This window comes from Staurois parvus, unplaced genomic scaffold, assembly GCF_062004578.1.
Source record: "Staurois parvus isolate SC_StPar_1 unplaced genomic scaffold, SC_StPar_1.0 ptg000390l, whole genome shotgun sequence".
NCBI lineage: Eukaryota > Metazoa > Chordata > Amphibia > Anura > Ranidae > Staurois > Staurois parvus.
The window spans coordinates 9,686,903-9,831,081 of NW_028318186.1; the positions used below are offsets into that span (position 1 = coordinate 9,686,903).

The 144,179-nt window shown below is 42.8% G+C and overlaps 1 protein-coding gene across 2 annotated transcripts; it reads right to left on the reverse strand.

Moving 5' to 3' along the window:
• Positions 1-33,658: 33,658 nt before the first annotated feature.
• SCARA3 (scavenger receptor class A member 3) lies at positions 33,659-117,058 on the reverse strand. Of its 2 annotated transcripts, none has more exons than XM_089686072.1 (6): positions 116,571-117,058; positions 98,603-98,659; positions 94,890-95,009; positions 84,662-84,760; positions 69,290-70,333; positions 33,659-39,404 (listed from the first exon to the last, which is right to left on the reverse strand). In XM_089686072.1, the coding sequence occupies exons 1-6, from the start codon at positions 116,575-116,577 to the stop codon at positions 38,950-38,952; spliced, it is 1,782 nt and encodes a 593-aa protein (XP_089542198.1). In that variant the 5' UTR covers positions 116,578-117,058; the 3' UTR covers positions 33,659-38,949. The 2 variants fall into 2 exon arrangements, with proteins under 2 accessions (XP_089542198.1, XP_089542197.1); XM_089686071.1 differs by having other exon boundaries at positions 98,603-98,677.
• Between the last annotated feature and the right edge of the window lie 27,121 nt (positions 117,059-144,179).

Here is a 144,179-nt window from a genome sequence, read left to right on the forward strand (position 1 = left end):
GCTTGGAATTCTTCTTATTTTCATCCTACTTCTTCTTCTTCTTCTTCTTCTTCTTCATCCTCATCCTCAGAAGAAGAAGAAGAGGATGAGGATGAGGATGAAGAGGAAGAAGAAGAAGAAGAAGAAGAAGTAGGATGAAAATAAGAAGAATTCCAAGCCGGCAAAAAGTGTATCTGCAGAGCTCCTCTATTCTGCAGATACACTTAGAGGAGCTCTGCAGATACACTTTTTGCCGGCTTGGAATTCTTATTTTCATCCTCCTTCTTCTTCTTCTTCTTCTTCTTCTTCTTCTTCTTCTTCATCCTCATCCTCAGAAGAAGAAGAAGAGGATGAGGATGAGGATGAAGAAGAAGAAGAAGTAGGATGAAAATAAGAAGAATTCCAAGCCGGCAAAAAGTGTATCTGCAGAGCTCCTCTATTTCTGACAGTTCATTGTCAGAGAACTGTCAGAAATAGAGGAGCTCTGCAGATACACTTTTTGCCGGCTTGGAATTCTTCTTATTTTCATCCTACTTCTTCTTCTTCTTCATCCTCATCCTCTTCTTCTTCTTCCGAGGATGAGGATGAGGATGAAGAAGAAGAAGAAGAAGAAGTAGGATGAAAATAAGAAGAATTCCAAACCGGCAAAAAGTGTATCTGCAGAGCTCCTCTAAGTGTATCTGCAGAATAGAGGAGCTCTGCAGATACACTTTTTGCCGGCTTGGAATTCTTCTTATTTTCATCCTACTTCTTCTTCTTCTTCTTCATCCTCATCCTCAGAAGAAGAAGAAGAGGATGAGGATGAGGATGAAGAGGAAGAAGAAGAAGAAGTAGGATGAAAAGAAGAATGAAAAGAAGAAGAAGAATGAAAAGAAGAAGAAGAAGAATGAAAAGAAGAATGAGAAGAATGAAAAGATTCTTCTTCTTTTCATTCTTCTTTTCGTTCTTCTTCTTCTTTTCATTCTTCTTCTTTTCATTCTTCTTTTCATTCTTATTTTCATTCTTCTCATTCTTCTTTTCATTCTTCTCATTCTTCTTTTCATTCTTCTTCTCATTCTTCTTTTCATTCTTCTTCTTCTTTTCATTCTTCTTTTCATTCTTCTCATTCTTCTTTTCATTCTTCTTTTCATTCTTCTTCTCATTCTTCTTTTCATTCTTCTTCTTTTCATTCTTCTTTTCATTCATTCTTCTTCTTCTTTTCATTCTTCTTCTTCTTCTTTTCATTCTTCTCATTCTTCTTTTCATTCTTCTTATTCTTCTTCTCATTGTTCTTTTCATTCTTCTTCTCATTCTTCTTTTCATTCTTCTTCTTCTTTTCATTCTTCTTTTCCTTCTTCTTTTCATTCTTCTTTTCATTCTTCTCATTCTTCTTCTTCTTTTCATTCTTCTTTTCATTCTTCTTTTCATTCTTCTTCTCATTCTTCTTTTCATGAAGAAGAAAAGAAGAATGAAAAGAAGAATGAAAAGAAGAAGAAGAAGAATGAAAAGAAGAATGAGAAGAAGAATGAAAAGAAGAATGAAAAGAAGAATGAGAAGAATGAAAAGAAGAATGAGAAGAATGAAAAGAAGAATGAAAAGAAGAAGAAGAAGAATGAAAAGAAGAAGAAAAATGAAAAGAAGAAGAAGAAGAATGAAAAGAAGAAGAAGAAGAATGAAAAGAAGAAGAAGAATGAAAAGAAGAAGAAGAAGAAGAAGAATGAAAAGAAGAATGAAAAGAAGAAGAAGAATGAAAAGAAGAAGAAGAAGAATGAAAAGAAGAATGAAAAGAAGAATGAGAAGAATGAAAAGATTCTTCTTCTTCTTCTTTTCATTCTTCTTTTCATTCTTCTTCTTCTTTTCATTCTTCTTCTTTTCATTCTTCTTTTCATTCTTCTCATTCTTCTTTTCATTCTTCTCATTCTTCTTTTCATTCTTCTTCTCATTCTTCTTTTCATTCTTCTTCTTCTTTTCATTCTTCTTTTCATTCTTCTCATTCTTCTTTTCATTCTTCTTTTCATTCTTCTTCTCATTCTTCTTTTCATTCTTCTTCTTCTTTTCATTCTTCTTCTCATTCTTCTTTTCATGAAGAAGAAAAGAAGAATGAGAAGAATGAAAAGAAGAATGAAAAGAAGAAGAATGAAAAGAAGAATGAGAAGAAGAATGAGAAGAAGAATGAAAAGAAGAATGAGAAGAATGAAAAGAAGAATGAAAAGAAGAAGAAGAAGAATGAAAAGAAGAAGAAGAATGAAAAGAAGAATGAAAAGAAGAAGAAGAAGAATGAAAAGAAGAAAAAGAAGAATGAAAAGAAGAATAAAAAGAAGAAGAAGAATGAAAAGAAGAAGAAGAAGAATGAAAAGAAGAATGAGAAGAATGAAAAGAAGAAGAAGAAGAATGAAAAGAAGAATGAAAAGAAGAAGAAGAATGAAAAGAAGAAGAAGAAGAATGAAAAGAAGAATGAAAAGAAGAAGAAGAATGAAAAGAAGAAGAAGAAGAATGAAAAGAAGAATGAAAAGAAGAATGAGAAGAATGAAAAGATTCTTCTTCTTCTTTTCATTCTTCTTTTCATTCTTCTTCTTCTTTTCATTCTTCTTCTTCTTCTTTTCATTCTTCTTTTCATTCTTCTCATTCTTCTTTTCATTCTTCTCATTCTTCTTTTCATTCTTCTTCTTCTTTTCATTCTTCTTTTCATTCTTCTCATTCTTCTTTTCATTCTTCTTTTCATTCTTCTTCTCATTCTTCTTTTCATGAAGAAGAAAAGAAGAATGAGAAGAATGAAAAGAAGAATGAAAAGAAGAAGAAGAATGAGAAGAAGAATGAGAAGAAGAATGAAAAGAAGAATGAGAAGAATGAAAAGAAGAATGAAAAGAAGAAGTATTCCAGTACAGCAAAAAGTGTATCTGCAGAGAGCTCCGCTATTTCTGACAGTTCTCTGACAGTTCCAGCGGTTGACAGCGGTTGAAACATTGTATCTATTTATTTCCGAATAAAAACATCTGTATCCTAAATGGAAACAAATAGATACAATGTTTCAACCGCTGTACATGTGAAGGAACTGTCAGAGAACTGTCAGAAATAGCGGAGCTCTCTGCAGGGACACTTTTGCCGGCTGATCGGGAAAAATCCGATTCGCGCACCCGAATTATGCAAATATTCGGATTCGACGCGAATCGAATTTTTCCTGAAATTCGAAACGAATTCCACTTCGCCTGGTTCGATTCGCTCATCTCTACTGGTGATCCTGGAGCACAATGCTGGTAATGCTGTAACACACTACTGTTGATCCTGGAACGCAATGTTGATAATGCTGCAACACCATGCCAGTGAAGGTGCCATTCACTGCTGATGATGCAGCAACACACTTATAGGTGAACTGGGGACATACCTGCTGGTAATCCTGGAAAACCTTCCCCACATCGTTTCACAAGCATAAAGCTCAATGTAAAAAACAATAGCAGGGGTAAGAATGTATTCACAGCCACCAATCAGATTCCATCCTGCTATAATGTAACATCAATAATTGATGTGGCTTGTGGTCTGAGCTGGTATTCAGGCACAGAGATTTAATCACCAAGGTCTATATATGAAGCTGTAGAAAACGCTTGTGGATGATTTAACCTGTCAACACCTATCCAAACCTACAAGTAGGACTTCTGGGTAAGAATGAACCTTCTATTTATGGGAGCAAATGATTTCCATCCTCTTTTAAAAGTCTGTAAATCTCATGGTGGGTAAACACTTATCCTGTCCTCATAGTGTTTATTTTCTGAAAATAAAGTACACATAAAGCGTTATTGTTCCTAAGCAGTGAATTGGAAAGATACAACTTGACAGATTTTCCATGTTTGGCTCTCTTCGTGTGTGGGTGCCACGATATGTCCCGCCAACTGACAAAACTTCAGAAAAATGCTAAAAAAACCTCTCCTGGTCTGCAGTCTGAACAGGAAAAATAGAGTCTGACAATAATGGAAATGTCTTTATAGGAAAGTACAAGTCACCCTAAAAATTCAAACTGACATACATAATTAAAAGCAGACTCCAAAAGGCGTTAGTATATTTTTCTTTAATGGAAGCTTGAGCTGGATTGTTGGTATGCAAATAGCCTATTCTTTTCCAGCTGCAAGTCTATCTTTGCACACAAGCTCTGGGGTTCCTGGTAACTTCTGGAAGACAGGACGCATTTGTTCAGATATTCTTCTCGATTCCTCCTTTTAAAATGAAACTCTGGACAAAAAAAGGGTATATATGATGCAGTCTGTCAATGGCAATAACACACCTGTTTTTGTGTTCTGAGTCTTGTAACAGTTTTATTACCCGTTGATCCTGCCAGCTGATCTCTTATTTGTCTACTTTCTGAACAAGCTGTTTAGCAAAAGTGACAAGGTTGCAAAAAAACATAAAATCACTGCTGGGGGTGTTTATTAGGGTACAACAGTCACTTTTTATTTATATGTTATATTTTTTTTCAAAATCTTTCAGAATGAACTATATCATATTGCATGCAGTTACAGAGATCAGAGGTCAAGGATGGCTCGTTTTAACGCTTTTTTTCTGCTTGTTTAGCATAGGTAAATAAATAAATAATATATTAATAAACAATTTAATGGCCATAGTATGGGCACAGGTGCACTCTAAAGGGCATCTGAATTTAAACTTTGTAATCTGATTTTGGGTGACTCATGAGCAAGTTACAAAGTATCAACATCATGTACACATTGTAAATGGAAGGTCTGCTTTTTGGCCAACCCCTGCCCCACCAACCAAACCATTTGGCAAAAAAAAAATACTTCAGCCTAGACTTCTGACATTTCCAGGAGGCAAGGGTGATGTCAACATGCCGCTCAACAGAGCTGGAAGTTTAGAATCTTAAGAAGATGTGCTTCAACGCATTGCAAGTGCGCAGTCTTGTGGGATTTCAAGCTCTCAGTTCTGCTGGAAGGCACAGTGATGTCACCCATTCCTCCTAGAGACATCAGAGGCTGTGGCTAATTTATAAATAATTTAATGCCCATAAACAGGGCACAGGACCTTCCTCCCCACTGACACAAATTGCTTTCAAATCCCATTTGTAAAGAAACCATTTGGCCTAAAAAAAAAAAATTCTCTTGGCCCCAGCCTCTGACCCTTCCTTGAGACATTGGTGATATCACCATGAGTCCATTGGAAAGGGAAAGTCTGCTTTCTGGCCAACCTGTACCCCATCAACACAAATGGATTTCAAAAAGCCACTTGTAAACTAACCATTTCGCCAAAAAAAATAAAAATACTTCAGCCCTCACTTCTGACATATCCAGGAGGCAAGGGTGATGTCACCACACCTCCCAGCAGAACTGGAAGCTTAGCATCTCAAGAAGATGTGCTTCAACACATTGCAAGTGTGCAGTCTTGTGGGATTTCAAGCTCTCAGTTCTGCTGGAAGGCACAGTGGTGTCACCCATTCCTCCTAGAGGCATCGGAGGCTGCAGCTAATTTATAATTAATTTAACGTCCATAGACAGGGCACAGGTGCACTTTAAAGGGCATTCATACTTAAACTTTGAAAACGAATTTGGGTGACTTAGGAGCAAGTTACAAAGCATCTAGTGCCCTTTAAAACTGACCTTCCTGCTCCACCAACACAAATGTCTTTCAAAAGCCATTTGTAAACAAACCATTTGGCCCAAAAAAAAATACCTACCTTGGTGCAAGTCTCCAACACTTCTAGGAGTCAATGGAGATGTCACCACACATCCTGGCAGAGCTGGTAGCTTGAATTCCAAAGAGGATGAGCCCTAACCCATTGCAAGAGTGCGGTCTTGTGGGATTTCAAGTTCCCAGCTCTGCCAGAAAGCACAGTGACATCACCAGAAGTAGAGAGGCTGGTGCCAAAGCAAGTTTTTTTTTGGGGTGGGAAGACAAATGGTTTGTTTACAATGGCTTTTTGAAACCATATGTATTTTGGGCACGGGATGCTGCTAAAAAAAACAGATCTTCTGTTTGCCATGGGAATTCTGCTTTAAATTCCGTGATGCTGACTCGGCAGGGTTTGCTTTATTGCAGTATGGTGGAAAGGGGATTAGTGCGCTCAGCATTTTGATTAGTAAGTAGTCATTTGCAGTGTATAGTTACCAATGCTTTTGGGACCACAATTACTGTTTACAATAAATGCAGATAGCTATTATTTAGAACTGTATGCAGCCACTACTTATAGGTCATACTTACAGCCATAGCCACAGTCCTTGTCCCATCTTCATCGAAGGCGGCCACTTCCTTGTTTGTTCCCTCTCAGCTTTATGTGTGGTCTGACAATTACACCAAGCCTCCTCGGAGACCTGACATTGCATGTTCTCCTGTGACTCTCCATATTCTGCTCTTCATGGAAGGCTTACTGTAAGTCAAGGTCATCGACCCAGCATCTCCACCCACAACTACACAGATATTGAAAGAATGTTTTTATTTGATTTACTCCCGTACACAGAGACAATAAAATGTGCAAAATGTTATGGTGGCCAAAAACGCTTCAATTTTATTATCCCATCAATATGTGATTTGATGAAAACGATCAAATCTGGAAATAATTGAATTGAGTAGCCATAATAGCTCTTGTTGGGAATTTATTTTCCTGTGTGTGGCATATCAATCGACAATAGATTGATTATTCTTTTCAGAAGAGATATATTAGAAAACAAATTGGTCATTTATCTAAGCTTGTATAGACACCATTAAAGAACAAGTAAACTCTTCTTATTAGTCCCGGCAACTAGGAGCTTAGAATCAAATGCCACACTTACAGACCCAAGTGATGTAATGTCTCCAGCACACCAAGGATTCCTCAAATGGGTCCAAAGCTTTATTTTGTAGTCAAATGATAAACACAGAGGCAACATTTCGGAGCCATGCAGGCCACTTTCATCAGGCAAGTGACCATTACTTGCCTGACGAAGGGGCCCTGTGTGGCTCCGAAACGTGGTGTCTGTATTTATCATATGTCCACGGAATAAGGCTTTGGACCCATCTGAGGAATGTTTGATGTGTTGGTGACATTTCTTCCCTTGGATTGTTCCCAGCCCATGGTCACTGCAGCACTCAGCAATACTGAATAGCCATTTGCAGGAATGTGTGCTTTGGGAACACTGCGTTTGGTTCCCACCTGCAGACCCAACACACATCAGAGTTAAATGGAAGCCAATTAACCACTTAGAATGTTTTTACATTGTGGGAGGAACTGGTGGCCCCCATGAAGAGCATGGGACATGGGAATAATGTACAGCATGATGACTTGATACAATGTTACAATGTGCAGTTATTCTGGTCAGATCCAGATGGGGTCATGACTTCAAACTAGCTGGAGGAAAGTTCAAAACTTTTTTTAAGCATAGTACACACAATGAGAAAATCATACGAAAAATACCGCTTTTGGACCATTCCTTCGACATTCTAATCGTTAGTACACAGCTTTTGAGAGCCGATCATTACAAATTATGCGAGATTATCCAAAGGGACAAGCATGAAAATTATTCTTGTACAATACCAGAATGATTTTTGTTTAATCAGCATAGTATTTTTCTGATAAAAAAACGAGCGACCAAGACCATGCAGAAACGAAAGAATACAATACATTACATCACTTCTCATGTTGTATTCTGTCATATGAGAATTTTCATAACTGTAGTAACCTCTTCATTTTTGATATGAGACTAGCATGTAAGAAAAAAAAAAAACGGTTGATTATTTGTCTGATATTCTCATCGTATGCACGAGGCTTTAGGGTCCTTTCACACAAGCTGTGTCAGGTCCGTTCAGCAGGGAATCCATGCACGTCCCTTCCTGGATTGGAGCAGAATCGGACAGATGCCACCCTTGTGACATTTGTGACCTTTTAATTCTTTTCGGCATTTTCACAGTGGACCTTTCTGGACCTGAGCTCAATTCATGGGCAGCCAGGTGAAAAGGGACTTGCTTTTGTGGTTATGAATAAGCACTACTCCTTAGAATGAAACACTTTAACCTTTGATGTTCCTGACACTGTCTGTGATTCTGATTTTATTTACACAATAAAGATTGAATAGTGCAGCAGATTCCGGATATTCTATTCATATGTAGTCCTACAGCTCGATTGACATCCTCCTGCCCATAGACTGACCTGGAGCTTATACTCAGATCTTCCAGACCTGATCGGAAAACCCATGTGCAAAGACCCTTAGAAAGTATTATTTTGGTAAAAGAGGAGAGGACACTTGGAACAGACTTCCATCACAGCTAGTGAGTCAGTCAATGGTGAGTGTATTTAAAGGGGAACTAAAGATCACATATGCCTCCACTCCAGAAAAGTGATTTCCATGAACTCCCTTGCTTGTGTCAATATCTTCTTCATGGCTATTTCCAAGTGCTGGGTCTTCGACTGTTTTGGTTAGCTGGTGGGGAATGTTGTAACTCAAGCACCCATTTGGGAAATCATTCCAAAACGAAGGTATGCTGCATGTACTGCTCAAGCTGGCAACACACTAGTAGATTTGCAAAGGAACTTGTGTGCGAAAATTCTCAGTACATTCGATGACTTGATAATTGTCGTTCGAAAGTACTTCAAAATTTTGTTTGCTTCAAAAATTAGATTTTGGAATGGATGTAATTTTCTAAATGAAAACAACATTCAGAATTGAGTTTTTCAAGAAAAAAATTTCCATCCTACTCCTTTGAAATTTCTCATCACTGCAGTCAAAAAGGAACATCAGTTTGACCCTGCTAGTGATGTGAAAATAGAACAAACGTTCTTAAAAAGAAAAATTTCAAATGACATTCTACTAGTGCATGTCCAGCTTGACCCTGGTTCACATCTGTGCCACTGAAGATCCGCACAAAAATCTGTGCATTCATTCTAATGGCACACCACCCGCACTGGAAATCACAACTGTACTGGGAACCCGAGATTCCCGTGCAGGCTGCGTTTTCTGAAAAAGTGCAGGGACTTTTTCTCTGCATGCCCTGGGGCATGGGAGTCCATTCAAACCCGCGCAAAACGCAGCCCACAGGAACGCGGAGATGTGAACCTAGCCTTAGGGGTTCGATTTACTAAATCTGGAAAGTGCAAAATCTGGTGCAGCTGTGCATAGAAACCAATCAGCTTCCAGGTTTTTTAACTGAACAAGCTGAAGTTAAGCCAGCCATACACGGGTCGAATTCCGAAAGAATTTTCTTTCGAAAATCTTTTCTAATAATTTTCATTTGAATTTTGCACCATTAGTGGGTCACAGAAATGGCCGATTTTCATGTGACCATCAAATTTGAGTGTTTGGAAATGTTGGAAATTTTTTGAAAAACGAATGAATTTCGAATCAATGATGGGAGAATCGTGCAGGAAATATAAAGCTGTGACCTGGAAAGAAAAGAAAATTCTTGGTCACGAAAATTCTTTCTGTAGCAACATGAGGAGAATTTGAAGGCTTGGTTGGTTGAATTTCGAAATTAATGGTAGCATCATCTCATTACAAAACACACAAAATTTCCGATTTTCTAAAGAAAATTAGTTCGGAATTCAACCGTATGGCCTGCATTAGAAGCTGATTGGTTAATGTGCACAGCTGCACCAAATTGTGCACTCTCCAGTTTTAGTAAATCAACCTCTTATGCAGGCCATAGAAAAAAAAAATTGGCCGATTTTTGTCCCGTCTACAGCATTGATTACTTCTGTCCCTTGCAGAGAGCTCCGCTATTATATTTGACATGAAAAAGAATTGCGGTGGCAACAATGTATCTATTTGTATCCATTTCGGATACAGATGGTTTTATTCGGATACAAATGGATACAAATGGATACATTGTTGCAACCGCAATACTTTTCCATGTCAAATATAATAGCGGACTGGGATTCTTTTTTTCTTCTTCTTTTTCTTCTTCTTTTTCTTTTTCTTGCAGGTCATGGCTCATGCGCAGATTTTTTATCGGTAAAACGATCGGCTGATTTGCCCAGGATTTTTTTCCAAATTTACCGATAACAAAAATCGTATGCCAAGTCACACCTTATTGTCCACTATTAGAGCTGTCATATCAGTGAGGTTCCGACTTGGTTGGAGCCACACCGATTTCTAAAGGAGTGCATGCACTACTTTTGTAGCGATTTGCATAGACATCTGTGTCAGGTGTCTTGCAATTCGCAACTGAAATCAGCAGGTCACCCGATTTTGAAATTGTGCGACTCCACTGTAATTCGCACGATTTCAAAATCAGCTTTGATGTGACCGGGGGCTTAGTGTACATTCCAAAGCAAACTGTACAGGTCAGAAAGTTGTTTTATTCTGGAAGAGTCATGGCATGTTTCTTCTGCATCAAAGAGACTGCTTGCTTGCATTTTTAAAAATGTTCTCTCTAGTTTCACTTTAAATATTCTTAGGATAGACATAGATCTATATCCCCTTCAAAAAAAAAAATACATGAAAAAAAGAATGTTTCTCTATCTGACAGTTCAGGAAGTGTCAGATTCCTGAATCCCCACCTGAACACTGTGGTTCATTTTGCCATCACTCACACCATACTGTGTAGTGATATAGGGACCGGCGGGAGTAACCACAGAATGCAGGGAGGAGCAGTGTGTCAAATGTGAACATTCTACAGGCAGCCATAGAATGAAGATTTCATTTCAGGAGCGGATGTTGAACAGGAATACAAACAATGTTCTGTTACAGGGAACTTTTTATTTTATTGTTTTAAAAGGCGACAGATCCCCTTTAATAACAGCATCCCTATCTGCCATTTAAATCAGTTTATAACTTTTGCACTTCTGGTCGCTGAACTTTTCTCTGTCTGCTCCCTCTGCCTTACATGTTTATTTTGCTTACATGAATTTTTCTTGACTTTGCTAAAAAATGATTTAAAGGAATCCCAAAACCTCAAGCCCTTCTTACATGCGCAGCGACTTGGAAAGTTTGTAGAGTGTGGGCGGCAGTGTTTTTCAGATTCTGCAGATCCGAGGCCTCGGCCAAGACAAATCTGCTGCTGAGATTCAGGTTGCAGTCTTTCAGGTGGGAGCACCTTTCCCAGAATGTTTTCTCCGACTCATTTCCTCACCACAACATCTGCCTTGTGACTCTAAAGGGTTACTCCGACCATACAGCTAAGTGCATAGATGAGACATGTGTAGAAAACTGTTTGCTTGTCCAAAGATTTTTTTAAGTGACGCACATGCTCTGATCTTCCACCCATCACTGCCTAAAAAGTGGTAGCGTTGGAACGGAACGCCAGTCAAACAGCTACATTCACAAGTAAATAAGTAATAAAAATAATAGGAAAAAAAGCTTTTGAATAGTGCAAAGGCTCAGTAAGGGTCCATTTACATTCGTAAGGTGCGTTAACGCATGTTATATTGCAGGCTAACATAAGTTGTGTTAAGGCAGCCAACTGAGAACAATGTAACACATCACAACACACTACAGTGCATTGTGGCACGCTGCAATACATGTGCATTGTCTTACTGCATTGGGGTGCCTTTCAAAATAAATGGCAATGTGACACAGCAATGCATGTAACATTATTTTAGGTAGATGCACCCTAAGTAGTGTGTAAATGTAATACTTCCAGGTATTTAATACCTCTCAGGTCACAGTCAGGGTAAAGGTGATCCTTCTTACCGGGCCTGGAGCACCATCAGGACAGCAATTCAGGTAGTCCCCTGGGGCTCTTCAATATTTCCCCCTCTTGCTCTCCTTACACAAGGGTGCTTCAGTCTAGTTGATTCATTACCTGAATATGGGGCAGAAAGTCGTCCATCTCCAGCCATGTACTAAGTGACTAACTGACCTGCCAATACATACTGCCCTATCCTACCACTACATACTGCTTACTGGTTCCTCTGCAACTACATATTGCTCAATGACTGCCCTGCCACTACATACTGCTCACTGACTGCCCTTCCACTACATACTGCTCACTGACTGCCCTGCCACTGCAGACTGCTCTCTTCCCCGTCACTATAAACTGCTCACTGACTGCCCTACCTCACTAAATGCTGCTCACAGACTGCCCCACCACTACGTACTGCTCACTGACTGCCCTTCCACTACATACTGCTCACTGACTGCCCTGCCCCACTAAATGCTGCTCACAGACCGCCCCACCACTACATACTGCTCACTGACTGCCCTTCCACTACATACTGCTCACCGACTGCCCTTCCACTACATACTACTTACACACTGCCCTGCCATTACATACTGTTCACTGATTGCCCTGCCAAAACATAATGCTCACTGATCACCTTGCCACTACATACTGTGTAGCTCACTGTCTGCCCTTCCACTACATGCTGCCCTCTACCCTGCTATTACATACTGCTTACAGACTGCCCTGAAATTACATACTGTTCACTGATTGCCCTGCCACTACATACTGCTCACTGACCACCTTGCCACTACATATTGCTCACTGACTGCCCTGCCACTGCAGACTGCTCTCTACCCCGCCACAACAAACTGCTCACTGACTGCTCTGCCTCAGTAAATGCTGCTCACTGACTGCCCTCCCACTACATATTGTTCACTGCCTGCCCTGACATTACATCTCACTGGCTGCCCTACCAATACATACTGCTCACTAACTGCCATACCACTACATACTTCCCTGCCGCTACATACTGCTCAATGACTGCCCTGCTATTGCATACTGCTCACTGACCACCCTGCCACTACATTCTGTTCAATGACTGCCCTACCACTAAATACTGATCTCTACCCTGCCACTACATACTACTCAATGACTGACTTGCCACTACATACTGTACTACTCAATGACTGCCCTGCCAGTACATACTGCTCACTGACCACACTGTTATTACATAAAACTCAATGACTACCCTGCCACTACATACTGCTCACTGACCACACTGATACTACATACTGCTCAATGACTGCCCTGCCACTATATACTGCTCACTGACCACACTGATACTACATACTGCTCAATGACTGCCCTGCCACTACATACTGCTCACTGACCACACTGAGACTACATACTGCTCAATGACTGCTCTGCCACTACATACTGCTCAATGACTGCTCTGCCACTACATACTGCTCACTGACCATCCTGCCTCTACATACTGAGCAATGACTACCCTGCCACTACATACTGCTTACTGATTGCCCAGCCACTGCATACTGCTCATTGACCACCCTGCCACTACATACTGCTCAATGACTGTCCTGTTGCTGCGTACTGCTCATTGACCACCCAATCACTATATATGGCTCAATGACTTCCCCACTACTACATGCTGCTCAATGACTGCCCTGCTGCTACATACTGCTCACTAACCACCCTGTCACTACATATTGCTCACTGAATGCCCTGCTAGATACCATGCACTTCACCGCTCTGCACTGCCGTTTCTTACTGCCCTGCACTACATATTGCTCACTGAATGCCCTGCTAGATACTATGCACTTCACCGCTCTGCACTGCCGTTTCTTACTGCCCTGCACTACATACTGCTCATTGCATTTTTCTATGTACTGCTCTACACTGACACTACAGCCAGAACAAGTGGGGAAGGGAAGAGGTCTTTGTCAGGCTGCATGAGGCCCCATGATTTCTAATGGTGACCCTGGCCACAATGCTCCCCCTGACAATGCCCTAATCTGCTCTTCTTTCCAGAAGCACAGAGCCATCTTTGCTTGGGCATCATTCATGCATGGCATCAACTTTCTTTTTAGAAAAACTCTACCTTTTTCAATAATATGTTGTGCTTGATCTTCACTCATTGACTTTTCCTAGACTGAAATGATCCCATAAATCTACTGTAGGCAGAAGGAAACATTTCCTCAGTCCCCCCCTCCCTTTCAGTGATCAGACTGCAACATTGTACGTAACTTTGTAGCAAGTCACAAGGTGAGAGCCTGCAGCAGGGGCTGACTTGTGTGAGACGTTGGTGAACATAAGCAAGAACTACAAAGGACTTCTATAATTCTGTCCTTTCTGAGTGGCATCTCAGTCCAGGAAGTACAAAGTGACCTTGGATGGTGCCTCAACAAAGATGGCTTCATCCTTCTGGAAAGAATAGCAGTTGCATATGATGTCTGCACTGTGATTTCTGTAAAGGGTAATAAATACCTGAAAGTGTTACAATTACACATTACTTAGCATGCATGTGCTTATTGTGAAAAATATATCTGATGCTACGCCTACTTTATTTCTTCAACTGCTGGACTTCAGTAGCGTATTTAGATTTTGCGCTACCCTAGGCAACACAAAAATACCCCCCCCCCTTCCCCGCAGAGAGAGCCTGAGATTGATCAACAACACTCCTGCCCCCCCCAAGAGAGACTTTCACTACCACCTCCCCCCATACACCTGCAAGCCACGCCCCCCCGGCACTAGAGAGAAAGACACTTACCTTCGCAGCTCTGGACATCCCTGGGAACGAGAGTCAGGCTCTGTATACACTGTCAAGCAGCCCGCAGCCTCTCTTGGACACCCACCTGCTCCCCATGCCACATGTCCCTTCTTCTGGGTGGCGGTGCTGCCCCCCAGAAAAATGCTGCCCTATTCAAATGCCTTGTTTGCCTTGTGGTAAATACGCCCCTGCTGGACTTCACTTATCATATGTCATATTGGCACTGTATACTGCAAGGAGAATGCAGTGATACTCATCTCCGAGTTCCAATTATTTCACAGAATCAATATTTAACATAAAATGAACAATGATAAATGTTCATCATAAAATGATAACAAAATATCTGTCGCTCTCTCTGGATGGCTCTGCAGAGATTTCTGTTGGTGATAAGGTTTTAGTGAACATCTGGGAAGGAAGATCAGCTGTAACAGTGTCATAGTGCCACCTCTACAAGTTCAGAGCAGAGCGGACCTAATGAGAAACACGTGTCTCACCCACTAGCCTGCCAGACCCGTTCCTAGCAAATTTTACCACCTCATTTAGCACAAGCTTCCAGAACAGCAGCTGTGACGAGACCTAAGCACAGCTAACAGCATCCCGGATCTGCGAAGGGAGAATGGAGTTTTTGGTTGTTTTCTTTTTTTCAAAGTAGATCTTTTCATAACATACCTCTGGAACATAACATCTGGTCAGTTTTGGGCACCAATTCACAAAAAGAACATTGGGGAACTGGAGAAAGTACAGAGAAGGGCAACCAAACTGATAAGAGGCATGGAGGAGCTCAGCTATGAGGAAAGATTAGAGGAACTGAATTTATTCTCTCTTGAGAAGAGGAGATTAAGGGGGGTATGATCTATATGTATAAACAGGGGCGGACTGACCATTTGGAAACTCGGGCACCGCCCGAGGGCCCGGGGTCAGTAGGGGGACCCATGAGATGCCCCTGGTACCTTTTTCATAGGCTTTTTTGAGTTTGGGCAAGGACAAAGGGGCCCCATGATCTCCTAATGCCCGGGGCCCCATGAGTTGTCAGTCCACCCCTGTGTATAAATACATCAGTGGTTCATATAGTGAACTTGGTGTAGAGTTATTTACCCTGAGGTTATCACAGAGGACAAGGGGGCACTCTTTACGTCTGGAGGAAAATAAATTTCTTCACAGTAAGAGCTGTGAAAATGTGGAATAGACTCCCTCAAGAGTTGGTTCTGGCCAGCTCAGTGGATTGCTTTAAAAAAAGGCCTTAATTATTTCTTAGATACAAAGAATATAACTGGATACTAACATTTATAGGTAAAGTTGATCCAGGGAATATCTGATTGCCTCTCGAGGGATCAGGAAGGAATTTTTTTCCCTGCAGGAGCAATTTGGATCATGCTTTGCTGGGTTTTCTGCCTTCCTCTGGATCAATTGTGCGTGTAGGATTATAACTATTTTTTTTAATGGTTGAACTGGATGGACTTTTGTCTTTTTTCAGCCAGACTAACTATGTAACCTCACATGAATCAATAGTCACATGGTTCGTAGAGTAGTGGTTCTCAATCAAGGGCCCAGTTAAATTCTTTCGAAGCTTTCCATACAAAACAGAAAAAGAAAATACTTTATTTTGATGCAATAAAAGAATGGGAGTGCAACATTTGTGTTTAAAGCTAAAGTATAGGTATGGAAACTTTTACATATACTGTAGTTGGCTCATCCTGGACCAATGTATACTGTATATGCCATACCTTTGGGATCGCAAGAAGCTGGAATTAACTGCTGTAGGCAATATTGTACTCCAGAGATCACCACTTGCTTCTTGGTTCCATGCCATTCAGAGAGCACTGTGTATTTTCTCAATGAATGCCACACATCCTCATATTGGACGAGGTGGAGAAAGTGGTTAGTAATGTCACAATATGATATTCAAGTAACAAACTGTTGGGTGTTCATACAATTGTAAGATAACGCTTAGCAAGGGCACAGTATTGCAAAGTAGCTACTGTAGCGCTACTCCCAAAGGGGCCGCTGATAATAGCTGGCTCTTCCCAAACAGTACAGAGCACCAGTCCATACACACCGGCATCAACAACTCAGTATACAAGCTTTTTTTTTTATATTTATTATTTAAAGAACTATAAACAGGAGAGAGATTAGGGCATGGGATACCCCAAAATGCTTGCACAGTAACAGGAGGACACTTGTCTCTAGGATTCTGCTGAGGACAGGGGAATGGCCAATAAGCTGAGACCCTATGATAGCGGTCTTAATCCAAGCTACCCCTGGCACTTACATCCCAAAAGCACACAGTCACCAGGAATCAATTTACAGTCATTACTTACAAGTCCCCAGGGCAGCTGCCCCTACAACCAGCTCTGGATCATTTCAGGTCCCCAGCTCTGCTACAGCTGAGAGCACAAAGCAGACCAACTCAGTCCACAGGCTTGCTGCAGAAGGGCAGCAGCCCCCCTCCCCCACAGATTGGAACCCTCCTGGGGAGGAAAAAGAACAATTTCTCCAGGATTTCAGACTATTTATCACCTTCCCTAGTTGCCTTCTGGACACTCCACTCACAGGGATTGGCCAGGCCAAGATAAATATTCAGGCTAGTCATTTAAATCCTCCTGCCTAAGCCCTAGAAGCTCCCTTTAGAGGGAAGCAATTGAGCTCCCAGCCTGTGAAACCCCAAACAGTCTAAAACAAACAATCATTGCTCCCCTGACTACAGAAGAAGCCAAAAACTAAATTAGCCTAGCATCCTACTCTAGGAGGGTGCTACACAGTATACCACACTTAAAGTGATATTAAAGGTTTGGGGTTTTTTTTAAATAACAAACATGTTATACTTACCTGTTCTGTGCAGTGGTTTTGCACAGAGAAGCCTCAATCCTTCCCTTCTCAGATCCCCCATTAGTGCTCCAGGCCCCTCTCTCCTACCTAGTGCCCCCATAGCAAGCAGCTTGCTATGGGGGCGCCCCAGCAGGCTCACTCTCAAACCTCTACTCTGTGTGTTTATTCACTCAGCTCCGCCCCACCCTCTCCTCATTGGCTGCTGTCTCAGCCAATGAGGAGGTAGAGACGCAGGACAGTCAAGGCCCTTGTGCACATTGCTGGATTGAAATGGGGCTCAAGTAAGTTTTAGGGGGGCTGAGGGGAGCCGCTGCACAAAAAAGATTTTTTTTATCTTCATGCATTTACCTTGTGCCTTTACAACCACTTTAACTGGTTTTACCAGTTTCCATTTCCCCAGTCTCAGCCAATGAGGAGGTAGAGACCCAGGACAGCCAAGGCTCTTGTGCACATTGCTGGATCAAAATGGGGCTCAAGTAAGTTTTAGGGGGGCTGGGGGGAGCCGCTGCACAAAAAAGATTTTTTTGTACCTTCATGCATTTACCTTGCGCCTTTATAACCACTTTAACTGGTTTTTCCAGATTCCATTTCCCCTGAAGGGATGGTGAACTGCAGTGTACTGTGGCAACACGCTATGATTCCAGAGAGGGTCCAAAATGCTGGTCAGATTCTGGAATGCCTGCTGAGATCAAGTGGAATCTCTCCCTCCCCTGATTACTCCCCCTGAAAAGCAGGGTCCCTGTCCCTTGCCTACCGCACACTCTAGGTTCACCCAAAGGTGTAGACACCCTATTTTATAGAGTCCAACACCATGATGGCCGCCAGAGGTCCACAGAAGTTGTAGAGTCCAATCAGACAGCTGCAACTTCTGTGACGACTACGGAGTCTCTGAAGGAACAGTTTTCCTCTACAAACTCCGCTCCATCTATATAGTGACACAGCACCACTTACGTGATGGAGGCCAAGTTGTACCTGCCTACACGCAGACTAAGAAAATACCTGTTTAGCACGCAGGACTGGTGTCAAAGCCAATCTGAATAAGCCCTTACTCTTTTATTCTCACCCTACCTCCATGTCTATCCCCATTCCTTTTGTACCCTCTCATTTTCCCCCATCTATCCATTTTTCTACTCCCATGTCCCATTCTACCCTCTCCTTGCCCCTCCTCATCCCAATTACTCCACTTATATTTTACCTTCTCTTTTTCTCTCTCTCCACTTCTCTTTCCAGATTCCTTTTTTCTGCCCTCTCTTTCTCATCCTCTCCCTTTCACTGTCCCCCATCCCTGTCTTTCTCTCCCTCATAGTAAAGATATAAAACAAAATTGTTGTTTTTCGTAGATAAAATATAACAGAAAACACACTCCTGATGTACACAGGGGCAGTCACGAACCTCCATTGATAGGAATAAGTGAGCAGTTATTGGAAATGTTAACATTCCTACAGACTTACACAATCTATACTATGTAAACCAGCTCTCTGTTTGGATGTAATTAATGTTGGGTACAGAAATAGAATGCACACATCAGGAAACTATAACGCCTATGCCCTTTATGCTGTAAAAACATCATATTACTGTGATCATAATTCACAGATGACTCACCAAGAGGAACTCTAAAGTGGAACTCCAGGCAAAAGAGATTTGCCAATTGGCAAAGGAATACAAGAATTCCTCCAATAGTCCCAACAAGGACACATATAAAACACATTGATAGTAGACTGGGGAAGACTAGAATGTCTGACATTGTTTTTTTCTGCTGTCTGTGCAATCCTGTTCTTGGAAAAACTGTATCCCCACCCTATTATTGTACAGGTGTCACAGGGCAGGAAGTATGGAAAAATCTTCATAATGGGGTCACAGACAGAAATGAAAACTTGACACAAATTTTACCCTTTACTACTTTCTAAAACATATTAGGCTTTTAAATGTATGTCCAGCCAAAACGTTCCTTTTTTTTTTTTAAGTTTTTGATCCAAGGCACCGTTAGAGAGATTTTCCTTTACTTACTGTCCCTTACTTTTCCCTTACTTACTGTCAATGTTACCAGACAGGAAGTGAGAGAACATATGTAACAGGGATACATACAGGCATAAAGCTGAAAGGGGTTCTAGCCTTCCCTTACTCTAGTAAAGTATTTTGTTGGAGATTATCCTTTATTCCCAGTTAGGTCTGAAACAAGATGCGGGCCTATGTTCCAAGCCTACAGTGAAGGAAATAAGTATTTGATCCCCTGCTGATTTTGATTGTTTGCCCACTCACAAAGAAATGATCAGTCTAAAAATCGAATGGTAGGTGTATTGTAACACTGAGAGACAGAATAGCAACAAAAAATTCAAAAGAAATGCATGTCTAACAAATTATGCACTGATTTGCATGTTCATGAGGGAAATAACTATCATTCAGCAGGATTTCTGGCTACCAGGTGTCTTTTATACAAGTAACAAGCTGAGATTAGAAGCAGTCTCTTAAAGGGAGTGCTGCTAATCTCATTTTGGTACCTGTTTAAAAGACACTTGTCCACAGGAGCAATCAAATAATCAGATTCCGAACTCTCTACCATGGCAAAAACCAAAGAGCTTTCCAAGGATGTCAGGGACAAGATTGTAGTCCTACACAAGGCTGGACTGGGCTACCAAACTATCGCCAAGCAGCTTGGTGAGAAGGTGACAACATTTGGTGCAATCATTCACAAATGGAAGAAACACAAAACAACTGTCAGTCTCCCTAGGCCTGGTGCACCATACTGCCTATGACCCCAAGAACATCATCCCAACTGTCAAACATGGTGGTGGAAACATTCTGCTTTGGGGGTGTTTTCTGCTAAGGGGACAGGACAACTGCACTGCATTAAAGGGCCGATGGACAGGGCAATGTACCGTCAAATCTTTGGTGAGAACCTTCTTCCCTCAGCCAGGGCATTGAAAATGGGTCATGGATGGGAATTCCAGCATGACAATGACCCAAAACACACGGCCAAAGGAACAAAGGAGTGGCTCAAGAAGAAGCACATTAAGGTCCTGGAGTGGCCCAACCAGTCTCCAGACCTTAATCCGATTGAAAATCTGTGGAGGGAGCTCAAAGTTTGAGTTGCCAAACGTCAGCCACCAAACCTTAATAATTTGGAGAGGATCTGCCAAGAGTAGTGGGTCAAAATCCCTCCTGAGATTTGTGCAAACCTGGTGGCCAACTACAGGAAACGTCTGACCTCTGTGATTGCCAACAAGGGATTTGCCACCAAGTACTAAGTCATGTTTTGTGAAGGGGATCAAATACTTATTTCCCTCATGAACATGCAATTCAGTGCATCATTTGTTAGACATACATTTCTTTTGAATTTTGTGTTGCTATTCTGTCTCTCAGTGTTACAATACACCTACCATTCAATTTTTAGACCAGCAGGGGATCAAATACTTATTTCCTTCACTGTACATGAATAGGTTAGGACATGACTTTGTTTGCTCATCTGGTCTATAAGGGTCATGGACCCGGGTTTACCATTCTGGTGTGTAGCCATGTCCATCAGAAGTTTATGGTTGCATTTTGTACCGATGACTGTACCTCATTCATTCTTTACTATTTAGATGTAATGGATGTTACAAATTGTATGTAATGGAAAAAACAAAAGAATAGGTTAGGACAGACTTTCTCAAACCCTTTTTATCCCAGAGGAAATATTTTTGATGTCTCATGGAACCCTTGCTAAGATTAGTCCATCAGGGTCATTGGGAAAATGCCCCTTATATTGATGGTCAGTGGGAATAGTGCCCTCCTTACAGTGGTGGTTACAATGACCTTTACAGACAGTGTTAAAGATCAGGAGGGCATTGACCAAGTCAGAGAAAAAGTTCTCCTAGCCAGTGCCGGGTAGTTCGATTAAGGAAGGGTTATCTCACAGGTGTCAAACTGGCGGCCCTCCAGCTGTTGCCAAACTACAAGTCCCATGAGGGATTGCAAGATTGACAGTTACAAGCATGACTCCCAAAGGCAGAGGCATGATGGTACTTGTAGTTTCACAACAGCTGGAGGTGCCACCAGTTTGACAACCCTGGGTTATCTCTAAACGTTAAACATTTGTAGCCAGGCAGCCAATTCCCTCCCCCCACCCCATGTAAACAGTCGACTGTGCTGTGACAGGGGAGAGGTAAGCTGTAAGTCATCTGTGTAACTCCCAGAGGACTCTGTGTGCTCTGTTCCCCCCTCTCTCCTAGCAACAGCAATGGACAAATCAGCAATAAGGGGGAGAGAAGTAGATATTTCCAGAAAAATAATTCTCTAAGAGTATGACAGGAGAGTGATGTGACAGGATCGTGTTAGGGAAACTCCACCTAAGAGAGAACAAGCCTGGTCAGCAGAGCCCACAGCCACGTTAGCAACAGCCAGAGGGTACAGAGCTGGACCTGATGGATCAAGCTACCTACTAGAGTCATCATGGGCAACCCAGAGTGAGCGGATACCCAATCAGAGAGACCACTGCTGTTGTGTCACTGGGTTATGGTAGTAACTCATAGGCAGGTTAAAGGTATTTAATACTCCTTTATTCATCTCTTCTTGCAGTGATTTTTAGACAACCAGGTGTGCCAGAGGGGCTAAGGTTGTTCTTGGGAATGAGGCATAGAACAGGGAACCCAAATTTGTCAAGTAGCTCCTTCAGGGGTGGCGCTACACATCATCAAGTATGAGGGACGTGCCACTTCAGCCAAACTCTGTCATATTTCCTCCGGCATCCTCGGGTAATATAAGTATCTTTTTACAAAATTAGGTTGACATTTACTAGCTGTTTCCAAAAGGAAAGAGAAGGAGGAATACGTTTCTTCCAAGACACAGTAATGGCTTTTCTACTGTAAAACAGGAGCAGACCAATCATGGTCCTTTCTGCCACAGTAGGGGCCACATTTTCCACTAAACCCAACAGACAAGTTCATAAAGATGGTGTAAAAGAGGTGCGTGCTATGGTATTGATAGGTGATACTGATATCACCTCCCTCAATAGCTAGTAATCTCGGGGCATGTCCAGAAAACATGGGAGAAGTCTCCAGGAGAGTATTCACATCTCCAGCACAGATCGAGGAATCCAACTTGTAGAGTCTATGAGTCTAGGAGTTTAGTAGGCTCTGTGGGTGATTTTAAATGGAATAAGACTGTCTCTTGAGGAGACTAGGTGACAAAAGGGGAGATCCCACATATCTCCCCAGTTCTCTGGAATGTTCTTCAGCTACCTTTGCCTAAGGGTGGACAAGTCTGGGAGAGAAGCTAAGAGGAGGTGGTTATAAAGGTTGAAGGTGGGCTTTGCAGAGTAGTCCATCCGGAGTAGATGTTCTAAATGAGATTGCACCACCGTTACAGTTCTGTGTGGGAACAAGCTACCAAAAGCATGGGACAACTGCAAATATTTATTTAAAAAGTATGAAGGAGGAGCTTTAAAGTGTAAGGAAATTTCAACAAAAGATCTCAGGGAGTGGTTTTCAGTAATGTGCAAAATAAAGTTTTTTCCTATATTTAGCCCAGGCCAGTGGTTGAGGCAGCATTTGGAAATGAGGTAGAGTAGGGTTGAGCCACAATGGGGTATTCAGGAAGATAGCCTTTTGCGGAAAACATTCACATGCTAGACCCATCTTCCAGGCTCTGAGGTTCAAAAGGTAGGGGGCCTCAGGGCCTCTAGGAATTGCACTACTGTTGCCTCCAAAAATGTAGATGAATTGGCATAACGACCAATGGGCACCAATCAGGAATCAGGAAGGGCCAGTCCCCCTTGGGAGGTTGGTCACATTAAGGTGGCCAATTTGTATCTTGGGGGGCTGAGGCCCCACAAAAAGGAGGAAAACACAAGGTAATTTTAATTGTCTCAAAAGTGCAGGAGGCCATAGCAGAGAGTAAATTGAAAGGGTTGAAGGAAAATTGGGCCTGGGGCAGAGAGCCTTCTGATTGACACCAAGAAAAGCATGTACCAACACCTATAGAATTAACAACTAAATAAAATATTCCAAGCTCTTTGTAGGTCGTAATAGCAGCTAGAATGTCCGCACTCCAGTAGCCATCTACTGCAGAGTCCACCAAAGACATGGCTGCAGCTGGAGACCTCATGTTCAAGATGGCTGCTGTAGGGGATGGGCTGGGGACACTTGCCTTAGCTTTTGTGGAGCGGCACAAGAGCAGCGAAAGACCAATGACTCTGCGGAGGAGGACCCAGTGTACAGCTCAATATACTGTAGATAAAACTCAGAAAAGATGCTCAGAGGATAAGGTAGGAGACATATGCAGGATCTGAGCTCAAGTGCTGGGCGCCTGGTCTCTTTCACATCCTGGCCATGCCCCCCATAAACTTTTATTTGTGGTTAATCAGTCCTATAATTTATACAAGGCTATACATTGGAGATACTGTAAGAGGCAAGTATGGGTGAAAGAAGGGCAGGGGGAGGGGGGTTCAGGCCCAACATAAGGGACAACCAAGGGCTAGTCAACATTTTTGTTTCAGGTAAAAGTAAAACAAAACCAAAGTACGTACAACTTGGTCAAGAAAACACAACTCAAAAGCATTGTAGTAAAGAAAGAGAAAAATATTTAGTTAGGCAAGTGAGTGACATTATTTTATTTACTAGTTTGGCGTGGCCACAGTAACAATGTTGTTTTGGCACATAGAAATGTTTCCAGGGATAAAATTCAAGGAACGGCCAGTTCCAAAATTGGTGCCAGGAATACATTAGTGCCATTCAAATAAACAATATTATTAATTATGCTTAAAGCACAACTCCAGGATCCATGCAGGAAGATGCAGACCATTTCTCCAACACTCCCGTCACATATCCACGCTACTTTTTATATTCCAAAAAGTGCCAAAGTACTCCAAAATTTCCTCCGACATAGCAGTCATATGCCAACTGCAGCCTCCTACTTCCTATTGCCAGTAATGGTATGTCTGCATGGAAAGATCATTTGTTCACACACACATCTGGGAGTCCGTTGTCAATCAGTGGGAGTTACTGGACAGATATCTGACGTCTACTGCTTTTCGTAATACCCACAGCCTGTTTATTTCACTACTCCTGCCAGCCTAATAATGGTTGAGCGGGGGGGAACTCCTGGTAACCCAGAGACCCTGCTGGAAAACTGATCATTCAGATATCCGAAGAGTTCCCAGGTATGACTATACCCTGGTCATGGGGGGAAAACGTTTATCATAAGGGAGACAAAATCTCTCTGATGGAGCCCCAGATAGCAGTAGAACCCAACAAGGGCTATAATCCTTCCCCACCGCATCCAAAACTAAAAAAAAAAAAAAGTTTTAGCTTGACATACTCTTTAGAATTAAAATATGCCTGTTTGTACAAAGTAAAACAAAACAAAAAAAAATGGCATGTTTGTCTTTACGTACAAGTTGGCAAAGAAATTGCAACTCCCACAAATTGAAGTACAGGAAGAGAATATTTTTATTAGGCAATTGAGTGGCACTATTTTATTTATTAATTTGGCGTGGTCACAGTAACAATGTTATTTTGGCATATTGTGATTTTTCCAAGAATGTTTCAAGGAACGGCCAGTTCCAAAAATGGTGCCAGGAATACTCTAGTTCTATTGAAAAAAAAACAAAAAAACCCCAAAACATTATTATTGATTATACTAAAAGCCCAACTTCGGGATTAACGCAGGAGGGTGCAGATCAATTCCTCAACCCCCCAGTCACATATGCCCACTAATTCTAATATTAGAAAAAGTGCCTAAGTACCTCAAATTGTTCTTCAAGTAGCAGTCATGTGCAGGGGGGGACTGACAACTCATGGGGCCCCCGGGCAATAGGGGATCATGGGGCCCCTGTGTCCTTGACAAACTCAAAAAAGCCTATGAAAAAGGTACCAGGGGCATCTCATGGGGCACCCTACTGACCCTGGGCCCTCGGGCAGTGCCCGAGTTTCCAAATGGTCAGTTCACCCCTGGTCATGTGACACCTGCAACCTCTACCACCCTATTGCCATAAATAGTTTGTGGGCAGGGAAGACAGCGTTTGTGCATTCACACACATGGCTGGGAGTCTATTGTCAACCATTGGGAGTTATTAGCCGAATATCTGCTCATCTACTACTTTCAGTGATGTCCACAGTAGCCTTGTGCAGTATGCACCAGGAGGTACAGGAGGTGTGTCATTGACCAGGAACCTCAGGAAGAGGTTGAATAATGCTAGATGTTATCTAAGCAGGCACAGAGCTGAATGGATCTGCTCTGTACACTGTGTCTGTTACAAAGTACAGAGCTGAATGGATCTGCTCTGTACACTGTGTCTGTGAATTAAGCTGTCTGATGATGGCTCAGTTCGCAGCTCATGAAAATACAGAGTTGGGCCATTTAAAATGAAAGTTATTCAGACAGCACTGCATACCAAGTCAGTTCCTTAGAACAACTGGGTGCTGAAGCTAATCCATAAGGTACATGCCTGAAATGGAACAGACCCTCGAAAGTAATAAATACAGTGAGATCCCAACTTTCCTTATCCAGCAAAACATGATGATATCCACTTTGAAGATCCAGTGAGATCCCTACTTTCCTTATCCAGCAAAGTATGATGATATCCACTTTGAAGATCCAGTGAGATCCCTACTTTCCTTATTCAGCAAAACATGTTGATATCCACTTTGAAGATCCAGTGAGATCCCTACTTTCCTTATCCAGCAAAACATGATGATATCCACTTTGAAGATCCAGTGAGATCCCTACTGTCCTTATTCAGCAAAACATGATGATATCCACTTTGAAGATCCAGTGAGATCCCTACTTTCCTTATCCAGCAAAGTATGATGATATCCACTTTGAGGATCCAGTGAGATCCCTACTTTCCTTATCCAGCAAAACATAATGATATCCACTTTGAGGATCCAGTGAGATCCCTACTTTCCTTATCCAGCAAAACATGATGATATCCACTTTGAAGATCCAGTGAGATCCCTACTTTCCTTATCCAGCAAAACACGATGCTTTCCACTTTGAAGATCCAGAGAGATCCCTACTTTCCTTATCCAGCAAAACATGATGATATCCACTTTGAAGATCCGAGATAAGATCCAAGAAAATAATTTAGCCTTTCTGACTTCTGAAAATACTTTCTCAATATGTGGCAAGGGATAACTATCAATAACTGCACCTTTTTTTGGTTAGCGAAGTTACACATAAATTCTATTACTTCCCGATTTCTTCATTGTCACCACAATAGGAGATGACCTTTCAGATGCATATTTTTTTCAATCACAGCTTGTTCTTGAATTTCTGAGAAAAATCTTCTTATACAGAGAAGGGTACGTATCTCAATTCCTCACATGTTGTTTTCACATAAGATCACACTTTAATTTTGTGCACAGCCCAAAAAGGTGTCGCTGAGTAGTGAAACTTTGGACACTGGTAGCATAGGGGTAATTGGAGATCTTGTGATAAGATTAACCACTATTTGTAGATTTAGTGGAGCAAAACGATTCCTGCCCAGAGTACCAAGTATAGTGGTACCTTTCCTTACAATCAGGAGCGGACTGACAACTCATGGGGCCCCCGGGCAATAGGGGATCATGGGGCCCGTGTCCTTGCCCAAACTCAAAAACGTCTATGAAAAAGGTACCAGGGGCATCTCATGGGGCCTCCTACTGACCCTGGGCCCTCGGGCGGTGCCCGAGTTTCCAAATGGTCAGTCCGCCCCTGCTTACAATGTACGAGGGGCGTTCAAGTCAAACTGGGACTTTTTAGTTTATAAAATAAAAGAACAAATTTCAAGGAGTGAAAACTGCATTTATTTTTCGACATACTCCCCTGCTACATTTATACACTTATTCCAGCATTTAACTAATTCCTGGAAAGCTTCCGCATAGAAAGATTTGTCAGTACACCTGAACCATCCTAGGACAACCTGTTTGACTTCATCATCATTGTGTTCACCATTCCCACAAGTTAATTGTGCAGTTTCACAACAGGTTATGTGTCAATTATCCAGGATCAGGCGCTCCACGCGCTGAATGTTCACAGGAATGACGGCTGTGGGCTGGGAACACAAAGATTACCATCTTTGAAACATTTATACCAATTAAATGTCTTACTATGGCTGAGCATCTCATCACCGCACTGTGCTTGAAGTCTTCTGTAGATATTCATGGGTTTTATGCCTCGTTCACAAGAAACCTGATCACCATACGCTGTTCCATGCACGCACTAACACTGTTGTCTGTCATCTCGATTAACAGTCTCTGGACTGGCCCAAGACATGTGCGCCGCCTATCAGTAATAGGACACACTTCCCACATACTACTATGTGTAGTACCACTATTCTAGCATCCCTTTTTATACCTATGAAATTAAACGTCCCGGTTTGACTTGAACTTCCCTTGTAAAATTCAGCCTGCACAGTGGCAGGCAACCAAGCACAGCAATGTGACCTCTAAGATAACTAACCAGTTTTAAAGTATATTCAGTAAGTGGTTCCTTTCCAAATTGGGATAATGGAGTGACCCTTGTTAGCAGAAGCAGTAGTAATAGTTAGAGTGCGTAAACATTTATCTGGAATAGAAATGTAGCCAGGTCCTGGCTATATCATTTTGCCTTTCAGGAACATTTACAGGTAAAACTGATTAATCTCTTTCCCCTCTAGTGCCCAGTACTGGGACTGCTACATCACTTCCTGTTGGCAGAGTAAATTCAGTTTTTCTGACAGCAGAGGATCTTGGGACCTGTAGTTCTATAGCCAATACATCCTGTATTCCTGAGTGCTGATTGAACTACAACTACCAGAGAGCTGGTGAATGAGGAGGATGCTGGGAAAGCAGATATTTTCCACAGCAAGGGACTGGCTCTCTCTTTTGGCACCGGATTCAGAGCTGAACACAGGGGGACTGCCATTTTCCTCCAGGGATAGATTGTTGGCTACTGCTGCTGTGGGATTCTGTACTTCAGTTCAGCACAGTGGTGACACGGATTACCACACCGGGATTGCATCACTTTATATGTATTTGGACTGTCACTTTTTCTGTCCTGTAGTCATCCTTTCCTGCGAGTTTCTAATGGAGATTGCAAGTGAGCTTTGACACACATTGCAGAAGCTTGGACCATTGTTGTCAGGATACCACCACTGAGAAATGCCAAGAAACCATCTCTGGAATGCATGCATAAAAGATATGGCTGCAAAGTAGCTGGAGGAGAGCAAAAGTACTGAGATGTAACAATTAGGGATGCACCGATACTGTCATTGGTGCCAATACTATTTTCATACTCGTGAAAATGCTCCCAATGCAGGAAACAGATGCTTTGTGGTGTGATTTGCATCAATACCGCAAAGATTACCATGCGATTTGAACAGGACTGCGATTCCTGTTCAAATTGCATGCGGTTTCTCCACTGCTCCTGTGTGAACCCACATGGACCGTGCTGATGAGATGCTGTCTAGTCCGTACTGTCATAGCTGCAAAGAAAGGAGAGTAAGCCATGGGGATTTCAAGTCCCCAGATCTGTGAAGTAGCTTTCTCTCCTCACAGGGATGACAGTACAGGCTAGACGGCATCTGATTGGTAGGCACGTTCCATGTGACGGCGCTGACCAATCAAAAGCCCTCTAACCTGAACTGTCATCCCTGCAAGAAGAGGAGAGAAAGCGGTGGGGATTTGAAATCCCCGACGCTTTCTCTCCCCTCCTACCATTGAGAATATGGAGCATCTGCTTCCATAGTACACATCCCCACACGCCCAGTCTCCACTGCAGGAAACCTCCCTGCATCACTCCTGTGTGAACTCAGGCTATGACAGCCTGGGTTCACACAGGAACAGTGGGGAAACTGCATGCGATTTGGACAGTTCAAATCACATGCTATTCTTTGCGGTACAATTTGCGTCCATACATTTTGCATTGATGCAAATTGCACAGCAAAGTGTCAGTAATCAGCAGTGAGTACTTGACCGAAAGTATGGGTACTCCTACTCGCAGATAAAAAAAAGGATATCGGTACATCCCTAGTAACAATGGATGCAATAAAGGTTAAAGCTAAATTTGTATTTACAAAAATAGCAACGTTTTATGGTGCACAGTGCTCTGGCAAACTAAATGCCATCCAGTTAGTGTTTACATCCACGCTGAGCTTTGCAATGCAAATATTGAATGCTAGCAATCGCACCCCTCCTGTGCCCATAATGGACACTCCTTTACGAGTTTGTTATTCTGCAGAACTGTAGGGTTAAAGTGTACCTTTAGCCTTATGTTTTTTGATATAGCTTCAGCCTACGCATGAAGTCAGCCAGGAAACAGGATCATTTAATCTGACGCATGTAATTTTGTACATGGCAGCTACACCCCTGGGTACCCAAGTGTTGTGCAATAAGTCCGAAGAGACGTATGAAGTCAATGTTTGAGGAATTCTTGGGCTGTGTGTTTTCAGATGAACATTTCATGTATGAGCGCAGAGTCTGGTAGAGGAGACGCTACCTCACTACATACTGTAAACAGACTCTGTTACCAAAAAATAAATATCCTAATGATGCGTCATGCAAATCATTGTATATTTGTTTTCGGCATGCTCTCTGCAAATTCCCCCAAACTGGAGAATGAGGGATCTGAAGATCATTGCTGTCAAATGCCATCCAAACCTCCTTTTTTTAGTGTTAGATAAAGTGGAATTTAAAACATCCATATGGTATTTAATAATATTTTCTATCATTTACTGTCCCAATGAGGCTTTATGTCAGAGTTTCTTAACTAGGGTTCCTCCAGAGGTTGCTAGGGGTTCCTTGAGCAATGATCAATTGCTACCTCTCAGACAAGTTCCCTCTGACACCAATGATGTTTTTACCTATCTGTAAGGGGTAATTCTTTCTGTGTAAGGAGCATTCTTCCCACCAACCATCACATTAACCTCCTCGGCGGTATGATTCTTTCCGATTTTTTTGTGCTGAAAGCGGTACCATTTTTTTGCATGGAAATATGTATTTTTTATTGTAGGCTGTAATATTTAGGAATAACTCACTGAAATCTGTACAAACAAGAGTCTATTAAACATCCCGGGTAGGATAAAATTTGAAACACAAAATCATAAATTATAATTTAATAAAAAATAATAATATAATAATAATACATTTAATTCAATAATATAATCAAACCAAAAACACTGAAATTTGAAATACAGAGGCAAATTCGCACATCGCTGAGCAAAGTCGCAAAATCGTTTTCAGTGTCTGATGAGGAATTTCCCCACGAATCATTATCACTCAATTCTGCAAGTGGTTCTGATTTACTATCGCTGTTCTCTAGCTGGTCTAAAACCGCTTTTGACGTAAAGGGACACTTTTTGGACGCCATGGACTTTTCTAAGTTTCCAGGCAGAAAGAACAGTCAAAATGCAGGCAAGGCACAGGACAAAGCAGTAGGGACAAAATGTATGTGAAATGCATTGAAACAGCAATGTTTTACTATGTAATACTCATTTTAAAAAAATGAAATTTTTTAAAATTTTCAAATTTGCCGCCGGTTCCTGCGCCCGTACGTCCCGACGTCACAGGGACCGGAACACGGAAGCCAGATGACGGCATCGGCCGGAGGAGATGGCCGGGGACGCTGCAGGGGACACATCATGGGAGCGAAGGACAAGGTAAGTGCTGCAGGGACTCCCTGTGCAACGCTGCATGGTAAGCCCGAGTGTAGCTCGGGGTTACCGCTTTCGGTACTGACATTTTACCCCGAGCTACACTCGGGAATACCGCTAAGGAGGTTAATATATAATAAGTTGTAGATAAAGTAATTTTTAGCAGGGGTTCCCTGATACTGGAAAGCTATTTCAAGGGTTCCTCTGTGTTGAAAAGGTTGAGAAAAACTTGCGGGGTGGTGCAGTGCAGTGCAGCGGCAGTAAACCCTCCAGTCCAGATGCAGTAACAGAACTGTGTTGTAAATGTTTAAAAGGTATAGCGAGCGCTACAAAAAGTCTACATAAGCAGCTAGAACACCAAAAAAGGTAACCAACCAACCTTTCAAAAGACAATGGAAAAAAAGAGAGGGATAGGTGCAGCGCTTGAATCAAAACACAAAAATGAATACTCAGAAGAAATGAATATAAATACTCAGTAAAAATGTCCTAAGGTTAGATACAAATGGAATGCAATAATATGCAGTGCGCTTATTCAATGAGTGATGGTAAAGCACACAATAGTCCACATTTCCAAATCAATTGCTGTGAGGGAGGTGAAAAATCCTAGAAACTAATAGATTGCGCACTCACCAGAAGTGCGTATAAAATACGCATGTAGAGAGATATAATCTTCAAAACATCTCAGGCATCAAGGTTCTGGTCAGGTCGCACTCTACCTCATCCTCTGTCTCACCGTGATCAGCAGTTACCAGGATTCGTCAAACAGCATCACACTATGTGGCGTCCCTTATTGGGCTCTCTTTGAGAGCACCATCTCCCACAGTGCCTATTTGGACCATGGAGAATTTTGTCGCCCATACTGTTTGACGAATCCTGGTAACTGCTGATCACGGTGAGACAGAGGATGAGGTAGAGTGCGACCTGACCAGAACCTTGATGCCTGAGATGTTTTGAAGATTATATCTCTCTACATGCGTATTTTATACGCACTTCTGGTGAGTGCGCAATCTATTCGTTTCTAGGATTTTTCACCTCCCTCACAGCAATTGATTTGGGAATGTGGACTATTGTGTGCTTTACCATCACTCATTGAATAAGCGCACTGCATATTATTGCATTCCATTTGTATCTAACCTTAGGACATTTTTACTGAGTATTTATATTCATTTTTGTGTTTTGATTCAAGCGCTGCACTTATCCCTCTCTTTTTTTCCATTGTGTTGTAAATGTTGTTCAAACCAGCACAACTACCCGGCAGAAAGTCAACCTAACCATGCGCACTCACAGTATCTTGCAAAGAACAGTGTACAGCAAGTCTTGGATGCACCAACAGAGTCTGTCTCCAGGGATGGAATGTGGCCTGGCTGGTCTGTGCCCAAATGGGGAGGGGTCCAGGAAGGACAGCATGCCCTGCTCTTTCTCTGTTTATCTGGAATCTCTACCTACGCTAATACTGTCCCTGGTAGATAGGCGACCTGTCCCTAGACTACCCACAAGTGAAATGTGTGCCAAGTCCAGAAGCCAGGATCTTAAATAAACTTTTCCTGACCAAATATGGCCACAAGAGTCACACTGGGCAGCAGCATCCAACCAGATAGCTTCCCCAGTGACCCAGGAAACCATAGAGGAAACATGTTCCTCTTGACCTCCTTTCTCTCCGCAATTCCATTGCGGTTCAGTGCCACCTGCAGTGGAGAAAGTAGACTGCACCTGACTACAGGCTGCTCTAGGATAAGAAATGAGAGGATGTGGTTATGGTTGAGGTGACGTTAGGTAGGTACTGTAATTCACTGTACTTCAAAGTTTATCTTTAAAAACATATATAACATACAAATGTTTTCTCATATCTGTTCCCAGGACCTGGCACAGAAAGGGAAAGGAAAACAATGGAATGTTTTATGTATTTTGAGGTTTTAGGCATTGGCCTGTGTGCTGTTCCTATCCCACATTCCTACAAACATTAAAGAACAAAGTGAGAATTTGCCCTTTTCCCAAGGAATGTCTAAATTCACCACTGACGAGGTTGTGTAACATGTGGTCATCCTAACAATCACAAGTGATTTTTTCCCAGGACTATGCTGGAGGCTGCGTTCTCTAACCACACAAGATTAAATGGGTGTGCTCTACAGGAGAATCTGAAAAGATCAGGAGGATGAGTGTGGGGCCAAAGATTATTTTCATGGACTGTAATGCGAAGGGAAGTAAGTTATGTAATTAATCATAGAACTTTTTAGTTACATAAGACTCCCTTCTGATGCTTCTGCTTTTCATCCAGGCCCAGTTGTAATTCACAAGGCCACCCCACTACTTAAAGTGTCAGTCCACCCTTTAAAGATTCAAGTCTAATTTTTATTTGGGAATTTGCTATATTTAGAACATAAATGACAACTTAATGTTTAATGACATAATTTTAGTACAAATGTGAGGTTTACTGCCAAAGCATGAAGTGATTCATTTCTTTATTAACACTTCTAATTAATATAACAGTACTGGTTAACAGGTCTACTGAATGCCAAAACAGATGGATGACCTAAAAGGGCACTCTGCTTTTTTTCCTCTTGCCCTCCCATCCTCCAGGTCTTGTTGACCTGTGATGCCACGCCTTCCCTTTGGTGGCCAAAAAAAGAGTGAAGAGTGGAAGGAGGGGACCAAAATAGCAAACAGGAAGCTGTCATAGCTACTTGTGCCCAAACTTTTGGGGGTTCCAGAAAGTCCCTGATGTATGGATTTTGAGTTGCTCTGACTAGGACCACCCTCCTTCCCCAGATTCCTGTAAGGATTTTCAATGAACATCTAACTGGGTTAAATTAAGTTTCCTTAAATGTGTGTTTTATTATTTGTGCATTACCTGTATCTTGCGGATTATTGCATTTTCAACAGTAACAACGATCTGACATCTCTGCTGTAAGAATTCCACAAATAAACACCATCAGTTGTTTTTGTACATTTTTATTTAGCGCAAACTTACATTTATTTTATGTGAATAAATCTGATATCCCGTACACTTATAAATCAGACTGTACCCTGCAACAATTAGATAAGCAATCTTTGTGCAATCCAGTTGCACAATTAGTATAAAAATACAAACATGAAAAATTGTAATTAAACAGTAAATCCACCCAAACATAATATTTTAGATTTAAAAGAAGGCTGTTGAGTTGAGTGTCATGGTAGCTTCTTATACTGAATATCTCAGGGACTTTAGTGCTGAGATCCACCAATGATGGTTTCTTGGTCTTCCAGAACGCCTTGACGTGTTGAGTGTTCCAACTGGGAAAATGAGATCCCTGCCTGATGGACTCAGCACAGGACAGACCTGGGATCACAAATACTGCCCAAGATCTCGAAGAAAGGCCAGATTTATAATTAATGCTCCTCTGGGCCAATTGTAGGCCTTCCTCCCCCTTACCCCAGTCAACTGGCTATTCACCTAGGGCCAGTGTCTAAAACAGTAGGTAAACTGCCCCCTAGTTAATTTCTAGGTACAGGGAGACAGAATGGGTTAGTCTAAGTTCAATACCAAAAATGTTCAGACTTTGAAGGTGCTGTATAGAATGTAGGTATGGTAAGGTTTCAGGTGTTTGTGTGTTGTCCCTAACAGCTCTGCAACCCTATGCCATGGTCTATGGTAACTGTGCAGAAATTCACCATAGAACATCTCAAAGCAGAGGAGGGGATTGTTGAAATGTCTTCAACATGTTTCATGGCAAGGGCAAAATAACAGAAGTTCATAAATACTAAATCAGAGGAATGTAAAGGAAAGTGCAAATTAATCCAGGGGTGTAGCTTAACTGTTAAGAGCTCTGATGGGACCCAAATCCTCATAAATCCTCATTATTTGTAATAGCTACCATATACACACACTCCTCACACTAAATCTAAAACTAAACACTAAACTCTCCTCTAAAGCTGGATACACACTATAGAAAAATGGGGTGAACGATCATCAGGTTTACCTTGATGTTTCACAGCAAGTCGAAACCCAAAAATGGTACTAATTGTACGAAAATTCTTGAACGACAAAGGCTTTTTTTTTTGTTTGATGAAGAAAGGTTCTAGTGTAGATTATTGTTTATTGTTTCTGATAATTCGCAGTCTTTCATATCCGATTTTTATTGTATGAAAACAGTACATGTTAAATGAAAATCATTAGTTCTGTTCACGTACGAGATACATTTTGGAGTTTGTCCCTTTGGAAATTTTCATTTGGAAAGTCTATATCATATGTCGTAAGTTGTGCATACGCTATACGAAAATCAAATCATTGTTCCTTGTATGGAATTTTCTGATTTTCTCATAGTGTGTATCTCGTTTTACACTTCACAATGCTTCCTCTGGTTCAGTGAAAGGGAAATTGCTAAAACATCTTAAATCAGGCTTAGTGCCCCCCCCCCCCCCCCAAAGCCATGGATCCAATATTTTTTTCTTGTTCTGGAGCCCTGTTTTTATGCTGCTGAAATCAGCTGATCCACCATGTAAAATTCCAGAGTTTTCTCCAGGTCCTTTCCTCATGACCGGAAGAGATGTCCATCCCAAAGAAGTCTGCACGACTATCTGGATTTAACAGACAAGTCCAATGACCAAATGCAAAGTATAGTGATACATGCCAACCAATTAGTTTGTAGTTTATATCATCTAAAAGCTGAGTTTCTGACTGGTAGTTTTAGGCTACTGGAAATTGAACGTTTTGAATAAATCCATAAGTGTAGTGGAGGCCTAGGTTGGTAGGGTCTGAAAGAGACACGGACATCTCAAGTGTAAGCTTGATAAATTGAAGATACTGTATGTAGGATGTAGTAAAAGGACATACTTACATCATTCTTTACTAAGGCAGCCCATACATTGATAATTTTTTTGTTCAGCCATCGAGTTGATGTGAATGGGGGAATCCTCTTGTTGCGGTATTGTATGCTGACAACAGGGAGCCTTCCCCACAGTCAGGATACAATGACCAGTGTTGCCAGTGATAGACGGTGACTAAAAAATCAGATAGATCAACTTGTGTAAAACCAGCCTTCCCATACATGGATTGAAATTCAGCTGGTTCCTGCTGAATTGGTCACATTTAACCCATGTATATCTGCCTTAAAAAAGAAGTAAGGCCAAAGTTGTTTTGGGCATACTTTTCCAGTGGGACACAGCAGTGCACTTAGTCCTGCACTGCTGTGATTCAGATTCAGTTGACAGCAGGCTAAAGCCATCACAGAGCCGGTTCAGGGATTCTGACAATAATGTCAGGATCTGCCCGGATGCCTGACCAGCAGCTGCCTTAGCCTCTCAGAGCACCCCTGAGAGCCTGAGCCAGTGGCTCCTGCCCCCTCCACAGCCCAGTTCTCCAGTAAGTGCTGGAGAGGCAGAGCACAGAGCCAGTGATTGACAGCCATGGCTCTATGCTCAAAGCGGACTTGAGAACTGAGCAATCAGTGGTCATTGATCGCTTAGTTCTCAGTGAAGAGCCGGTCTCTTTTAAGTTCGTGATTTATTTGTATGCTGCAGTACAATTTCTTAAAGTGTAACAATGGGAAAAATCAAATATAACATATACAGTATAATGTAGTGTATCACTAGCATTAACTCAACAGTTTTTGTTTTTCTGAGTCCCCCTTGTAACAGTTTTATTGCCTGTTGATCCTCCCAGTAAAGCTGTTATTTTCAATTTTCTGTAAGAGGCTAAGCTGTCCAGCAAAAGTTATCATTACACAAGTTGCAAAAAAAACATTTTTTTCACTGCCAGGTGTGAATACAGTGATTATTATTTTTTCTTATAATTTAAACTTTTTCTACAAAGAAAAACACACCTGCAAATTCATTAGATGTGGTTGTATATTTTTTTTTATCTTGTATTTAAAGAGTACTAAGACTATCCTATCCAAAGGGTGACAATGCTGCTATGATTTCACTTACAGAAATTGTAAAAATAATAGAACTTGGCATGATCAACAGGTAATGCAATTATTCTTTTAATGCAGACATTATTGGTCCCCCTTTATAAATATTCACATCGTCTGTTCTGGGGGTCACTAAATCTCAGGGTCTTCTAACATCCATTCATAAGCCCAAGACTACTATTAACTGATTGGCGCTCAATGTATATATCATAGGACTCCTCCAAGCCTCACCTATGAAAAACAAGTATTCATATCTTGTAGCCACTCTGACAACTCACTTGTAGTACATGGCCAAACCTGCATCTTGGCGAAGTCACTGAGAGCATCTCCTAGACCCTGCTCTGCCGCCAATGCCTGCATTCTCATAGACACTCATACTCTTTTTTTAGAACCTTTTTATCCATGGGTACGCAACATGTGGCCCTCCAGATGTTGCAGAACTACAAGTCACATCATGCCTCTGCCTTTGGGAGTGATTCATGTAACTGTGAGCAGCATGCAATGGCTCATGGGACTTGTGGTTCTGCAACAGCTGGAGGGCCACAGGTTGAGGACCCATATTTAATCCTTCCAGGTTCAGCATCACTTCATTTCAGCCATGTTCAGCATAATAAACCCTGATGAAGGGGGTCTTAGAACCCCCCGAGTGTTGTGGTTTCTTTTTGGATATAAAATAGTAAAATAAAAAAATTCCGTCTCTCAACCATTGAAATGGTGCTCCTTCTCTTCTAAATCTCTTAGATTAGGAAAGTATCTGGCAGTAAAAGCCAATTCAGAAATTGATTGATAAGTATTCATTAAACAAGGATTCATGAGTTTAAGAATTAAATAATTTACCAAAATGTATGAAACAGCCATACAGTGTAATCATTGAACGGGCAGCTTGCTGGTGACCTATGTAGTATAAAACGTTTGCTATTTAGGAGTACTTGGAGAATGTGCATTTTTTTAAAAAGTTGACAATTTCTTTTTGTCTATATAGGCCTCCTGTCCATTTTCACATTTTTAAGATACAATTACATTTGCATCACAGTGAAAGATTGACATCCTGTGAATACCTGTGACCATTGACATTATGTCAAAGATGGTGCCACCTGCATATCCAGAGAAGGACATTTCTACAGTTAGGTAGGCAGTTTGGTCCTGACATATTACTCAGCTTTAATGAATAGACTCCAGCAGAAAGAAGATGGAATGCGTTAAGCTATAAATTCAGGGCAACAGTTGTGACAGTATTTATTCAAAGTAAATAAACTGGTTCCAGATCTTTTACTCTACATTTAACTGGTACAAAATTTAAGGAGCACTTGACCAGCAAGTACACATCTGTTTTTTTTTGGAGCTTAGCTCAGCCATTAATATAAGCAGCTATAATGTTCAACTACCACTCCTCATGATTGCAAATAAGCCAATTACGAAAGGAGCTGACTTTGCTTGTGCATTCCAAAAATCCCTTTATAGAAATGTTAACTTAAAACACATCTTTCTGTATGGATTATTGGGTCCTTTTCAGCCATTTATTTTATTTTTACATGCTGTCATCTTTGTTTCCGGAGTCAGCATTGCACTCAAGAGTGAAATATACTAGCTCACTTGCTCTACATCAGTACCTGACCTCACAAATGCTGTTTAAGCTATTAAGGCACAAATTTTCTATGTAGAAGAACCTGAGAAGCCTGTACAGAGCCTTGACCTCAGCTCTACTGGACACCTTTGGGATGAATTGTAATGCCAATTGTGAGCAGGACCCTCTTGTTCTACATCAGTACAGATGCGCTTTTAGTCATATAAGTACAAATTCCCAAAGACACATTCCAAAGTTTTGTAAAAAACCTTCCAAAGAAGAGTAGAGGCTATTATAGCCCCAGAGAGGGACAACTCAATGTTAATGCACATGATTTTGGAATTGGTTGTCCAACAAGCTCATGTGATGGTCAGATGTCCACAAACCTTTTAGTGTATACATAATACAATGTGGAAAATGCCTTTTAACAATCCAAGCAAGTGTACCAAGACAAACAAAATAGGTGTACATGCAAAAACTGGCAAAGACTCAGGTGAATGGAATTGAAACATTTATAAAACTTCCATTTCATTTAAATGTTGAAGATATTATGTTCACTGTTATAGAATAGTAGACTTTATGAAGAACACGATGGTATACGGTTTACACAGGCACAGTTTCTTGAAGATTTAAAATTCCCGACCAGCGATCTATGTCCATCTGTTACTCAGTAAGATTTTTTCATTGTTTACGGATGGCCAGTGACCTTAAATTTCAGACAGCTTCAAAATGCTTTATTTAGCCAATAACAAAATTGTTTCCAGTTTTACATTCACTGTGAGATGATGGATTGTCCTTTTGGTCCCGGAGGTCCAGGCAATCCATGAGGTCCCGGAAAGCCAGCTTCTCCTTTAGATCCCTTTGGTCCTGGAAATCCTACAATTCCACGTTGTCCTGGAAATCCTGGTATCCCATCGAAACCTTGAGGACCTATGTCTCCTGGAAGACCTTCAGGTCCCTGAGGCCCTACATCACCTTTTGTTCCTTTTTGTCCTTTTGGACCTGGTGGGCCCATACTACCCTTTTCCCCTTTAACACCAGAACTGCCTTTAATGCCAATGGAACCTTTCTCTCCAACAGGTCCAAGATCGCCAGCTATTCCCCTTGGTCCTTGAGATCCTGGAACACCTAGTTCACCTGTGTCACCTTTGTCTCCCTTCAGACCTATAGGTCCTTTGGCACCTATATCACCTTTAAATCCTCTAGGACCTGGTGGACCTGGTGAACCTGTTAAAAAAAAATATAATATTTGTTAAATACACTTATTTTTAGTATTTTCTTATGAGCAGACATCAACTTGATACCCCTTTGAAGACAGTAACATGGTATATTTGAAACAAGATATGGGCATAAGTTCACTTCAACATCTATGTATATAAGGTGGAAATAAAATGGGCTCCTCCATCCTTCCTGATGAATAGCCAAAAACATAAAGACCCTGAAGCACTTACCTTTTACTAAAGTTGGTCATTTTATAAGGGTTCCTCCAGATACTTTCCATTGCCTCCAGTTATGAACCATGGTTGGAGCAAAGACACTTGCTGTCTTCTGAAGCAGAAGCAGCTGAAAGATGCCGTTTCTCAGATTCAGCCCTTAGTCAAAGCTCAGACCTGAAAGTAACCTTTAAGCATTATGTGGTTGAACCCGAAAGTGGACCAAGCTTGGTCAAAGTAGTTGAGGGGCCTTACTTTTATTTGTAATTACCCAAATTTTGCATCAAAATCCAAAGTGTATCTAAACCCAAAAAACTAAAAATATAATAATTTGCAGCTTACCATTCCGTAGATGTGGTGGCTGCATTAATGTTTGTTTTTTTAGGCTAAGTACCTATTCTTCAAGTACTAAAAAATTCCTGTTGACCTGAAGGCAATCTAGTCTTCTTGTAACTTCCTGTGTACTAAATTGATATCTCAAACAATAGTATCGTCTTTCTCCTTTATCCTCCATGAGCCACAAGCCAAGACCTCTCTATGTTATGGAAATGAGGAGAGCAGCCTTGGATAATAACACTGCTCTTCCATGAATAGTTCACAGTGAGTGTTAGAGATGTATAGCACATGACAAAAATGTGTTTTGTTTCATATACGTTTGCTAAGTTGATAACTTTGTTTTGTCATATTTGTTATATTAGAATGATTCATTTTTGGAATTTTGTTTCTTATATTAGAATTTGTTTCATATATTCTTCATCGATTCGTTATTTTTAAAGCTTGGCTGTATTTTTTTTTATGTTAATTCATTATTTCAGGAGATTACTTATGCAAAGTCATTTTTGCTAGTCCAACTGACAAGAGAAATGGAATGAACTGATTGGACAATATTGACTGGAGTGGCATATACAAGTAGGTGCTATGCTCAGAAATAATCCCCACGGAGGTGGAATGTTGGTGCTCTGGATCTATGTGTCTTCCTAGCACAGATGCAACTGAATGATGAAAGTTGGTATAGCGGTCACTCGTCTTACCGAATGATACATTTTATTGAACAAGTAAAATTTGCAAAATGACTTATGCGTTTCAGCAAAAACCTTAGTCATAGCCAAGTGGCGTATAGGATGAATGGAACAAAATTAATATCAGATTCATTCGTTACGTTATGATTCGGAGATTCGGGTGGATCCACCTTCATCCAACCCAAACACAATAAGTGTTATTTCACTTTTATACCTTTAATAATTTTGTTTTGTTATATTTGTTATGTTAGAATGATTTGTTTTTGGAATTTTGTTTCTCATGTTTGGATTTGTTTCATATATTCTTTATCAATTTGTTATTTCAAAAGCTTGGTTGTATTTTTTTGTTACGTGTTAATTCGTTATTTCGGGAGATTACTTATGCACTCTGAGACCTCTTTGCTAGTCCAATCCACAAAGAATAAATGGAATTAACTGATTGGACAATATTGACTGGAGTGGCGTATAAGGCGAATGGAATGAAATTAATTTCAGATTCATTTGTTATGTTATGATTCGGAGATTTGGATGGATACACCTTCATCCAACCTGAACACAATGGGGTTTATTTACTAAAGCTGGAGAGTCCAAAATCAGACTCCCTTCTGCATAGAAACCAATCAGCTTCTAACCTCAGCTTGTTCAATGAAGCTTTGGCAATGAAACCTGGAAGCTGATTGGTTTCTATGCAGAAGGGAGTCTGATTTTGGACTCTCCAGCTTTAGTAAATAAACCCCAATAAGTCCATAAGTGCATATTGGGCGTATTTACAGCGGCTGTTTTTGGGTTTTGGTAGTTTTTTCTACAGCCCGTAAATGCCCCAGCATGTTATCCTATGTGTCCACGCACACAGATTGTAATCAGTATTTTTTGGCAGGGGCGTTTTTTTTGGCTGGAAAAAAACCCAGGACTAGTGGATTTCTAGAGGAGTTTTTTAGCTGTAAAAATGTTTAAATGCTGAAAAATGCAGCAAAATGTGGTAAAATGTGGCAAACCGGTGTTTTGGGACTTTTTTTGAGCAAAAAAAAAAATTGGGGGAGGGGTAAAAAAAACACTAAAAACCGCAAATGTGAAAAAACGCAGCAAAACGCCGCTAAACGCTAATGCAAAACACTAAAAAACTCAAGTTTTTAACGTGACTTTACACAGCTAATGTTACCAGCATTATTAAAATGCCCCGTATGCATGGAGCCTAAGTGGAATCATCTTATTTCATTTTTATACCTTCCTGTATTTAATACAATAAGGTAAAAAAGTGAAATAAGATGATTCCTACTTATTGTATGGGGTAAAATGATATCTCCCTCAAGAGTTGGTTCTGGCCAGCTCAGTGGATTGCTTTAAAAAATTCCTGGATTCTTTCTTAGATTATTATTATTATTATACATTTATATAGTGCCAAAAGGTTTGCTCAGTGCTGTACATTATAGTGGGGGACAGAACAAGAGACAATACAGTAGCAAAACAATACACGAGGGGTTCGAGGGCCCTACTCTTTCGAGCTTACAATCTAGGAGGGAGCGGATAATGGCACAGGAGGAAGTGGCTGTGGGGGATGGAGTGGTAAGAGGAGTGGAGGAGATCAGCAGTTAGGTGAGGGTGGGGTAGGCTTCCCTGAAGAGATGGGTTTTCAGGGTGCGCGTAAAGGTGAGGAGGGTAGGTGACAGTCTGATGGATTGGGGTAGTGAGTTCCAGAGGATGGGGGAAGTCCTGGAGAAGTCCTGCAGTCGGGCATGGGAAGTGGAGACCACACAGGTGGTCTACACAGGAGGTGGAGATACACAGAATATAACTGGATATAACATTTATAGGTAAAGTTGATCCAGGGAATATCCAATTGCCTCTCGGGGGGGATCAGGAAGGAATTTTTGTCCCCTGCAGGAGCAAATTGGATCATGCTTTGCTGGGTTTTTTGCCTTCCTCTGGATCAACTGTGGGTATAGGATTATATGTTTTTTTTTTAATGGTTGAACTGGATGGACGTTTGTCTTTTTTCAGCCAGACTAACTATGTGACTATATTGTGTTTGGGTTGGATGAAGGTGGATCCATCTGAATCTCTGAATCATAACATGACAAATGAATAGGAACTTGGGATCATTCATTATGTTGCTACATTATTTCGGATGGCTCAAGCATTAACCTCTTCCCGTCTGGCCCATGTCGATAAATGGCTGGATGGGAGCACTGCCGATGTGGGTGGACGTTTCTACTATTGCCTGTGCGCGCTCCCTGGGAGAACGCGGCACTGCGATCAGTGCATGCTGTGTCTGGAGGCCGCTGTACGGGACCTCTGTGTGAGGTCCCGATTCATGTGCTCACTGATTGGCCAATCAGTAATCAGTAGTAAATAGGATGTCACTTCCTGACATCATTGCTTACTACTTGTGAAATCTGTGAATGATCACAGAGGTCACATGGTACAAGGCTATTCACAACAACCTTGTACCATGTGACAAGCTGTGACCAATCACAGCTCACACAGTATTTCTCAATGGCTGCAGGAATGCAGCCAGAGAGGAGAAATGATTGCATTTACAGCCTTTATGGGTGTAAAAGCGATCAGTGTGAAAAAAGAAAATAAAATCTTCATCGCCCCCCACAAGTAGTGCAGTGTCACTATGGTGACACTACTGCTAGGGTGACAGTTTGTTAAAAACAAAACATAAATAATAATATAGAAAAAAAAAGAAATGCAAAAAAAAAAAAAATTTAGAAAAATTATAATTTTTGGTTATAAACTACTTTGGGCTATTTTCTTTTTACTAAAAAGATAGATGAATACATTTTAGTGAAGATTTATGAAGATAGAATATTTATTTGCAAATTTTTTTCAAAATGTTGGACTTTCATTTATATAGCAAAAAAAAAAAAAAATCCCAGTGGTGAATAAATACCATGAAAATAAAGTTTTATCTGTCTCAAATAAATGCTAAAAAAATTAATACGGGTACAGTGTTGCATGACCGCGCAATTTTCAAAGTGCGACAGCGCTGAAAGCTGAAAATTGGCCTGGACTGGAAGGGGGTGAAAGTGTCCGGACTTGAAGTGATTAACAAAACAACTTTGGGTATCATCTTTAGGAAGAGGCAAAGTCCGCAGGAGCCAAATCTGGTGAGTAAGGTGGGTGCGAAAGTGAGATCATTCCAGCCTGGGGACCAACTTGGCAACAACATGGCTCATTTTCAAATCACACGTCAGGATTGCCCGGACTGTTCCGTGTGACAGACCAACAATGGCAGCAATGTTGTGGATTGTTCTCTGAATAAAAGTCTCAAACTATTGCATCATGTCATTCGAATGAAACTAATTAATTTAGCTAGAATTTCTTTTGGATTAGTTGGAATTTGTAACTATTGTGATTCGGAGATTCGGACACATGCGAATCTCCGAAGTATGAAAATTTCAGTCGCATTTTGATTTGTAACAAAAAGAATCACACATGTCTAATGAGTGTTGTCTCCCAAGGAAGGGAAGTGTGTTACTGGAAGCCAGAAATGCCCCCACCACATCGATTGACTGGAAAACGGCAATATATGACATTTATTTCAGATACTTATATAGCACCATCAATTTACACAGTGCTTTACATATACAGTTGCAAGAAAAAGTATGTGAACCCCTTGGGATTACGTGGCGTTTTGCATGAATTGGGCATAAAATGTGCTCTGAACGTCATCTAAGTCACAACAATAGAAGAACACAGTCTGCTGAACATAATACTACACAAACATTAGATGTTGCCATGGTTTAATTGCACATAACATGTAAACATTCACAGTGCAGGGAGGAAAAAGTATGTGAGGCCCTAGCTTAATGACTTCTCCCAGAGCTAATTGGAGCCAGGAGTGAGCCAACCTTGACTCCAATCAGTGTGATGATATTGGATGTGTTGCTGACAGCTGTCCTGCCCTTAAAAAACACACACATGTTTTGGGTTTACTGGTTTCAAGAAGCACTGTCTGATGTGAACCATGCCTCGCAGAAAAGAGCTCTCAGAAGACCTACGATCAAGAATTGTTGACTTGCATGAAGCTGGAAAGGGTTACAAAAGTATCTCCAAAAGCCTTGATGTTCATGTGTCCACGGTAAGACAGACTGTCTACAAATGGAGAGAGTTTAGCACTGTTGCTACTCTCCCTAGGCGCGTTCGTCCTGTACAAATGACTGCAAGAGCACAGCGCAGAATGCTGCATGAGGTAAAGAAGAATCCCAGAGTGTCAGCTAAAGACCTACAGAAATCTCTGGCACATGCTAACATTTTTGTTGACATATCTACAATAAGGAAAACATTAAACAAGAATGGAGTACATGGGAGGACACCACGGAAGAAGCCATTGCTGTCCAAAAAAAGAATATTGCAGCACGTTTGAAGTTTGCAAAAGAGCACCTGGATGTTCCACAGCACTACTGGCAAAATATACTGTGGACAGATGAAACCAAGATTGAGTTGTTTGGGAAGAACACACAACACTATGTGTGGAGAAAAAAAGGCACAGCACACCAACATCAAAACCTCATCCCCACTGTGAAACATGGCGGAGGGAGCATCATGGTTTGGGGCTGCTTTGCTGCCTCAGGGCCTGGACGGATTGTTGTCATTGATGGGAAAATTAATTCCAGAGTTTATCAAGACATTTTGCAGGAAAACGTACGACCATCTGTCCGCCAACTGAAGCTCCGCAGAGGATGGGTGAGGCAACAGGACAATGACCCAAAGCATACAAGTAATTCAACAAAACAATGGCTGCAACAGCACAGAATACGCCTTCTGGAGTGGCCCAGTCAGAGTCCTGACCTCAACCCGATTGAAATGCTGTGGCATGACCTTAAGAGAGCGATTCACACCAGACATCCCAAGAATATTGCTACACTGAAACAGTTTTGTGAAGAGGAGTGGTCCAAAATGACTCCAGATCGTTGTGCAGGTCTGATCTGCAACTACAGGAAACGTTTGGTTGAGGTTATTGCTGCCAAAGGAGGGTCAACCAGTTATTAAGTCCAAAGGTTCACATACTTTTTCCTCCCTGCACTGTGAATGTTTACGTGTTATGTGCAATTAAACCATGGCAACATCTAATGTTTGTGTAGTATTATGTTCAGCAGACTGTGTTCTTCTATTGTTGTGACTTGGATGACGTTCAGAGCACATTTTATGCCCAATTCATGCAAAACTCCATGTAATCCCAAGGGGTTCACATACTTTTTCTTGCAACTGTATATTGTAGATTCACATTAGTCCCTAACCCTCAAGGGGTATACAGTCTAAGGTCCCTAACAGGGGCAGACTGACCATTTGGAAACTTGGGCACTGCCCAAGGGCCTGAGGTCAGTAGGGGGCCCCATGAGATGCCCCTGGTACCTTTTTCATAGGCTTTTTTGAGTTTGGGCAAGGACACAGGGGCCCCATGATCCCCTATTGCCCGGGGGCCCCATGAGTTGTCAGTCTGCCCCTGGTCCCTAACTTACATTCATACATACACATACTAGGGACAATTTAGACAGGAGCCAATTAACCTACCAGCATATCTTTGGACTGTGGGAGGAAACCCAAGCAGGCACAGGGAGAACATGCAAACTCCAGGCAGGTGGTGCTGTGGTTGGGATTTGAACCAGTGACCCTAGTACTGCCAGGCAGATGTGCTAACCACTTAGCCACTGTGCTGCCATGACATTTTTGTGTTTGGGTTTAGATACATGGTAAATTCTTGAGCGGACGCACCTGTTATATTTTTGCACTTTACTTCTGTAATGTTTGATGCCATCATTTTCCCATAAATATTCCCAGTAAAGTGTAAGTGGATGTGTTCTATCCATCACGGTATCTGCTGCGTGGAAAAAGCCTTTACTCTCTTCTGCTCTCCGTCAGCCTTTGTGTGATGTCAGACTTGGCCGCAGTTCATCCCACCAGCGGCGGTGGAACAGAATGAAGAGTGACTTATACAACTTGTGAAGTCCATCTCTGAGTCACTCCGAGGGGTTTATTGCTGTGTGGCTCAGCTGCTCTGTTTTCTTTAGAAACTTCCCGGCTCCTTGTTATTCCCTCTTTTCGTTGTACACAACTAAAGCTCACTTCCCGCATGTAGTAAAGTGGGGAGGTTTTGCAAAACATCATAAAGAGGTCTAGCACAGGGGCTAAATGGGTAGCACTGCCACCTGCCAGTACTAGGGTCGTTGGTTCAAATCCCAATCATGGCACCACCTGCCTGGAGTTTACATGTTCTCCCTATGCCTGTGTGGGTTTCCTCCCACACTCCAAAGACATGCTGGTAGGTTAATTGGCTCCTGTCTACATTGTCCCAAGTATGTGTATGTATGAATGTAAGTTAGGGACCTTAGATTGTACACCCCTTGAGTGTTATGGACTGATGTGAATGTATAATTTATATGTAAATTGACAGTGCTATATAAGTAACTGAAATAATAAATAATGTCTATTTATACAAGCCTTTATCTCCTAGATCGTAAGCTCCAAGGAGCAGGGCCCTCCTATCCCTCTTGTATTGTAAAGTGCTGAGCAAACTGTTGGCGCTATATAAATCCTGTATAATAATAATGTTCTAGATAAGAGAAACAAAAAAAAAAAATGCCATGCCGGAAGTAGAAGAAAATGAACATTCAAAAACAAACTAAAAACTAAAATGATTAAAGCATGTCTCATTGGCATTCACTCAGAGGTGCCTCCAACCCCCATCATCCAGCCAACACTACAGAGAAGCGGTCCTGTGCATGGGAATCGATTGGGAGATGTCATTACTCCCTATGAAATTTACTAAAACTGGAGCACTCAGCTGAGCACAGTAGCCAGTCAGCTTCCAGGCTTTAGTCTAGGTTCACGCCTGTGCGTTTTCCGCTGCGTTTTGCGAAAACGCACAACAGTTCATGATTTCCTACGGGACAGGTTCACATCTCCGTGTTTTTCACCAGGTGCATTCTTATGGAAAGGGTCAGGGGCTTTTTTAAACTCAAAAAGTGGCATTTTTGGTTCTATAGGCTTCAATGGAGACGCTGCAGAAAAGCATTTAGTGTTTTTTTGATGCATTTTTGATATGTTTTTGATGAGTTTTGCGTTTTAATCTGGCCAACAAGTAAAACATAAATAAATAATAATAATTAAAAAAAGCAAAACGCGTCAAAAACGTGGCATTTTTTGGTTCTATAGACTTCAATGGAGACGCTGCAGAAAAGCGTTTTGAAGCATTTTTATATGTTTTTGATGAGTTTGGCATTTTAATCTGGCCAGCAATAAGTTAAAAATAAAGAAATAATAATAATAAAAAAAAGCAAAACGCGTCAAAAATCCATGTGCAAAAACGCAAAATGCACTGCAGAAACAAATCAAACGCAAACTGCATAGGTGTAAACCTAGCCTTATTGTCAAAGCTTAATTGGATAGACTGACGCTAGAAGCTGATTGGTTACTATGCACAGCTGCACCAGATTCTGGCTGCCCCAGTTTTAGTAAATCTCCTCCACGTAGATAACAGGTTAAGGTCTGGTTCACACCAATGCAGTTTGCTTTTGATCCGTGTTTGCAATGCTTTTTGCGGTTCGCTTTGAGTTTTTACACTCATATTTTTGCCGCGTTTTGCATTTTTTTTTGTAAAAGGGGAAATGTATTTGTTGCTAGGCAGAATAAAAATGCAAAACGCGGCACTAAAGGCGTTTCCACAGAGTATCCTTTATTGTAGCAAAAACAATAAAGATCTGGTTCACACCTATGTGTATTGCAATCTGCTGTGAGAAAAAGTGTCCCTGACCCTATTAAAAAACAAAGCGGCTGATAATGCAGAGATGTCAACGTGTCCCATAGGAAACCATGTTAAGGGTAGGTTCACACCTATGCAGGTTGCATTTGACACATTTCTGCATTGCGTTTTTGCACCTGCGTTTTTGACGCGTTTTACTTTGTAAAAAAAAAAATTATTCCTGTTGCTAGGCAGATTTAAAACGCATCACAAATGCATCAAAAACACGGCAAAAATGCACTGCATGCTTTTTTTGCAGCATTTCTCTTGAAGTCTATAGAACCAAAAATGCTACTTTCCCTTTCCAAAAAACACACCGGGTGAAAATGTCTCATAGGAAATCATGTTAAATGGACTGTACTGCATTTCTGCAAAATGCTGCAGAAAATGCTTAGGTGTGAACCTAGGGTAAATGGATTGTAGTGAGTTTCTGCACTTAAAAACGCATAGGTGTGAACTCCAGCCTACCCTTCAGTTGTACAGCCTCCTCTCCTGTACTGAAACGGCATAGTCTGTTTTCAGTGCATACTGTTAGCCTCTCACAGTGTGCATTAGAAGCTGCAGCAGGTCAGAGAGAGCATGCTCTATTTCCAGGCTGGAGGACATCCAGCATCATCTCGCTCTTCCCCTCACCAGCAGGACTGTTTCTATCAATCATGGAGACTCAGCATCACATGTGGGCTATTACCTATCTACCCACCTGCATGCAAATGCCTGCCTAGGGACACCCACTCCTCCAAACTGTTGCCCACCTATAGAGGCATTTTGATATTTGTATAACACCTTTCAAACGCCCGCCCACTGCTATCATCAGGGCTGGGGGCTTTTAATGCACGGTCACACTGGTGCGATTTGGGAATTGAAATTGCATCTAATGAATGTGAATGTCAATGTCTTAACGTGCGATTTGCTGCAGTGCGATTTCTAAAGTAGTTCTTGCATGACGTTTTCTGCAGTTTTGTTGTGATTTCACATACATAGAATACAGTGGAAATCACACCGCAAACTGTATGAAATCTTTGAAAATCTAACAATAAGTAGCAATAAAGTCTCCAGAAATCGCACCAGAAATCGCGCTGAAATTTCACATAAATCTCACTTGCTGCATTTTTCAGCATTATAACATTTTTACAGCTAAAAAACTCCTCTAGAAATCCACTAGTCCTGGGTTTTTTTCCGGCCAAAAAAAATGCCCCTGCCAAAAAATGCTGATGACAGTCTATGTGTGGATGGACACATAGGATAACATGCTGGGGAGTTTACGGGCTGTAGAAAAAACTGCCAAAACCCAAAAACAGCCGCTGTAAATACGTCCAGTATGCACTTATGGACTTATTGTGTTCAGGTTGGATGAAGGTGTATCCATCCAAATCTCCAAATCATAACATAACAAATGAATCTGAAATGAATTTTATTCCATTCGTCTTATACGCCACTCCAGTCACTATTGTCCAATCAGTTAATTCCATTTATCTTTGTGGATTGGACTAGCAAAGAGGTCTCAGAGTGCATAGGTAATCTCCCGAAATAACGAATTAACACGTAACAAAAAATACAACCAAGCTTTTGAAATAACAAATTGATAAAGAATATATGAAACAAATCCGAATATGAGAAACGAAATTCCAAAAACAAATCATTCTAACATAACAAATATGACAAAACAAAATTATTAAAAGGTATAAAAGTGAAATAAGATGATTCCTACTTATTGTGTTTGGGTTGGATGAAGGTGGATCCACCCAAACACCCTGGACCTCGTTTTCTCCCATCTCTGCACCCTCCACAACCTCACAAACACCCCTTTCCCTCTCTCTGACCACAACCTCATTACGTTCTCCATCTCACGGTCCTATAACACCTCCCCCACCAAACGTCAAACCATCACCAGCTGTAACCTCCGCAACCTGAACCCGGCCCCTCTCCACTCGGCAGCTGACCGTCTGTATGACAGTATCCTTCCACTGTCATGCCCTTACCTGGCCACTACTGCATATAACAACTCACCGTCAGCTGCCTTAGACTCCTTAGCAACCCTAACCACACGTAGCATTAGACCCCGACCACTTCAACCCTGGCAGAACGACCACACTAAACATCTTAAATGACGCAGTCGCGCGCTGGAGCGATTATGGCGCAAAACCAGATCCCCTCGAATGTTCTCCCTCTACAAATCCGCCTTCCTCACCTACTCCTCCTCCCTCCATGCCGCCAAACAAGCCTACTTTGTAACCCTCATCAACACCCTCTCCACCTGTCCCCGCCAGCTCTTCTCCACTTTCAACTCCCTACTCTCTCCCCCCCCCCACCCCCACCCAGTACCTCACTCACCGCCCACGAGATTGCCAATCACTTCCAAAATAAGATCGACGCAATCCGTAAGGACATCGCTAATGCTCAACCTACCTCCCCACCTAGCCTCCCTCCCACTATAACACCATCAACTCTCCCCTCCTCTGACCTCGCAACCGCCCTACCCCCCACCACACCTAACGTCCCGGACACTATAACCTCCCCAACACTCTGCTCCTTCAGCCTTGCTACCACTGAGGAGGTTACTAAGGTCTTCTCAGAAGCCCACCTCACCACTTGCCCCCTTGACCCTGTCCCCACACAACTCCTCCGGTCACCCTCCTCCTCCATCCTACGCTCCCTCACCCACATCTTCAATCTCTCCCTCTCTACTGGCGCATTCCCTTCCCCCCTAAAGCACGCACACATTACCCCCATACTTAAAAAATCCTCCCTGTACCCCACCGACCTGAACAACCTTAGACCCATCTCCCTGCTGCCATTTACTTCCAAACTCCTTGAGCGCTTAGTCTACAATCGCCTAAGCGCCCACCTCACTGACAACAACCTCCTCGATCCACTACAGTCTGGCTTCCGTCCCCTACACTCCACCGAAACCGCCCTACTCAAAATCACTAATGACCTTCTAACCGCCAAAGCTAATGGTCACTACTCAGTCCTCCTACTCCTCGACCTCTCCACGGCCTTTGACACAGTCGACCACCCCCTCCTTCTTAATAAACTACACTCCCTCGGCATCAGAGACTCTGCTCTCTCCTGGCTTTCCTCCTATCTATCCCAACGCTCCTTCAGCGTTGCCTATAACGCTACCACCTCCCCCTCTCTGTTAGGGTCCCCCAAGGCTCTGTCCTAGGGCCCCTTCTCTTCTCCATCTACACCTCCTCCCTCGGCAAACTGATACACTCCCACGGCTTCAACTATCACCTCTATGCAGATGACACGCAAATTTACCTCTCCACCCCTCAACTCACCCCTTCAGTCTCCGCCCATATCACCCACCTACTGAACGACATATCAGACTGGATGTCGCTCCATTTCCTCAAACTAAACCTTTCCAAAACCGAGCTCCCCCCAGCCCGTGCGCCCCCCCCCCCCCTCTCCATCACGACCAACAACGCCACCATCAGTCCCACCCCGCAAGCCAAAGTCCTAGGTGTCACTCTAGACTCAAACCTGTCCTTCCAACCCCATGTCCAATCGTTGGCAAACTCATGCAGGCTCCACCTCCGCAACATCTCCAAAATACGTTCGTTCCTAATCCCAGACACTATTAAACTACTCGTTCACTCCCTTATTATCTCACGTCTGGACTACTGCAACTCCCTTCTCACCGGCCTACCTCATCGCAGACTATCCCCTCCTCAGTCTATCCTGAACTCAGCGGCCAGACTCATCCACCTCACCAACCGCTCCGCTTCTGCCACCCCCCTCTGCCTTTCCCTCCACTGGCTTCCAATTGCCCAACACATTAAATTCAAACTACTAACATTGACGTACAAAGCCATTCATAACGCTGCCCCAAACTACCTCACCGACCTGATACCCAAATACCACCCAACCCGTAATCTTCGCTCCTCACAAGACCTCCTACTTTCTAGCTCCCTGGTCTCCACCTCCCACGCCCGACTGCAGGACTTCTCCAGGACTTCCCCCATCCTCTGAAACTCACTACCCCAATCCATCAGACTGTCACCTACCCTCCTCACCTTTAGGCGCACCCTGAAAACCCATCTCTTCAGGGAAGCCTACCCCACCCTCACCTAACAGCCGATCTCCTCCTCTCCTCCCACCACTCCATCCCCCACAGCCACTTCCTCCTGTACCACTATCCCCTCCCTCCTAGATTGTAAACTCGAAAGAGCAGGGCCCTTGAATCCCTCGTGTTCTGTTTTGTTACTGTATTGTCTCATGTACTGTCCCCCACTATAATTTGCAGTGCTGAGCAAACTTTTTAGCGCTATATAAATACTGTATAATAATAATAATACACCACAGTTTATGTCCCTGTACAAACATCAGTCACCATGCTATAGAAAAGAAGGTATCTTCCTGGAAGGCCATGTCTCCTTCCTCCCATCCGTGTTAGCACTGCAGCCTCCATCAGGGGCTATGCTCTGCATGCATCACAGGCAGTGTACACAAAGAACACTCCTAGTACAAGTCAGCACAGCATTACATCATTCACCAAGCTAAGGAATCATTCACTTAGCAATGTGACTCCTTTATTAAATCAACTTCAAACTTTTTTTTAAAAACACACACACACATATTATATACATACATATATACATATATATATATATATATATATATATATATATACATACACACACACATACATACATATATATATATATATATATATATATACACATACACACACACATACATATATACACACACACACACATACATACTTACACACCCACACACTATATTGCCAAACGTACTGGGCCAGCCCTCCAAATCATTGGATTCAGGTGCTCCGATCACCTCCACGGCATCCAGAAAGTATTCACAGTGCTTAACTTTTGCCACATTTTGTTATGGATTAAATTCATTTTTTCCTCAACATTCTACAAACAATACCCCATAATGACAATGTGAAAGAAGTTTGTTTTGAAATCTTTGCAATTTATTAAAAATAAAAAAAAACCACGTTCATAAATATTCACAGCCTTTGCTCAATGCTATTGCAACTGCAATAGCAGCTTCTGTAAAAAAACTGACCTTCTGACACAGTGTTTACAAACATTGTTAAGGTGCAAGATAGATACGAAGTAACATTGTTACATTTGTATCTACTCTGTTTCATTCATCTCCACATCATCAAATAGATGAGCTTCAGATGAATTTCAAATTTGATCCAATCCAATTAAACAAAATGAAACTAATTCTGAAAACGAATTAAACTAGTTTAACGTATCAAACGAAACAAAACTAGTCAAATAACGAATCGAAACAAAACATATTTTTTTTGTTTTGCACATGTCTACAAGTAAGTGCCGTATGATCAGATCTAGGGGGGTGCTGGGGTGGACTGCACCCCCTAGAATTCAGTTGCGTGGGGTTTTATTGTTTGTGTTTTTTATGTGTGGTCCAAGACAATTCCCCTTTTTCCGTTGTGGCCCAGGAGAGTCAAAAGGTTGGACACCCCTGGGTTAGAGTAACCTCATGAGGATTTTTTTTTCTTTTTTATGTACTACACTTTGTTTTTATTTAAAGCAGAACTCTACTCACCTCTGCTCTGGTGCTGCAATGCCCCTGGAGCTCCCTTACTGACACCTTTGGCTGGTCTTCTTCCAGGTACTATTCTTCTGCTGTCATCGTTGGCCGAGCCAAGATGACATCACTCCTCTGCATTAGCGGGGGTTCATTCATCTTGGCAGGTGCCAAAATTGTACACTGAGCCGCGCATATCTTTTCTGCATTAAAAAACCTGCCTATTTACATGTTTTCTATTACAGTTCCACTTTAACCCCTTATAAACCCTTGGTTTATGCTAATCAGCCCTAATTAACTTCTTCTTCCCCCTTTATCTTTCTGTTTACCTTTTTCGTTTTTTGGGTTTTGTTTGGTTAATTTTGTTCCTAAATTTTCAATGTTACCCCTAAAAAGAGCAACATTTAAAAAAAAAAAAGCCTCTATTTAATTTGCAAAAGACTTTGCAAGGCTTTGTAGCTCTGATGTTGTTTTAAATTCTAGACTAAAATGTAAATGTTTAATCTTTTTTAAAACTTTGTTTTTAATTTACATTTTTAATACAGTAACAACTATTCTTTTAAAACTAACACTGTTAAATAGTAGCTTTTTTATTTGTTTCATTTTGTTGCCTATATATTGGGAAAAAAAAACATTTTTTTGCAAGTATCACCAAAAGGAAAACTTTGCTTGTCTTAAAAAAAAAAATTATACACTGCTCAAAAAAATTAAAGGATCACTTTTTAATCAGAGTATAGGATCAAGTCAATGAAACTCCTGGGATATTGATCTGGTCAGTTAAGTAGCAGAGGGGGTTGTTAATCAGTTTCAGCTGCTTTGGTGTTAATGAAATTAACAGGTGCACTAGATGGGCAACAATGAGACGACCCCCAAAACAGGAATGGTTTTACAGGTGGAGGCCACTGACATTTTTTCAATACTCATCTTTTCTGACTGTTTTTCACTAGTTTTGCATTTGGCTAGGGTAAGTGTCACTATTGGTAGCATGAGGCGATACCTGGACCCTACAGAGGTTGCACAGGCAGTCCAACTCCTCCAGGATGGCACATCAATACGTGCCATTGCCAGAAGGTTTGCTATGACTCCCAGCACAGTCTCAAGAGCATGGAGGAGATTCCAGGAGACAGGCAGTTACTCTAGGAGAGCTGGACAGGGCTGTAGAAGGTCCTTTACCCATCAGCAGGACCGGTATCTGCTCCTTTGTGCAACGAGAAACAGGATGAGCACTGCCAGAGCCCTACAAAATGACCTCCAGCAGGCCACTGGTGTGAATGTCTCTGACCAATCAGAAACAGACTTCATGAGGGTGGCCTGAGGGCCCGACGTCCTCTAGTGGGCCCTGTGCTCACTGCCCGGCACCATAGAGCTCGATTGGCATTTGCCATTGAACACCAGAATTGGCAGGTCCACCACTGGCGCCCTGTGCTTTTCACAGATGAGAGCAGATTCATCCTGAGCACATGTGACAGACGTGAAAGGGTCTGGAGAAGCCGTAGAGAACATCATTCAGTGTGACCGTTTTGGTGTACCCCAGGACACCATCCGTCGTCTCATTAGGAGCATACCCTGATGTTGTCAGGCATGCATACAAGCATGTGGGGGCAATACAAACTACTGAGGACCATTTTGAGTCACTGCAATGACATTTCAGCAAAATGGACTCGCCTGCTGCATAATTTTTTCACTTTAATTTTCGGGGTGTCTTTGAATTCAGTCCTCTGTAGGTCAATCATTTTATTTTCCATCAAACAATGGGGCATCCTTACCTCCTAACACATTACCCAGTCCATATCAGTGTAGATATCAAGCATGAGATTTTTCCCTAGTGAGATTTGATCGGTTAATTTTTTTGAGCACTATATCACTTTGTTATCCTAAAGGCAGCTTCACATTGCCCCTCTACGCTTTGAGCAAAGAGCAGCTTACCCGCGGTTTTCGTTCAAGTTAATTGCGCCTTTCCATAGATGTCTATCATGTCCTGTGGTTTTGGTGCGCTTTTTGAGAGCACACCAAAACCACAGGAGATAATGGAAGTGTGGGGGAAAGTGCAGCTAACATGCATGAAAAGCGGGGGTTAGCTGCGCTTTGGCCAAAGTGCAGTGGGGCAGCTTGAAACCGCTCTACAGAGGAACCTCATTCTTCTAGATCGTGGCTCTAGCCCCTCCATCAGCACCAACATTTTTGGCTGACTGGCATGTGAGGAGATGTGCCGAAGAATCCTGCCCAGCCTCCAGAAGCTTGCAAAACATTGCGGCACAACTGCACACATGCTAAGTTGTGCATGCGCACAAGAAGAGGTCTGAGATTCTTTTATTGCACCATCATTGTGCGCATGCGCAAACGTGCCCAAAGCCCAGCAGAGCTCTTTAATCCATCCACATACACGTCTGCAACATCATACTCAGAAAGAAAAAAGGAAGTGCTGCCCAGGAGCACAAAAAACAGAAAAGCACTTAAAAGAATAAAAATGGGGTTGTGGCCATCGTGGTGATGTATTGCATATCTGGTGGTCATGCCTGAGACTGTTTCGTTTTTGGTCTCGCGTGTTTGGCCTCCTTTTCACCTTGTTCCAGCTCTCCATACGCGGGATGCTCGGTATGCTTTGCTTCATTGTCCTATACAGGGCCTCTTTGCTCATCAGCAGAAGTTGGCTTCCTATTTATTTTTGTAGGCCACTAGAACAATTGCTCAGGCCTGAAAGAGCCCATTTGTCCCTCTCCAGGGGTGCGGGACCGTATGACCACTATGATGCTCAAGGAACAAATGTTGAGTATCTGCAACGACTCCCAATGTAAATTTTTGAAAATATGGGAGCCGTTGCAATATGCCTTTCCCTCACCCCCCCCCCCCGGCTAGTCTGGGGTTGTGATGTTGTTCGGCATTGGCGTTCTTGGACCCCTGCTCTTGTTATCTTTTTTCTTTTGTACTCCTTTTCTTTTTTTTTTTCTTTTTTTCTGGTGTGGCAGTGGATAGCTGCCTTTAGTTTGAGTTACTATCGGTGTTATACTAATGTTTTGTCATTTAAGTGCCATTGATAGCCCCTGCGTGAGCACACCTTTTGCTCTGTTGGTGTTAGAGCACTGTTTTTTCTAATTTTTTTAAGTGCAATTGATAGCCCCTGCGTGGGCGCAATTTGTTGCACCTGTGGTAAACTGTTTAAAATGAATAAAAACCATTGAAATTCAAAAGAAAAAAATATCCAATTGTAGTAGAGGGCCAGGTTGAAGTCAGGTGAACGCACATTGTTTTTCAGGGTGTCTGCCAGCTTTAAGTAACAAAATTATTAGTGAATAAACAGACCCATAATAGAAATGTAAAGAAACGACTCTGGTCCATAGGAGGCGTACAGGTGTGTGAGATGAACTGGTTACACAAACATTTCATCCATGATGTTGTAATATATGGCGTGTGCGTGACAAGGGGTCATGTGTTCAGGTTTGCAGAATGAGATTTTTATGTTTCATGCTGGAGGTTACAGTGTGTGGTATTGCTTTACATCTGTGCTGTGTTTGTGGAATTCCTTAAAGACATTTGAATACATTCTTTAAAGTGGAATAATAAAATACATGCTGACAGTTTATATAGCGTACATGTTACATCACCCTTTTCAAGTGTGTATTCACAATCTGGCCGTTCATAACTAAAATACTGGAAAAGGCTAAAAGTCAGCTTAAAGAGAACCTGTCACCCATTTTAAAAGTTAAAGTATATCTAAAGTCAAAACATTTTTTATACTTGTTGAGTTGGATACAATAGGGAATACAGTCATGGCTAAAAATATTGGCACCCCTGCATTTCTGTCAGATAATGCACCACTTCACCCAGAAAATTGTTGCAAATACAAATGTTTTGGCATTCTCATGTCTTTCTTTTGTTTGTATTGGTATCACACAAAAAAGTGGAGAAACAAAAATCCAAATCTGACACATTCTATGCAAAACCGCAAAAATGGACCGGACAAGATTATTGGCACCTTCTTAAAATTGTATGAAATAATTGCATTCCAAGTTTGTGATGCTCCTGTAGTTTTAAATAAACTCCGCTGTATCAATTAACAGGTGCTAACAATATAGAAATCACGCTGGCATACAGTTAAAATGGTGAAACATTGACTCAGCCTTTCTGTTGTGTGTCTCTATGTGCCGCATAGAGAAGACAAAGAGCAGCAAAGAATTGTCTGAGGATTTGAGAATAAAAATTGTGGAAGCGCATGGACAATCTCAAGGTTACAAGTCCATCTCCAGAGATCTTAATGTTCCTGTGTCCACTGTGCGAAACATTGTCAAGAAGTTTACAGTCCATGGCACTGTAGCTGATCTCCCTGGCCATGGACAAAAGAGAAAAATTGAGCAAGACTGCAACAATGGATTGTTCGAATCGTGGATAAAGAACCTCGATCAACTTCCAGACAAATTCAAGCTGACCTTCAGGCACAGGGTACAACATTGTCAGCTCGCACTATACGTTGCCATCTGAATGAAATAGGACGCTATGGTAGGAGACCCAGGAGGACCCCACTGCTGACACAGAAACAGAAAAAAGCCAGATTGGACTTTGCCAAAACTTACCTTAGGTAGTCAAAATCCTTTTGGGAGAATGTGCTGTAGACAGATGAAACAAAATTACAGCTTTTTGGTAAAGCCCATCATTCTACTGTTTTCAGAAAAAGCAATGAGACCTTTAAAGAAAAGAATACAGTCCTTACAGTCACACATGGTGGAGGGTCACTGATGTTTTGAGGTTGCTTTGCTGCTTCAGTCATGGGATGTCTTGACCTTGTGCATGACATTATGAAATCTGAAGACTACCAAAGAATTCTGGGGTGCAAAATAGGGCCCAGTGTCAGAAAGTTGGGTCTCCATCAGAGGTCATGGGTCTTACAGCAGGACAATCACCCAAAGCATATGCCAAAAAGAACCTAGAAATGGTTTCAGACAAAGCACTGTAGATTACTAAACTGGCCAGCAATGAGTGCAGATCTCAATCCCATAGAGCTCCTGTGGAGAGATCTCAAAACAGCAGTTGGGAAAAGGAACCCTTCCAATCTGAGAGACCTGGAGCAGTTGGCGAAAGAAGAGTGGTCCAAAATTCCAGTAGAGAGGTGGAAGAAACTCATTGCTGGTTACAGGTAGCCATTGATTTCAGGTATTTGTTCCAAGGGGTGTGCTACCAAATATTAAATTGAGGGTGTCAATTTTGTCCAATTCATTTTTGGGGTCTTGCTGCAAAATGTTTCTCCGCTGTTTTGTGTCATACCAATACAAGCAAAAGAAATAAACATGAGAATGCCTAAACATTTGTAATTACAACAATTTTCTGGGTGAAAGGGTGCATTATCTAACAGAAATGCAGGGGTGCCAATATTTTTGGCCATGACTGTAGGTAATCCTCTGCCAAGTCCTTTTTTTGCTGTTTGTGTCCCACTGTTCTTCACTTTCTGTCTCTAGACACAACAGGAACTCCTGAAACAAACTTAAACCTCTACTCCAAGAATTTTTTTTTTAAATCACGGTCTGCACTGCAAGAAATACTAACCTACTCCTGGCTCCAGAAAGGTCCCTCCACTGCTATGATGGACCCCCTGCCACCTGCGGTCCGTTAGGCATCAAAAAAAGGATGGTGTTTTATGCTAGGCGTATTTTTAAGTGTCACAATGTCCAAGTGCTTGTAGTCTAAAAATATGGAGGTTTCAATATAAAAAGAAAGCCATTTCCAACAGGAGGAGTTCATGTACTAAGTACAACGTCCCTTTCCAACAGAAGAAGCTCTGGTATCTGCTATGTACAATGCCCATTTCCAACAGGAGGCGCTCTGGTGTGTACTACGTACAACGTCCATTTCCTACAGGAGAAGCTCTGGCATGTACTACGTACAATGTCCCTTTCCAACAGAAGGAGCTCTGGTATCTGCTATGTACAATGCCCATGTCTAACAGGAGGAGCTCTGGTGTGTACTACATACAACACCCATTTCCAAGAGGACGAACTCTGGTTTGTGCTACATACTATGTCCATTTCGTACAGGAGGAGCTCTGATATATACTACGTACAATGCCCATTGCCAACAGGAGGAACTCTGGTATGTACTAGGTACAATGCCCATTTCCAACAGGAGGAGCTCTGGTAAGTACTACATACAATGACCATTTCCAACAGGAGGAGCTCTGGTATGTACTACGTACAATGTCCATTTCCTACAGGAGGAGCTCTGGTATGTACTACGTACAACATCCATTTCCTATGGCAGGAGCTCTGGAATGTACTACGTTCAACAACCCTTTTCCAACAGGAGGAGTTCTGGTATGTACTACATACAACGACAAGGTCCATTTTGCTACAGGAGGAGCTCTGGTACGTACTATGTTCAAAACCCATTTCCAACAGGAGGAGCTCTAGTAGGTGTCCATTTCCAACAGGAGGAGCTCTGGTATGTGCTACATTCATCAACCATTTCCATCTAGAGGAGCTCTGCTATTTGTCCATTTCCAACAGTAGGGGCTCCGGTATGTCCTACGTACAATGTGCATTTCAGACAGGACGAGCTCTCTTTACTGGTAACTACTATTCATTGAATGTAGAATTGCATAGGGGGGTTTTTGGAAAATCTGGAAGGTGAACTTATGCTTTAAACCCAAAAACAAAAATGCAATATATTTCAATGTAACCACTCCTTGAATGTAATAGCTGCATTAGGTTTCTTAATTTCAGGCATTTTGTTCCTTTTTTTTAGCTATTAAGCCTGCCTGTAGCACACTTCTTGTCCTTGGGTGACAACAATCATTCACTATACTGTATCTATGGAGGAGCAACTTAGTTAACCTGAGCCTCTCTTCTGATTTGGACAGCTCCTCCTCTACTCATCTCAATTACATAGGGGTTGGTTTGTAGTACCCAAAAGACAACTGGTAAAGCTGATTACATTATTGGAAATTTCAGTTTAGTGCACAAGAAGCTACAAGAACAATGGAATTTTGGCAGGATCAACAGCTTTTCTGTACTTGGAGAAAATGTATTTAGTCTGAAAAAAAGAAAGCTATTGCAGCCATATTTAAAAACTGGTGAGCAGAAATATAATTATGTTTTGTTCTCCAGGTCGATAAAAATAAAATGAACCCAAAACCATTGTAGTTTGCTTTTAGGGGGGGGGCGTTTAGTTTCAAAAGTCATAGAAGATGTTGGCTTGTTTACTCAGTATTTACATCTGCTTTATGTTCTAGAAAAACATTCAAGATGATCATTTTCACCTCTGACCTTACAGCTCTTAATAGGTCCAGTAGAATGTTCCCATAAAAGCTAGGAATTGTATTATATCTACAGGCTGTTTACATAGCATCTTCCTCCTAAACTTAAAAAACAAACTTCACAGTCTCCTTGAAAGTTATAAAACGCACATAAAACAATGTAATCTTCCAACCTGTGTAAAATTAGTTTAACAAGGCTCTTTTACAGGAGTGGGTCCTGTCAAACCTAATTTTGTAGAAAAACATCTCAATACTTCTTGTAAACTCAAAATCTATTTTTCACTATGCTTGGCATCATGCCTTACCATTAACAATTTTCTTAAACAAATCTTTGTTTGTAAATTTGATGCAAAGTTTTTGTACCTGGAAATTCTGACAATAACAGCTCTTCCTGATTTAGGGCTTGCTTACACTTGCGGTTGGGGGGAAGATAGTAAAAATAACCCCAACTGCCCCCCCACAAGCTGCAAAAGGCTGCCTGATGTGGTTATACACATGTCAAGGCTGGGATTCTTTGGTTCATGGCCCAACAAAAATGATACCCCTGTTGTGGGCAGTAGTGGTGTCACAGAAAGCAACCATTCAGTGGTACTCCTATACAGGGGTGGACTGACAACTCATGGGGTCCCCGGGCAAAAGGGGATCATGGGGCCCCTGTGTCCTCGCCCACACTCAAATCACACCCATAAAAGCCTATGAAAGGTACCAGGGGCATCTCATGGGGCCCCCTACTGACCCCGGGCCCTCGGGCAGTGCCCGAGTTTCAAAATGGTCAGTCCACCCCTGCTCCTATACCCATGGTAACTCCATTGAAAAACCCCGTCCGGCTTTCAAAAAACAAACAGGTACTTGTGATTTGAAAATATCAGTTCCCGAATGCCTTTCAGCAGCTCCGGTAGCCTTGAGCTGGCTATACACTAGTATATTTTTGAACGAACATGCATACAAAAACATTTGTATGTACATTCATTTGAAAATTCTTTGCACATTTGGTTACTAGATGAATGTTAAACAAAAATGTTCCCAAACGAAAGCCACATATACTTTTAGCAATTGGTTTGTTCAAGAAAACATCCCATCCTGCTCATTCCAATTTTCTCATCACTGTGGTCATTTTGACCCCACTAACGATTAGAAAATTGAACGAATGTTCTTAAAAAGAAAACTTTTTAATGCAATTCTACTAGTGTATATCCAGCTTTAGGTTAACAATGCTAAGCCACTGCCTCTCAATCAGCCTGTCAGCACATGCTCTTTCAGTTGGCCGTTGGGCTGCCTATTTCATAGACTTGATAGGCAGCCTGATGGGTGATCCGAAAAACAGATGTTGGGTTTACATAAAATTTAAGCCCCAGGTATGCTGCCCAAACTGCTAAATTGGCAGTACAATTGTAATTCAATTGACAGCAATTTGATTATATAATATAAAAATCATTAGATGATTCATACCAGCTCATGGGCTAGTCATCCAAAAGCAGGTCATGGAACAGGAGAAAAATCTGGGTCATCCACATCTCAGAGGACCAAAAAAGGTAAATGGGAGAACTGGACCTCTAACAAAAATCTTTAATTGGGTAGCACATTTTTCCTAATTTTATGGCATTGGTTTTTGGAATTCCTCCTCTTAGGTTGAAATACTTTGGGGGGGGGGGGGGATTTACTAAAACTGGTGCACTCGGAATCCGGTGCAGATGTGCATGATAGCCAATCAGCTTCTAACCTTAGTTGGTTCAATTAGGCCCCTGGGGGGCACTGAGCTATGACTCTCAGCTCCAGGGTCACCCTTTCAGAGAGTATGTAGAGTTTAATAAGAGGGTATAAACCTTTCATATGTAAGCCTGCATAGTTATTGGGGTAGATTTACAGAAACTGGAGCACTCAGAATCTGGTGCAGTTGTGCATGGTAGCCAATCAGCTTCTAAATTCATCTTGTTCAGTTAAGCTTTGGCAATAAAACCTGGAAGCTGATTGGTTTCTATGCAGAGCTGCACCAGATTTTTCACTCTCCAGTTTTAGTAAATCTCCAGAATTTGTCTCATACAACTGAAGTTGACCTGGCACCTAAGCCACAATGCCTATGGGCACTAGAGATAAGCAACCTTCTAATGTAGTGCTTGAGTAATAATTTCCCTTTCTGTTTAATACCTGCTCTACTTCCTTACCATCATCTTAGCAGAAACAGTAGGATCATGAGTAGATAAAGTTGTTTTTCAGGTGTTTATTAGCACTAACAGTGGTTCAGTGCTGTCTCCAGCACGTGACCCAAGGGGTTGGCAGAAGAAGGTGCCATCTTGGTTGCTTCAGAAAGCGAGAGGTGCAGGTCTGCAGTTCACAGCTTAGGGGGGCACTCTGACCCTTGTACTTTGGGTGCTAAAGGACTTTGTCCTGGCAGTGCTCCAGGGATAACAGCATGCATGACAATCTCACCACCATCAATTTGGTCACCAGTAGACTACACAGTGGAATCACTGCTTGGGCATTCAGTAAATATTTACTGACAAGGCAGATGGAAAGATAATCTGCCTGAGATGGCTCATATTGCCTATGTGCTAATTCCATCCATTTCTCATATTACCTAGCGGCAGCCTATGCGCTAATTCCATCCATTTCTCATTTAAAAAAAAACCCTACAGCGAAGTCAGCTTCTCTGCTGTGTTCTATTTCAATGTAAAATACAGACACTGTGGCTTCTGTTGAGAGCAACAAATTCATATGGAGGTCTCATTTGTCATATTTGCTTTATGCATGTTAAAAAAAAATGTGGTCCACTAAAAGTGCAAATTAAACAGCCAAAATCAAGTGAACACAGATTACGCAGGCACATCGGTGAGATTGGGCAAGGTGACAGTCTCTTCAGGAGCATGGACAATAAAGATATGTAGTTGTGGCCAAGTGGTTAATGATGGACTTGAAATCCATTGGGGTCTCCCTGTACAGGCTCATAATCCTGCCAGCTATGGTCTGTGCTTGGAGCATCCTAGATTTAAAACTCTTTGTATGGACCACTAACTATCAGGTCACACAGAATCCGACTTTGAAATTGTGCGACTTCACTTGAAGTTGCACGATTTCAAAGCCGCATATCAGTGCGACTTGGCTGACATCTATGCAACGTCATGCACAGATGTCCATGGAAGTCTCACTTGAAATCACAAAAAAAAGTGCAGGACCCTTTATTCCAATCGGTGTGGCACCGCAAAGTCGGAGTTGTACTTATTTCATCAGTTCCATTGCGGACATTAGGATGCAACTTGTCATGTGATTTGAAACTGTCAAATTGCATAACAAGTCAAACTGGTGTGAACCAGGGCTATGCCACTTAACTTTACACCATATTTCCAATAGTCAATGTTCTATGGCTCTAGACTATTTGGTAGACACAGTTTGTTATTGGGGAGGAAATCTTGAATCTATATTCTAGCCATTTTTAAAGCTACTAGGCAGGTCAAAAAGGGTATTGGAAGCTGATCACTTGCAATGAGAGATATTTAGCAAAACAAAATCACATTAAAAAAAACAAACACATGGACTGTGGTTGGATACTAACATTTATAGGTAAAGTTGATCCAGGGAATATCTGGTTGCCTCTCGGGGGATCAGGAAGGAATTTTTTTCCCTGCAGAAGCAAATTGGATCATGCTTTGCTGGGTTTTTTTTTGCCTTCCCTTGGATCAACTGTGGGTATAGGATTATAATTTTTTTTTTTTTTAATGGTTTAACTGGATGGACTGTTGTCTTTATTCAGCCAAACTAACTATGTAACTATATGTATGTAAGGTCAATCTGTGGAAACATTGTATGACACATTTACATGCTTATCAACTTAATGGTCCCGGATCCTGAGACATTATTAACCTCTCCCACAATCCACGTTTCATCCTCCCACTTTTTCCCTAATGGCCATTAGTGTGTCGATAAAATAGGATTTTGTCAACACGCTAGGGCAGTTGTCACCAAACTGTGGTCCGGGGGCCGAATGTGGCCCTTTGCCTTTATCTGGCCAATGGAGCATTATTGAACCAACTGTCACCAATGATGGTACATCTTTCCTCCCACTGACACCATCAATGTCACAATTTTTCCCATTGATACCAACAGTGGGGTCCTATGTCCCCCAATAAAGCCAATGATGGGACATAGTTTATGCTCACTGATGACGGGGCATTTTCTGCTCCCACTGACCACAGTCTAGTCCCCCAAAGCCTGAAGGATGGTAATCTGGCCCTTTGTTTAGAAAGTTTGGAGAACCCTGCGCTAGTGGTTGGAACAAACACAAAAATTCCCACTATCTAGGTTTTCATAGCATCCTTAAATATTTACTCATAAATCCACGTTCTCACATTTCTTGACTTGTAAATGCCAGCTCTGTGCTCTGACCCCCACCTGCCTAATCACCTCCCACTTCCCAACCTCGTAAAACATGAAACCCCTTCTCCGGCAGCTGTTTATGCTTTCTGTGTTTATACTAACTTTTTTCAGGTAGCTTCAGGCCGCTCCCATGACGCACAGAGTCCTCTTCGTTTTTGGGTCTTCTCCTAGTGGTGGCGTCAGCACCGCTCTCTGAATCATTACACTGTGAGTACAGGGTGCTGTGCTGATGCGCCCCCAGGTGCAGGTCTAGGACTCCCTACACTTTAGTATGTCATTAGTATTTCAGATGAAAGGATGCTGGGTTGGGTTTTTTATTCAACCTAGGCGGCTGAAGTCATCTGGTGGGTAAAAACAAATCATTGTGGCACAACTCTAGGGGGGAAGTGAGTATTGCAGCAGGATTGCACTTTTTTAAATATTTCAATAGTTTAGGCATCAAAAATTACCAATATTTATATTGGACTTTTGGAACCATAATGCGTAAACTTCCAATTCCAATTTCTTTCTGACTCAAGCAGCCTACCAACTAATTGTATGTCATTATCTACAAAACTAATCATTTAATCCATTAGTTCTTCTCTTTGGCATTCTATAGCTTCATATTTTTCTCTCCAGGGAAGCATACAATATACAGGGCTGCACAGTATTTCTGTCTGACCTGTATGTTATACTGTATCTCAGCAGGTTTTCCTGTATTCTCACTATAATTAGGTATGCACCGATACCCTTTTCTTTTTTTTTTTTTTAAATCGGTGAGTACCAGTACCGATACTTTTAGTCAAGTACTCGCTGATATTAATTACTGATACTTTGCGGTAAGATTTGCTTCAATACAAAATGTATGAGTGCAAACTGAACCACAAAAATAGCATGCAATTTGAACAGGAATGCGAATCCTGTCCAAATTGCATGCGGTTTCCCCACTGCTCCTGCGTGAACCCAGACTGAGTTCACACAGGAGCGGTGCTGGGACGTTTCCCGTAGTGGAGAGTGGGCATGTGTACTATGAAGGCAGATGATCCATATTCTCAGCGGTAAGAGAGGAGAGAAAGCAGTGGGGATTTGCAATCCCTGCCGCTTTCTAATCTCTCCTTTCAGTTCGGGCTGGAGGGTTTTTGATTGGTCAGCATGGGCACGGATGGTGTTGACCAATCAGATGCCATTTAGCCCATACTGTCATCCCCGCAAGGAGAGGAGAGAAAGCTGCTTCACAGGTCTGGAGATTTGAAATCCCCGCAGCTTTCTCTCCTCTCCTACTGCTGAGAATATGGACCAGCTGCTTTCATAGTATACATTCCCACACGCACACTCTCTGCTCAGCAGGGATGCCTGCACAGATGTTTCCCGTACTGCTCCTGTGTGCGCTCTGGCTATGACAAGCCTGGGTTCACACAGGAGCAGTGGGGGAACTTCATTCCATTTGGACGGAAATCACATTCTGTCCAAATGGTACATTCTGTCCAAATTCAGCACAGTGGCTAAATGGTTAGCACTTCCACCTGGCAGTACTAGGGTTGTTGGTTGGGCACCACAGTGGCTAAATGGTTAGCACTTCCACCTGGCAGTACTAGGGTTGTTGGTTGGGCACCACAGTGGCTAAATGGTTAGCACTTCCACCTGGCAGTACTAGAGTTGTTGGTTGGGCACCACAGTGGCTAAATGGCTAGCACTTCCACCTGGCAGTACTAGGGTTGTTGGTTGGGCACCACAGTGGCTAAATGGTTAGCACTTCCACCTGGCAGTACTAGGGTTGTTGGTTGGGCACCACAGTGGCTAAATGGTTAGCACTTCCACCTGGCAGTACTAGGGTTGTTGGTTGGGCACCACAGTGGCTAAATGGTTAGCACTTCCACCTGGCAGTACTAGGGTTGTTGGTTGGGCACCACAGTGGCTAAATGGTTAGCACTTCCACCTGGCAGTACTAGAGTTGTTGGTTGGGCACCACAGTGGCTAAATGGCTAGCACTTCCACCTGGCAGTACTAGGGTTGTTGGTTGGGCACCACAGTGGCTAAATGGTTAGCACTTCCACCTGGCAGTACTAGGGTTGTTGGTTGGGCACCACAGTGGCTAAATGGTTAGCACTTCCACCTGGCAGTACTAGGGTTGTTGGTTGGGCACCACAGTGGCTAAATGGTTAGCACTTCCACCTGGCAGTACTAGAGTTGTTGGTTGGGCACCACAGTGGCTCAATGGTTAGCGCTTCTGCCTGGCAGTACTAGGGTCGTTGAGTCGACTCCCAGCCACGGCACCTCCTGCCTGGAGTTTGCATTTTCTCTCTGTGCCTGCGTGGGTTTCCTCCAACACTCCAAAGACATGCTGGTATGTTAGGGACTGATGTGAATGTACAATATATATGTAAAGCGCTGCGTAAATTGACGGCGCTATATAAGTAGCTGTAATAATAAATCCCAGCCACAACACCACCTGCCTGGAGTTTGCATGTTCTCCTTGTGCCTGCATGGGTTTCCTCCCTCACTCCAAAGACATGCTGGTAGGTTAATTGGCTCCTGTCTAAATTGCCCCTTGTATGTATGAATGTAAGTTAGGGACCTTAGATTATATACCCCGTGAGGGTTAGGGACTGATGTGAATGTACAATATATATGTAAAGCACTGCGAAAATTATCGGCGCTATATAAGTACCTGAAATAAATTCCTGTTCAAATTGCAGCTAATCTCTGCGGTTCAATTTGTATTGTCACAAAGTATCAGTTTCCAGTATCAGGAGCATTTTCACGAGTACTCATGAAAATACTCAGTATCAGCAATGATACCGATACCAGTATTGGTATCAGTGCATCCGTAATTGTACTGCTGCTTAAAACCTAGCATGCTAAAGGTAGCTATTGTATGGCAGTTCCCACCCATGGGATGTAAGCAGGGTTAGGCCCCTTTTATGTAGCAGGTTTGTGGCGGCCTCCAGATCCTTGCGGCGAGCATCTGCAGATCCTTGCTGCAGGAATGACTGGGTTATGCGATTAGCATCGGCCACTCAACCCATTTAGAATAATAGCGGGCTTACAGCGGCCACTGCTGATCAAATGTAGCTGCACACAGAGCGATTAGCTGCGGTTGTGGGACAGATGTCCGAGCCGGGAGGCAGTCAAGGCTTGGTCATCTGTTCCACAACCACAGCTAATCTCTCTGTGTGTGGCTACATTCAATCAGCAGCCGCTGTCAGCCCACCATTCGTTTAGGTCAGTGGACGATGCTAATTCACAAATTCTTGCCGCAGGAATCCAAAGGCCGCAACAAACCGGCCATGTAAAAGGAGCCTTAGAATCAAGCATATGGATTGCATTTACCATTATTTTCAAGGAAAACAACTTTTTAAATTATGCAAAATCTGGTATTAAATGCTCATTTCCTGGAATGCAACCATGATATAAATGACACAACTCCTATATAATCATTTAGGTTATGGTGAGGTGGGCCAAAAAGAACCGGAAAGCCCTCAGCTAAAGTACCGTGAAATGCAACATGAACTTTTAAAACTGAAAATATTATGTCATTAATTCCAGTTCCTTGGAGTCCAGCTATTAGAAGTCAAGGCAGCTGCATTTTTTTTTTCTGAAAAAGAGATCAATACATGGAACTGAGTTGTACTGAGAGGGGTGGGTGCAGACAGATTAGCTGTAGTGCAAGACATGGCTGACAACAAAATCACTGGATTTCAGTCCAGCACAGGCATTGAATTGTCAGCTCAAACAGGATTTTAATAGCATACCAATTTTTTTTTCACCCTGACATATATTGTAAGTCTTACCTTGCACAGTGATGACTTTCTGGAGAATTTCCCCATGTCTGGTGTCCACCAATTTCATTTCCTCCATGATCATTGACAGATTTCGTACATCAAAATCTAGTTGAACATTCATCAAGCTGAACTTCTCTCTGAGCATATCTGCGGTGCCCTGCACCATACTGACTGACTTATTAAGAACGTATAATTCCTCAGCATGGGAATTGAATCCATGGGTACAGGAAAGTCGCACATCATCAAGATATTTCAACATACTGTGCACATGGTTATCAGTTGCATTAATATTAGTGAATATGGTGCCAATTTCTGTTTCATGAGACAGCATCCGACCCTCCAGGCTCTCAAAGCGCTCAACTGTCCGATTTTGAGTGTACTTTGAATGGTACTGGAGGTCCGCCATGTTTTCCTCATGATCATCAATGAAAGCCGTGATGTTGTCCAACTGTAGCTGAAGACCCATTACTTGTAGGACCAGATCATGCATGACCTCTGTGTTAAGGGTGATGCGTTGTGCGGTTGCAGCAATACTACTCTGAATGCTCCTCACCAAGTCGATAGTTTTGACCGACGTTGATTTAAAGCCACCAAAAACTTTGCTATAGTTTTGCCAGTCAGACACAATTTTTTGCAACGTTAATGTCTCCTCATCTGTTTTCCTCTGAATGACTTGTATCCAGTCTGATGTTTGACCCAAAGTAAAATTGATCTGTTGTATGGCAGCAGTAATGTCATACCTCTCCTGAACCAAGTTCTTCACTGAGGTCTCCAAGTCCGTTGCTGTGGTCTGCCACCCTTTAACCTGGGACAGGAAAATTCCTAAAGTCTGATTGATCTGACGAAGAGAAAAGTTGCTTCTCTCAATTTGGTTATCTAGTTTGTCACTGGATGACAGAAGAATCTGATGATTTTCAGATGATTGGACCAATTGCACCTCCTGAGCCAAAAGCATCTTCTGGATCTCTTCCAGTTCCCCGTGAAGCTTCCTGATCTCCTGAACCAAGTAAATGGAGTCATGGCAGTGTGAGCAGTTCCCAACAGATTTCATATCTAATAACCAAGAAAAATTAGTTGTTGAAATGGGATGATATAAATAAAGTTAATTAAATGAACATTTCAGTAATTCTCTCTATTGGCATAAATAGGGATAACATTCAACATTCCATTTGGCTGAGAATGAGGATATTTATCATAAACACATACATGATTAATACTAAAGTATGTTTGATGCCATTGGCAAGTTTGTTGTAGGAAATTACAAGTTACATTTAGGACAGGGCACTAAGGGACAACTGATTTAAAGGCAGAGCCAATCCCAGTGATTTAACTAGTTTACCAAAATGAAGTTTGAGTTATAAATGTTCAATAAATGTTAGTAAAACCTTCATCCAACACACCAATATTATTTTCTGCAATGTTTTCATATACATTCTGCCTATAAGTGCTTGTGCGGTATATACTACATTCAATCATGCCTCTGCCGAACGGTTTCCAGTGTGCTCATGCCAGTTCTCAACCAATCTTTCAAGTCCTCAAATGGTTGGTGTCATTGCTGGTCACTTGTGCATGGTCATTGAAGATCTATAGAAGCTAAGATGGCACTTTCCTCTGCAGATAAGAGGATACAAGAGCTTTGTTTCACTTTAAAGTGTGTTTCGAGCTAAAATGTTTTTTTTTTCAGTTTTGGATAAAGTGGGGAAGCATTTTAACCCATGCAGCACCTCTACTGCTATCCAGAGTCCCAGATTTTCACCCCACTTTCTATCACGGTAGCAGCAGCTTCACTGAGTAGCATAAGAAAAGGCTTGTCTGTATCCCTGTTGCATATTTTCCCTCGATTTCTGTCAGATGAAACTGTTGTCATGAGATAGGAAATCTCTGTAAGGAGAGACCTAGAAGTCTCTCTGCTATTTCTTCTGTACTCCATCCAAAAATTTAATTTTTTTTTTGGCAGGACATACACAATCTCAGCAAATGTTTTTTAGTTTTTTTTTTTTTTTTTACAGTTTTGTATAGGATTGAAAGTTAGAGTTAGCAATTTTTTGTCACTTTCCCTGTCCCCATTTGGGAAATTCCTACTGACTTTCAACTTAATTAGCACGTATCAGCACAGAAAGTAAAAAGGAGATCTCTATAAAAGGAGCACAAACAGCAAAACATCTTGTCCTTCAGATTGACATTCTCTGGTTGAAACTGAGAAGGGAGGAGTCAATCTGTTCAGTTATTTGTGTAAACTTGAGCTTAAGCTACTGGGCTTTGTAAACAACAGTTATGGGTACATTAATGAGCATGAAAAATAATTTTGAGCTCTTTATCTTTACAAAAAACAATAAAAAAACTTGGATATGTTTGTTTAAAATTTTCAAAATGTGATATCCGCACTATGGACCAATCCCCAGATATTAAAGCAGGTGCCTTACACCACCTTTATATCCTAAATGGACATAAATGTGAAAACAAAAAATTATTGGTGTGGCTGTCAGGAATGGACTTGCCAGTGGTGGTGGGACTCACCTGCCTTGTGGGCTGCAGTACCAGGGCTGGCCAGTGGGTGCTCTCAGCAACCAGAGGCTCACTCCTGCAATGAGCCATCACCTGAGGCTGATTACAGCAGGTGTATTTAAGGAATGGCCAGGCCTGTGATCAGGGCCTTGGTGTATGTTTCCCATGAGCCCCTGTACCTGCATCCTGTCTGCTTCCTGCCTGATCCTGATTCTGCTTTAATCCTGACTCTGCATGAACTCTGCCTGTCCTGACCTCGGCTATTCCTGACTATGCTTCCGCCTGCTCCTTGTACCTTGCCTGCCCGTTTGCTACCAACCCGGCCTGCCCGACTACGTTTAGTATTGTTCATATTGTTATCTGTTGGAGGTTTGGTTGCACTGTGTTTATGTTTAGTCTTGCACTGCATTTATGTATTGTTTAGTCTTTAATAAATTGTATTGTTTATACTATACCTGGAGCCTGTGTTTCCCTGTGTCAGTGCACACATTTCTGGTCATACCCGGATCCCTAACAGTGGCACTACAAAACACCTTCCCCTTTGTGCAACAACTCCTTTAGTTCTGAGTGCTAAATGCTAAAAATGACTCTTATGTGTAAATCTCACAATAAAAAACTCATTGCGCAAAAAAAAAACCTTCATATGTACTATAACCCCACCCTCCCTTCATCAATAGATCCACATGTTACCCACAATATTCCATGTATAAACCACCTTCTTATATATAATCAGTGAAGGTGCTACAATGCACCTCCCCCTTTCTCCTGAACATAAATCCCTATGCTATGAAATATAACACCCCCTGTTCAATATATGCAAAAATACAAAAATATGCAAATCTTAAGTCATTATCAAAGTGCTTAATCCACATAAAGTGCTCATTGGAATAAGTGCCGTGACACCCGTGCTCCCCTCCTTGAGCTGCACTCACCAGAGTTTCAGGACCCCTTTTCTACAAGCAGGTCACATGCGCTCTGTTCATCATCCACTGTATCCTCTTTTGAATGTATACTTGGCCAATGTCAGACCGCTTCTTTTTTCCGCCACTCCACCAATATGTACCAAGGGAACCAGAAGGCAAAACTCCAAACAGTGCTATATCATTTATTAAAACTCCACATACACACAGAAATACACTTGTATCAAAACCAAACATTAGCGCTTATTCTCGTGGTTCCAGGACGCCCTTGAGCTCCATTGACCAGAGGTATGGCACCGTAAGTGACGCAAAAGGCTCCGCCCAACTAGTTTCATCAGTGTGACATCACGTAGGCCATTCCTGATGATGTCACGCTGACAAAACTAGTTAGATACTCCCACCAAGTGGATCCAGCGCAGTCCAGCTGAGAACCTCCTCTTTTTTGGCAACTCTCAGGCGCCACCATGTTTTGCTGTGATGTCATCGAGAGGTAGCCGGATGTTCCATGTTCAGCTTGCACATCTCCTGATGATTCCTCGCTAGGCCCACCTTCTCCTCTTTTACTGAATGAAAGGCTTTGCCTCAAGGAATATGTGACATGCATATCCCAGGAGGAAAAGAGAGGACAATGAACATTACTGATAGCCTGTAAGAAGTATCCATGTCACCCAGTTACCTTGAAGAAGGGCCCTTACATTCTGCAGTGAAATGGTAGAAGACTGGGGACCTGGTACATCATGTGACTGAGTGTTTTGGTCAGAGATCATATGAGAAAAGGGTGGGGAGGCAAATGGTGGGGTGGGGAAGCAATGCCTGGTGTTGTGGTTTAACTGCCAGATTTAACTTCCTCCAGCATCCCAGACAAAGTATCAGGGTCAGGAAGCTACTGTGAGACATCGGGCGCATGTGCATAGTATTGCTCATAGAATTGAGCATAGGTGCATGCATGCACGCAGGAATGTGCGCAATTTTATGCTCACACGCGGGGCATGTCCATAGTTCCTGTTGGTGCTTTTTTCAGTGATGCTCTTACTCAGTTTCAGTGCTGCCTGGTCTTCAACTTTTCCTACTGTGTCCTACTTGTACAGTATATTCATTGCTGATCCGGCTTGCTATTGACCTGACCTTGGATCCTGTTTATGCCTCGGCATATCAATTCCTGACCTTAGCTCACTCCTCTGCCTGATGATTCAGTACCTCATTGCCTGCTTGTTGCCAACCTTGGCTACTCCTCTGACTGTGCTTCTGTTTTCAGTTTGGCTTCACGTTATCCCTGAGTGCCTGCCCTGGATGTCCCTCATCTCAGCTCCAGTTGTCACAGCGTGTTCCTGCTTCAAGCCTGCTGGGAGCCCCAACAAGCTAGGTATCCAGAATCTGCAATTCCTGCAGAGTACCCCTTTAACCCCGGCTGGTTTTCTCTTCAACCCTGGTCCTGGCTTGATGCCCTTCCTGACCTTCCGAGCCTACATCTCTGGCTGCAAGTTGAGCTGTCAACACCTGTCCGCACTCATGTTCCTCCTGTCCCTTGGCACCATCCTGGGTTGCCACCTCATCCCTTTAAAATGGAACACATATGAATTACATAGGTTCTGAGGCTAATTTAATGCAAGTAAGGCACTAAGTGAATTTAATACCACCTTAATTAGCCACATAACCTGTGTAATTATTATGTGTTCAGGTTTTAAAGGGATGAGGTGGCAACCCTAGCACTATCTGTTCCACCTTCAGTGGGGCCTGGACTGGAGAAACAAGAGAAGGCCAACCTCATGAATTCAGTGTCCTACCAGGTATGTGATAGTCACTTATCAGCCTTGAGCTCAGGTAGGAGACAGATCAGCCTCCAAAAGTTGCCTTACAAACCTGAAATAACACTTCTACTCCGACAGGAAGCGAATAAAACAAAATGAGAGCACAAACACCAGCCAAAGAAGTGAGACTGAATTATTATAACACCTTATAAATCAGCCTTTCTCAACCTTTCCAACACAGAGGAACCCCTGAAATAACTTTTTGGTCTCAGGGATCCTTGCAAAAAATTACCATGTCTAAAACTCATGATACAATAGTGTGATGGTCGGTGGGAGGAATGATCCTAACACTTGTGTCATTGGGAAGAAATACCCCCTAATACAGATAGCTAAAAAGATCATTGGTATCAGTAGAAATGTATCGTAGAGTCAGAAATTTCTCATTGCTCAAGGAACCCCTAGCAACCTGGAGGAACCCTAGGGTTCCATGAAACCCTATTATAAATGGAGATTGAGATGCTTTCCTTAGAAGCTCACTTTAAATTATAATGGGAGCTATTTACTCAAACTGGAGAGTGTAAAATCTGGAGCAGCTATCCATAGAAACCAATCAGTTTCCAGATTTTATTGCCAAAGCTGATCGAACAAGATGAAGTTAGAAGCTGATTGGCTACAATGTACCAGATTCTGAGTGCTCCAGTTTTAGTAAATCTACCCCAATAACTATGCAGGCGTACGTATGAAAGGTTTATACCCTCTTATTTAACTCTACTTACTCTCTGAGAAGGTGACCCTGAAGCTGAGAGTCATAGCTCAGGGGCCCCCAGAGGCCTGCCTTGTCATCTGTCTGATCTCATGCTAACACGAGCCGTTTTCCAGCCATTAAATATGCATAACGGTGTCATATATCATATACTTTCCTCTTAAAGGGAGGGGATGTATCTTCTTTGATATTGCTTTGCCAAGCACCATGACCAAGCATAACTTTAGATTTTTTTTAATCCCTGTACAAGTTTATGACGGCAGCCAGGATCCCACCAAAGAACATGTAGTTTTTCTTAACTGGGGTTATCTTACCCCTTTCAATATAACTAGTCTTTTTAGGAGTCCTGTAGTCTCCTTTTAAACGTTAGGGTTAAATGGCCTCCTCAGTAAGCCTCAAACTATTTATTTTACCGTCCACTTTTAATTACTGATGTTTATTGAAACTAACTACATTATAGTGTTACAAAGCACAACACGGGACCTTTTAATTAGCTAATTAACATCATTATTTCCAGCTGAATGTTCCCTGTTTATCCTCAGTTGGACTCTTGTGGTCGCCTTGCAGTGTCTGAGTCCATTTATATCTCCCAGATGACGCCATGTACAAACAGGATGTGGGATATTCCTGGTCGGAGAGCCCAGCGCTAACAGAACAACGAGACCTCAGTCTGGACGTATTTGTGTTCCAAGACCATGTTTAAAGGCAACCTATCACATGTTCATGTTTTTTTCTTTTAATGTGGATCTGTGAATGTGATCAAGTTAAAGTGAACCTTTCATTTTCTGTTAATAAGTAATTGTCGTCATACCTGAAATACATTCTGTATATACACACAATATATAGCCTGATAATTTTGACTATGGTGTTTTTTTGACTATGGAGGAATTTTCTATATAGAGCAGTGGTCTCCAAATTGCAGCCCAGGGGCCAAATCTGGCCCCCTGCTTGCCTTTATCCGGCCCTTGGGGCACTATTCCTCCCACTGATACCAATGATGGGACACTATTCGTCCCATTGACACCAATGGTGGGGCACTATTCCTATCACTGACACCAATGGTGGGACAGTATTCCTCTCACTGATGCCAATGATGGAGCACTATTCCTCCCACTAATACCAATGATGGGGCACTATTCCTCCCACTGATACCAATGATGGAGCACTATTCCTCCCACTAATACCAATGATGGGGCACTATTCCTCCCACTGATACCAATGATGGGGCACTATTCCTCCCACTGACACCAATGATGGGGCACTATTCCTCCCACTAATACCAATGATGGGGCACTATTCCTCCCACTGACACCAATGATGGGGCGCTATTTCTCCCACTGATACCAATGATGGGGCACTATTCCTCCCACTGACACCAATGATGGGGCACTATTCCTCCCACTGATACCAATGATGGGGCACTATTCCTCCCACTGATACCAAGGATGGGGCACTATTCCTCCCACTGATACCAATGATGGGGCACTATTCCTCCCACTGATACCAATGATGGAGCACTATTCCTCCCACTGATACCAATGATGGGACACTATTCCTCCCACTGATACCAATGATGGGGCACTATTCCTCCCACTGATACCAATGGTGGGGCACTATTCCTACCAACTGACACCAATGGTGGGGACAGTATTCCTCCCACTGACACCAATGATGGGGCACTATTCCTTCTATTGGCGCGAATGGTGGGGCACCATTCCTCCCAACTGACACCATTAGGGACAATGGTGGGACACTATTCCTCTCACTGACACCAATGGTGGAACACTATTCCTCCCACTGATGCCAACGGTGGGGTATTATTCCTCCCACTTACACCAATGATAGGGCACTAATATTCCACCTAAAATGGGACATGGTTTATTCCAGCTGCTGTTGTGACATTTTCTACTCCCACTGGCCACAGTATGGCCCCCCTAAAATCTTAAGCACAGTAAACTGGTCCTTTGTTTATAAAGTTTGGAGACTGATATAGAGGAAACCCTCTAAGTGGACAAGTAGTCCAAAGATGGAAAGGACACTGGTTAAAAATCTTTTATACCAAACTAAACTTTTTTCTTCTAGTTTTGGATGGATTGGGGAAAGATTAGAAAGCCTTTGGTATTTTCACTGCTATATGTGGCTTCAATAGAACTTGTACACACTTGCTTTGATCTGAAGAGTGATCCACATTCATATTGTTCTTCAGAGAGCATTTGACATTCGGTGAGGAGGCATTGCATCTCCTCCTCACCACCTGCTTTAACCTCTTAAACCTCGCACTAGTACGCTATAACTACTAGCATTGCACTTGGCTGCAGGGTGCTAGCAGAGCGGCCTCATTCACTTGAATGGGTTGTGTTCAGCGGGTACAATTTGTGCCATGATACAAAGCATTGGCAGCCATGGCATGTGTATGTCCCCAGTCGCAACCTCTGCAGCTAAAGGGGGAGAGGTTGGGGGAGATAAAAACTAGGCTGAACCAAAAGGTTTTTCTATCCCTTAACCATTAGTGTGTATGAACTCTTAGAGAGGTTTACCCCCCAAATCCTGTGCTACAGACAATGGTTTTACTAGCCTAGAAGTGGGATAAAATCTGCAACAAGGACACAGACAGAAATAAATGTCGGATAGAGGTTCCAACCTTCCCTATTCTACTAAAATGAAGCATTTTTATTTCTACTGTAGAAGAGGTCCTCTGACTTCTTTTCTCATGAAATGTCACCAGGACAGGAAGTGAGGGGAAACCTCTCTAACGGAGCACCAGGTAGCAATAAAAACCTAACAAGGGTTTCCACTATTCCCAAATCCATGCAAAACCTAAAAAAAAAATCCCTAAACATTGTGGTTGGACCTTTTTCTCAAGCTATGCCTCCGCCTTTTTATTGACCTATGAAAGCCCCCAGCAGTCAACAGTTGTACTCACAGTTTGTGGCAGGGCAGACCGTGGCTTTGGTGGATACATGTCTTCATATTAAAGCAGAAAGTGTAGTCAAGTATGTTGGTACTTATACTTGTTAATTGTTGATATCATGTTCCTTCTTTACAACTTCTAGATTAGCAGCTTAAAGCTGACATTGAATCTGCCTTCCCTTGTTCCTCCTCCCCCCCCATCAACATACTAATGACATTTCCAAAAAAACTCTTTGTTTTTATTATTTGCCTTATTCCAAATCCAATGAAGGCATCACTGGGCCTTGGAAACTCCCCATGCAATTCAGGCAGATCATGGTTTGTGGGAGGGGCTGGCGGGGGGGGGGGTGGTGTGTGTGTGTGTGTGTGTGTGTGTGTGTGTGTGTGTGTGTGTGTGTGTGTGTGTGTGTGTGTGTGTGTGTGTGTGTGTGTGTGTGTGTGTGTGTGTGTGTGTGTGTGTGTGTGTGTGTGTGTGTGTGTGTGTGTGTGTGTGTGTGTGTGTGTGTGTGTGTGTGTGTGTGTGTGTGTGTGTGTGTGTGTCAGTCAGCAGCTTTGAACTGCCATGATTGGGTAGCCGGGTGTGGCTTATACATGCCTGCTGCAAGAGTAGAGTCCGAGTTCAGCAATACACTAATCACTAATCACATGTGCACTTCCGAGTCAACGACAAGGACATTTTTTTAAAGTGTTTTACCACCAGCCGGGGAGTTGTTGGTGGCCCATCATACACAATCTCTCCTCTGGCTTGCCTCCCTGAAAGCCAAAGCCCACAATGAGGAAACGAAGGTGACTGGTGAGTTTCCTGGACTTTTGACACTAACATTACTCATACTGAAAGCACAAATTCCAGATTTGGTTCTGGAGCTTTGGAGGAGGTTGTAATGGGGCAGTCTGGAAGATGTAAGGGGACACTCTACTATCTTAGTACCTCCAGAGCACTCTACTGTCTTAGTACCTCCAGGAGCACCATCTTACATTCTCCAAAGTGTGCCTTTGCATCCTCCAAAGTGTGCCCTTACATCATCCAAAGTGTGCTCCTACAGAGCACCCCCTTAAATCCTCCACCAGAGTGCTCCCTTATGTCCTTATCCATAGTGCCCCCTTTTATCATTATCCAGAATGCCCCTTTAGTACTACTGTACCAAGGGAGCACTCTAGAGGCACTAGAAGGGCAGAGGGGGGGGGGACTCTGAAGGATGAAAGGGGGGCCCCCTTACATCTTCCAGAGTGCCCCCTAGTAATTGGCCAATGTGGGGGTACCAAAGACGGTAGGAAGGGAGCCCGCTGCAGAACATGTGAAAGGGTTCTGCCGTGGGACCATAATAAAAGGCTTGGGATCAGTGGGAAGGGCACCAGGCTCCAACACCAATGGAACATGGAGCCCAGCATGGTTTCTTGCAGCAGGGTCCTAAAGGTTCTAGTTACACCTCTGGGTGGAGTTATGTAAATATAAAAAGTCCATCATGAGTGAATGTCAGTCTGGAAGAGTGGGAGTTCCTAGGAAGACTGCATTTGCATATGGACTGCCCTAGGTAACCTCCACATGTGATAGTGAGCCTCCATGATTGAAAGAATTGAAATCCGATGACTGAAAGGAGCAGGCCAAGGACTGTCAGGTTGGGGAGGAAAGCGTGTCAAACAGGTGGCCCTCCAGCTGTAGCTAATCTACAAGTCCCATGAGGCTTTGCAAGATTGACAGTTACAATCATGACTGCCAAAGGCAGAGGCATGATGGGACTTGTAGTTTCGCAACAGCTGGAGGGCCGCCAGTTTGACACGTCTCCTGGAAGATGATGCAATGCATCCTCCAACCCCGAAAATGGGGTGAGCTCTATCTTACCTGCTGCAGCTTTTAATGCACATTGTGAGCAGCTCACAGTGTGCAGTGAAATCAGAGTGAGTCATTTCAGTACAGGAGAGGCTTAACAACTGAAGAGAAGGATAAAGTTCAACTTCTCCTTTATGGGCGCAAAGGAGTTATTTAACAATTTCTGCTAATCAATGTATATTGAAGCTAAATGTGCTCTAGGCAACTAGGTTTCAATGTTTACTGGTCATGAAGGGGTTAAAGCAGAGTGACCGTTGGGTCTTCTTCAAGGGTTAAATGCCTTATTCCACTCTGCAGGGAATGCATACAGCTGCGCACAGAGGAAATCAGTTTATTCACAATTATAATTAATGGTCAATGTTTGACAGCTATTAGGTCACCCCCTCCTGAGGATTGCACTGCAGGGCCAAGTTCAGGCTCAAGGCAATAAACATATTTATGATGGGAGGGAGGTGTGATTTTTCCAGAGAAGGAGGAAATCTGTCTGTCATAGGAAACCAGATCCCGTTCATTGTTAAAGGGAAAGGACAGCTTATACCACCCAGTATTCAAGCCATAAAAATACCACAGCTACCACTTTATCAAGTGTGCTAACCATCATCTCCCACCCCTGTACAGCTCCTACGGACCACAGCCACTTTCCACATCTTTTGCTATGGCCCTGTTTATTCGGCAATAACTTGCAATTACTTTAAATAATATATTTTAGGTTTTTTTGGTGATATTTTCATGCAAAAATGTTTTTTTTTAATGCACACTATATACAAAAAACCATAAAAGTAAAAAGGTAAAGCTTGTCTTATATAGTACTGCCAAAGACTCAGCAGGGTAGGTTTACTAAAACTGAAGCACTCAGAATCTGGTGCAGTTGTGCATGGGAGCCAATCAGCTTCTAACTTCAGCTTGTTCAATGAAGCTTTGGCAATGAAACCTGGAAGCCGATTGGTTTCTGTGCAGAAGTGAGCCTGATTTTGCACTCTCCAGCTTTAGTAAATAAACCCCATTGCCTGTTGATGGGAGTTTCTAGGTGCTAGTTTGCATAAGAAGAACGTACAATTTATAAAATGGTTTAAAAGTTTATTAAGTCTAATAAAACTGTTCCAGTAGTACTTAAAGTGGAACTTATTATTTCAGGTACTTATATAGCACTGTCAATTTATGCAGCGCTTTACATATATATTGTACATGCACATCAGTCCCTAACTGTCAAGGGGTGTACAGTCTAACTTCACCCAAAAGTGGAAGTTCTGCTTGTCTGCACCCCCCCTCTTCCCCAACGCCACATATGGCACTTTATGGGGGGGGGGGTGAAAGTTCAGCCCCCTCCTTCCCCCACAGCCTTCTGGGACCTGTTTGTGCATGCGCAATAGAAAACTGGCTGTGAAGCCGCAAGGCTTCACTGCCAGCTTCCCTTTCTTAAGATGCCAGTCCCTACACCCAAAGCCAATTGAGCCAAGAGCTCCGCTTTGAAACATGTAATGTTTGCAAGACTCCTTAACTCCTTCATGATGGAGGGTAGAACAGATTTTACTGTCTGATTTGACCATGACCCATGACCCTAACCCTGACCCTAACTCTAATCCTGGCACTGACCTATATCAAACCCCAGTCAAGCTATTTTAGCTTTATTTTTTTATTATATCCTGTATGTATACAATGTATTATGTATCCTGTATTTATACAATGTATTATGTAATGTATCCTGTATGTATACAATGTATTATGTATCCTGTATTTATACAATGCATTATATATAATGTATCCTGTATGTATACAATGTATTTTGTAATGTATCCTGTATGTATACAATGTATTTTGTAATGTATCCTGTATGTATACAATGCATTATATAGAATGTATCCTGTATGTATACAATGTATTTTGTGATGTATCCTGTATGTATACAATGCATTATATATAATGTATCCTGTATGTATACAATGTATTTTGTAATGTATCCTGTATGTATACAATGCATTATATATAATGTATACAATGTATTATGTAATGTATCCTGCATGTGTACAATGCATTATTTATCATGTATCCTGTATGTATACAATGCATTATATACAATGTATCCTGTATGTTTACAATGTATTATGTAATGTATCCTGCATGTGTACAATGTATATTTTTCTCTGTTCAAGAGGAAAAAACAAGATCGTGATGGGCTGTAAGGTGAATGATCAGAGTGATAGCCAATCACAGGCCGGAAACTGGACCGGGCCAGTTCTTGATTGTTAGCACTAGACCCAGGGCTCTTGGTGACAGCTCAGTCTTTGTGCTGGGAGCGCTCCGAGCAGCGCATTCTCAGCAAAAACACAACAGTGCATATATGTGGCACCATAGCAGAAAACACACTTCAGTGAGGTTGGATATAGAGGTTAAGGTTTGGACAGTATTCACTATGAAAAATAAACAAATCTAACTAACACTACATACATTCCCTCACAAATTGCCTTGGCTAACCTCAACCTTCAGCCACTTATTTAAAACCAGCCTTGTCCAACCCACAGCCCATGGGCTGCATGCGGGCCAAGAAGGCTATGAATGTGGCCCAACACAAAATCATAAACTTACCTAAAAATGTTGGGGCTCTCAGCTCCTTGGGGAAAAATCCTTCCTTCCAAACCACTGTCCCTCTTTGATATCACAGGCTCAGTGCGTTGGACTTAGAGATATCGTGCCACAAACTAAAGAAACGGGAAAGGCATTAACCCCTAACCCTCCTGTCCGGGACAGCACTTATCTAATTAATTTTGCCCTGCTTGCATGCCTTGTTGCTAGGACATTGCTAAGACACTCCCAATCATTACTGCTCACCACTGCCACCACTGTGAGCTCTCAAACCCCTGCAAATGTGTGGTCCACTATCTCCTCCATCACAGCATCGCTGAGCCCAGAGCTACCATGACGGGGGAGAGAAAGTGCATGAGGGGGTTTGAATAGGATGGGAGTGTCTTAGCAATGTTCTAGCAACAGGGCAGGATGGGCTGATGCCGTCTCTAAGAGTTTTTTGTTCGGACCCTAGGATGTATGTATATGGCGTACACTTGGAGCAAGGACAATATTTAACATTGGTCGAAGCTGCACCGTTTTTATCTACAGGCCCACCTTACCTTAATTTTTTTGGTAAAAGTGAACTAAAATTTTAACTTTAATGGATCTTTTAAATGCTTCTAAAGGATAAAGTTTTTATACCTTCATGCATTCTACGAAGGTAAAAAAATTTCCTTTTGCAGTGTTCCCCCAGGCCCCCAAGAATACTTACCTGATCCAAATATTGATCTAGCAATGTGTATGAGAGCAGAGGCTCTCTCGGGTCTCTTCTTTCTCATTGGCTTTGACACAGCAGTGGGAGCTGTTAGCTCCGCTGCTGTTAATCACTGCCAGTGACGAGTGAGCAGGGTCAGGGCTGAGCCATGTTTTGTGTGTCTTATGAAAACACAGAGCCAGCTCAGCAGTGAGCATGTATGAGGTCCCCCATAGAAAGCCGCTTGCTATGGGGCGCTCAGCAAGGGGGAGGGGCCAGGAGTGCCAGTGGAGGACCCAAGAAGAAGACAATCAGGACTGCTTTGTGCAACACCATTGCACAGAGCAGGTAAGTATGACATGTTTGTTACTTTAATAAATAGAAATTAACCTTTAGAATCACTTTAAATAATGATTCAAGTGTCTTGCATGACGATTAAATGGTGGGGTCCTGGTCGATATAATGTGTTTTCATGGTTTACAAAACCAACTTCACCGGGATCTGTAAAGGATAGTATTGTAGCTGGGTGGAACAGTCTACCTAGTGTAAAAGGCCATCCACCAAAACATACCACAGACAAGAGGTTGCATTTTTCATATTTTTGGTTATGCAAAAGAGGAGGGCACAAGTGATGGAACCAGACTTTTTTGCTGATCATTCACCAAAGAGAGGATCAGCTGTGTTTTTACCGCAAGGCAAACAAGGCGTTTGTCTAGGGCAGCAATTTTCAGGGGGGGGCAGCGTCGCCCCCTGGAAGAAGGGACTTTCGAGGAGGCTGCATGCTGCTGGTGGGTGTAAACCTCCCGCACAAGGAAGGAAGAAACTGGGCTTGGCTCTGGGATTGGCCGGCTGCTTTCCGGAGAGCTTGAGGTTAGTATTTGGAGGCGGCTGAAGGGGGTTTGTTGGTGGAGAGTGGCAGCGGTGGGGCCCAGGTGGTGGTGGGAGGCACCCAATTAGTGCTTGGTGGCGCGGGGGCTGGGAGGGGGTTTGTTGGCAGAGAGTGGCAGCGCTGGGGCCCAGGTGGTGGTGTGAGGCACCCAATTAGTGCTTGGTGGCGGCTGGGGCTGGGAGGGGGTTGTTGGTGGAGAATGGCGGCGGTGGGGGGCACCCATTTAGTGCTTGGCAGTGGCGGAGGCTGGGAGGGGGTTCGTTGGTGAAGAGTGGCAGCGGTGGGGCCAAGGTGGTGGTGTTGTGAGACATCCAATTAGTGCTTGGTGGTGGCTGGGGCTGGGAGGGGGTTTGTTGGTGGAGCGTGGTGGCGGTGGGGCCCAGGTGGTGGTGGGGTGCGCCCAATTTTATTTTAGGGCAGCACAAGAACTAAATACATCACTGGAGAGGATAGTGCACATTTGTCTGATCCACAAAATACTAAATTGTCACCCAAATTGGTCCAAATCAAGCTTCATATCTGCACAATTTCACACATTTTCTGCTCAGAAGTAACTACTTACCAAGTTCTTGGAGGTCAACTTGTACCGAAACAATCTTCTTCTCATAACTGGACTTGGCCGAGCTGAAGTCATCGTAAAGGGAATTGACTTTCCGAAAAACTGCAGGGAGATCATGGAAATTTCAATTTAAAGGAATTATGTGAAAACGAGGTTCTTATAAGACTGTAATTCTTTGCTTTAGGACAGGGTAATTACTTTAAACAGATAATTTTACACCCCAGTGAGTATCAGAAAAAAAGTGAACAGGAAGTATAAAAGAGTCCTGGCAGACATGGAAATGTATATTAATTGCTTTTTTTCCATGCTGAATTTTGCTGTAGTGCAGATGAGGGTGCAAAGGGATAAACTCAGAATGAACAGGGTGCTCACACCTTGGTTACCAACTAATCTTGTTGAAGGATAACTGTAATTTTTCAGTTTTCATTTAGGATGCCCCCCTTCCCAGCAACCCCCAAGGTTGCATACTCACCTGTCCATGCTTCTGTGAGATTCCGCCCTGCGGCCCACAAAGAGCTGCACAGCCGCCACTGCAAACTCTCCTGCCAGTCCTTCACTAGTTCTTCATTACATGCACCAATAATCTCATTTATTGTTATGGGGAGGCTGTCTGCTGTCATAATGCAAAATATATGGCCTGGGAATGAATGGAATATTCTTCACATATGTGCAAAAGAATGAGGGACTGGTCAAAGAGTTTTCAGGCTCCTAATGGGCCCCACACTGTAGATCTTTCGAAAGCGTGGACAAGTAAGTATAACATTTTGGGAGATGATGGAGAGGGGTCATTGTAAAGCCCAGCTCTAAGCAAGTTTTTTGGGGTTTTTTGGTAATTAAGCCCCAAGAGATGTTAAAATAAAAAAATGTATCTAGCTCCAACACTCACCTTCTCTCCAGTGCTGTCCCCTGCAGTAACTCCTTTCCACCAATAGATGCCCTCAGTCATTTGGATTGTTGACATGAGCAGAACAAAAAAAATGTGTTTTGTTTCTATTTTTTATTTATATTATTTTGTTTTGTTAAATTCAATAAATTTGTTTTTGGAATTTGTTTATTTTACTCTATTCTTATATTTTCTATTCTGTTCTTTTTTACTCTATTCTATTCTTTTATTTTCTATTCTAAAAATAGTAAAAATATGCACTCACCAGATGCGTATCTTTAGGTATGCATGTAATCAGTATAACCAGAGGTCCCCCTCTCGGGGTGGGATGGATGAGTTGGGCCGTCTTAATGGACTCTCCTCCCTCTGGATGGTAGGTAGCTATAGGAACGTTTCCCTAGGTATGTGCAGATGGAAATCCAGGCAGAGGCCTCCTTAATGGATGGGCGGACACTTGTCAGCTGGATTGGTGCCACAAGTGATTCAACTCCTGTATCATCAAATGCTGGGCTCTGGAAGTGAACGTTAGCTCACCGGGGAGCCAACCAAAAAATGGCCCATAGTGTAGTACGTATTTGAAAAATTCAATTTAGTAAAAAAATATACCATTAAGATAGCCCAACTTCCATTCCACCCCAAGAGGGGGACCTCTGGTTATACTGATTACATGCGTACCTAAAGATACGCATCTGGTGAGTGCGTATTTATACTATTTACAGACACACCACTGGAATGTGAAGTCACCATCCACTCCTTTATCAAGCACCTTATAACGAACTGTCACCTATTTTATACATAATTTTATTATTATATTCATCTTACTATACTTTTAGCTCTGCACTTTTATATACTTGGATTTTATTTGGGTACCTTTTATGTGCAATAGCTGCTATATAACAGAGCGCTCGCTGACTTTATATTTATTGGACACCCAACATATGATTGAGTGCATACTGTGAGTACAGGGAGACATTACTGGCAGGTTGCACTCACAATCAATGATGCAGAGGGCTCTCTGCATCACAGAGAACTGCCTCTCTGAATCACAGAGAACTGCCTCTCTGCCTCACAGAGAACTGCCTCTCTGCCTCACAGAGAACTGCCTCATAGAGAACTGCCTCTCTGCCTCATAGAGAACTGCCTCTCTGCCTCATAGAGAACTGCCTCATAGAGAACTGCCTCTCTGCCTCATAGAGAACTGCCTCTCTGCCTCACAGAGAACTCCCTCTCTGCCTCACAGAGAACTGCCTCTCTGCCTCACAGAGAACTGCCTCATAGAGAACTGCCTCTCTGCCTCACAGAGAACTGCCTCATAGAGAACTGCCTCTCTGCCTCACAGAGAACTGCCTCATAGAGAACTGCCTCTTTGCCTCATAGAGAACTGCCTCTCAGCCTCATAGAGAACTGCCTCTCTGCCTCACAGAGAACTGCCTCATAGAGAACTGCCTCTCTGCCTCACAGAGAACTGCCTCTCTGCCTCACAGAGAACTGCCTCATAGAGAACTGCCTCTCTGCCTCACAGAGAACTGCCTCATAGAGAACTGCCTCTTTGCCTCATAGAGAACTGCCTCTCAGCCTCATAGAGAACTGCCTCTCTGCCTCACAGAGAACTGCCTCATAGAGAACTGCCTCTCTGCCTCACAGAGAACTGCCTCTCTGCCTCACAGAGAACTGCCTCTCTGCCTCACAGAGAACTGCCTCTCTGCCTCACAGAGAACTGCCTCTCTGCCTCACAGAGAACTGCCTCTCTGCATCATAGAGAACTGCCTCTCTGAATCATAGAGAACTGCCTCTCTGCCTCACAGAGAACTGCCTCTCGCACCCTCTTTTTGACTTCTCTCCATAGCATATAATGCTTGTCTTCTGTTTACCAATCTGCATCGATCAGCAATAAAGATAGAAAAACACACTGACAGAAAAGTTTTAAAAAATGTACAACTACAAACAATTGCTCTAGCTTTCTGTGTGGAAGCAGTGGGCTCTCTGTAGAAGTCCAACATGCCCCCTGCTGAGCCAGAGCTAGAGCTCTCCAATCAGCAAAGCTCATGCTCCCTGCTGATTGGACAGCTCTAGCACTGGTTTAGCAGGAGGTGTTGGGACCTCTGCAGAGAGACCACTGCTTCAACACAGAGATCAAAAAGTCCATCTCTGCAGCCCGCAGGCAACATACTTTTCTAATCAGGATGTGGCAAATGTTAACCCTTTTGTTTTGATGTACTTGGAATACATTTAGCTGATTAAAAAAGGCATAAAATGTGTGTTATTAAGATGAAAAAAGGTTGCAGGAGTAAAGTTAGGAAGAGTCAGACATCCTGTATTGGTCCCCAGTGCACAGCGGATGACCCTTCCTCCCACATTCCTCCAGTAACCGGCACACATGTGACCGTGTCCTAATGGTTTATATAAGCGTTCATCGCCAGATCACTTTCATTACATGCGTTGTTTTGAATAGCTGGGAAGAAAACACGGATTACTTGAAGGTCATATAGTCAGACTGTTTACTTCTCCGATGAAATATTGTGTTTTTCTTCAGTAAATCAGACACAGATGAAGCAACTTCCCCTGAAGTCACTTTTGGTCAAGTCCATTATCACAGAAAAAGAGATTTCATTATTTTTAAAGAACACCCCCATCTAGAAGAAATGTCTCTGTTTTCTGTGCTGTGGGACATTTGTTGATCTCCTGCTGTTTGCTGTGCAGAAACGTTCCCATGGCATGGCTGCACAAAGCCAAACGAGGGTTTCTGCTAGGCTACTGTTGTCACCAGCAGAGGTGAGCCAAATTGAGAATGTTCAGTTGAACAAAAATTCGGTGGAAGCTGGAACATTTCAGAAAATTTAAAACTTTTAAAAAACCTTTTTTTAACATGCTGCTGACCATATAACATGTCTATTTACTGGCAAGAAAGGTGGATTTTAATACATGGCAGTATGAGGTTTGTGTTCTGAAAGCAGAGGTCTGTATGAGGTTTGTGTTCTGAAAGCAGAAGTGCGTGCTCCCAGCAGAGGTGTATTTACAAGGCAAATAAGGCATTTGCCTAGGGTGACATTTTTCAGGGGGGCAGCACTGCCCCTCGGAAGAAGGGACGGAAGAAGGGACACACATGGCATGGGACCTGGTGGGTTCCAAGAGAGGCTGCGGGTTTCATGACGGTGTATGCACAGCCCGACTCTCGTTACCAGGGATGTCCAGAGCTGTGAAGATCAGTGTCTTTCTCTCTCTCACTGTGGGCGATGGTGTATGGGGGGGGGGGGCAGTGGTAGTGGAAGGCTTTCTTGAGGGGGGCGCTGATTTTTGTGTTGCCTAGGGCAGCAGAAAACCTAAATGCACCACTGGCTCCGAGTACAATGACCAAGCTGTCACCGACAGTGAAGGCTTCTGATTGGGACCAGTAGAGCAAAATTCTAATCATGTGACCAATGTGAGAGCCAATCACAGCAGACACATGATACAGAAGCCACGCTGATCATGTGACCAATGTAAGAGCCAATCACAGCATGCACATGATACAGAAGCCACGCTGATCATGTGACCAATGTAAGAGCCAATCACAGCAGGCACATGATACAGAAGCCACCCTGCCCCCTGGACTTTAAAGCCCACCTAAATGGAGTTAAAGCTGAACTTTAGGTATTCAACCAGTGTACAAAGTGTTGCATTACCACAAGTGCATGCCATCTCTTGGACTTATCTCTTTAAAGTGGTAGTAAACTCTCTATTCAAACTTGTGCCTACAGGTAAACTTACAGTAAGGTAGGTACAATGAAAATCTATTAAATGTCCACGGTTTAGGAGATATTCACATTGTCAATAGCTAGTGACGTCTCTGGCACATTCGCAGTGATGCTCTGCATTCAGGGCACACAGAAAATGTTGTGGAATTCACAGCGGAGTGCCATAATCATGACTGTCATGCGCATGCACTGAAGTGGCGTCATTGTGGCCCGGCCATTCCAATGGGCGGAGCATATGAGCCTGGAAGGAAGATCGGGTGAAGATGGAAGTGTTGACAGCAGTGACAGCATGCCACTGGAGGGCTTTATTTGAAAGGTAAGTCTGCTATAATGTGCTAGTATGCGGTGCATACTAGCACATTATAGCATTAACCTGCTGGGAGCCTGGATATTTTTTTAAACCTTTACTGGGAACATAGCTATTGCTGTATTTCCAGCGCTCTAATGTTGGATCTTCTGGTCTCGGCTACTGCAGATGCAGAGTCACATGCTGCTGCTGTGCCCATTCCACCCTTCCTCCTGCCCAATCACAGGGTACTTTGTATTATGTGAACTCATTCACAAAATACAAAGCCTTCTGTGAATGGACAGCCGAGGGGAGGAGCAGGCACAACAGCTACTGTATGAGAACATAGTGTCTCTCCTGTCAGAGTCCCAGGTACACTATATTGCCAAACGTATTGGGACACCCCTCTAAATCATTGGATTCAGGTGTTCCAATCACCAGCATGGCCACAGGTGTATAAAATCAAGCCCCTAAAGAGCAGCTCCCTGCAAAGCAATCAGATAATAATTACTTGTACAACTGCACGTACTGCTAAACTCTGCTCGGCTCAAGTGAGAAGCTTGTTAAAAAATCTCCATCTGACACTTCTGGGTGTGTCGGATGCTGACATCTCCTGCGGAGCTCTGTGGTTTCATCCATCTGCCCATGTATCACTACAGGATACAGTAGTGACATAGAGGCCAGTGGAAGGAACCACACATTGCAGCGGAGGACCAAACGAGCATCAGGGTCTTGCTGACGTCAGATGCTGCTGACGAAACGCGTTGGGTGAGACTTCCAGGACATGTCATGCCCTGTTTTTAGAGTGCAGGTGGAAAGCAAACTGCCATATTTAGTTTCTGTTATAATGCCTGATCATTGTAACCTGATGTAAGTGCAAGTTTACTCTTTTTTTTCTATTAAAGTGAACCTACTACACTATGAGGGGATCATCAATTTTTCTCCTCATGTGACCGAGATATATGTAAAGTTTTTTAAAGGTGCAGGAGCGCTAATGAACATATGGTGGTGTCCATTTGTTCACATGTACAGGATTCCATGTCGAATAAAGCGGAGGGCTGAATTCTATGGTTTATGATTTCCTTGCAAAAGGGGTCATAAGTTTCTGGCGAGTGTTCTGTGCACTTATCTGGTGAAGAAGAAGAGCACGACCTTTATGGCGTCACTTTCCTTTCATCACTTTTTGGACTTTTCTTCCACTGAGAACCTTATTTGGATGGTTTCTGGACTTTTATGCATATATTTATATATTTAGTATGGCTTTGAGGATAGTATTTTTGTAGGTTTATATGTTTGATTAAAATATACCCACTGCCTGTCTCTCCAATGGACAACAAACAGAACAAGAAGGGAGAGGAGAAAATGCCTACTTGCGGTCATGGGGTGGAGGGGGCAGTAAACTTAGGTAGTGCAATTTCTCCTTACTTCCTGTCCAAGTGACAGAACAGGAAACAAAGAGAAAGCTCTTCAACAGAAACACAGACAGACATTTAAAAAGAACTTGTACAGGCAGTCCCCGAGTTCTGTAGGTTTGTTCTTAAAGTGGAGCTCCAGTCAAAATCTAAAAAAATAAAAGTCAGCAGCTACAAAAACTGTAACTGCTGACTTTTAAAAAAAACAGCAACTCACCTGTTCCATGATCCAGCCGTGTCCTCACCGCAGCAGGGGTCACCAACCGTCCTCTCTCCCTCTGCCGCCATTTTAACTGTGGGCACCTGGCTGTGACAGCTTGCGGCTTCACAGCTGGGTGCCCACTGCACGTGTGTGAGTAGCGCTGCACCTTGTGAATGGTCCCGTAGTCTTCTGGGACCTGTCACTTATCCTAGAAGACTACGGGGGCGGAGGACAACATCCGCTTCCGATCGCCTAGGCAATTGCAGCGGAAGTGGGAGCAGGTACCTTTCAGAATCGGGTACCCACTCCCCAAAGGTGCCAATCCTTGATGGGGAGTGGGGGGTGAGGCCTTGAAGTGGAACTTCCTCTTTTGGGTGGCGCTCTTCTTTAAGTTGAATTATATGTCATGTAAATTGGAACAAGTACATTTTTAAGTGTATCTCCTGCCCAAAAAATATTTGTAAGTTTTGGATAGCGTAGGGAAGGGTTAACTGGCCACGCAGTGATGTGGAATTGGTGACAGGTACACTCTAGGTGGCAGCATGCGGTGAACAACAAGATGGCCACCTGGCAGTTTCCAGGTTCAGCATGTTGTCACGCTGCCTCCGTTCTTAAATATGAGTCGGATGTAAGTCGGATGTTTGTAACTGGGGGACTGCCTGTAACCACTCCATCCAAAACTGAAACAACAAAAGGTTTGGATTAACATATAATTTAGGCCTCATTAACACAAGTCTGTCAATGCGTACTCTCATCGTGCATTACCGTGGTACACCACGTATTTATTAGGAGCTATGGGGCTATGTAGGAGCTAGCCCCAGACACCACGTATGCCAATAGAGAATATATGTAAAATGCAATGACACTACTTGATAAAATGGAATTGAATAGTATTGTAATTAGAAAGAAAGGATCAGCAGGTCTACATTTCAGCTCTGAAGAAGGGAGTTCGTCTCCTGAAACGCGTTAGTCTATCCCTATAAGGGTTCAGTATTCCATTGGACTGACATTATGGACTACCTGCTCTGTTTTTATTCTCTTTTGGTTTGTGAGTATAAATCTATAAATTTAATAAATACGTGGTGTACCACAGCAGGGGCGGACTGACAACTCATGGGGCCCCCGGGCAATAGGGGATCATGGGGCCCCTGTGTCCTTGCCCAAACTCAAAAAAAGCCTATGAAAAAGGTACCAGGGGAATCTCATGGGGCCGCTACTGACCCGGGGCCCTCGGGCAGTGCCCGAGTTTCCAAATGGTCAGTCCGCCCCTGTACCACGGTAATACACGATGGGAGTGCGCCCTTGTTTGCTTTTGTTCACCAGTACCAAGATTTACCGATCTTTGAAGAGCTGCACCTCAACGTTTGACATTCAGAATTCCTTCTAGTCTGCATGAAGATTTGAGCGCTGGTTTCGTTTGTACTTCTGCTTATGCATACACCCATGTGACGGGTTGTTTTTGACCACATGGGATGCATGGGTGTTCCGTCATAGGTAGAGAGCAGTACACCTAACAACCAATCAAAACGCTATATGTTGGTTTGACTTTAGTGAAAGGAATTTTCATTGGCTGCTGTTGGTAGCTGAATTGACTTCTTGAACTGTTAGTTTACTAGGCGTACGGGTGAAGTGGAGAAGCTCACATACCAAGCATTTAATTATATTCAGATGAAATGAGACATCGCTGAAAAATAGTAAAGTTATGTGATGAAGATGATGTAATGTGCAACATCCTGCCTTTCTGAGGACAGATGTTTTCTTTTATAGCAATATAATAGAGATATCAGCATTCTTAAATTTTAGTGTGTAAGACTGTGGTGTGACATTAGAATGTAAGCTCTTCTGGTGCAGACACTGATGTAGCTGGCTCAGTGTTCAGCATTGCAGAATATGTCAGAGCTACTGTAAATGTATAATAATAATAGTATGTGACTGTGGGAGGACATTAGAGTGTGAGCTTCTCTGGTGCAGACAGTGATGGGAATGGCTCTGTGGTCTTTGTACAGCACCATGGAAAATATCAGAGCTTTATAAATGTATAATTATGATAATGTGTGACTGTAGTAGGTCATTAGAGTGTATGCTTATCTGGTACAGAGACTGATGTCACTGGCTCTGTTTTCTCTTCACAGCACTGAAGGTGTCCAGAGCTATGTAATGTATAATTATATTAGTGTGTGAGTGCATTGGGGACATTAGAGTGTAAGCTCCTTGGCGTAGACACTGATGGGACTTGCTCAGTGTTCACTGCGGAATATGTCAGAACTATATAAATGTATAACAACAATAGTGTGCGACTATGGTGGGGGCACAATGGTCTCAGTACAGCACCATGGAATGTGTAAGAGTTACATAAAAGTATCATTTTAATAGTCTTGACTGTGGTGGGACACTCGACTGTATGCTCCTCAATTGACGAATTAAGTGGATGGTTTGCTCTACTCTGACAAACCTCAGCACTTTAGAGCTACACTATATTGCCAAAAGTTTTGGGACACTCCTTTAAATCATGGGATTCAGGAGTTCCAATCACCTTCATGGCCACAGGTGTATAAAATCAAGCACCAAGGCATGCAGACTGCTTCTACAAACATTTGTGAAATAATGGGTCGCTCTCAGGAGCTCAGTGAATTCAAGCGTGGTATCGTGATAGGTTGCCACCTGTGCAATAAGTCCATCCGTGACATTTCCTTGCTACTAAATATTCCACGGTCAACTGTTAGTGGTATTATAACAAAGTGGAAGCAACTGGGAACAACAGCAACTCAGCCACAAAGTGGTAGACCACGTAAAATGACAGAGCGGGGTCAGCGCATGCTGAAGCACACAGTGCTACGAAGTCGCCAACTGACTGCAGAAACAATAGCTAAAGACCTCCAAACGTTGTGTGGCCTTCAGATTAGCACATCACCTAGTGCAATGAAATCATTGGATTCAGTGGTGTAAAGCACGCTGCTACTGGAGTCTAGAGTAATGGAGACGTATTCTCTGGAGTGACGAATCACGCTTCTCTGTCTGGTAATCTGATGGACGTGTCTGGGTTCGGCAGTTGCGAGGAGAACGGTACTTGCCTGACTACACAGTGTCAAGTGTAAAATCTGGTGGAGGGGGGATTATGGTATGGGGTTGTTTTTCAGGGGTTGGCTTGGCCCCTTAGTTCCGGTAAAGAGAACTCTTAAGGCATCAGCATACGAAAACATTTTGGACAATTTTATGTTCCCAACTTTGTGGGAACAGTTTGGGGATGGCCCCTTCCTGTTCCAACATGACTGCACACCAGTGCACAAAACAAGGTCCATAAAGACATGGATGACCAAGTTTGGGGTGGAGGAACTTAAGTGGCCTGACCTCAACCCGACAGAACACCTATGGGATGAATTAAAGTGGAGACTGCTAGCCAGGCCTTCTCATCTGACATCAGTGCCTGACCTCACAAATGTGTTTCTGGAAGATGGTCAAACCTTCCCATAGACACACTCCTAAACGTTGTGGACAGCCTTCCCAAAAGAGTTGAAGCTGTTATAGCTGCAACGGGTGGGCCAACTCAATATTCAACCCTACAGACTAAGACTGGGATGCCATTAAAGTTCATGTGTGCGTAAAGGCATGCGTCCCAATACTTTTGGCAATATAGTGTATATCTGTATGAGAAGGGAATAGACAAAAAGACACTTCGTCTACTGAGTTTCAGGTGGTGATTTGACTTTGCCTTACCTAAGGATGCCAGCACAACCACAGCAATGATGAGAATGACCACGAAACAATACAGGACTTTCACTGAGATCTGCAGGGACAGGTTCCTCTGACATCTTGCACAGCTGGTCCGGGTCCTGCCTTAGAATCAAAAGTCACAATGGTAATTCATTATTTTTCATTCCTGGTTGTCTTAAAATTACTCCAGCAAAGGCCTAACTCAGCAAAATTTTACTCCTTGCACACTCAGTTAAAGTACACTATATGGGGCAAAGTTTGTGGACACATTTGACAATTATACTTACTTACGGTATATGGCCAAGATTTGTGGACACCCCTCCTGTTCAGGTGTTTTCAGTGAAGGGTACTATAATTACTTCTCCATAAAAAGACATTTTAGACAATTGTACTTCCAACTTTGCTTGGGCGCTTTTCTGTTCTAGCCTGACTGTGCCCCTGTGCAAAAACCATGTCCATAAACACATAGTTTTAGGAGTTTGATGTGGAGGAACTCAAGTGGCTTGCACAAGGCCATGATCTCAACCCTACTCAATACCTTCAGGATGAATTGAAACACTGATTGCAAGCCAGGTCTTCTCATCTAACACCAATATTTGACCTCAAGGGTTTTTTGGCTGAACGGACACAATTTCACACAGACAGACTCAAAAATCGTGTGTAAAGCCTTCTCAGAGGAATGCAGGCTGTTATGGCTCAGAGGAATGAAATGTGCAACAAGCTATCTTAGGTGTGATGGTCAGGCGTCCACAAATATTTTAGATGTTTACATATAATTCATAAAATAAAGGCCATGGTGCAGAGCCTGTGGTGTCCCATGTAGCTCTCTGCTCATGCTGGAGAGCGAACTGAGTACTTGTAAGAGAGTCAGATTACATGGCTTTGACAGGTCATCTCCCAACTTTTTTTTTTCTTCATTTTATTTAAAGAAGTATTCAATGGACTTTTTTCCCCCATGCAGTGGGACTGTGCCCACACTGCATGAGTTAACTGCTTGTTTTTGTCTAGGGGTGAGGAGGGAAGAGATATACTTACCTAATCTGCAGATTTTCCTAGTGCAAGACCGGTCCCTGCCACTCTTGCCTCCCCCTGTGGTCTAGCAGTCTTGTGCAGTGGACTGTTCTTGACATCATTATGCCCATAGGCTGGCTCTGGATGTGAGGACAGCAGGAACAGTCCACCACTGGATGTGGGGGAGCACCGTTTTCTGGAGTATCAAAGGATCAGTTGAGTATAACTTTTCTGTGTGCCCATGGACAAAACGAGCAGTTAACCCATGCAGAGCCCGCACCGGCCTGCTGCATGGGAGAAAAAAAAAATTCTTGGAGCTGCTTTAAGCAATCAGGTGACCCTTCTACGATATACAGTATGAGTAAGTTCTATATGGCAATGTACAGGATGTTCTTTTGATGGCTAAAGATGACATTTTGAACCCCTCTTCTAAGGGGCCCTTGATCTATAAGGAAAGAGAGCCCTGACTACTGGAATCATGGCACATGGTAGTTGGTGGCTTACGACTTTTCTCTCTTTTTATGGAAACATATTGTCATTAATTAGACAATGACCAGAATTGACCAAGTCCTGTCTCGGAGATAGAAAAGTTGTGGCACCATCAAGTGTGTGAGATGTGGGACGTGGACCTCTTGCAGAATGGCCAGCCATCAATGATGGTTCTACCTGCCCTACTTGTTTTGAGATTGTCACAGATTTATTGGTGATTTTCAACTCGCCAGCTAAATGGTCCCAGATTTTCTTTATGTGAAGTTCTGATTCTATCATTTTGATTGCTTGGGGCAATCAAAGGGTTAACTGTGTGCTGTTTTACTATGGGGGTTGTGTGTGTGTTTCACTGTAAGCAGACTGCTTTGTATGGCTCTGCTATGCCTACTCAATGCCTGCTTTAATGCTCTGATCTCTGCACTAGCGTGCCACAAGGGCGTTCATTGCATACCTTGTAGAAAACAAAAGGGGGGTTATTTCTTGCCATGGCCCCAAAGCAAGTATTCAATCCACAAAAATGCTGTGTGTAGTCATCCCACATAAGGAATCAAACCTGTGTGCATTTTAAGGAGATCAACAGGTATTTTTCTGTATTTGCATGGTCTTTAACTACTTGCCCTCCAGAGGATTTACCCTCCTTTCTGACCAGGCCATTTTTTTGTGTTAAGGCGCTGCGTTATGTCAACTGACAATTGAGCGGTCATGCTACGCTGCACCCAAATGAAATTTACATCCTTTTCTTCCCCATGAATTGTGATTTCTTTTGGTGTGATTTCTTTTGGTGGTATTTGATTGCTTCTGAATTTTTTTTTTTGCGCTATTAAACATGTCCAGTAAAAAAAAAAAAGAAAAATGAAATTTTGTCAAATTTAGGCCAAAATGTATTCTGCTACATGTCTTTGCTAAAAAAAATCCCAATACGTGTAAATTATTTCATTTCAGTGAAAGTTATAGCATTTACAAATGGTGGATTTTTTTAAAAATATATTTTTACTAGTAATGGCGGCGATCAGCGACATATAGCGAGACTGCGGCAGGTATTCTGACACTGGGGGGAACTGACTTGGTGTCACTGACATCCCCAGTGACACCTATACAGTGATCAGTGCTAAAAAGAAGCACTGACACTGTACTAATGGCACTGGGCAGGAAGGGGTTAACATGAGGGGCCATCAAAGGGTTAACTTTGTGCTGTTTTACTATGGGGCAGTGTGTGTTTCACTGTAAACACACTGCTTTGTATGGCTCTGCTATGCAGAGCCATGCAAAGCAGTGTGCAGGAGCTGACGGGAGAGATATTTGTCCGTGTGCTTCACTGTAAGCACACTGCTTTACATGGCTGTGCTGTGCACAGCCATCCAAAGCAGTGTGCACGTGACATCAGGGAGGAGAACTGTTTTATTTACAAACAGTTCTCCTCCCCGTCGGAGATCCTTGGAAATCACCGGCTGGGTCCCAGTAATTGACAGCCGCGAATGGCAGCGCGGGTAGCACACGCCCCCCCCCCCTCCTGGAAATGCAAAATCTTTTATACGTACATGATTTTGCGCACCTGTGCTGCCCTGTGGTCGGGAAGCGGTTAAAGGGATAAAACATGGGAAAATGTGCTTTCAAATGTTTTGGGGTTTTTTTTTTGCCTGGATATATACTTTAAGTATTCTGTCTGGGCCAGTTCACACTGACTTGCGCTAGCATGTATGGAAAACGGATGTACATTTCCATCCATTTTAACTGCACACTGACTTCCATTACCAAACATTTTGACGTCAGTTGACATGTGTCTTAATGTGCATCACAGGATATCATGTGCATTGCGTTGACATTTGCTTACATTCGTTGCGCTAAAATGCATACATTGAAAATGATTGTTTTTCAAATATCCTTCCGTTGATCTGTGTTTTACAGCTGTGCCAAAAAGCAGATCAACACACTGGTGAGAATTGGCCCTGAATCCAATAAAGCTGTAAGAATGTCCTATTGATGCCAATTTTCTTGTGTAATATTTGGGTAGTGCTCAAATTCTCCGACAATTGTCTTACGTTGATTTAAGCCTGTGATTCTCAGCAGTCATGGATTACTATTGGTGTTATTATTTTAGAGTGGCACAGGTCACGGTAATTCTACTGCTTACCTGCACACTTAGGGACCTCTCCACCCCATCCCCACCATACACAAAGAACAGGAGATATCGGTAAGGATGGGGAAAATATTCTTACCATTTTGCCTGAATGTAGAGCTGGTCATGTCGTCATCGTCTTGTATCAGCTGCTCGTCTGAAAGACAAAATAGGTCTGTCTTGTTTTATAGCATGTACGTAGTTCTGTAGAGATCTCCGATATACAATCCATCACCAAGAACCATTTTATGTGGGGACTGGTTTTAGAATGTAACGTGGTTATAAACCCTTATACCTAGTGAAGCGACTGGCCTCTGGTGATACACAGATGAAAAAAATCCTCCTTAATGATTTGAACCAATTTATCTGCAGTCTTCTCTTCTCTAAATCTGTTCAAAGTCCAGAATATATAAAGCTTGTCTGAACTTTCAGAAAACAGGAGGCAGAGGGCTGATGTTACACACTGCAGAGCTCAGTGAGGAGAGCTCTGAGAGCTGATTGGAGGAAAGGGACACACCCGCCTTCACACAGCACACAGGAACAGAGCTGAGGCTATCAATCACAGGTTGTGTGCTGGAGCTCCCTTCCCTGTCACCATTTTTCTCTTGGTGTCAGGAAAACTTGTCAGAAGTGACTCATGTTGATAGCAGAATTATTAAGCAGCAGACAAAAATGACACTTAGTGCTCTTAAGTGAGACAAGTACACACTATAGATGGATATCTTTTGTTCATATTTAATTTCTGAGGTTTGCAACCACATTAAATATTAGTTCAAGAGGTGTCTCTTACCGGTAGATAAGAAAATATTTATTCCATTTTCAGGATTTTTGCTAGAGTGAGAATCCGAACACAAACCAAAGCATTCAGCTTATATATTACTGCAGTGTCCAACTATCAATTGAAAAATTATTTTTGCTTGACATATGAATGCCATGTGTCAGAAATCATGTAGGCTACAATTCTGAAAATGCTCATTGCCTGGCTGTTTGTGGTTTTAGTCCTGAGTAATGAGGACTGAGCAGGCAGCAAAGCAAACTCCATACTTGTTCCAAGTCAAATCCTCAAAGTTATGAAGCAATTTGATAAGCAGAACAGGCAAAGAGGTCAGGACTGGCAGCCTATACTGTATATTAACCGAAGTACAGACCCTCTTTGCACGGAATGCTTAGACCCTCTGTCTTGCATTTTTGCACATTATTGTGGAGAACTGCACTGATTTCCTATATGGTCACCAGGAGAGAAACTGGAAGATATGTTTCTGATAAAAAGACAGATATAGGCCTCTCGAGGACTTCTGTAGGCCAAGTGGTAACACCCGTGTAGTAGCCCCTGATTCTTTTGCCTTAGTAAATTTTAAAGATTAGGTTGCACAGTGAGTATAACAAGCATGCTTTACTGCATATACAGACTGATTTTACTGTTGTAGGTTAAGTAACACTTTAATTTTGGCTGCAACCTTAAAAATTCAGCACAAAAAAGACGAGGACATGGAAAATTAGCCAGGGTTGACTACAAGTAGGGAAAACTACTAATTATTTGTACACAAAATCCATCCTCCTTTCTTTCCTCGAGAAGAGTTCAATTACTCTGTTGTACAGGTTATCTGTGCGTTTTAGTTCCAACAATAAGTTCTTTTCTATCACCAAGAAGGCTAATGCTGAAAGTTGAGACTGTCCAGTCATATTTCTGGCATACGTTATTGTACTCCTGCTAGATGACCCTGGTGTCACCAGCTCAAAATATGATTGGTTGAAGCAGTGGTCTCCAAACTGTGGCCCGAGGGGCCAGATGTGGCCCTTTGCTTGCCTTTATCCAGCCCTTGGGGCACTATTCCTCCTACTGACACCAACAATGTGCCAGTATTCCTCCCACTGACACTAACCATGGAACACCATTCCTCTCAATGACACCAGTGAGGGGCACTATTCTTCCCAAGGACAACAACAATGGCATTGTTTACTCCCACTGCCACCAGGACATTTTCTACTGCCACTGTCCCCCCCCCCCACCCCCAAATTCAGAAGGAGAGTAAACTGGCCCTTTATTTAGAGAGTTTAGAGACCCCTGGGTTAAAGCAACAGTTTCATTGCCATGTACTGTAAGCTACAGGAACCAGCACTGTTGATTCTGAAGGCCTCAAGGCAGATTTCTTTGACCCTGGCAACACATGATGGATATCATGGCTGAAATATGATTGGATAAAAGCTCTAACATAACCATGCACTACTGGATGCAATGCAACCAAGAGAAAAGCTATGAAATGAAGAGTATAGACTATAGGAATAATTGAATGTGTTTAGGCCAGCAGAGAAGGCTTTGATGGTCCCAATGGCCCACTACTGGTATATGCTGTACATAGTTACATTAGTCCAAGCTGAACCAAAAATATACCATGCCTGGAATTCTTCTTTAAGCTTGAAGTTGAGATTCAAGAGAGTACCATAGAGTGGAACTCTTGCCCAGTTTTATATTCCCTGTGTCTCAATTGTGGAGATATCCCTTGGATTTATGCCCTGGTGGCCACACAGTAAGTGAGTAGAACCCAGGGGTGGACTGACAACTCATGGGGACCCCAGGCAATAGGGGATCATGAGGCCCCTGTGTCCTTGCCAAAACTCAAAAAAACCTATGAAAAAGGTACCAGGGGCATCTCACGGGGCCCCCTACTGACCCCGGGCCCTCGGGCAATGCCCGAGTTTCCAAATGGTCAGTCCGCCCCTGGTAGAACCTCATCAATGGAACACAACCAGCAATACAGAGTTCCCAAGCCCTCACCATCCTGAAAAAAGTGTGCTGTCATTGCTATCCAGATTCTCAATGAACAGATTTCCCTTCACTTCTTGTGCTGTGGACCACATCGGAAGTGAGGAGAAATCTCCCCAACACCATGGACCAGACAGGAAGTGAAGAGAAATCTCCCCAACATGGACACAGAAACCAATCAAAACCTGACAGAGTTTCTATTCCTTCCCTGCTAAAACTAAAAAAAAATCTAAAACTATAAAAAGCACCTCCAAAAAAAGCTGCTAACAGTGGAAAACACTTTAAGAGCCATGATGTTTTTCTTTGCGGTTCCAAGTCTTTTGCAGACTTCTGAAATCTTATGAAGAAGTTCTGTATGTGAGAATTGAAGGCCGATATCCAAGTCAATATTATTTTTCACTTGTCGACATCATTTCACTGGCACAAGGCTTGAAGCATAAATTTAGACTTGCCGCCAGGAAAAACAATATGACATCATTGGAGCGCTGTGTATTTTCCGAATGTGACACTAGGGAAAGTAACTCCGACAATAATTTGATAATCCAATGGTTTTATTCTATATGAGAAGAATGGATACTACAGTGGGAGGTAAAAATCTTCGAATTCATAAGACTCTTTCCCCAAGTGTTATTAGTATGGTGGTTTTGAATTGATTCTTTCCATTTCCTATGGGTAGGACATATTTATATTCATTTAAATATGAAATATTATATTGGAATATGATGTCTTCTATCCAGCCAGCAGGTGGAAATTTAGGCGTTTTTTTTCATCAAAATTAATGGGAACGCAACAGCAACCTGAGCAATTTAGAAGAGGGGCAAATGCAAGTCAGATGGAGGTCAATTACAGATTAAATGCTTTTGTCAATGAACTCAGAAGGACCATAGAATCATCTTAAACTGATCATAAGGCTAGGTTCACAACTGTGCAGGCTGTTGCCACTGCGGGACCTGCACCTTTTCCTAGAGCCGCAACCACCTGCACAGTGAAACGCAAGAGATGCAGGTGGGTGCCATTAATCATAATGGCTGCGATTCCAAAAATAGTGCAGGGACTTTTTCCTTGCATTTTACGAGGCACGACAGCTCATTCAAATGAATGGGCTGCTGTGCCAATACAAACCGCCACCCGCACAGCTGCATAGGTGGAAACCAAGCCTAAATGCAGACAGAATGTACCTAAAAGCAAATTGAGTTTGCCCATAGACACAATTCACAGGTTTTATACTTTTTCCTTACCTCCTGTTGTAAGAAAAAAAAAATAGAAAAAAAACCTGTTGTTTGCAGAGCTCAGTAGCTCAACGTGAACTTAATAAACACAAGAGTTTTAATTAGAGAGCAGAAGTCTGAAAGGAGACAACTTTTGCTGTGCGTTCTATTTAAGAATATTATAATGCTATGAGAATCCTTTACCATCTATTCATTTTTTATTTGTCAAAGGCAATAAAAAACGAAGATTCTAAATAAACAGTAAAAAAAAAATAAAAATAAAAAATTTTATATATATATTAAAAAAAAATCTAAATATAAAAATGTTTAAAAAATGAGTGTATATATATATATATATATATATATATATACACACATTTTTTAAAAATTTTTATATTTAGATTTTTTTTTTTTTTTATAAATAACCACAAACTCTAGAACAGGTCACACAACCACAATGTGAACCTTAACCACTCCCTATTCTCGCATTAAGAACTAAAGCTCTTGTGAATTGGGAACAAGGCTAGGCCTCAGCATCCTTTCTCCCTCCCTGCTATCCCCTTTTCTCCTGCTGTATCCTCTTTCTCTATTTCTTGCATTTTACCCAGCATTTGGGTCTAGGAGACAGTAAAAGCACTTTTATTTAGCCATTCTTCTGCTACCGGTAGACAGCCCTCCTCAATTCTCCTGCGGTGGACTGTCCCTCAGCGTCATCACATCCAGTGCAGAGCTTTAGACCCTGCATTGGTCTTAATGAAGCCAGGACCTTACACCTCTAGAGCATGGGGAGAAGACGCTACGGGTAGTGGTCTAGCCGTGCAGTAGAGCGGTGAATTGGGTATGTTTTTCTATATTCCCTAGACCTAAAGGAGGAGTTAACCCTTACAGTGCAAGTGCAGACCCACTGTAAGAAGGAATTTTCAAGTTTCCCAGAGCTGAGGTTTAATATTACACACATCACTTTCTTGGGTTCTGATGTCACTATTTCCTGCTGTGTAGACCCAGCCTATCCATAAATAGGCTCCTAATTTCTTTGAATATTACATAATTTGAGGATAGTTGCCAGCACTATGACAGATCCCCATGCTACTTTCCCCAGACTTGCCAATGAGAACCTCCAGGTGTCTGGTAATGTCAGACTAATGCCGATTCCAGTTCCCATCACTGTGACTTCCAGATAACAGCATTGAGGGAATTTTGTTTTCTGACTCCTTTCATGTTTCTTATTAAGTGCTTCTTCAAAAGTCTCTGCAAGCAACACCATGTCAGAGCAACTTGTGGAAAAGATTATTTCTTTGGATGTCTTCCTTGACTCACGGGAAGATTTAAAGCTGAAATAATATCTAAAGCCAATTTTTCTTTAAATTTGGACAGAGTAGGGAAGGGTTCAATCGACAGTCCATATCTCATCAGGGAGATTTACCTTTGCTATCTGTAGCAACAGGAAGTGAGAAGATATCTTTCTAATGTGAGGACAGGACAGTTGTCTCAGGAATATGTGTCTCCACTGGAAGGTTTCCCCTCTATTCTTTTTGTAGTAGCAACTCAAAATTTTGGATTCACCCTCATTCCCTGTGAGAGTGGTGATCAGTGCAGTTAAAGAATGGATCTCCCTAATGGGGACACAGACAGCAATAAAAACCTGGCAGTGGTTCTGGCCCTCACCACTCTATCCAAATCTAAAGAAAATGCCCCTTAATTATACATTAACATTGAATATTAATTACTAGCAGTATGCATAGATAAAACTTTTTTTTTAATGCATTTTTTTTTTTTAGTCAGTTGACCTGGGAAGGCAACTTTTGAGAATACTGCACATAACTAATGTAATTCAGATGGAAACAGATTAAGCCTTTGCATGACCATATCCAACCTGAATCCTATATCTCAATAACAACAAAACCACCCAATTGAATCAAACTGAATGAAAGCATAGAAAGCCGTACACTGATATTCAGCCTAGTTAGAATCTGCTTCTGCTTGTCTACAACAGAAGCCACGGTCCTCTAACGCATTTCATCTGCCCCTGCACTAAGCCCAGTGGCGAGTGAAATGCATTGGCAGCGCAGCTTATAGAGGAGACAAGCTGAAACTGTTTTCCTATAGATTGTAACTCAGCTGAATATTGGTGAGAGGCTTTCCATGCTTTTCTTCTATTTGTTTCAGCGGGCTGGGAAAGCTTTTGCAGGCAAACCTACACCCGACAATATCGGGAGCCTGGGGTCAGAGCTTCTGTTTTGGTTTGGCATTACACCTAACTGATGTTTAACCCCACTTAAACATGAAGATGGGTTAAAGGTCCTTTAAGAAACTATAGCACTGCAAAAGGATAGCAAGGAAACCAGAGGCTATACTGTGAGGATCCCACGATCGCTGCCACCAATATGTGCGGAACGCGGCATCAGACCCCTGACCTTCTCACCAAACTCGTGACCGAAGGACTGGCCAATCTAATACCGCGATGTCACGTGTGTAACAATGCCATGCCCAGCTGCACTCTGCACAACGATTTTCCAGCTAATTGGACCACAATCTATGTACAGGCAGCCTGGGAGTGATTGTTACTGGGTCAGGTTAATTACGCAATTAACCCTTCACACTGCCACCACCTCCTTTTTGTACGGAGAAAGAGGAAACTCGGCGATATCAGCTATAACACTATAATGGTTGAGATAATCGTCTGTATAACACGGTCACCGCAGGCCGGTTATACAGAGGGTTAAACAAACACAGTAGCGCTCTTTTAGAGGCAGGAATTCGTAAATTGCAATAAAGAGCTATAGAAACAGTTCAACACTTTCAGAAGGAAAGATTTATTACTAAAAGGGCAAAGGGGTGCAATAAAAATATTTACAGAAAAAAGATGTAACCAATATATACAGTCATGGCCGAAATTGTTGGCACCCTTGATATTTTTCCTGAAAATCAAGTATTTCACACAAAAAAGGTATTGCATTAACACATGTTTTGCTATACACATGTTTATTCCCTTTGTATGTATTGGAACAAATATAAAACAGAGGCAGAAAAGCAAATATGACATAATGTCACACAAAACCCCAAAAATGGGCTGGACAAAAGTATTGGCACCCTTAACTTAATATTTGGTTGCACACCCTTTGGAAAACATAACTGAAATCAGTCGCTTCCTATAACCATCAATAAGCTTCTGACACCTCTCACCCGGAATTTTGGACCACTCTTCCTTTGCAAACAGCTCCAGGTCTCTCTTATTGGAAGGACACCTTTTCCCAACAGCAATTTTAAGATCTCTCCACAGGTGTTCAATGGGATTTAGATCTGGGCTCATTGCTGGCCACTTCAGAACTCTCCAGCGCTTCTTTGCCATCCATTTCTGAGTGCTTTTTGACGTATGTTTGGGGTCATTGTCCTGCTGGAAGACCCAGGATCTTGGACGCAAACCCAGCTTTCTGACACTGGGCCCTACAGTGCGACCCAAAATCCTTTGGTAATCCTCAGATTTCATGATGCCTTGCACACAGTCAAGGCACCCAGTGCCAGAGGCAGCAAAACAACCCCAAAACATCATTGAACCTCCACCATATTTTACCGTAGGTACTGTGTTTTGTTCTTTGTAGGCCTCATTCCGTTTTCGGTAAACAGTAGAATGATGTGCTTTACCGAAAAGCTCTATCTTGGTCTCATCTGTCCACAAGACGTTTTCCCAGAAGGCTTTTGGCTTACTCAAGTACATTTTGGCAAACTGTAGTCTTGCTTTTTTATGTCTCTGTGTCAGCAGTGGGGTCCTCCTGGGTCTCCTGCCATAGCGTTTCATTTCATTTAAATGTCGACGGATAGTTCGCGCTGACACTGATGCTCCCTGAGCCTGCAGGACAGCTTGAATGTCTTTGGAACATGTTTGGGGCTGCTTATCCACCATCCGGACTATTCTGCGTTGCAATCTTTCATCAATTTTCCTCATCCGTCCACGACCAGGGAGATTAGCTACAGTGCCATGGGTTGCAAACTTCTTGATAATGTTGCGCACTGTGGACAAAGGCAAATCTAGTTCTCTGGAGATGGACTTGTAACCTTGAGATTGTTGATATTTTGCCACAATTTTGGTTCTCAGGTCCTCAGACAGTTCTCGTCTCCTCTTTCTGTTGTCCATGCTTAGTGTGGCACAGACAGACACACAATGCAAAGGTTAAGTGAACGTCTCTCCTTTTTATCTGCTTTCAGGTGTGATTTCTATATTGCCCACACCTGTTACTTGCCCCAGGTGAGTTTACAGGAGCATCACATGCTTGTAACATTCTTATTTATCCGCAGTTGTGAAAGGGTGCCAATACTTTTGTCCAGCCCATTTTTGGAGGTTTGTGTGACATTATGTCGAATTTGCTTTCTTTCCTCCCTTTTTTTGTTTTGTCCCAATACACACAAAGGGAATAAACATGTGTATAGCAAAACATGTGTTAATGCAATACGTTTCGTGAGAAATACATGATTTCCTGGAGAAATATCAAGGGTGCCAACAATTTCGGCCATGACTGTATATAAATATACAGAGAGCAACAGCATAGCAAAGAGATAACAGAGAGAAGTTAGAGGGTTAAAGTACTTGCCAAAGTCCTGGGTTAGCAGATCAAGTTTCAGAGAGAAAGGGCAGTCTCCCAAGTTGGTTCTGATGTTAAATGGGAGAATTCTTTAACTTAACACTCTTAGGCCTGACAGCCTATTTTGTAATTCCCTAGCAGGGGTGTCTCTGAAGTCAAGAACCAATGCCACGTTTAGGGAGGGATCATCTGGGCGTAGCCCTAAACTAGAGCCAAAATTTCTTATAGTTCATATTATGGCTCATAACTTTCCCTATGCACAAGTGACAGGTGACAGTCCGCCCGCAGGTAGATTATTATGCAGACACATCTGAGGAATGATTAGATATGAATTTATACACTGGATGGTTCAAGAGATCTACTTTTCTGCTTTCCTATGTATTCCAGCCAAGGAGAGTGACCTATCAAACTGTTTGTCTCCTCGTGGCCAATTTGAAGATATGCCTGGTTTTTATGTAAATCTCTCATATTCCAAGATATGAGACATAGGGGAAAATGGATTTTAAAAGTGTTATCTGGTTCTGTCACATACGCTGAGTTAGGTTTATTAGCGCAGTTAGGTGTGCTCCTTGGAATGTCTTTGAACTCCTGGGAAGGCTTTTGTTATCTTTTACGAGGTGTTATATTGCACAGCTCTCTCAGACAACCAGGCACGTCAGGGCTCCCTGCTGGGCTCTGGCCTGCCTGGGACACTTCCAACACCCACACCAACCAGATGTCACTGTGGCTCTCAGAGAGGGAGGGGGAGAAATGAGGGACAACATGGAAATTTCTTAACAAAATGGAGGACTGCGTCAGTCTCTGGGTGTACGATTGTGACATATACACCAATGGCATCACTTCTGGATAAAACTTTATTTAGATACAAACAGCTAGCACTAGGTCCCTGAGCAGGAACCACCCCTCTCTGACACATTTTAACACTAAGACTTATTTTTAGGGTGCTTTGATTAAGCCCACTGGAGTGAAATGCATTAAGGACCTGGGCAGGGACCTGCTGCTGGCTGTTGGTGACTGAATACATTTTATTTAGAAATGACATCATTGGTGCGTGGCCTCCACAGTATTGCTGTTGCAGTACTAAGAGCAAAGACGGCCTCACTGGCTAGCACCATGCAGCTCTTCCATGGCGGATAAGAGGTATTTAGCATTTAGAGTGGTGCTGCTTCCTTTGGATAGCACCAATGTTACTGCAATCTGTGGATTCAATTACATATGATAGGCCCCCAGCAGCAATACACCACCTTTGGGACGATTTTCCAAAATTGCTCATGGCTTCAAGCTGATCCATATGAAATGCCAAATTCCTCCGCCATCATTCATAGAGTCAGTTGTCGATCTTGTGCCAGCATTTATCGCACTCAATTGATCATATCTGCGGTTCTGCTTGTCAACGGCCGACCAAAATGTGGATCATACTCAGTCATTTCCTTCCCATTGCGTAAGCGTTTGAACCGGTCATAAACACATTTTCTGCTCACGGCTTTGGTCCTGTACACTTGCACTATCATTTCTTGTGACTCTGTCACCGTTTTCCCCATCTTGTAGCAGAACTTAATGTTCACTCGCTGCTCCATTGCACTGTGACCCTACCTCTCACATTGACTACATTCGACTGCCTGCAGTGGCACGTGTACTACGCACTAGGTGGCTTCTCCTTCTCTGGATAGCTATGTGCACATGCGCAAACCTGGCCCATGTTGTCGTCGAGATATTGGACCATTCACCAAATGTTTTAGACACACCTCGTATTATTGGAGGAAGGTGGGAAGTCTTGGAGGACTGCTCTTGCCAGGCCACCTTCAGAGCCCCATCAGCCTCTATACTTCCAATCCAAGCACAGGGCTGGAGTCTGTGAGACCTGCAGCTCTTATATCTGGCATGTAAAGAAGCATATTTGGTGGATTTAGAAGAAAACCTGCATGATGGGGTTGCTTTTGATACAAAAAGAATCTATAACTGTTATTACCATGGTCATTTTATGTGAGTTGGGCTTTTACCTCCTTTACCCCTTTTATGTAGGCCCTGCACTTATTTGTTTTTTTTCTGCTCCTGTCCTATCTGTAGTCCAGAATCTAATGCTGGCCATACATTAGGCCAGGAGTTGGTATTGCCATTTCAGAAGTAATTTTCAATATTGTTTAAATCTGAAGCTTTTGTTAAAACGATGGTTGTCCTGTCATGAAGACCCTTCTTCAGGCACTTTCTGGTATATGGTGACAAGAAGTTGTCTGTGTCTTCCAGTTGTTTACCTACTTTGTTACCCTCTCACAGGGGCTGGAGACTACAATAAGCTGGTACAGCACACATTATGCAGGCATGATCCACTGTTGTCACCATCAGGAAACCTGCCCTTAGTAATGCCATGCAGCCATTGCTGGAGTGCATGAAGACATGAAGTGACTGGAAAGAGGATGCAACAGGGGCAGAACTACAAGGGTCACAAATGTCACACTTGGGCCCTGGTGTTCCACCACCATGGGGGGCAAGATTTAAAATTGCCAAAGCAGGCAGCAGGATAAAAGTGCCCATAAAAAAACCCTTCTTGTCCCTGGCCTGGCGGCCGCCCACACCTCGCAGCTGATGAGCGGCTGCAGGTGAAATGCTTTAAAAAAAAAAAGTATCCTTCTCTGGAAATGTAACTCAAACTGCATGCGTAGTTCTGGAGCCAGCCAATTAGAGAGCAGCTAAGCACAGCCTCAGATCGGACAGCAGGGTGTGGCTTATAGTCAGACACCCCAATGCATGAGTAGAGGCCTAGCTCGGCAGCTCTCTAATCAGCTGGCTCCAGAACTTCACATGAGCAGTTCCAAGTCACCGAGAAGGATTTTTTTTTCCAAAGTGTTTTACCACCAGCCACTTGCAGCAAGGCCAGAAGGTATGTGAAAGGGGGCACTAATTTTGGGGCCCTCTGGAGGAGCAGGACACAAGGGGGCATTAAATTAGAGGGCACTCTGGAGGAGCAGGACATAAAAAGGCAGTCTGGAGGAGGATGTAAAGGGGCACTCTGGAGGTACTAAATTAGGTTTCTGCTTGTCAACCTCCAGAGTGCACCCTTAGTGCCTCCTGAGTGCCCCTTTACATCCTCCAGAGTGTCTGTTTAGTGAAGTATTACTAAGTGGGCACTCTGGAGGATGTAAGGGGGCACTTTGAAGTCACAAAGGGTGGTGGAGAATGTAAGGGGCACTCTGAAGGACGTAAGGGAGCACTCTGGAGGTAATAACTTAGTATCCAGAGTACCTCCTTACATCCTGCAAAGTGCCCCTTAGTAAAGTGGGTACATGGACTGTTGTAAATGTGTGCAGTATATACCACAGGAGAAGATTCTGTTCAATCCTCCTTTAAGACCCTCTCACTGGCCATTCCAACTGTCCGCCACGGCATACGTTTCCCAGGGTGCCTCAGGTCATTCATAATCCTAGTCTTGCTCACATTTTGTCATGCTGTTTTGACTGAATGGGGGCCCTTCATGGTTTCTTGCACCGGGGCCCTGAAGGTTCTAGTTACGCCTCTGGGCTGCAGGAATTCAGCATCACAGAGAAGAAACAAATCATGGAAGAAACAAATGGTGCCTGTTTATGTTTTAGTGTTTTAGAAATTGAGTTAGGATTTCTGTCTACTTTAAGAACCCCTGTACTAGGCACTCTGTCCCAAATTCAAACATTTTTTACTGACTCCCTGCAACCCCTCGATCCTATAAAAATTATTATTTTTTACTTTTTATATTTATATTTCAAGTGACCCTGATCCCTCTGCCATTCTTGACGCCATTTTCAAGAAAGAAAAGTGCTGAGCAGGGGTGAGGTGTGGGGGCTGTTACACTGATATTCACATCAGCATGCATATTTAAATTGCTCTTTGAGTTGCTGTAAAATAATCCAGGTACTTGGCATCTGTCCTGTACCAGTAGTCTGGTGCATTACATGCTGATTATGATGAATGATCACTGTAATTAAAGAGCATTTTGCCCCACTTAGCCTGTTTCATGTTAAACAGTAGGTGCACCATAAAGGTTTGTTCGCACCATTGGGCAACATGGACGGCAGTTTGTGATATTTACACTGGAACTCTTATTGGTTCTCCTACTATTCTTATTTTTACTATTTAATACAGTGTACATTTTATTGTTGGAATCTAAAACCAATATACAGTTTATTGGTCATCTATCTATCCATCCATTAGGCTCCATGCACAATAGCATCCATTAGGCTCCATGCAAAATAGCGTTTAGGTGTATTTAGAATTTTTTTATGCAGGAAAAACACAGCAAAAAACTCTACAAAAACAATTTATTTTCCACTTCTAGACGCTGAAGGTCAAAAAAACCCGCTAGCAGTCTAAAGTAGTGTGCATGGACACATTGGATAACACTATTTAGCTTCGAGGAACAGAAAAGAAATGCTAATAACAGCTTCTAGGAGCTTAAAAAAACGCTAGTGTGCATGGAGCCTTCATATATCTGTCTGTCTGTATATTTGTCTGTCTATCTACTTGTCTGTCTGTCTGTTTGTTTGTCGTCTGTCTATCTATTTGTCTGTCTGTCTATTTGTCTGTCTGTCTATTTGTCTGTCTGTCTGTCTATTTATCTGTCTGTCTATTTGTCTGTCTATCTATTTGTCTGTCTATCTATCTATTTGTCTGTCTGTCTATCTATTTGTCTGTCTGTGTATTTGACTGTCTGTCTGTCTGTCTGTCTGTCTGTCTGTCTGTCTGTCTATCTATCTGTCTGTCTGTCTGTCTATCTATTTGCCTGTCTGTCTATTTGTCTGTCTGTCTATTTATCTGTCTGTCTATCTATTTGTCTGTCTGTCTATCTATTTGTCTGTCTGGCTATCTATTTGTCTGTCTGTCTATTTATCTGTCTGTCTATCTATTTGTCTGTCTATTTGTCTGTCTACCTATTTGTCTGTGTGTCTATCTATTTGTCTGTCTGTTTGTCTATTTGTCTGTCTGTCTGTGTATTTGTCTGTCCGTCTATCTATTTATCTGTCTGTCTATCTATTTATCTGTCTGTCTATCTATTTGTCTGTCTGTCTATCTATTTGTCTGTCTGTCTATCTATCTATTTATCTGTCTGTCTATATATTTGTCTGTCTATATATTTGTCTGTATGTCTGTCTATTTGTCTGTCTGTTTGTCTATTTGTCTGTCTGTTTGTCTGTCTGTATGTCTATCTATTTGTCTGTCTGTCTATCTATGTATTTGTCTGTCTACTTCTCTGTCTGTTTGTCTATTTGTCTGTCTGTCTGTCTGTCTATTTGTCTGTCTGTCTATCTATTTGTCTGTTTGTCTATTTGTCTGTGTGTTTGTCTATTTGTCTGTCTGTCTGTCTATTTGTCTGTCTGTCTGTCTATTTGTCTGTCTGCCTGTGTATTTGTCTGTCTGTCTATCTATTTGTCTGTTTGTCTATTTGTCTGTTTGTCTATTTGTCTGTCTGTCTATCTATTTGTCTGTTTATCTATTTGTCTGTCTATCCATTTGTCTGTCTATTTGCCTGTCTGTCTATCTGTGTATTTGTCTGTCTACTCCTCTGTCTGTTTGTCTATTTGTCTGTCTATTTGTCTATCAGCTTATATATCAGATAGAATATGTCTATCTCAGGGGCGGACTGACAACTCATGGGGCCCCCGGGCAATAGGAGATCATGGGGCCCCTGTGTCCTTGGCCAAACTCACAAAAGCCTATGAAAAAGGTACCAGGGGCATCTCATGGGGCCCCCTACTGACCCAGGGCCCTCGGGCAGTGCCCGAGTTTCCAAATGGTCAGTCCGCCCCTGGTCTATCTATACGTTTCCCATATCTCCTGTGGCCTGTGAAAAACACATCTGATGATTCTGCCAGAAATCCAGTGCTGTGCACTCTCCAGTCTCATCTCAGCAGTCTTTTTAGCCCTGTCTAGTTCTCCTCCTTTCAAATACAAAACAACGTCCATATTATGGAGAAGACAGGAGGTGTTCTATAGTCCAGTCTTAGGGTGACAATGCCGTGCCTCCACAGATACAGTGAGCATTCTCAACCTAGAGTGTTACTGGCAGAATTAAAAGGTGAAAGGGAAATAAGCCTGAAAAAAACATTGATGCAGCCACCACATTTAAGGACAGGTAAGCTGTAATAAATTACATTTTTGTTCTTGGGCCCAAAGCCCATATCTGCTTTCTAAAAACATTTCTAAAAATCAGCAGCCCAGCAGCTTTAAAAAGAAAAAAAAAAAGCAGTTTTGGCTGCAATACGCACCCTATCTCCAGTGCTGCCCCCCACAGGCTTAAAGCTGTACAACTCAGATCCACTTCCTGCACACCCACATTGTTATGGGCATCACGCTGACCTGGGCTCAAAGTACTGCTGGACAGAGTGGTGCTTGCACATAATCATATGAGAGCTGAGCTGGTATGTCCAGGAGTAAGGACTACTGAAAGAAAGAGGAGGGACACATAACATTCCTGGGCTGTCCAGAAGACTGCAGTATTTAGGGTGAACCTGTGCCCAGACTATGCTCAATAAAGTATTTACATCTTCTGCATAAGCAATAAAACACATTAAAACAAGCCTTAAAGTGATATTAAAGACAATAAAAAGAAAAAAAAACATTATACTTACCTGCTCTGTGCAGTGGCTTTGCACAGAGCAGCCCTAAACCTCCTCTTCTCGGGTCCCCCGCCGGCACTCCTGGCCCTTCCCTCCTGCCACGTTCCCCCTGAGCAAGCAGCTTGCTATGGGGGAACCCAAGCAGGCTCGCTCGAGAGGGCTGCACACAGGGCTGCAGCTCAACCCTACCCCTCTCTCTCCTCATTGGCTCACTGACTGTGATTGACAGCATAGGATCCAATGGCTCCCACTCCCACTGCCGGATCACGATGGGGTTCAGGTAAGTATTGGGGGGGGGGGGGGCTGCACACAGAAGGTTGTTTACCTTCATGCATGAAGGTAAAAAGCCTTGAGCCTTTACAAGAACTGTAATTTACCTCTGTAGTTATAGACATTGTTACATAGTTAATCTGGCTGAAATAAGACAAAAGTCCATCCAGTTCAACCATAGAAAAAAAAAGTTATAATCCTATACCCACAGTTGATCCAGAGGAAGGCAAAAAAACCTCAGCAAAGCATGATCCAATTTGCTCCTGCTGGGAAAAAAATTCCTTCCTGATCCCCCGAGAGGCAATCGGATATTCCCTGGATCAACTTTACCTATAAATGTTAGTATCCAGTTATATTCTGTGTATCTAATAAAGAATCCAGGACTTTTTTAAAGCAATCCACTGAGCTGGCCAGAACCAACTCTTGAGGGAGTCTATTCCACATTGTAAATAAATTAATCTTCAAAGTCCCAAAGGAGGCACTGAAATCTCAGATTTTTCTATGAGAAGAGATATTGGCAGCCTGTCAACCCCATGAATTATTATAAATGCTGCCAGCTGTACTATACATAGGCGACTATCATCCAATCTGACTATTTTTGACAAATTTTAATTGGATAAATGTTGCGATTTACAGGATCCGTGTACCCAAAACTGATACTGAATCTTCAAATTTGTGAAAAGAGAAAAAAAGGCACCTTTTAGCACAAAATATTTACACAAAGCACACACCCTTATCAATTTCCCCAGATACACAGACCATTAAGAATTAAAATTCCAAAAATGACTGGGTAAACCCACAAGTACATTTTCACCACAACTTTTTCTTTTATATTGGATATACAAAAACGGTCAATAATATAGAGGTTGGATGAAGGGTTTAAGAGTAATGAAATGGCATACTTGCCATTTCATTACTCTACCCTAAGCTATTGGTAGTTAAATAGTTCATTTTTATAGAACTCCATATAGCATACTACAAAGAGGGACACCTGAGGTGGACACAGGGACAGAAGGAGTTAGCTCTAAAAAGAGGGATGGCTAGGACATGTGCATCTGACAGTTCCTTCTGTTTCTTCAGGATTCTATTGGTGAGATTTCTGCAATGAGTTTCTGGGTCCAAACGTGTGCTATGTCAATTATGAAGGGCTCCCACATCCCTATGCTGAGTTCCTGGATCTATGCACGCCTTGTAGTTATTATGAAAAGGTTCCCACCATCCCTACACTGAGGTCCCAGGTCTTCATGTGTGCTTTGCCTATTTTGAAGAGCTCCCATCATCTCTATGCTAAGTTCCTGAATCTACACACATGCTTTGTCAATTATGAAGGGCTCCCATCATCCCTATGCTGTGTTCCTGGGTCTACACATGTGCTTTGCCCATTATGAAGTGCTCCCACCATCCCTATGTTGACTTCCTGGTTCTACACATGTACTTTGATCATTATGAAGGGCTCCCATCATCCCTACGCTGAGTTTCTGGGTCCAATCACGTCCTTTGCCAATTATGAAGGGCTCCCATCATGTTCCTGAGTCTACACATGTGCTTTTCCCATTATGAAGGACTCCCACCATCCCGATGTTGATTTCCTGAGTCTACACATGTACTTTGCTCATTATGAAGGGCTCACATCATCCCTACGCTGAGTTCCTGGGTCCAATCACGCCCTTTGCCAATTATGAAGGGCTCCCATCATCCCTATGCTGAGTTCCTGGGTCTACGAATGTACTTTTCCCATTATGAAGGGCTCCCTTCATCCATACACTGTGTTCCTGGGTCCAATCACATCCTTTGCTAATTATGAAGGGCTCCCACCATGTTCCTGAGTCTATACATGTGCTTTTCCCATTATGAAGGACTCCCACCATCCCTATGTTGATTTCTTGAGTCTACACATGTACTTTGCTCATTATGAAGGGCTCCCATCATCCCTACGCTGAGTTCCTGGGTCCAATCACGCCCCCTTTGCCAATTATAAAGGGCTCCCACCATCCCTATGCTGAGTTCCTGGGTCTACAAATGTACTTTGCCCATTATGAAGGGCTCCCTTCATCCGTACGCTGTGTTCCTGGGTCCAATCACGTGCTTTGCTCTTTATAAGGGGCTTCCACCATCCCTATGCTAAGTTCCCAGGTCTACACACCTGCTTTGCCCATTATGAAGGCTTCCCATCCCTACGCTGAGTTCTGTGGTGTACACATATGCTTTGCCCATTATGAAGGGCTCCCACCATTCCAAGGTTTACACGTACTTTGCTCCGTCACTGCTGAAATTATTTATGTTATCTTATGGAGAATGTATCAGGAGTTGGTCAAACATGGAAAGGTGGGTGTGAACACCCAACACCATCGGGTGGATAGAATATGGAACTATGGCAAGGGGATCTCATTGTTGGAGCATGTAATAAGACAGGAACTGGCTCAGTCCACCAGACACTGCCTATGACAAATATAGAACTTTTGGGAGGAGTGATACTTTAAACTCTATCCTGTTTTCTAATCATCATTGAGATGTTCTATACAGAAGTTATCTGAGGTCTTGTGGCACTCCCGGCATACAGAATGCACTTCATAAAATGTATTGGGTTTTTTTTGGCATATCTTGACCTCGAGCTCTCTGGTACAGTAACAGCTGTGAAATTCCAAGCAAGATGCCAGTGTCTTACCTTTCATTGTTCTCTTGTGGCCGCAGACAGTAGAAAGCAATGGCTATTCCTCTCTCCTGAGCTCTCTTCCAGTACAACTGGACACTTTAGTCTTCGTCAAGAAGAAAAATCGCTAATGGGATTAAAGCAGGTGACTTCTTCCTAATGTGTTGGGTTCATTATGACCTTCAGGGTTGCAGAAACCTTCCAGTTGCCACAAATGTCAGGCATTCCTTCTAAACTACTTGCGGTGCTGCTTAAGGCGACTCTTCCCCAGCCAGATAACATCCTCTCCAGCAAAGCATCTTCTGAGATAGTGCTTGTTACAGCAGCTCGGAGGGATGCAAGCTCATCCCAAAAGACGCTCTCCTTTGGTCTGCCGCCCAGACAAACTTCCTTGAAGGACACAAATGTAGAGTGTTTTAAAGCTTCTAAGTCCGGAGACTGCTTCAGGCTCAGCCTGCGAAAAGATTTGGACTTTTTCCACTGCAGGCAAGCAGAAATATGACACAGTTAAGTGTACGCTGTACAGAAGGATCCTAGCCCCCACCCATTCCTAAAAAAAAAAAAAAATAATGTCAAACAAATGTAGAGCCAAGAGCCGGCTGAAAATTTGATTATAGAGGCTAGGCGAGTTTAACTAGCGAAATTCTATCAGTTCGTGAGGCAGTGGAAAGGGCAACGATGCTGGGCAAAAGTCAGCAACTAATCAGATGATAATCTGTGGATGGAATAGAAATGAAGGTTCATTTCTAAGTGGTTCTTGCGGGTTCTTGCACTGGCATGTGGATCTTTCCAGGATTGAGTAATGTTAAGGAAATGTACTCCTAATTTTAAATGATTTGGGGCTGTAGGAAGTAAACAATCACTCTTCAACAGAGTAATTTGAAGGGTCACTGATCCAAAATATTGATGTCCCTGGAGCAGGGCTTCCTTAACCACTTAGCCCTCCTGAGGATTTATGCCCCTTCCTGACCAGGCCATTTTTTGCGATACGGCACTGTGTTATTTTAACTGACAATTGTGCGGTCATGCAATGCTGTGCCCCATTGAAATTTATATCCTTTTTTCCCCACAAATAGAGCTTTCTTTCGCTGGTATTTGATCGCCTCTGCGTTTTTTAATATTTGAGCTATAAACAAAAAAATGACCAACAATTTTGAAAAAAAAAACAATATTTTTGACTTTTTGCTATAAAACATATCCAGTAAAAAAATAGAAAAATCTAATTTCGTCATAAATTTAGGCCAAAATTCTGCATGTCTTTGCTAAAACAAAATCCCAATACGTTTAAATTAATTGGTTTACATGAAAGTTATAGCGTCTACAAATGGTTTTATATATACTGGATTTTAATTATTTTTATACTAGTAACGGCGGCGATCAGCAACTTATAGCTGGACTGTGGGACTGTGGTGGACATTCTGACACTGGGGGGGGAACTAACTGTCACTGACATCCCCAGTGACACTAATACAGTGATCAGTGCTAATAAAAAGCACTGACACTGTCACTGACACTGTACTAATGACACTGGGAAGGAAGGGGTTAACATCTATGGGCAGAACAGTGGCTAAATGGTTAGCACTTCTGCCTGGCAGTACTAGGGTCATTTGTTCGAATTCCAGCCAAGGCACCACCTGCCTGGAGTTTGCATGTTCTTCCTGTGTCTGCGTGGCTTTCCTCCGGGTACTCTGGTTTCCTCCTATACTCCAAAGCAGGGGCGGACTGACCATTTGGAAACTCGGGCACTGCCCGAGGGCCCGGGGTCAGTATGGGGCCCCATGAGATGCCCCTGGTACCTTTTTCATAGGCTTTTTTGAGTTTGGGACACAGGGGCCCCATGATCCCCTATTGCCCGGGGGCCCCATGAGTTGTCAGTCCGCCCCTGCTCCAAAGACATGCTGGTAGGTTAATTGGCTCCTGTCTAAAGTGTCCCTAGTATGTGTATGTATGAAAGTGACTTAGGGACCTTAGATTGTACACCCCCTGAGGGTCAGGGTTAGGGACTGATGTGAATGTACAATACATATGTAAAGCGCTGCGTAAATTGACAGCGCTATATAAATACCTGAAATAAATAAATAATAATAATCTGGGGCGATCAAAGGGTTAACTATGTGCTGTGTGGTTTACTGTGTAAGCATGCTGCTTTGTATTGTTCTGCTATGCAGAGCAATACAAAGCAGCATGCTGGTGCTGACAGGGAAGAGATCTGTGTTGTTTACATACAGACTTCTCCCCTGTCAGTGCTCCTTGGCGATCACCTGGTGCTGGCAGGGAATCTCCGGCTGGGACCAAGTAATCGACAGCTGTAGCCACCAATGGTGGTGCTGGTAGGGTGGCGTGCATGTGCACGCCCCCTACCTGGAAATGTGAAATCACGTATATATACATGATTTTGCACAGCCCTGCTGCCCTGTAGCAGTAGATCTGCTATAGGGTGGTTTGGAAGCGGTTAAAGGCTAATTTACACCAAATGCAGTCAAACTCATTTTTAAATACAATATGAATTCATATGCAAGAAAAATGTTTTTCGATGTGTCAAGCAGGGGCGGACTGACCATTTGGAAACTCAGGCACTGCCTGAGGGCCAAGGGGTCAGTAGGGGGCCCCATGAGATGCTCCTGGTACCTTTTCATAGGCTTTTTTGAGTTTGGGCAAGGACACAGGGGCCCCATGATCCCCTATTGCCCAGGGGCCCCATGAGTTGTCAGTCCGCCCCTGGTGTCAAGTTTACATAATTTTGGTTCTTCCAGGTAGGTTTATAAAGTACAGCATGTTGCAATTTTTTGCATGTATGTAAATGTACCAGAACATATGTGAACGCACGAGAATGTACCTGAAATGCCTTTAAATAAAACTCAGTAGTAAAAAGATCACTATCAATTAATGACAAAAATGCTGGAAATTTTGTTTCGTTTCACATACATTAGTTAATTGAAGAATTTCATTTCGTCATATTCGTTATGCTGAACCGATTTGTTTTTGGCATTCAAATCCTATATTTGTGGGACCGGATAGATTTAAAAAATTTTGCAGTGTTTTTCCGGAAGATTGCTATATACAGTCAGGTCCATAAATATTGGGACATCGACACAATTCTAACATTTTTGGCTCTATACACCACCACAATGGATTTGAAATTAAACGAACAAGATGTGCTTTAACTGCAGACTGTCAGCTTTAATATGAGGGTATTTACATCCAAATCAGGTGAACTGTGTAGGAATTACAACAGTTTGCATATGTGCCTCCCACTTGTTAAGGGCCAGAAGTAATGGGACAGAATAATAATCATAAATCAAACTTTCACTTTTTAATACTTGGTTGCAAATCCTTTGCAGTCAATTACAGCCTGAAGTCTGGAAGGCATAGACATCACCAGACGCTGGGTTTCATCCCTGGTGATGCTCTGCCAGGCCTCTACTGCAACTGTCTTCAGTTCCTGCTTGTTCTTGGGGCATTTTCCCTTCAGTTTTGTCTTCAGCAAGTGAAATGCATGCTCAATCGGATTCAGGTCAGGTGATTGACTTGGCCATTGCATAACATTCCACTTCTTTCCCTGAAAAAACTCTTTGGTTGCTTTTGCAGTATGCTTTGGGTCATTGTCCATCTGCACTGTGAAGCGACGTCCAATGAGTTTTGATGCATTTGGCTGAATATGAGCAGATAATATTGCCCGAAACACTTCAGAATTCATCCTGCTGCTTTTGTCAGCAGTCACATCATCAATAAATACAAGAGAACCAGTTCCATTGGCAGCCATACATGCCCACGCCATGACACTACCACCACCATGCTTCACTGATGAGGTGGTATGCTTAGGATCATGAGCAGTTCCTTTCCTTCTCCATACTCTTCTCTTCCCATCACTCTGGTACAAGTTGATCTCGGTCTCATCTGTCCATAGGATGTTGTTCCAGAACTGTGAAGGCTTTTTTAAATGTCGATTGGCAAACTCTAATCTGGCCTTCCTGTTTTTGAGGCTCACCAATGGTTTACATCTTGTGGGGAACCCTGTGTATTCACTCTGGTGAAGTCTTCTCTTGATTGTTGACTTTGACACACATACACCTACCTCCTGGAGAGTGTTCTTGATCTGGCCAACTGTTGTGAAGGGTGTTTTCTTCACCAGGGAAAGAATTCTTCGGTCATCCAGCACAGTTGTTTTCCGTGGTCTTCCGGGTCTTTTGGTGTTGCTGAGCTCACCGGTGCATTCCTTCTTTTTAAGAATGTGCCAAACAGTTGTTTTGGCCACACCTAATGTTTTTGCCATCTCTCTGATGGGTTTGTTTTGTTTTTTCAGCCTAATGATGGCTTGCTTCACTGATAGTGACAGCTCTTTGGATCTCATCTTGAGAGTTGACAGCAACAGATTCCAAATGCAAATAGCACACTTGAAATGAACTCTGGACCTTTTATCTGCTCATTGTAATTGGGATAATGAGGGAATAACACACACCTGGCCATGGAACAGCTGAGAAGCCAATTGTCCCATTACTTTTGTTCCCTTAACAAGTGGGAGGCACATATGCAAACTGTTGTAATTCCTACACTGTTCACCTGATTTGGATGTAAATACCCTCAAATTAAAGCTGACAGTCTGCAGTTAAAGCACATCTTGTTCGTTTAATTTCAAATCCACTGTGGTGGTGTATAGAGCCAAAAATGTTTGAATTGTGTCGATGTCCCAATATTTATGGACCTGACTGTATTTTGGCTGAATTTGATATTCATATATCAAAACGTTTTTGGAAGGATTTGATGTTTCGGGACGTAACAAAATAAATAATGCAAAATTTGGTGGCCCCGAATTTTTCATACCTAACAATTACATTAGCCTGTGGAACTGAACTGACTGACAATTACAAATTCAATTTAAATCACAAATTTACTCAAAGCCGAATTATCAAACAAATTCGAAAATTTAATTAATTTTCCAAAGTACTATCGAATTATATAATGACAGCATTGGAAATCTGGGTTTAAGGTTCATATTTTTTACTTTCTGATGTCATCCGAATGAAACACATTCATTCATTATTTTAATTATAAGTTTTTAGGATTTATTTACATTCATTACTATGTCCATTTGAAGAATTTGATACATCCGAATCTTTGAAAATTATATTTCCGCACAAAAATCTATTTGTGATGAAAAGCACATGTCTAAATGCAACTCAAATGCACTCCAAATGCACCACAAAAACATTAGACCTGGTATACACCAGTGGTTGGGGACAGAATAAATAGGCAGTTGAGCGTCCAAAATTGAGGACTGTCCTTAGAAACCGGGAACGTCTGGTCACCCTACAGTAAGTAGATATGCAGCAAAATTGCCAAGAGTAATGGATTGACTTACAACTTTAAAGTATATGTAAACCCTAATATTATTTTCGTATACAATCAAAGGGATCAAAATGTGGCTGTACACTTGCAGTGATAATTGCCTGTTGATCCTGACAGTTTGCCTTGCCTATGTAACTTCTTTTAATAGGTTGGTGTAACGGAACCGACCCCAGACTGCACTTGGGTACTTCCATTAGAATACCGGTTCCCTGTCCGAACACCGACCACAGATACCACAGCAGACCATACAAGACTAGTTGACACCAGTCTTGAAGCAAACCAGGAAATAGACTACATTATTTTAACACAGATACAAGATATATACATTTAAGGGAACAATCCCCCCTCCCTGCATAATGACACAGGGGGGGGCAATCTACATTTAGTAACAAAAGACACACCAGCAGACAGTCCCATCAGTGGGGAGGTCTGCTGGAGACACCCCCCACCAAGCCAATACACAAACATATACATCCCATAATAGTTTGCTCCCAAGCAAGACACATAATAGAACAATGGGATGCAACCACATGGCATTAAACAATCAACAACCCTCCACCCCAATATTAGGACATTTCACCCTGTACCCCTAACAGGCACAGGGTGACTTACACATAATAGGGATATGGGGAGCTGAGACAAGGGTCTCCCCACCTCTCCAAAGTAAGCTGTGTTCCATGGGCCCCCCACCCAAAGTGACTGCCGTCACAGTTGGCAATGGCAAAACACCGGCTCCGTGTGCTTCAGGAGTGTGGTTCTCCCTCCAGTACAAATTAGAGGCAGCTGTTGTCAGCCAGTATGATATAACCAATGACTCCTGCAGATGTTGACGCTCTTCCCAGAGCTGCCTTCCTCAGTGCCCTCCCACAGCCCTGGGTTTGGGATGGGCCTGTGCCCACTAACGTAAAAAAAAAGTAACTAAATATATTTTTATAGCCTAACTCTGGTATTTTTTTTTTTTGTAGGGTCCCAGAGGTATTGTAAAAAAATAAATGTAAAAGTCCACCGTAAGTGTGAAAACAATTAACTTGTGATATAACGTCTCTGAAGGCTCCTTTCACACAGGCGTTCCGTATGTCTGTTTTTCATCCATCTGTTGACGGATGAGAAATGGACAGAAAACAGATGTAAACAGATGGTTATCTGCCTTCATCCTAACAGAAAAGAAATGCAGTTCTTTACATTTATGGTCACCACACCACAGTGATCCTTCACTGCATTCTTATTAAAACTTTCTTACCAGAGCAACTTGACCAATATGTAGCACTACCCCCGTAGGAGTCGCTGGGATTGGGTTCCCCTAAGCTAAGCACAGCCAGGCAACACACATTTTCCTCACCTGTCCACATGTACAGAGTCAGTAAAACAGTCCTTGAGCTGGTTTTTAGTTGTTTTTTTATTAGGGGTTAACAACTTGGATGGGGTCTAGCGGTATATGGGATGCCCAAGGAACTGTAGAACTTGAGGACAAATTTCTTAGCAACTATGTACAAAAAATATGGACTAGCAAAAATGTAGCACTATTCCTTTTTTGGTGTACCTCCCCAGACCCTGAATGAAGACTTCTCTTCACCCAGTTGTTCTGAGGGTATGTCTGAGCAAGGGAGTCTCAAGAGCTTGCAGTCAAGCAGTCCCAGATGAAGACTCGATCATTACACCTGACTGCCCTCTCCCCTTATCTGGCCCAGGAGGTGTAGAAGTACTCACGCTGTCCTGTCAGCACAATGGGTTGGTAGCTGCTTTCAAGGCTTTCCCTGCTGCTCAGGATGTCCTCCCCAGGAGACATTAGGCAGTAGAGATCCTCCTGTCCAGCAACCAGCCTGTTGGTAGGTTCCCCTTCCTGGGTCCCCATTCCCAGGCTCCATACTTCAGCCTTCCTCACAGTCCATCTTCCACCCAACTCCCCTTTCTCCCCTGGCTCTGTCATATTTGAGGGTTGCCCTGGTCACCATGCTCAGCCTCCTGCCAAGGGATTGGCCAAGGTCCCTCAAACATGCAAATCTGTGCCTCCTCTCCTGTTCCAGAACTTTCTCTACTTTCTGGAGAAGTGGGAGAGCTCCAGAAGCTCTGACCTGTAGAACCACCCAGCCTGTCCTGAGGTGAACTCCTGCCTCACTCCCAGGCTGACTCATCCCAGGCTGCTACTCAGCCTCCATCTAACAAAAAATCCTATATAACTAACCTGGAGGGCGTTACATGTCAATATGCGTTTGTAGCACTAATCATATACAGGTTTCTATTGTTCATTCTCAGATTCTCCAGAATGCTCATGGAAAGGAAAGCCAAGGGTGCCACATAGAGGCATAATAACAGACCACTTCCAGACTCCAAGATGCGTGATGACGTCACAAACATCAGCTCTGGCCTATGCAATTCACCATAAATGAAGGGGGGAACAGGGATCCCCCTTCCCCTTCCATTTTTGATGAAACGGAAAAAGGAAAGCAAGAACTAAGATAAAAATAGAGGCTATCATCATTGACAAATGCTATGTACCTGGCTGTCTTAAAGTGGTTCTAAAGGTTTAAAGTTTTTTTGTGTTTTCTTAACCCAAATGCATTCTCTGCATTAAAGTACAAAACCTTCTATAATCAGGATTCCCCCCAGCCTCTCTTTATACTTACCTGAGCCCGATCTCGTTCCAGTGCTGTGCCTAACATCAGCAGTCCTCTCCACTTTCCCTTTTCATTGGCTGAGAGACAGCAGCAGGAGCCATTAGCCATTAGTTTTATAACCGGAACTTTAAGAACATGCATTTTAAGTAATATGTCATTGTAACACCTTCAGGTATTTATTTCTTCTCACAGCAAGGGCATACCTGCAGGATTTGCAGGGGTCGCAATTGTGACCCGGCCCCATGCTGTGGAAGGCCTGTGAGCCCCCCCCATACAGCTGGATAGAGGAGCGGCGGGGGCAGCTGCATACAGAGGGAGGAACTAATCTTTCTATGTGTCTCCTGCAGCCTCTGAATGCCTTCAGGAGGGAAAGAAGTAGAAGCAGGCATTCACCGGCTGCAGGAGAAACATGGAGAGATCAGTTCCGCTATATGGCCCCACTGCTCCACCTATCCAGCTCTTTCTTTCCTGCTGCCCCTCCTGTTCTCTCCCCCCCCCCCCCATGCTCACACTCTCCAGCCTCGTCCCCCATAGCGCTGCCAGGCTCTCCCCTCTGTGGCTGCTGTGGGGGATCTGTCAGGACAGAGAGCTGAGAAGGGGCCGATAAATGCAGCCACTTCCTTTTCAGAATGCAGAGTCAGTGATCTGTACCATATTGGTTGTCCATCTGTCTAACCACGTTTACTATGTTCCTGTCCATTCATTCTGTACAGCAGAGGCTGCAGGGATGGAGATTGAGGGCTGTGTCCTTGATCTCCTTTCTCTGTCTCAAAAGTGGAACATCAGAGGTCTGTTTAGAAACCTGATATCTCACCAAAAAAATAATAAAAACAAAAAATTTAAATGGTAAAATAAACAAAATCTACTGACACCAGTGGTGGAACTACCAGGGTCACAAAGGATGCACTTGCGACCGGGTCCTGGCATTCCACCACTGGGTTCAAATTGAAGGGGGATCAGGGTGGCCCTTCATGTTTTTTTACACCAGGGTCCTGAAAGTTCTAGTTACTCCCTTGACAACTCCTAAAGTGTTACTAAATCCGGGACCATGCATTCACTATATCTGGTCTCCCCGGACCCTGCATTCACTATATCTGGTCTCCCAGGTCCCTGCATTCACTATATCTGGTCTCCCCGGACCCTGCATTCACTATATCTGGTCTCCCAGGACCCTGCATTTACTATATCTGGTCTCCCCGGACTCTGTATTCACTATATCTGGTCTTTCTGGACCCTGCATCCACTATATCTTGTCTCCCCGGACCCTGCATTCACTATATCTGGTCTCCTGGACCCTGCATTCACTATATCCGGACCCTGCATTCACTATATCTGGTCTCCCAGGACCCTGCATTCACTATATCTGGTCTCCCAGGACCCTGCATTCACTATATCTGGTCTCCCCGGACCCTGCATTCACTATATCTGGTCTCCCCGGACTCTGTATTCACTATATCTGCTCTCCCCGGACCCTGCATTCACTATATCTGGTCTCCCTGGACCCTGCATTCATTATATCTGGTCACGCAGGGCCCTGCATTCACTATATCTGGTCTCCCTGGACCCTGCATTCATTATATCTGGTCTCCTCAGACCCGGCATTCAATAGATCTGGTCTCCCCGGACCCTGCATTCACTATATCTGGTCTCCCCGGACCCTGCATTCACTATATCTGGTTTCCCCGAACCCTGCATTCACTCTATCTGGTCTCCCAGGACCCTGCATTAACTATATCTGGTCTCCCTGGATCCTGCATTCACTATATCTGGTCTCCCCGGACCCTGCATTCACTATATCTGGTCTCCCCGGACCCTGCATTCACTATTTCTGGTCTCCCAGGACCCTGCATTCACTATATATGGTCTCCCTGGGCCCTGCATTCACTATATCTGGTCTTCCAGGACCCTACATTCACTATATCTGATCTCCCCGGACCCTGCATTCACTATATCTGGTCTACCTAGACCCTGCATTCACTATATCTGCTCTCCCTGGACCCTGCATTCACTATATCTGGTTTCCCCGGATCTTGCATTCACTATATCCGGTCTCCCCGGACCCTGCATTCACTATATATGGTCTCCATGGACCCACCATTCACTATATCTGGTCTCCCAGGACCCTGCATTCACTATATCTGGTCTCCAAGGACCCTGTGTTCACAATATCTGGTCTCCCCGGACCCTGCATTCACTATATATGCTCTCCCAGGACCCTGCGTTCACTATATCTGGTCTCCCCGGACCCTGCATTCACTATTTCTGGTCTCCCCGGACCCTGCATTCACTATATCTGGTCCCCCCGGACCCTGCATTCACTATAACTGGTCTTCCCGGACCCTGCATTCACTATATCTGGTCTCCCAGGACCCTGCATTCACTATATCTGGTCTCCCCGGACCCTGCATTCACTATATCTGGTCTCCCTGGACCCAGCATTCACTATATCTGGTCTCCCAGGACACTGCGTTCACTATATCTGGTCTCCCAGGACCTTGCTTTCACTATATCTGGTCTCCTAGGACCCTGTGTTCACTATATCTGGTCTCCCCGGACCCTGCATTCACTATATCTGCTCTCCCAGGACCCTGCATTCACTATATCTGGTCTCCCCGGACCCTGCATTCACTATTTCTGGTCTCCCCGGACCCTGCATTCACTATATCTGGTCTCCCCGGACCCTGCATTCACTATAACTGGTCTCCTCGGACCCTGCATTCACTATATCTGGTCTCCCCGGACCCCGCATTCACTATATCTGGTCTCCCCGGACCCTGCATACATTATATCTGGTCTCCCCGGAACCCGCATTCACTATATCTGGTCTTCCCGGACCCCGCATTCACTATATCTGGTCTACCTAGACCCTGCATTCACTATATCTGCTCTCCCTGGACCCTGCATTCACTATATCTGGTTTCCCCGGATCTTGCATTCACTATATCCGGTCTCCCCGAACCCTGCATTCACTATATATGGTCTCCCTGGACCCAGCATTCACTATATCTGATCTCCCAGGACACTGCATTCACTATATCTGGTCTCCCAGGACCCTGCATTCACTATATCTGGTCTCCTAGGACCCTGTGTTCACAATATCTGGTCTCCCCGGACCCTGCATTCACTATATCTGCTCTCCCAGGACCCTGCGTTCACTATATCTGGTCTCCCCGGACCCTGCATTCACTATTTCTGGTCTCCCCGGACCCTGCATTCACTATATCTGGTCCCCCCGGACCCTGCATTCACTATAACTGGTCTTCCCGGACCCTGCATTCACTATATCTAGTCTCCTAGGACCCTGCATTCACTATATCTGGTCTCCCCGGACCCTGCATTCACTATATCTGGTCTCCCCGGACCCCGCATTTACTATATCTGGTCTCCCTGGACCCAGCATTCACTATATCTGGTCTCCCAGGACCTTGCGTTCACTATATCTGGTCTTCTAGGACCCTGTGTTCACTATATCTGGTCTCCCCGGACCCTGCATTCACTATATCTGCTCTCCCAGGACCCTGCATTCACTATATCTGGTCTCCCCAGACCCTGCATTCACTATTTCTGGTCTCCCCGGATCCTGCATTCACTATATCTGGTCTCCCCGGACCCTGCATTCACTATAACTGGTCTCCCCGGACCCTGCATTCACTATATCTGGTCTCCCCGGACCCCGCATTCACTATATCTGGTCTCCCCGGACCCCGCATTCACTATATCTGGTCTCCCCAAACTTTGCATTCACTATATCTGGTCTCCCCAGAACCCGCATTCACTATATCTGGTCTCCCCGGACCCTGCATTCATTATATCTGGTCTCCCCGGACCCTGCATTCATTATATCTGGTCTCCCCGGAACCCGCATTCACTATATCTGGTCTTCCCGGACCCCGCATTCACTATATCTGGTCTCCCCGGACCCTGCATTTACTATATCTGGTCTCCCAGGACCCTGCATTCACTATATCCGGTCTCCCCGGACCCTGCATTCACTATATCTGGTCTCCCAGGACCCTGCATTCACTATATCTGGTCTCCCACAGTACACACAACATGGAAATGCATTATTTTAGTAAATATAAACTGCTAAATACCTTTTTTCATCAGCAGTTAGAGCAGTCCTGAGACTTCAGCAAAGCACTGGTCAAAGCTTGTAGGAGTTTTCTTTTTGCTCTAGGAGGATGCAGAAACCCTGACCTCTGCCTGGACAGTGCTGATTGGCCCTGTGCTGATCACATGCACTCTCCAAAGAAAAAAAAAAACCTGACTAGCAATACACACTAAGCTGGGCATGTGCAGAGTGTTCCCACACAATATGTCTTATCAGGAGATCAGAGGGGAGCACTGGAAGAAGGAGAGGATCAGAGAAGTCAGGATCAAACAGCGTTTTTACACAATGCAGAGGGTTAACCCCTTAGATTTCACAGTGAGTATAACAAGCATGCTTTACTGCACATACGGACTGATTTTACTGCTGTGTGTCTAGTAACACTTTAAGTCTGCTTATCTCTCCATTTTTGTTCAGGCATCAACCGGAGCCACCATCTACTTCCTGGCCAGCTCAGAGAGGACACAGTCATTTAAATCCTGGTTTCTGTGTAATTCTTAGCTGTGTTTGCAAATGTCTGACACAGAACAGCCCCTTTTTGCTCACTAAACACACATATTTTCCCTGTAAATGGAGTGTAGCAGGATGCAAAGCATATGGTACAGGAGAGGTAGGCCTGTTATCTCTGTAAGCACGGCACAGACAGAGAGAACAATCAGTAAGATTTGGGGAAATCTAGGCATCCATCATGTGTTCTTCTAACAGTAATTACACTCAGGCATAGATTTATACTTCCTGCCTCTCTCAGACAAATATCCTGAGCTGGATCACGAAGCAGAGAGTCTACGGGGCAGTGTCTGCCTTAGGTTGAGTTTTGCAATGGAAGCTGATTTTTTTTACTCGAACTCCTTTTGGGGTGATACGTGTTTTTCATGTTTTTAGACCCCATTTATACCCACTTCAGCTCCGAAAGGTTTTACCCCCCTCATGACCAGGCTATGTTTTTCTTTTCAACACTGTGCTATTTTACCTGGTAATTGTGCGGTCATGCAACGCTGTACCTAAACTAACTTTATATCATTTTATTCACACAAATAGAGCTTTCTTTTGGTGGTATTTAATCACCACTGTTTTTTTTTATTTTTTGTGATATAAACAAAAAAAAAGAAAATAAAAAAAAAACCTATATTTTTTACTTTCTGCTATAAAACATAATAATAATAATAACAATAATAATAGTAATAGGGGCGCACTGACCATTGGGAAACTCGGGCACTGCCTGAGGGCCCGGGGTCAGTAGGGGGCCCCATGAAATGCCCCTGGTACCTTTTTTATAGGCTTTTTTGAGTGTGGGCAAGGACACAGGGGCCCCATGATCCCCTATTGCCCGGGGGACCCATGAGTTGTCAGTCCGTCCCTGAATAGTAATAATAAAAAAAGTCTGCATAAATTGTGGCCAAAATGTATTCTGCTACATTTTGAAAAATTTGAAAAAACTTTTTTTTTAATTTTGAAAAAAAAAAACTATATTTTTTACTTTCTGCTATAAAACTATCTAATAATAATAAAAATGTATTCTTAAATTGTGTCCAAAATGTATTCTGCTACATTTTGAAAAATTTTTTTTTTTAAGTTGGAAAAAAAAAACTATATTTTTTACTTTCTGCTATAAAACATATCCAATAAAATAAAAAAAAATCAAATTTCTTCATAAATTTTGGCCAAAATGTATTCTGCATGTCTTTGGTAAAAACAATCCCAATAAGTGCATATTGATTGGTTTGTGTGAATGTTATAGAGTCTACAAACTATGGCATATACACTGCAATTTTGTTTTATTACTACTAATGGTAGTGACCAGTGACTTATAATGGAACTGAGATAGTGTGCTGGGCAATCTGACACTAACTGACGCTGGGGGGGGGGGGGGTGGGGGGGGGGGTGACGGTGTGCGGTGTCCAACCCCAGACCTTCTAACCAACTCTTGCACGAAGGACCAGCCAATCGCGCACCATGCTGTCACTTGCATAACAATGCCACTGCCACCACCTCAACAATAGACCCCCATTCAGCAGCAATAGCTCCACCCCAGCAGCAATAGATTTGTCAGCAGCCAGCAACATTGGACCCCCCCATAACTAAATCCCCCCAGCAATAATAGATCCCCTTACAAACAAATAACCCCTCAACAACACTAGACCCCCATTCAGCAAGCAATAGATCCATCCCAGCAGCAATAGATTTGTCAGCAGCCAGCAACAATGGACTCCCCCATAACTAAATACCCCCAGCAACAATAGATCCCCTTACAACAAAATAACCCCTCAACAACAATAGACCCCCATTCATCAGCAATAGATCCTCCCCAGTGGCAATAGATTTGTCAGCAGCCAGCAACAATGGACCCCCCCATAACTAGTTTCTGTAGATTGTAAGCTTCTGGGCCTGGTTGCCCACTGTTCTTCATGTAGTACTGTGGAATGCTGCAAAAAGCTTTTTCCAGGCAGATTAATGAGCTGTTATGTATAGATTACATTTTGTTATCCAGCACAGTTAACTATTAATTCTGTTTTGTGGTCTCTCCTGTCGTCTCCCATATATTGTAGATACCAAGAAAGATTTATGAAGGATGAAGAATGATTACATGTTCTTTAGGTTCGTCGAGGGTCACTCTCTCTCCACTGCCAATCATGAACTTAGATTACCTCTGCTTGAAGGGAATGTATAGCCTTTTCAATATATTTTAGATATACTGTACATGTAAAAGAAATCGTCTTGATATAAATACCTCATCATTGTATAATAACATTTACAAATCGTGTTTCAATGTATAAATGTTAAAGTGTTACTAAACCCAGGACCCTGCATTCACTATATCTGGTCTCCCCGGACCCTGCATTCACTATATCTGGTCTCCCCGGACCCTGCATTCACTATATCTGGTCTCCCAGGACCCTGCATTCACTATATCTGGTCTCCCCGGACCCTGCATTCAATATATCTGGTCTCCCTGGACCCTGCATTCAATATATCTGGTCTCCCTGGACCCTGCATTCACTATATCTGGTCTCCCCGGACCCTGCATTCACTATATCTGGTCTCCCCGGACCCTGCATTCACTATATCTGGTCTCCCCCCGGACCCTGCATTCACTATATCTGGTCTCCCAGGACCCTGCATTCACTATATCTGGTCTCCCAGGACCCTGCATTCACTATATCTGGTCTCCCAGGTCCCTGCATTCACTATATCTGGTCTCCTTGGACCCTGCATTCACTATATCTGGTCTCCCTGGACCCTGCATTCACTATATCTGGTCTCCCTGGACCCTGCATTCACTATATCTGGTCTCCCTGGACCCTGCATTCACTATATCTGGTCTCCTTGGACCCTGCATTCACTATATCTGGTCTCCCAGGACCCTGCATTCACTATAACTGGTCTCCCAGGACCCTGCATTCACTATATCTGGTCTCCCAGGACCCTGTATTCACTATATCTGGTCTCCCTGGACCCTGCATTCACTATATCTGGTCTCCCTGGACCCTGCATTCACTATATCTGGTCTCCCAGGACCCTGCATTCACTATATCTGGTCTCCCAGGACCCTGCATTCACTATATCTGGTCTCCTTGGACCCTGCATTCACTATATCTGGTCTCCCCGGACCCTGCATTCACTATTTCTGGTCTCCCAGGACCCTGCATTCACTATATCTGGTCTCCCAGGACCCTGCATTCACTATATCTAGTCTCCCTGGACCCTGCATTCACTATATCTGGTCTCCCCGGACCCTGCATTCACTATATCTGCTCTCCCAGGACCCTGCATTCACTATATCTGCTCTCCCACAGTACACAACGTATTAATAAGTATATGTTTAATTCTATCAACTATTTATACTTTAATTCTTGAGATTGGGTAAATAAATTGGGGCAGGCTGGTAGGGGCTCCAGTGCATCGCTTTGCCCAGGGGCCATTGATGCTGTTAACCACTTCCCGACCGGCCGTTGCATATAAACGGCCGGACGGTGGCACTGCAGGGTCGGGTGGCCATTATAAACGGCCTCCCTGAACCCTGCTTGTCCGCGCTCCTTGGGAGCGCGCAGCACCGCAATCCGGTGCCCGCTGTGTCCTCCGGACACAGTGAAACACCGATCGTCGGACGGGACCTCTGTACGAGGTCCCGATCATGTGATCACTGATTGGCCAATCAGTGATCACATGCAAAGTAGTAAGCAAGATGTCACTTGTGACATCATTGCTTACTACGTGTGAAATCTGTGAATGATCACAGAGGTCACATGGTACAAGGCTATTCACAACAGCCTTGTACCATGTGACAAGCTGTGACCAATCACAGCTCACTCAGTACTTCTCAATGAGTGCAAGAATGCACACAGAGAGAAAGAGAAATGATTGCTTTTACATCCTATATGGGTGTAAAAGCAATCAGTGTAAAAAAAAATCTTCATCACCCCCCACAAGTAGTACAGTGTCACCATGGTGACACTGTACTGCTAGGGTGACAGTATGTAAAAAAAAAAAATTTAAATAATAATATAAAAAAATAAAATAAAAATGTAAAAAAAAAATGTTTAAAAATTATACTTTACTAAAAAGATAACGGAAACAATTTTGGCCAAGATTTATGATGAAATATTATTTATTTGCAAAATTTTATAAAAAAAAACACTTTTTTTCAAAATTTTTGGACATTTTCATTTACATAGCAAAAAAAATAAAAATCCCAGCGGTGAATAAATACCACCAAAATAAAGCTTTATCTGTCTCAAAAAAATGGTAAAAAATTCATTTGGGTACAGTGTTGCATGACCGCGCAATTGTCATTCAAAGTGTGATAGAGTTGAAAGCTGAAAATTGACCTGGTCAGGAAGGGGGTAAAAGTGTCCGGTCTGGAAGTGGTTAAAGCGGCCCTGTCTAGCAAGGGCATACCGGTGAAACAAAGCATAGAGACAAGTCATCAATAATTACACCCCAGTGAGTCAGCTGATTGAAAACACTGTATGGCTGATATGGTATCTGAACAACTATCACACCCGGTCACACCAGGTGCGACTTGTCATGCCATTCGGGTTGCAAATTGCATTGGCACGTCACACCCTATTGTCCACAATTAAAACGTTCAGGAACTGAAAAAGTTACAGTGGGGGAATGTATCAAAATTGGAGCAGCCATAATCTGGACCAGCTATGCATAGTAGCCAATCAGCTTCTCACCTCAGCTTTGAAAATAAAAGATACAAGCTGATTGGTTGCCATGAACTGATCCAGATTCTGGCTACTCCAGTTTTGATAAATTCCCCCTTTTCTTTAGAAACAATTGAGTACCATCCGTGATAGTTTTTTTTTTTGCACTAACATACAATTTTTCAGGACACGCTATCGGGGTGTTACTGTTAGTGAAACGGGTTTTTTTTATTTAATTAGACACATTGGTATGAGTATATGTATAGTGTAAGCGACCCACTCATTTAATATATTTTATTTTATACATTTTTTTATTCACTCAATTATTTATATTTAATATATTTTATTCACCTAATTATAATTAATAATCTTAATTACAGCACACATCAAATACACATGATATATTAATTTTCTCACTTATTAATCATTTTTTCAATTAATATTAATACACCATAGTAGCTCACAAGGATCACACTTATTAAGCTTTCGGGGTGTGCCCCCCTTCTTCAAGGTCCAAGCAGTACTAATATGGCTACAAATCATCCTTTCCTTTAAGGAGGGAGGCAATAGCAATAATTACTTACTGTATAATCTATAACTCTTAGATGTGTACTCCGGAGCCCCCGGTACAAAAGTTCATCTCATTTGAAGGACTTTTTAGAACATTTAAGGGTCAAAAGCATCAAATATAGCCAAAAAAGCTTCCCCCTTTTTCAGGGCTAATATAAAAAAAAAAGAAAAAAAAAAAGTAAAACATAAAGTCTATAACACATCAACATTTACATTTACAGTAAATACAGTCATGATACCTAAAGGAAATTAGCAGAATAAAAAATTAGCACTTCGCTTTATTATCAAGATTGCTACTTTCTTGCCTGTGTGCTGCCAAAATTGCCCGTTTGTTACTTTTTGTTTTTAAAGAACTTTATGAAAAAAATAAAATAAATGTACAAACAGGCAGGATTTTTAATGCAGAAGAGACATGCTGTCTCTCTTTTGCAGTAAAGGATAAGCTCTACTTTTGACAAAAATAATAAATGCACATTGGGGAACTGGAGAAAATAGAGAAAGGCAACCAAACTGATAAGAGGCATGGAGGAGCTCAGCTATGAGGAAAGATGCAGGGGTGGCCAACCTGCGGCTCTCCAGCTGCTGCAGGACTACAAGTTCCATCATGCCTCTGCAAGTCAGTAACTTCCCATCTTTGCAATGCCTCATGGGAAATGTAGTTCCACAACAGCTGGAGAGCCAGAGGTTAGCCACCCCTGGATTAGAGGAACTGAATGTATTCTCTCTTGAGAAGAGGAGATTAAGGGGGATATGATCAACATGTATAATACATCAGTGGTTCATATAGTGAACTCGGTGTAGAGTTATTCACCCTGAGGTCATCACAGAGGACAAGGGGGCACTCTTTATGTCTGGAGGAAAAGAAATTTAATCTCCAAATACGGAAAGGTTTCTTCACAGTAAGAGCTGTCAAAATGTGGAATAGACTCCCTCAAGAGTTGGTTCTGGCCAGCTCAGTGGATTGCTTTAAAAAAGTCCTGGATTGTTTCTTAGATACACAGAATATAACTGGATACTAACATTTATAGGTAAATTTGATCCAGGGAATATCCAATTGCCTCTCAGGGATAAGGAAGGATTTTTTTCCCTGCAGGAGCAAATTACTTCATACTTTGCTTGGTTTTTTTGCCTTCCTCTGGATCAACTGTGGTTGAAGGATTATAACTTTTTTTTTTATGGTTGAACTGAATGAACTTTTGTCTTTTTTCAGTCAGACTAACTATGTAAGGGCTCGTTCACACTAGGCTGTTTTGCCAACGCTTGCCAAACGCCCCTATAGCGTTTGGCAAGCGTTGGTCCGGTGTTTGCGGATTGTTTTTAACGCTCGGCAAACGCTCCGCAAACGCCGCATGCGCGGTTTAGCGGCGGTTGCTAGGCGTTTGCCGAGCGTTAATAACGCCCCACAAACGCCTATAATGCATTTGAGTGGTGTTACCGCTCCGCAAACACCCCACAACCGCGTCACAACCACACCGCAAACGCCGGCCGGGCGTTTGCGGAGCGGCACCATAGACGAGAATAGGAGGCTTCAAAGCCTCCTGACTCGACCAGTGGCGTCCGTTTTGCCGCGACGCGACGCGACGCAAACGCTCCTGTTAGAACAGCACCATATGCTGTAATGTGCAGAATTGGCAGAGGCGTTTGGGAAGCGGTAAAAACGCTTCCCAAACGCCTCTCTGCCGCCTGCGCACAAGGCTAGTGTGAACGTAGCCTAACTATGTAATGTTATTGAAGGCAAAAAAAATGTGGATTTATTATTTTTTGTTGCTGGAGCCTGTAAAGCATTGCACCAGCGATCAGAAGATCGCTGGTGCCATGCAGGTCTCCTGCAGACCTATCAGTATACAGTATCTGCTTGCCCATATTTCCTGTGTGGGCAAGCAGATAGAATGACAGGAATGGAAGAATCAATGAACTACTACGGCGCTCCACAGCACCATGGTAGTTCATTGAGAACTACAAGCCGACAGCTGCAAAGGATGTTGGTACTTGTAGTTCATTCATTCACAGAACATTGAGAATGAATGATGCCAATGTGTGAGCGGAGCCCCACACAGCCTCACTGTTTTTAAAAAGTGACAGCTAGTACAGGGAACATCACAGGGAGGGGGGGACTGGGCAGTGGCTGCAGCATTGGGAACATGTTACATGTTCCACCCTAAAAATGGCTGAAACATGTAACATGTTCCCAAAGGTGAACTTATCCTTTAAAGTTACTTACCTGCCTGTCTGCCCCTGTACAGAGGGCTGCGCACACCCAGCTCATTATACATGCTTGGCAATGCCAGAATGACTTAACCCCTGCTCATGTACCGGAGTGACATCATCTCATCCTGGCCAATGGAAGCGACCGGCAATTGCTACCTGGAACCAATGTGAATACGTCAGCAGGGAGCCCCGGGATGCCTTTTGCTAGAGTGAAGATCAGTATAGCTCCGTTTTAATGATTGCTATTTGTTGCCCATGTATTGTCAAGTCAGTGCTGTATGTCTGGACGACCACATTACTAGATTGTAATCCCCTTTAAGTAGGGCTACTGTTAGAGACCACAGTTCCCCATACAGCTAGCCTGACAGCCCCCCCCCCCCCCCCGAAAACTAAAAAAAGAAAAAACACTGTCTATTAAGCTTCATTTATGAATGAATACAGTGAGTGATTGGTACCGATCACTCATCGCGTTCATTCAGGAAAGGAAGGGGCTGGTAAATGTGACATATTTACTGGACCCTTCCCCCACTCTCTATCCTGGAGGATCCTATTGTATCCTTGCAACCGCTGGGGGAAAGGAAAGGAGGGAATCCAGCAGCAATGCAGGACTGAAGGAACATTCACTCCCTTATTATATCACGACTTGACTACTGTAACTCACTCCTCGCCGGCCTACCTCACCACAGGCTATCCCCGCTTCAGTCTATCCTGAATTCTGCGGCCAGACTCATCCACCTTACTAACCGCTCCGTATCCGCCACCCCCCTCTGCCAATCCCTCCACTGGCTTCCGATTGCCCAACGCATAAAATTCAAATTATTAACATTGACGTACAAAGCTGTTCATAACAATGCCCCAAACTACATCACCGACCTGATATCCATCTACCACCCAAAACGTACTCTCCGCTCCTCACTACCTCCTATTCTCTAGTTCCCTGATCTCCTCCTCCCATGCCCGTCTCCAGGACTTCTCCAGGGCTTCCTCCATCCTCTGGAATTCACTACCCAAATCCATCAGGCTGTCACCTACCCTCCTCACCTTTAGGCGCACCCTGAAAGCCCGTCTCTTCTTAGAAGCCTACCCCGCCCTCACCTAATTGCCGATCTCCTCCGCTCTTCCCACCACTCCATCCCCCACAGCTATTTCCTCCTGTACCACTCTCCCCTCCCTCCTAGATTGTAAGCTCCAAGGAGCAGGGCCCTCGAACCCCTCGTGTATCGTATTGTATTGTTACTGTGCTGTATCGTGTACCATCTCCCATTATAATGTACAGCGCTGAGCAAACTATTGGCGCTATATAAATACTGTATAATAATAGGGAAACCTGGGGAGTAGGGGGAAACGTATGGTGCACAGGGAGAGTGATGAGTGCGGTGGGGGGGCAATTACTGGAATCGATCTCCTGTATGGCTCTCTCTGCAGGAGGTGAAAGCCAGCAGAAGGAAGAGGAGAAGAAGCCAGCTTTCAGCTGCTGCAGAGAGAGCCATACAGGGGATCGGTTCCAGTAATCCCCCCTTCTCCAATCACCCTCCCTACCCACATCCAATTAACACCCCCTTGTGGTCTGGGCCCCATACAGTTGGACTAGTATTACCCCCTTATCCACATACTCTGCCTGTAAGCCTGTCACTCTCAAACCATTCTGCAACTACCCCCCATGCCTTACCGCACATTGCTATTAAATCCTCTAATTAGCTATGGCTTGCCATTCACTGATTGATTGCTGGAGATAGCTTCAGGGCATCACAGGGCTTGCAAAGCAATATGAGAATGTTTTCGAATTCACTTGCTCATTACAAGTAACTAAATGTGCGCCCACTAAAAGTACACTAAATGTTCCCTCTAAAGTGATGTAAAACATATGGAGCCGGAACGCCGCGCCTGCTTAGCACAGATACAAAGAAAAATCACTAATATCTGGTTGGGATTCGGCATTCATCATTCACTCTTCAAACAGTATTTGGAGCTGTAATTGTGTTGCCGCTTAGATTTATACCTCCTGTCTCCCCAAGGTCAAATGTCTTGTGTAATTCCCTACTACTCAGTCATCTGGCTACCCCTAGTATCACCTTCCATAGCCACATGTGCCGAAGCTGGGGGCAGAGAGACAATGGCTAGAGGAGTCAGGGAAAGCGTCAACTGGGCTGAAAAGCACAGATAACCTGTACAACAGAGTCATTGAACTCTTATTGAGGAAAGAAAGGAGGATGGATTTTGTGTACAAATAATTAGTAGTTGTAGTCAACTCTGACTAATTCTCCATGTCCTCGTCTTTTTTGTGCTGAATTTTTAGGTTACAGCCAAAAATTAAAGTGTTACTAAACCCACAACAGTAAAAATCAGTCTGTATATGCAGTAAAGCATGCTTGTTATACTCACTTTGGATCCTAAGGGGTTAATCCTCTGCATTGTGGAAAAGGCTGTTTGATCCTGTGTTCTCTGATCCTCCCCTTCTTTTACTGTCCCCAATCCATCTGCTGACAGAACAGAGCCTTGGGTGCAAGCTGGGGAGAATGTCACCAGCACACCGAGGATCACCAATATGGGTCCAAAAGTTTTAATGAACGATCACATGTGAACATGCCTGATGAAGACTCCGAAATGTTGCCTTGCTGTAACTATGTGATCGTTTATTAAAATTGGACCCATATTGGTGATCCTCGGTGTGCTAGTGACATTCTCCCTTGCTGATTCTGTTCGGTTCCAGCCGACGGTCGCTGCAGCACCCACTTATACACACAGCCATTTTTAATGCAGGAACGTGTGTGTTTGGATTGTATGCTTGCATTGGGGGCAAGCTGCACACGCTCAGTTTTGTGTGTATTTCTAGAGAGTTTTTGTTTTTTTTCTTGGGAGAGTGCAGGTGACCAGCACAGCCCATACGGAAGAAAAATATATTTGAAATATATGGTAACCTCCCTGGCGGTATGATTATTTCAGATTTTTGGTGCTGAAAGCGATACCATTATTTTGCATGGAAATATGTAGTTTTTTATTGTAGGCTGTAATTTAGGAATAACTCACTGAAATCTGTACGAACAAGAGTCTAGTAAACATCCCGGGTATGATAAAATTTGAAACACGAAATCATAAATTATAATTTAATAAATAATCCTAAAAAATAATAATAATACATTTAATTCAATAATATAATCAAACCAAAAACACTGAAATTTGAAATATAGCGCCAAGTTCGCACATCGCTGAGCAAAGTCACAAAATCGTTTTCATTGTCTGATGCCGAATTTCCCCACGAATCATTATCACTCAATTCTGCAAGTGGTTCTGATTTACTATCGCTGTTCTCTAGCTGATCTAAACCCGCTTTTGACCTAAAGGGACGCTTTTTGGATGCCATGGACTTTTCTAAGTTTCCAGGCAGAAAAAACAGTCAAAATGCAGGCATGGCACAGGACAAAGCACTCGGGACAAAATGTATGTGAAATGCATTGAAACAGCAATGTTTTACTATGTAAAATTAGTTTTGAAAAAATGAATTTTTAAAAAAAATTTCAAATTTCCCGCTGCCGCCGGCGCCCATACGTCCCGACGTCACAGGGACCGAAACATGGAAGCCAGATGCCGGCATCAGCCGGAGGAGATGGCCGGGGACGCTGCAGGGGACACATCGCGGGAGCGAAGGACAAGGTAAGCTCTGCAGGGACTCCCTGAGCAACGCCGCATGGTAAGTCTGAGTGTAGCTCGGGGGTTACCGCTTTTGGTACAGAAACTTTACCCCGAGCTACACTCGGGAATACCGCCAGGGAGGTTAAAAATCTTCTTGCCAAATATATTGCCATATATTTGAAATACTACAATTTTGGCCATATTCAATATATTTCCACATATATTCTTCAGATACTTTTTAACATATAAATAGTCATTTTAACATATATTTTACATATATTTGTAAATGCATTCCAAAAATGTAGATTTTGTGTATTTGAAATGTATTTTTAAAAATAATTTTCATATATTTTGTAATAAAAACGCATTTCAACATGCAATATATATATTTATTTATTGAACTATATTTTGAAATATATTGAATATGTCCAAAATTGTAGTATTTGAAATATATTTTTCTTCTATGTGGGAGGGCAATTCAGCACTGTCCAGACAGAGGGTCAGCAGTTCTGCAGCTTCATAGGACAATGAGAGAATGAAAACTCCTCCTACAAGCTTTAACCAGTGCTCTGCCGGGCACTGATAGAAGTCACAAGACTGCTATATACTGCTGATGAGAAAAGGTATTTATCAGTTTATATAACATGTAATAATTGCATTTCCATGTTGTGTGTACTGTGGGAGACTAGATATAGCGAATGCAGGGTCCTGGGTTTAGTAACACTTTAAGGCCCCATTTCACTTAAATTTTGCTCATATTTTGTTTGCATCATTTTGGAGTTTTGGCATTGTTTTCAGCCAATGGAAAGCTAGATACTAGACAATAAAACACTTAATAACACACATTACATGACTGACACAAACTGTATGTTTATTTCTACTCCCTTTTTAATTATACTTCATTTGTATAAGACCGCTGTTAACATCTGTTCAAAATTATGATCCTGTTTTTGTATTAGAATGCAGTCAAGCTTGTAGCCTGTATTTAAAAATGTCAAAAAACAAATATTATAAGAAATGTGTGGAATGAAAAAAAAAATCCCCCCTTTTTTTTTTCATATCCCACATCTCTTAGAACATTCTGCTAAAACGTTGTAATAGTACTGCTTGGACCTTGAAGAAGGGGACATTCCCTGAAAGCTTGTCCTCAAAATTGTATGTTAGTGCAAATAAAAAAAGTATAATGGACAGTACTCAATTGTTTCTGTCGCAAGTGCACTAATACGGCTACAATCACCTCAAGCAAAAAAACAAATAAAAACTATTGAAAGGAAAAACATGCATTTTCTCATGTTTTTTTGTGTCTATTGAGTATCAAAACACGAGACTGTGCCCTAAAAGAAGATAATGTACTTTTAATTGGAGCAATAAGCTTTTAGCGACACTATGCTCAGAAGTGAAGGGGCACCATTAAATATATTGGAAACCTTAGGGCCAAGTGGTAAAGTACTTCTGGTGAAGCTTCAATTCATGCTTCAAGTCATTTAAGTGTGAACAGAGCTTAGATGTTTCATGAATTCTGAAATGTTTGTAAGCTCCTGTTGTTATCCCTGGTTCACATCTATGTGGATGGTGCCGCTGCGGATCCGCACAAAAATCTGTGCAGCCGCACCACTTGCACAGAGGAATGCAGACCCGTGGGCGGGTGCCAGTAATTCTAATGGCACACCGCCAGCACTGGAAATCGCAACCGTACTGGGAACCAAGGATCCCGTGCAGGCTGCGTTTTCCAGTAAAGTGCAGGGACTTCTTTCCTTGCGTGTCACGGGCACGGGAGTCCATTCAAATGAATGGGCTCTCGTACCCGTGCAAAACGCGGCCCGCAGGAACGTGGAGATGTGAACCTAGCCTTACTGCTTCTGCCAGCTGCAGCTGAGCATGCTCCGGTAGTCTCTGTGAGAAGAGGTAATAATGAATATTTGAGAACAAAGCACTCCAAACAATCCACTTTATTGAACCAATACAGACAGTGGAAATACAGTGGGGGACTGGCAGCTAAATGTGTTTCACGCTAAAGACAGCGCCTATTCATTACCCAGTGGATCCATGTACAAAATGTTCAACTTTGGGTCCACCTTCTGCTACACCAAACCGATTTAAACATCCCCAAAGTGCAATGCATAAAATCCAACACACCAACCACAGGATATGTGCAAGAATTCCCACATTGCACAATGGAGATGGCAAAAATTAAAATTAAAATAAAGCTGTAAAGAATATATGGGAAGAAGAAACAAAAACTAACATACCACGAAGAAAACACCACATCATGTATAAATGTATGTATATTGGATCCATCCCAAATAAGAAGATATACAAATTATAAAAATAGATATGTCTCAGATCAGTAACAAAGTCTCTGTCCTATCCTCACCATGAATATGGGCCCCGTAATAATGAATATTTGTTGGCCCAGCCACACACTGGGCCACACTCCTGGGGGTGTGTTAAATATTTTGGACAATCTTTCTACAGCAGTGGTCTTCCAAATGGATACAGCCCTTTGCTTGCCTTTATTTGGCCCTTGGGGCACTGTTCCTCTTACTGATACAACACACTGACACCAACAATGGGGAACTTTTCCTCCCACTGGCACCAACAATGGGGTGCTATTCCTTCCACGGACACCAAAATGGGGTACTATGCCTCCCACTGACACCAATGATTGGGCACTATTCCTTCCACTGAAACCAGCGATGGGGTACTACTCCTCCCACTACCAATGATGGTATACTATTCCTCCCACTGACACCAACAATGGGGCACTATTCTTCCCACTGACACCAACAATGGAGCACAATTCCTTCCACTGACATCAATGTCCAGCCCCCCCCCCCCCAAAAGCTGAAGGACAGTAAACTGGCCCTTTGTTTAGAAATTTTGGAGACCCCAGTCCAACAGCATTCTTGGTTACCTGGGCTCCTGCCTACTGGGCTGGTGTGTTGAGTTTTCTCCCCTAGGCTTAGGCGAAAGGGGTTATGTGTTGGAGAAGTCATCCTTTCATGAAGGCAACTGTAAGATGCTGACCTACTAAAGGAAAACAAGTACTATGGCCTTGAGGAACCATCTGCAGCTGTGACCGTCTGAACAAAACGGCCCTCTGAACAAGGTGAAGGACTGGCTGGGGGACAAATTGAACAAAGAAACCTGCTCAGCAATCTGGTTATAGAAATTGCTGCCAAGATACCACTAGAATCTTGGTCCTAGAGGGGCCAAAGATCCATGAGTTGGAGAAAGAAAGAAAGAAAGAAAGAAAGAAAGAAAGAAAGAAAGAAAGAAAGAAAGAAAGAAAGAAATAGGCATATACGAGGTGGTATCAAGTTTTGAAACTAATTTTTGTGACAAGCCAACAGATGGCAGCACAAGGCTGCACACACAGTCACAGGGAGCACCGACTTTATAAGTCAGTGGGCCAAACAACATCATCCTGTGTACATTGGGAGCTGTGCAACTGGTGCAATTCTGACCACGTATGTTACCACGTCTGCTATTTCATCATGAGCAACAAGTTAGAACAAAGAGCAAACATGAAATTATGAGAACAATCCACAACATTGCTGCCATTGTCAGTGTGTCATACAGAACAGTCCAGGCCATCCTCACATGTGATTTGAACATGCATCGTGTTGCTGTCAAGTTCATCCCCAGGCCGCTGGCCCCAGAGCAGAAAGAAGACCGCATCAAAGCCTGCCAAGAACTCCGCCAACATGCAGAGCATGGCCCATCCTTCATGTCGAGGATCATTACCGGAGACAAAACTTGGATGTTCAGGTTTCATGCAGAATTTCATGTTTGATCTTTGTTTTAACTTGTTGTCCATGGTGAAATAGCAGACATGGTAAAGCAGGTGGTCAGAATAGCACCAGTTGCACAGCTCCCAATGTACACTGGATGATGTCTTTTGGCACACTGACTTATGAAAGTCGGTGCTTCCTGTGACAGTGCGTGCAGCCTTGTGCTGCCAACTGTTGGTGTGTTACAAAACTAGTCTCAAAAC

Bases quoted from the DNA above. Each gene is read 5' to 3' on its own strand.
- SCARA3 (XM_089686071.1), bottom strand. The intron at 95,010-98,602 runs GTAAGAATATTT...TTTGATTCTAAG, and splicing joins CTCTACATTCAGGCAAAATG to GCAGGACCCGGACCAGCTGT. The intron at 84,761-94,889 runs GTAAGGCAAAGT...ATCTCCCTGCAG, and splicing joins GGTTGTGCTGGCATCCTTAG to TTTTTCGGAAAGTCAATTCC.